The 143,881-nt window shown below is 47.1% G+C and overlaps 3 protein-coding genes and 1 pseudogene across 4 annotated transcripts; 2 read left to right on the top strand and 2 right to left on the bottom strand.

Moving 5' to 3' along the window:
* Positions 1 to 281: 281 nt before the first annotated feature.
* On the bottom strand, positions 282 to 1,635 carry LOC120837571 (annotated as a pseudogene).
* Positions 1,636 to 53,351: 51,716 nt separating this feature from the next.
* On the top strand, positions 53,352 to 71,759 carry LOC8040283 (non-specific ribonucleoside hydrolase RihC). 2 transcript variants are annotated; one of them, XM_002414084.4, is made up of 6 exons: positions 53,352 to 53,474; positions 57,576 to 57,769; positions 62,532 to 62,829; positions 63,222 to 63,358; positions 65,426 to 65,787; positions 69,749 to 71,759. In XM_002414084.4, exons 1-5 carry the CDS (start codon positions 53,438 to 53,440, stop codon positions 65,765 to 65,767), a joined length of 1,008 nt encoding a protein of 335 aa, XP_002414129.3. In that variant the 5' UTR covers positions 53,352 to 53,437; the 3' UTR covers positions 65,768 to 65,787; positions 69,749 to 71,759. The 2 variants fall into 2 exon arrangements, with proteins under 2 accessions (XP_002414129.3, XP_029836408.2); XM_029980548.4 differs by having other exon boundaries at positions 53,401 to 53,706.
* Positions 71,760 to 77,649: 5,890 nt separating this feature from the next.
* LOC8040282 (GTP-binding protein 128up) lies at positions 77,650 to 93,398 on the bottom strand. Its single transcript, XM_029980546.4, has 9 exons — positions 92,960 to 93,398; positions 88,250 to 88,415; positions 86,540 to 86,740; positions 84,285 to 84,454; positions 83,525 to 83,710; positions 80,944 to 81,056; positions 79,627 to 79,749; positions 78,321 to 78,416; positions 77,650 to 77,844 (listed from the first exon to the last, which is right to left on the bottom strand). The coding sequence occupies exons 1-9, from the start codon at positions 92,999 to 93,001 to the stop codon at positions 77,838 to 77,840; spliced, it is 1,104 nt and encodes a 367-aa protein (XP_029836406.1). The 5' UTR covers positions 93,002 to 93,398; the 3' UTR covers positions 77,650 to 77,837.
* Positions 93,399 to 93,982: 584 nt separating this feature from the next.
* On the top strand, positions 93,983 to 124,145 carry LOC8040281 (E3 ubiquitin-protein ligase RNF25). Its single transcript, XM_029980545.3, has 7 exons — positions 93,983 to 94,446; positions 96,025 to 96,096; positions 96,196 to 96,298; positions 98,282 to 98,419; positions 105,164 to 105,385; positions 108,906 to 109,130; positions 123,161 to 124,145. The coding sequence occupies exons 1-7, from the start codon at positions 94,427 to 94,429 to the stop codon at positions 123,833 to 123,835; spliced, it is 1,455 nt and encodes a 484-aa protein (XP_029836405.2). The 5' UTR covers positions 93,983 to 94,426; the 3' UTR covers positions 123,836 to 124,145.
* Positions 124,146 to 143,881: the final 19,736 nt, after the last annotated feature.

Here is a 143,881-nt window from a genome sequence, read left to right as displayed (position 1 = left end):
GCCTCTTCCCATTTTCCCGCTCTTCTTGCTTCCTGCATGTTTAGAAATGCCATCCTTACTTCTCTCCGCCTTTTCTTTGCCCTCCTATTTCGTCAGTTTGCTTTCAGACCCGTTGCCCCCCCTCCCCCCCCCCCCCCCGTGATTCCTTCTTTCACTATTTGTTGGGGGTCCCCCTCTCCCTCTCTCGTCCTCCATTGTTCGCTCCTCCTCACATCCGGCTACTGCCTGCGGCCGATACTTCGCAGGGGGTACTCGTTGCGCCGACTCTTTACCAGCTGCTCTTATACATCCCATATGACGTCTACGCTGGGTAGTTTCCTTCCGTCGCTGGCATTTCGAGGTGTCTTTGGGCGGATCTGCTGCCCTAAAAAAGGGGCTATCATCCCCGCGATCCTTGTCACTCGCTGCACTCCCTCATTCGAGTACAGCGTGCCCTCCTTTGTGAAGCACCTGGGATTTAGTACCGGCTCCATGTCCAGGAAACGCGCCTTGATCCTTATGCACATCGCCCGTATCCGTGTATTAGCCTTGACTGCACCTGCTTGCATCTCCTTACCCCGGCTCACACCTCCGGTATCGAACAGATGATAAGCGCGGCCCCCCGTCCTTTCCATCTTTCTTCCAACTTAGCCGTCAGGTCTTCCACTGTGCCCTGCAAGACCTCATTGAGGCCCAAGTGTAGCACATATTTCCTAGGGAGTTTGCGGGCCTGTCCCTCATACTCATGGATGGTCTCGCGAGCCTGGTCCACGGTCGCTCCCCTTTGATAGAGAAATTCAACACTGTCCTTCACCCCTATTTCCTGGACCAGCGCCGACGCAAATCTTCCTACATTCCCATCTCTTGCCACAATGACCCCCTTTGATGGTCTCAGTGGTGTCGACCCTACCCTTTTCTGCTTTGTGGGCTGGGTTTGGATTCGGGGCCGTCTTGGTTCCGTGGGGTGACTCCAACTGGTCTCTGCTCTCCGTTGTTACTCGACTCCGCCGAGTTCTCCTGTCTATATTTTGCTTTCCTTTCCCTGTCCCTTTCATCCCAGCTGCCGGCAAGCTCAGCCCCGTATCCCCCCGGGCACCCTGGTGATATCGCGTTGTCCTTCTGGCGCCCTGGTGATATGTTGTCCTGGGCTTGTTCTTGGCCGGCTGTCGTTGACACTACGCTTTCTCCCTTCGCTTGGGGCGCCGTGTCCTCTTCCTCAATCCCTGTCGGCTCTTTATCTTCCATCTCCATCCTCCTCTCCAATCTCGTGTATCTCGCTGCCTCAATCTGCCTCTCGTTCTCTAGACTCGCTATCCGCTGCGCGAGGAGGGCAATCACAATACTGTCACCCTCCGATTGCCTCACTAACTCAGCTAGCTGTGTATGCACCTCCTCAAACCGCTCCTGTTGCCCTTGCCCCAGGGTTGTCCGTCTCTCTATGTCCATGCTTGCCACTTCCTCAGTGTTTGTCGTTCCTTCCTTTTCTACCCTGATTGTCTTCTCCCCGTTCTGGAGTGTCACTTCGCTGTCCTCGTCTACCCATTTTGGGGTTCCGTTTCCGACCTGGGAGTTTCTTTGATCTGTCCGAGGTGCCATCAATCCTTTTTGCCTGACCCGGTCTGTCTCCTGTACCCTCCCTTCCCCTTCTTGCGTCATGTGCGGGCTCGGTGTCGTGTTGGCTGAGAAAGAAGTTAGGACTGGATGGATTGGGTGGGGAAAAAGGAGGAAGGAGTGGATAGAATAAAAGATGTACATCACGCACAGTGACTAGGCTAATCACTGTCGGTTCATCTTACGGTACAATACAACATATTGGCGCAGTCAACCATGAAACTGGAAACCCCGCCGCCTTTCTTGCCGACTCCCGGCGAACCTACAATTCCATGGACGGAATGGTATCCTCTCTTCGAGACATTCCTGGAGGCGAGCGGCGCTATTTCATACTCGGACGACGGGAAAAAGGCCATCTTACTCAATTACCTTGGAGTGGAGGGACAGCGAGTATTCCGTTCCCTGCCCACAACCCGAGAGGATTACCAGCCATCTACTTCGGCGGCTGGAAGTCTTGCTGCCAGACCCTAGGAGGAGTCTATCCCAACTACTTCAGCGGCCAGTACTGCAGTACGTACACTGCAGTACGTACACTGAGCAGCTTTTTTACACCTGCCATCAACAAGACCGTGGAGCGATATCGCTTCCGTGAAAAAGCAAAACTGCCAGGAGAAACGGTAGAAGAGTACGTTGCCGCGTTGCGAAGTCTGGTCAAGACGTGTAAATTCGATGCACTGACTGAAGATTTAATCTGCGACCAGCTTGTGGAGAAAACCAACACCAAGGAAGTGCGGGAGAGGCTTTTACTCGAACCAGAGCTAACACTTGACGCTGCGTCAGTCATCGCCAGGCAAGTGGAACAGGCTCTGCGCGAATCTAAGCTGCTAACCCAGGACAATAACGTTTCAAGCACTTCTCAGGTTGCGGCTCTCACAAGATCTACTGCTAAATCTTCAATACAGGGCCGAAAATGCTACTGATGTGGATCTTCAGCTGACTTGGCAGATGCTACATCATGCCCGGCACGTGCGAAGACCTGTAAAAAATGCGGTACACGTGGCCATTTTGCAGCTGTATGCAGAAAATCAACAGCAGTGAAGACCACAGCTTCCATCAGCGCCAAAGGACTGATGAACATTCAGGGATTGACAGACATCCTGTACTGCCAAATGATCATAGCCGGCATTGCACTCAAGTTACAGGAGGACACTGGCTCACCAGTATCCATCATATCTTCTGCACTCTACGATGCGCATTTTCGGCACATCAAGCTGGAACGTTCGAACCTGGAGCTCAGAAATTACTCTAATGGGCTAATCGAGGTGTATGGGATGTTCACAGCCGAGGCATCATTTGGGACCAGACATACTACAGGTACATTTCATGTCACATCCGGCAAACCGCTGGTCGGACTAGATGTCCTTAGGGGCTTGCGAATGAGGCTGGATATTGAAAAACATGCGTGTCACCAGCTCTCTACCAGAGGTATACAAAAGAATCAGCTTTTTACAGAGATGTTTCCACAGCTATTCAAAGAGGGACTGCGACACGTGAAAGATTTCGTTCATAAAGTCAAGACGCGATCACCGGTCGCCCCAGTACAACAAAAACTTCGTCGTCTCCCTCTGACAGTACAAGACAAAGTCTCTGAGGAGTTGCAGAAGTTAGAAACAGCAGGGGTAATCGAGAAAATCGATGCGTCAGAATGGGTTTCCCCAATCGTCGTGGCCTGGAAGAAAACAGGAGAAATCAGGCTTTGCGTAGATCTACGAAGACCAAACGAAGCAATCGTCATTGACGGTCATCCGCTTCCACATCCGGAAGAAATCTTTCACCGGCTGACAGGTATGACGATCTTCTCCAAACTGGACCTCTCATCAGCTTACCACCAAATGGAACTGGCAGAGGAGAGCAGAGACATTCCTTTACCGTTACAAGAGGGTTTGCTTTGGACTAGCTTCGGCAGCTGCATCCTTTCAAAAGATGCTGTCAACAGTGCTGAAGGGATGTCAAGGCACAGTTCACTACCTTGATGACATCCTTGTCGCAGGGTCATCACAAAAAGACCACGATGAAAACTTAAAGCGAGTCCTATCACGCTTAGAGAAAAGTGGGTTGAAGCTCAACACGCAAAAGTGCACCATTTCGGTCACGCAGTTGGGATATCTTGGACACCAAATATCCAAAGAAAGTATAAAACCAGCTGAAGGAACGCTTGACGCTATCAGCAAAGCGACATCCCCTACAGATGTCAAGTCCTTGCAATCCTTCCTTGGACTTGCATGTATTACTTGAAGTTCGTTCCACACTACGCAACAGTGGTTGATCCGCTCCGTGCATTGCTACGCAAAGGTGTTGCTTTTTTGTGGACAGCTGAACATGAACATGCATTGGAGGAGGTGAATAGCCTGATAAAGAACTGTGCTACTCTAGCCATTTTTGACCCTACACTACAAAGGATGGTTACAACAGATGCGTCCAACTACGGACTGGGAGCTGTCCTACAGCAGCTCCATCCAGAAGGCGTCAGGACAGTGGCGTTCGCGTCAAGGACATTGTCTGAGACCGAACGACGATACTCCGTAGGGGAACGAGAAGCTCTGGCTTGCCTTTGGGCTTGTGAATGGTGGACAACATTCCTTCTAGGAAGACGTTTCATACTGCGTACAGATCAGCAGGCCCTTGTGACATTACTTGCCACACAAGGATCGGGAAGGCAACCCATGCGAATCGCCCGCTGGTCTGCAAGGCTACTGCAGTTTAACTACGAAGTGCAGTACCGGCGGGGCGAAGAGAATGTGATTGCAGATGCACTTCGAGACTTCCGGTTGTCACCAAACAAGACACGTCAAGCGACACAGAGGACGCCGAAATAATATGCGCAGTTCGAGCCCACCTGCGAAGCGTCACCTTGGATGAGCTTCAGAAGGAGACTTCGAAAGATGCTACACTAACAAAAGTGAGCGATATCATCACTTCTTCAAACCCTTCTGAGTTACAGGCATAACCTACCTTGTTACCCTTCTACAAACTTAAGGACGAACTCTCTGTGGTGCAAGGCCTGGTTTTGCGTAATCAGAAGATCATCCCACCGACCACACTTCGTCGTCGGATCGTGGACATCGCGCACGAATCTCATCCTCGGATTGTACAAACAAAGCAGAGACTCTGAGACCACTACTGGTGGCCGAGAATGGACGGTGAGGTCAATGACTACATCACAAGCTGCATGGTCTGCCAACAGCATGACAAGACCGTAAAAACCGCACCTGCTCCGATGCAGCCAGTACCTTTTCCAACAGGTGCATGGAAGCAGATAGGAATAGACTTCGTCGGGCCATTTACTAGTTTCCCAGGAAACTGCCGATATGCCATCACCGCTGTCGATTACTTCAGCAAATGGCCGGAGGTCGAATTCTGTACACACCCAACGACAGATGCTGTGATAAGCTTCCTACAAAAAATCTTCAGTAGGGAAGGCTACAGTGTCCGACCACGGTTCACAGTTCATGTCCATGCAGTTCAAAAACTTTCTGCAAGACAAAGGAATCACTTAATACAGAAAGAATAAACAGAAAGGACGGACAAGGACGGACATCTTTCGACTTTCAACAACATGTAGCGTTCTTTATTAGAAGTTGGCATCGAGATCGGTGAACCTAGAGAAAAAAGGGGGGGAAGGAAAGGACAAGTGACAGAAGGGAGGGAGAGGGAAGAGGGAAAGGAGTAAAAGGGGGGAAGGAAAGAGAAAGCGAAACAAGGGAGGGAGAGGGGGAGAGAGAATCGGGGCAGCGGAGGAGCGAGGAATTGTTAGCCCAGTGGGACAAGAAGGGGGGTCGGCATGAGAAAGTCGGGAAGTTGTTAGCCCGTTAAGATTAGGAGGAGGGGACGGAGAAGAGGGGTCATCTCGAGACACAGAGCGGCGCCGCATCACCGCACTGTCAGGGAGCAAGGGCCCCCCGGGCCCGCGTCAAGGCCGCAAGTTGGGGGCGCAAATAAGCCGCCTCCCTCTCGGAAAGGACAAGCGAGGGAGACGAAATGTTTTGAGATGCCTGCTGCATGGCGTAAGCTTCAATTATCTCGCGTCCGTAGCGGTCTCTATGTGAGCCCAGGATCCGCGCGTTGTGAAACCGGGGCTCACACGAAGAACATGCGCCTCTATGGCGGAGAAAGGGATGCTGGGACTCAATGTCCCCTTTTTTTATTTCCCTGTCGTGCTCGCCCAGCCTGTCATTCACGCAGCGGCCCGTTTGACCGATATACTCGGCGCCGCACGACAGGGGAATGGAGTACACGCGTCCAGTTGCGCAGGAAATGAAGGGTGTTTTGTGTTTCATCATACACTCGAAATCGTCTATCTATTACCCACAGGCGAATGGACAAGTAGAGCGTTTCAACAGGGTGCTCAAAGACTACATTCAAAGCATCTTGTTGGAGAAAGGCAACATCCAGACGGACCTGGTAGACTTTTTGGGGGTTTATCGGTGTACACCGCAAGCAGCTACAACTCTGTCACCCTCTATGTTACTACATGGACGACCAATGCGAACGAGACTGGACATCGTGGGGCTCCCGCATCCAGATATTTCAGAAGTTGCTAGAAGCGCGATAAATGGACTTCGTGACAGGGTGAAGAAATATCAGAATAACTTCAAAAACTACGCTGACCAACGCCGAGGGGTAAAAAATCCAAAGTTCAAAGGAGGAGACTACGTACGTGTCCGACTTCCGGGACAGGCAACAAAAGGTTCTTTGCCGTTCAGTTCTGCAGTGAGGATTAAGGAGTCCCTCGGACCTGCAACCTTTCTAACAGAAGAGGAAAACTGCTGGAACGCTTCCAAGTTAACAAGAGCTGTTGCACCAACAGTTCCCGCTGCAACAACAATTATACCGGAAGCTGAAGCATCCGTCCGGTCCAGGCCTAAGAGAAATAAGCTGCCACCAGATCGTTACTCTCCATAACACATAATTTTACCTTGTGGGGGAGTATGTCGTGTTGGCTGAGAAAGAAGAAGTTAGGACTGGATGGGTTGGGCGGGAAAAAAGGAGGAAGGAGTGGATAGAATAAAAGATGCACGTCACGCACAGTGACTAGGCTAATCACTGTCGGTTCATCTTACGGTACAATACAACACTCGGGGGCCTCCTTTCCTTCCTCGTCTTACCTTACATTTCCTCTAGTGTGTTGAAGAGCCCTGCAACTGGTTTTTCTATAGCTTCTCCCTTTTAGCTTGTTCTGCTGTCCTCAATGTTTTTCCCTCTTCCAAAAGCGTCTTGAGACACTCCTCTCGTTTTCTCCATTCTTCTTTTACCTTCATCAAGGGGTTCTCTAAAATGTCCTGTAGTACCTCGATTTTGATGCACAGCGCGCATCTGTAACGGCTTGCCCCTGCCTCCTCGAGTGCTTCGAATGGCGTCGCCTCTAGATCTACCCACCGGTCACATCCCCCGCACTTTACCATCCCTTTACCGTCATTCTCAGTCGTATTTGCTTGCTTCGTTGTCTCCTTACTCGGTTTGCTGGCCTTGTTATCTGTCCTTCCCCAAGGCGTGCATTGGGTGTTTTTCTCGTTCTTGTATTTTTTCTTTCTCGCTTGTCTCGATTGGAGTCACCTCTCGCTCCTTTCAACGGTCGCATCCCGCTTATTTCCTCCCTACCATAAACGCTGACTATCCCCTCACCGTCGCCGTGTGGCAATTAGACTCTTATCACTTTTCAAAAGTACCCACGCATTAAAAGCACCTCTGTAACTCGTTAAAATTACCTATACTGCGACACAAAATCGAAAATGACACATCGCGCCGCGCAAATGCCCCAGACTTCTTTCAGTCTCTGGACACGACACAGGCAAAGGGAAGAATTCGCTCTGGGTGCCGCCGCAGATGGAGCAGAAGCATAACAAAAGGAGCCGTTGACATACCTGCAATCAATGTAGTCCAGCAGGTCGCTGATGTCACCGGTAGTGTGTTCCCTGATGTAGGTTAGTCCTTCGGGCACAAGCTGTGGTGGAAGGAACGCAAGCCTGTCCAAACTCACGCACAGCTTTCTTAAGTGGTCATCTGTCGTGTACTTGTCGAAAAGGCTCTACTCCCGTTCAAAATATGTTTAAAAATTCGCAACTCAGTGGGTTCCTTGATTTCAAACACATTTACAATGTGCAATGACGGAAATAATTTAATTTTCCAAATATTACCCTGAGCCCCAAGAAAACCAACGTATTAGTAAAGAAAGAGACATTGTGCCTAACCTTTACGTGCGCGTTTAGCGAGACAAACACAATGAAAAAGCGAGGTCACCGAAGGGTGACTTTTCTTCTTCAGAAACTCCCCGTTCAAAAATTTCGGTTCACGAAATTTCTCGGACGTATCAGAAGGGTGCTCCGGCATATCTTGAGTCCAGCTAACTTTATCTTATCAGCTCCACTCAGTTTCGGTGACCTAAATTTTGGCCCAGATCGTTGCTTCTCCTCCTCTTGTGGCTTATCTGTCGACACCTTTGCACGGGACAGGGTACGTACCACTTCTAAAAATTGTGCATTGTCTAACGTGTCCGCAATTTATCCCAGCCCATTTTAGCCCGGGTAGCAAAAAAAAATTAGGTGAGCTTTTGTCCGGGTCCGTGAAGAAACGGGTGAGCTTTTGTTCGGTGAGCTTCTGTCCGGTGAGCTTCTGTCCGGTGAGCTTTTGTCCGGTGAGCTTTTGTCCGGTTACCGCCAAATGCATCGGTGACACAGCAAAAATAGTAGGAAGTAAGGAAATACAGGATGAACGGGAATGAACTAAACAACACACTAAAGGGACGAAAACGCACTGTCAAGTTCTAGCTCCAAACTCAGTACCACGAAATTCTAGGTCCAAGTTGTTTATTATTTATAGTTGTTATCATGTTATTTATTCGATAGCTCCTCAATCGATGCAGATCCCAGGCTTCTATTTATTCCTTCTTTTATTGTCTTAAGTCGGTATATAAGATATGACTCGCGTTGTTCGCGTTCCCGATTTTGACTTTAATCCAGACTCTAAAAGCGTGTAACAGATAATTTATCGAATGTGTGGTCCTGGAGGCTGAGATGTTTTAAAATTGGTCAGACTCGGCAGGTTTTTTTGCGTGCGATCTGTGATTGTTAAAACGTAGCCTAAACATTGTCTCTGTCTGGCCTATATATTCTTTTTTGCACACCTCACACTGTAGCAGATAGATTACATTTGAGGAGTCACATGTAAGCTGCCCTCGGATTTTTATTGAGAACTGCAAATGCGTGCTCTTGGCCGTGTTAGTTTCTCGCATATGTTTGCAGACCAGGCATCCTGCTTCCATGCGCGGTCGGCATCCGTTATTTGGTTGGGACGAATTCAGTCGGGAGTTAACTAGGCTGTCTCTAAGGTTGCGTGAACGTCTGTAAATTACCCCGGGAGCTGATGGGAATGCACGTTTGATGCGTTCCCTTTGTTCTAAAATGTTATAATGTCGCCTTAAAATATTATTTACGTGTGGGAAATTCATACTATAGGTTAGACATAAATTCGTGCGCTCCGCGTTGCACTGAGGAGGACGGTCCTCCAGGAGGTCAGCGCGGTTTAGTTGGGCGGCTTTTTGAATTGCGTGGTTAATGACTCGCGGAGGATATTTTTTTGTTTTTCCAGTGCGTTCTTTAGATGATGAGAGCTCGATTGGAAGTCCTCTTCCCGTGAGCATACACGTTTGAAGCGGTGGGCCTGGCTGTAAGGTATACCATTCTTACAATGACGTGGATGGTCGCTTTTGTAGTGAAGGCATTTTGCCGATCTGTTGGCTTACAATAAAGATTGGTTGTAAGCTTGCCTTTTTCTAGTATTACAGTGATATCCAAGAAGTTGATACTGGTATGAGAATAAGTGTGAGTGAAGCAGATGGTTGGATGTAGAGTTTTGTACTGATTTATAAACTCTAGCAGCTTCTCTTCGGTGTGCGGCCAAATAAGAAAAATGTCATCTACAAGCCTCTTGTAGATCAGTGGTTGTAAAGAACAGTCAGAGAGGAATTTGGTCTCCAGTTTACCTTTTAATATGGTAGCATAACTAGGTGCCATCTAATGGCCAATTCGTCTGGGCCCGCATCGCAACGGTGCAGTACGGTTCGGGGTACACGGAAGGCTAAAGGGGAGAGGGACGCTTTCTTCTCTTCCCGCCAGTTTTTCGTGTACTGAAGTGGACGAGTTTACTGCACTGGACGGGTGCGGTGTGCCCCAGACGAAAAGGCCATTAGTACCCATCGCAGTGCCGTTAACCTGCCTATAATATTCTTTGTTGGATTCGAATGAGTTCAGTGCTAAGACTAGGTGCGTGACGGCGGCAATTACGTGACTATCAGGGGTGTCTACTTGTCTGTGTGGTTCGTACATTTCAATTAGAGAGGCTATTCCGTCGTCATGTGGGATATTGGTGTAGAGAGATTTTACATCTAGGGTGACGAGATACGACCCTTCCGGTACACGCAAATCAGAAATTTTTCTCAAGAAGTGGGTAGTATCCTTGATATACACCTTGTCATCCTCCTCCGCATGGGCGCTGCCATCTTGGAATCACGTGACGCGACAGCCATTAGGTTGCTTCAAGTTGCTGTTCCGCTCTCCCCTCCGCGCCTTGGCGAATGCGTTATATTGGTTATAAATTATAATCGTGTCTTTCGTCGCGTTTCGCCGCGCTTTCTTGCCTGACTTCGGAAATTGTAGTGCGATACGTCTACTCGACGACTAAGACATCACGAGGGTTCGAAGGTCCTTATGACAACTGATGTTTCTTCACTAATAGTGGCGGAACATTCTCAGTAAGAAGCGCGTATATTTATATCGTGTATTTAGGATCGGAAGGCGTCAAGAATAGTCAGCGCAGGGAGACTATCTGTATTTCCTTAAAGTATCGTTCTTTGTATTTATAATTTGTCAAAATCTGTTTCTTTTGATTATCTGAGGAAACTCGCGGAGGAGATAGACAACGAACGTTTAACTTGTATTTTATCTGAGGCCAGAAGTACTGCTACGTCAACATCAGGCGATTTGTTTGTTCACAATAGCACACCTACATATGTGTATGAGGTTCTCAATGTGTTTTTTTTTTTTTTTTGCGACGTAGTCGTTCCGTTGGTCGGTTTACTTATGAAGTTGAAGAAAATGTATACCGTGCTCGCTCCCATTTCGACAGTCATTTAAGTGATTTATTGGTTATATTTAGATAACCAGTTGGTACTTCCCGCGTAAGAAACTGCCACGACAACAGTAGCGAGTTTTGGAATAGCGTGCACTAAGAAATAACGTCTTTTCTATTTGCTAATCAAAAACGCGGTTTGGGTTCGGGATATGCGCAATAATGACGACGCTTTTTTTTTTCTTTGCGTACGCTGTTTTAATTTTTGCCAGTATCTAAAATCCGCAATATTTGACAAAAAAAAAAAAAGAAGCCGATTGCATAACAATTACTTGAGTTCAGGATTGTCAATGGCCAATAGAGCTTCACTTTTGGTGGCTGGCGACGCCGAAATTTACAAAGCGAATCTGTTCAAACAAAGAAATATTTGTTCACACAGGTCTGTGAAGTGTTGCCTAGCGCTAGAATTCAGCCAACTTTCCGAGGTATTTCTCCTCCTGCAGCCTTTAATATTATTTGGCCGGTTTTACGGAAGACAAATGCCAGATTTAATTTGACGGGCCTGTCACTTATATATCACATCTTGAGTAAGCACATGTTCATATAAAAATAATTTATTTCCAAGGATCAATATCGCGAAATGCTGCTTATAAGTACTTTAGCAGGGTTGATAATATAAGAAATTTCCTACTCGGCCTTTCAAAACATGCTCAAGTACTGAATTAAAAAAAAAGAGGCCGGAGACGACACTACTTGTTTATATCAATTATCCGCGTCATTACACGATACGTTTTTAGTTTGCAAAGTTCACTAAAGGTTGGGTGCCCACAAAAACCAAACAGTGAGTAGTAAACTCGCGACTTCATCTGTTCTGGCTGATTCAGCAGATTGCTAATCAAGCTATCGATATGCTTCTTTATATTCACGTGTTAGTCTCTTCATTAGTTTTTTCTTTTTTTTTTTGAAACTGGTGGTCATCGGGCACGGCCGTAGACGATGGTAATCTTCATTGTACATCAGTCAGGCGTTTCGCAACCGACCATAATCAGATACATCAAAAGAGTTGGTAAAAAAAAAAAAGCCCGCGATTTAGGCATAAATTTACCTCGTCGTCCTCAAAGTGGCTCAATACCACTGTTTCATTGGTTGTGTGCTATAAGAAAAAAAACCGTATCACAAAATTACGCAAAAAGAACGTAAAACAGCAACATAGCCGCGTTAACGTTGAAACCGAAACCAACCAAATTGAAGCAACCTAAAGGCGCCGAGTGCATCAGCGCTCTTTTTCCTCCGGTGAGGCAACTACTAAAATGAGGATATGTGCCTGATTAAGCTGTCTAATATCCCGATATCGGTTCAGTTATCGTACCTGATCCTGACACGATTGGTCGACCTGGGTTGCCGGCTTTATGGATTTTTGGGAGCGCGCAGAAGCGATCACAGGAAGGATGAGTTGGCTTTATTGTATCGTATTCATTAGTAGTTATTTCCCCTTCTTCTAGAAGATCCTCTAGTGCCAAGATTGCGACCCGCGTGTGTTCTGCCGTAGGGTCGCCCGTTAAGTGGCTCGTAGAACTTTCGATCGGTTAGTTGGCGGTGGCCTTCTCGGATGTAGTCATCTTTGTTTGGAATGACAATTGCCCCACCTTTATCTGCGGCCTACGAGTGATTTGAAGCCTCGCACTCAGCGCGACAAATGCCTGGACTTGTATATAGCCGCCATACAACGGGATATTTTGCGTGAATATCGCAGTCACGGGAGAAAGAGGAACAACTTAATGAAATCTGAAAAGGAATCCCTAAAATCACTAGCGGCTAGGAGTGATTTTTGCCAACACCAACGTTTTGTGAACTTTAGAGATTCGAAATATATCCTATAATAACGCATATATTCTAAGGAATATGGGATATGGTTTTGGGCTGATTTCTTAAAAAAAAAAAAAATAAGTACTCGGGAACTACTTCAACAGTCCGTCCTAGTCGCATGGGAAATTCCTTTAGCTATTGACCCTGCTAAAGTACTTATTAACAGCATTTCACAACTTTGGCGTTAGAAAGTTAGCTATTTGTTTTACTGACATTTGATTACAACGTGCTTGGCACATTAGATAAGTGACAGGCCCCTCAGTTGAACTCTGCAATGTTGTCTTTGTATAAACTTTTCCAAATAAAATTGAAGGGTCCTAGAGAAGTGGTCTCCCGTACGGGGTGAACTTTGGAATCTGGCCCGGGAACCGCCTTCAAAACGGGGACACCCCTTAAATGGATACTACAACGAAATTTCGGCGCTCATTTTTTGGTCTATATGTGTTCAAAGGAGCAGCATCACATCGAACATACCAATATCTTATTAAAAAAGTCACGAAAAGGAATTTTAAAACGAATTAAACGATTAGCAAAGAGCACCTGGTGGATGTCGCTAACGCCTCGCTTGTAATGCCCGTCTAGGAACCTTGACAGCTAGTGACGGAGGTTGTCTCGCCTCCGGCCACGACGAGAGAAGAGGGAAAAGAGGAACTCCCCTCTTCCCGAGAATGCCCTTTGTGTCGCAGAAGTCGCTATTGTCCCCCTACAAGATTATAGAAGATTAATCCGTCACTCAAAATTCATACAAAAGCAGCCGCTTCGGTGGCTGGATCGACTAGGCCATCCTCTCGACGTCAGCCTCACCGTAGCTTTGCTCCTCCTGAGACGACCTACGTCACAATTGCGTTGATGTCACGAGGTCTCCGCTGGGCCTTGCCAGAGTGGGCCGTTTATAACAAAAAATACAGCAACCAGGCTCAAAATCCAAACGTGCGATTGTCATTTACGGTTATTGTGGATCATATTCAACCTATTTTTGAACACGACGGGAATATTTCAAATTTCGTTGAAGTATCCCTTTAACCCCTTAAAGGGATACTTCAACGAAATTTCCTAGACGGGCATTACAAGCGAGGCGTTAGCGACATCCACCAGGTGCTCTTTGCTTATCGTTTAATTCGTTTTAAAATTCTTTTTCGTGACTTTTTTTAACAAGATATTGGTATGTTCGATGTGATGCTGCTTCTTTGAACACATATAGACCAAAAAATGAGCACCGAAATTTCGTTGTAGTATCCCTTTAATGAGGGGGAGAGGGAGGGAGGCTCACGCTGATTGCAGCGATAACGTGGGGAGCTTTTGGTGGGTGGGGTGGGCCTCTCCTTATGCTAAGGCTGCGGTCATTATGGGTGCGCACAGGGGGGGCAGGGGGGGCGGCCGCCCCCTCTAATCATCTAGGGGGGGGGGGGGGGCGCAAAGTAGGCCCGACTCGAGGCGCGACGGCGCCGGCGGTATAGGCGTCCTGCGCTGAAGCTTTGAGCAAACTATGCGGAGGGCAAGTTCGTCTGCTTCTTGCGCAGGGGTAGCGGTGACGTCAAAACGCCGAGCCCTGATTGGCTGATCGCGACCCCCTATCTGAGCGTCGTCTGCTCCACTGCAACGTCGTCTGCTCGCAACGTCGTCTGCGTCTGTCTTACCTTTCCTGCGACTTTCGGAAGTGCAGACGCCGGTTTTACGAAATGATCTTACGCCAAAAATGGGCGTAAGACAAAACTTAAGAACAAATTCGTGTTCACGAAATTAAATTTTCGTAAGTTTTGCGCAGGTTACGACGAAATCCTACGACAGCTCCGAAGCTGTCTTACGCACTTCTTACGATCAAATCAGCATGGCCGACAGCATCGCTGTCGCGACGACCCACGGACGTTTATTTTTCTACGTGCGCTTCTCACGCGTCCCGACTTCAAGCAGCAAGAAACAAGTAAATAGTACTTGAAACAGACCACGACGAACAAGAACGCTGAATCCACAAACACCCGGGAAAAGCTCCAACGGCCACGATTCCACCGAACGCGACCAAGCGAGTTCGGCAGTTAGGCCTAGCAGGCACTCCGCGACTCGGCGAATGTCTGCCCACGACCAGCTGGCGTGCTGAATGGAATATGCCCGCGCGACCCTTGTGAACCCTTCCCGTATTATACTTTGATTGCTGACCTCAATTTTAGATTAAGAGGTCAATTTCTTCCTCTTGTTATCTCCTTGTTTCCCGAGGCAACGGTGACTCTCGCCGGTGAAAAAGTGGTGAATCTCCGACAGACGCAGGAAGGGTAAAGCAGCCATCGCTTTGACTACCAGACGTAAGCGCGAAACACATGTACGACGAAACCTTCCGATCCGACGTGCGGACTGCCGCGATGACCTTGGGGGGAGAGGGTTTTCGTAGCATCGGAGAGCGTTGAAAACCCTCGCCTCCGACCGTCGTATTGCGCGGTCGGACGTCGGATCGGACGGTTTCGTCGTACATGTGTTTCGCGCTGTAAAGCAGACGACGTTAACTGCGGCAACCCGTCGACGCCGTTAAAGAATGGGGGGTCTCGCCGCACACCAAAGGAGGGAAAAAAGTATTTGGGAGGGAACTTGCGGGCACTAACACGCTCACTCTCCGTTCTTAGCAAACAAACCTCCGCGCCTCGGGACACCTCGCCAGTGAGTCCTTTGACTTCCCTCCTTGATGCGCGTCTGCTAGTTAGACAAAAACAACGTACCGCTCGAATTATTTCGTCTGCCCTCTCTGAAAGGCGAAGTCGAGCTCGCTCGTAAAGACCTGCACTTCCGAAAGTCGCAGGGCGTATAAGACAGACGCAGACGACGTTGCGAGCAGACGACGTTGTAAAGGAGCAGACGACGCTCAGATAGAGGGTCACGAACAGCCAATCAGGGCTCGGCGTTCTGACGTCACCGCTACTTCCTTTCTCATGCGCAGAAGACGAAAATGAGCCCACTTGCGAGGCGTATAAGACAGACGCAGACGACGTTGCGAGCAGACGACGTTGTAAAGGAGCAGACGACGCTCAGATAGGGGGTCGCGATCAGCCAATCAGGGCTCGGCGTTCTGATACGTCACCGCTACTTCCTTTCTCATGCGCAGAAGACGAAAATGAGCCCACTTGCGAGGCGTATAAGACAGACGCAGACGACGTTGCGAGCAGACGACGTTGTAAAGGAGCAGACGACGCTCAGATAGGGGGTCGCGATCAGCCAATCAGGGCTCGGCGTTCTGATACGTCACCGCTACTTCCTTTCTCATGCGCAGAAGACGAAAATGAGCCCACTTGCGAGGCGTATAAGACAGACGCAGACGATGTTGCGAGCAGACGACGTTGTAAAGGAGCAGACGACGCTCAGATAGGGGGTCGCGATCAGCCAATCAGGGCTCGGCGTTCTGACGTCACCGCTACTTCCTTTCTCATGCGCAGAAGACGAAAATGAGCCCACTTGCGAGGCGTATAAGACAGACGCAGACGACGTTGCGAGCAGACGACGTTGCAAAGGAGCAGACGACGCTCAGATAGGGGGTCGCGATCAGCCAATCAGGGCTCGGCGTTCTGACGTCACCGCTACCTCCTTTCTCATGCGCAGAAGAGGAAAATGAGCACACTTGCGAGGCGTATAAGACAGACGCAGACGACGTTGCGAGCAGACGACGTTGCAAAGGAGCAGACGACGCTCAGATAGGGGGTCGCGATCAGCCAATCAGGGCTCGGCGTTCTGATACGTCACCGCTACTTCCTTTCTCATGCGCAGAAGACGAAAATGAGCACACTTGCGAGGCGTATAAGACAGACGCAGACGACGTTGCGAGCAGACGACGTTGTAAAGGAGCAGACGACGCTCAGATAGGGGGTCGCGATCAGCCAATCAGGGCTCGGCGTTCTGATACGTCACCGCTACTTCCTTTCTCATGCGCAGAAGACGAAAATGAGCCCACTTGCGAGGCGTATAAGACAGACGCAGACGACGTTGCGAGCAGACGACGTTGTAAAGGAGCAGACGACGCAGGGGGTCGCGATCAGCTAATCAGGGCTCGGCGTTCTGACGTCACCGCTACCTCCTTTCTCATGCGCAGAAGAGGAAAATGAGCACACTTGCGAGGCGTATAAGACAGACGCAGACGACGTTGCGAGCAGACGACGTTGCAAAGGAGCAGACGACGCTCAGATAGGGGGTCGCGATCAGCCAATCAGGGCTCGGCGTTCTGATACGTCACCGCTACTTCCTTTCTCATGCGCAGAAGACGAAAATGAGCACACTTGCGAGGCGTATAAGACAGACGCAGACGACGTTGCGAGCAGACGACGTTGTAAAGGAGCAGACGACGCTCAGATAGGGGGTCGCGATCAGCCAATCAGGGCTCGGCGTTCTGATACGTCACCGCTACTTCCTTTCTCATGCACAGAAGACGAAAATGAGCACACTTGCGAGGCGTATAAGACAGACGCAGACGACGTTGCGAGCAGACGACGTTGTAAAGGAGCAGACGACGCTCAGATAGGGGGTCGCGATCAGCCAATCAGGGCTCGGCGTTCTGATACGTCACCGCTACTTCCTTTCTCATGCGCAGAAGACGAAAATGAGCCCACTTGCGAGGCGTATAAGACAGACGCAGACGACGTTGCGAGCAGACGACGTTGTAAAGGAGCAGACGACGCAGGGGGGTCGCGATCAGCTAATCAGGGCTCGGCGTTTTGACGTCACCGCTACCTCCTTTCTCATGCGCAGAAGAGGAAAATGAGCACACTTGCGAGGCGTATAAGACAGACGCAGACGACGTTGCGAGCAGACGACGTTGCAAAGGAGCAGACGACGCTCAGATAGGGGGTCGCGATCAGCCAATCAGGGCTCGGCGTTCTGACGTCACCGCTACTTCCTTTCTCATGCGCAGAAGACGAAAATGAGCCCACTTGCGAGGCGTATAAGACAGACGCAGACGACGTTGCGAGCAGACGACGTTGTAAAGGAGCAGACGACGCTCACATAGGGGGTCGCGATCAGCCAATCAGGGCTCGGCGTTCTGACGTCACCGCTACTTCCTTTCTCATGCGCAGAAGACGAAAATGAGCCCACTTGCGAGGCGTATAAGACAGACGCAGACGACGTTGCGAGCAGACGACGTTGCAAAGGAGCAGACGACGCTCAGATAGGGGGTCGCGATCAGCCAATCAGGGCTCGGCGTTCTGACGTCACCGCTACTTCCTTTCTCATGCGCAGAAGACGAAAATGAGCCCACTTGCGAGGCGTATGAGACAGACGCAGACGACGCTGCGAGCAGACGACGTTGCAAAGGAGCAGACGACGCTCACATAGGGGGTCGCGATCAGCCAATCAGGGCTCGGCGTTCTGACGTCACCGCTACTTCCTTTCTCATGCGCAGAAGAGGAAAATGAGCACACTTGCGAGGCGTATAAAACAGACGCAGACGACGTTGCAAAGGAGCAGACGACGCTCAGATAGGGGGTCGCGATCAGCCAATCAGGGCTCGGCGTTCTGACGTCACCGCTACTTCCTTTCTCATGCGCAGAAGACGAAAATGAGCACACTTGCGAGGCGTATAAGACAGACGCAGACGACGTTGCGAGCAGACGACGTTGTAAAGGAGCAGACGACGCTCAGATAGGGGGTCGCGATCAGCCAATCAGGGCTCGGCGTTCTGATACGTCACCGCTACTTCCTTTCTCATGCGCAGAAGACGAAAATGAGCCAACTTGCGAGGCGTATAAGACAGACGCAGACGACGTTGCCAGCAGACGACGTTGTAAAGGAGCAGACGACGCAGGGGGGTCGCGATCAGCTAATCAGGGCTCGGCGTTCTGACGTCACCGCTACCTCCTTTCTCATGCGCAGAAGAGGAAAATGAGCACACTTGCGAGGCGTATAAAACAGACGCAGACGACGTTGCGAGCAGACGACGTTGCAAAGGAGCAGACGACGCTCAGATAGGGGGTCGCGATCAGTCAATCAGGGCTCGGCGTTCTGACGTCACCGCTACTTCCTTTCTCATGCGCAGAAGATTAGCCCACTTGCGCGAAAATGAGCCCACTTGCGAGGCGTATAGCGCCCTCATTTTGGGTAGTACAAGCTCACCTGATTGAGCATAGCCCTACTTATGGCACGTTGGTCGAGCTTTTTCAATTCTATGTGGTGCTAAAGAGCGAAAAAAACAACTTTGGACTCCAGAAATCGGCCAAACTCAACGTTGCAACAGAGTCGAAAGTGCCAAATTCATGACACCACCGCTAGGGCACGCGTCTCTTACCTCTGGGTGGTGACGTCACAACACCTGTGTCGCGACGCTTTAATTTTTTTTTTTTTTTCTTTTAGATGTCTACTTTGGAACGCGTGAAACGGCATCTCTTGGCTCACGCTCTCAGCGTCTTAGCTTTGACAGCGTTCGAATTTTTGTTCTGTCTTTGCATTTTCATCGTTATCTCGCGCTCCGCACCAGAGCAGGCACGCTTCTGCATGCGTGACAGTTTGAGACGCTAAAATTTGTACTACCCAAAACAAGTACCAACAAGTCTTATTCACAGCACCCTCTGGGCAGCGCAGGAGGCCCATGGCTTCTTTTTCGACGGCATAAAACACCGACGCCAAAGTTCCCTCCCTCTAGTGCGCGCAACGAAAAAAAAAAAAAAACATAAAAACGCCGCGACGCAGTCATTCATCGAACAGTTCGCGACAAAATCGCGTAGAATTTTGCTTTAGACTTTTCACGATTGGTGAAAAGTACTATATCTCCCACGTGCTACACATTTTCAGTAATCTAGTCATAAAATATTTTTACCACCACATAACATATCTATTAGTTTGTATAATGTTTGTTGAGCATGATATAATGCGTGCGTGTTATCTTGTTGTTTCTATTACATGTTTCTATCAAGCTTCAGAAAGTAAGATTATCAACTGTACATTTGGATGCTCAGAAGAAAAAAAATGGCATGTCATAGCGTTAATCTTCAATAATTACTAAATATTGTAACTTGCTGTTTCGCGTATTTTTAATCTGCGGTATATTCTCGTGCTTTTAAGCTTTGCTATTAGCGGCGAGATGTTTTGGTGGCGCCCTCCTGGTTCCCCCTTGTGACGTCATTACCTTGCGAACAACAAGTTCGATGGTGTTTGTAAGTAGCATGGTGGAAGCCTGAAATCATTGCGCTCTCAAAGCAACACTGCCAATACAGTCGAAATTAAAGTTCTTTCAATCCTTTTATTTCCGTCGATGGTATACCCTTTCCGACGTCATAGTCAGCTTTTGGGCCAATCGTGAAAGGCCGACCACAGCGACGCTTTCGGTCGCGCACGTCGCCAATTACGTTGTGTATTGGGTGGCGTTTTTCGTCCTCTGCATGAACGTTGCAGACGCCATATGACAGCTTTCGCCATGTGTAGGTGCACCCATGCGTTTGCCCTGAATGTATACTATATTTTCCATACAAGCAGGTCACGTTGAGGCAATATTTGTAAATATTCTGTGTTGTTAAAGATGGCATATGCGTCGTCTCTTTCTCTGGTTTAGAAAGAATAAACAAATTTTGTATGCGCGTTGTGTCACGACGCCTCAGCTGCGCAGGAACTGCCTTTCTTTGCGGACGTTTCACAAGAAAGTGAAACCTAGTGCTTAATAATATTTTGTATATGTTACAATTCAATATTGTATAAATAAACGTTTCATAACCATATTTCGTCTCAGCACTACAATATGAGCGTAAGGACATCAGTGGGAGTGCGTTGATAGAAAGCGGGGGGGGGGGGGGGGGGGGGGGGGGGGCAGGGGGCGCTCTGGGGAAACCTCGCCCCCCCTAATGAAAAAGCCTGCGCACGCCTATGATTATGGTAGAGAGGAAGGGGGAACGGACGGGTCTCGGGAATGTGTGGAAGGGTTGGAGGGAATAGGTGGGGGTGGGAGGGAGGGGAGCTCGTCAAGCGCTGTTAGCGGCCGAAAAGTAAACTTCAAGGCGTCTTGGCTTGACTACGCCAAATGGTTTAGCTCGGCTAGGAGAAAAATACATCGGCCAGAGTGACGGCGTAGAGCCGCGAAGGCGGCGGATGGCGCTTTCGACTTCTTCATGTCGGATCGGATCTTGTTGGCTATTCGAAAGTGACGAACGCGAACACGACATCGGCGATTGTTTGCGAAAATGGTATTGTGTTAATTCCGTTCCAGTTTCGAAAGTAATGTTTCTTTTTTGTGTGGGCGTGCTAGGGCTTGTGCAGATCTCCATTGAAACTGATGCGATCTAGAATCAACAACGCGGAAATCGGATAATTTCTATATAGATGGCTTCTTTTCGGCATAAGATAATCTGAGCCCTAGGCACTCTCAAGCTGCCTGTGACAGATTTTTTTTTTTCACAGGGTGGTTTCTGTTAAAATAAATAAATATTATTTTGTGTTAAAATAAATAAAACAAATAAATAATATTTTGTGTTAAAAAGATGTCAACACCCTATAATGACAGCATATACGGGACCGAACATGGTGTACAGTTCCTTTAAATTCATAAGTAAATCAAGGAAACACTAATATTACAAAAAAAAACATTAAGAAAGTCTAGCAGATTAAGGTGTAATGTCGTGAACGAACAGATCGCTTGATGTGGATGTTACCATTATCCCGAGCATCAGATAAAATGTGAGTTAAATATTCGTTACCTATATATCTTGTATATCCTATATAATCAAAAACAACTATTTCAAATTTGTTATGAAGGCAAGGCAGGGAGACTTTCAGGAAACACATAGCTTGTTTAGAATATTCCGCCACTATCACTGAAAAAAACTTCAGTTGTCATAAATAATTGGGCTCAATATGCGCCAGGGGTGACGCTGATTCTTTTACTTCCTCCCTTTTGTTGTGAGTCTGACTTTACGTAGGGGGGCACAAGGCTGTACGACTGTACGTATGGGAGTACAAGGGCCTGTCAAACTGCAAGCTGCGGTGCGCTTTATTCTGAAATCCTTTCTTTTTTTTTTCTTGGGGAAACGCGGAAAGGGGCGAAGGCGGGGGGGAAGGGGGGGGGGGGGGGGGGGGGGGGGGGGAGTCCCCTTACGAGGAATCCGCGAGCCGCACTTGGACCAGCAAAGAGCCGCATTCGGCTCGCGAGCCGCGGTTTGGCCACCCCTGGCCTAGACGTTCCATCCACCGAAGCGGCTGCTTTTGAACCAATTTTGAGTAACGGGTTAATCTTCTATAGTCTTGCAGGGGGATAATAGCGACTTCTGCGACACACAAAAGGCATTCTCGGGAAGAGGGGAGTTCCCCCTTTAACTCTTCTCTCGTCGTGGCCGGAGGCGAGACACTCACCGTCACTAGCTGTCAAGGTTCCTAGACGGGCATTACAAGCGAGGCGTTAGCGACATTCACCAGGTGCTCTTTGCTAATTGTTTAATTCGTTCTAAAATTCCTTCTCGAGATTTTTTTAACAAGATATTTCTATGTTCGATGTGATACTGCTCCTTTGAACATATATATATAGACCAAAAAATGAGCGCTGAAATTTAGTTGTAGTATCCCTTTAAAAGCATACTTCAACGAAATTTGAAATATACTCGTGTTCACAAATAGGCTGAATATGATCCACAACATCCTTAATTCACAACCGCACGTTTGTATCTTGAGCCTGGTGGTTGTTTTTTCGTTATAAACGGCCCACTCTGGCAAATGCTCGGACAGCAGCCAGCGGAGAGCACGTCACATCCGCCGCAATCGTGACGTAGTTTGTCTCGGGACCTTACGCCCGGACGCAGCGGACTCCCTGCAAGCTATCCCAGCCAATCCCGCTCTGTGGCATCTGTGGACGTAGCCCGTGATACCCTTTCCGCGCGTCGTTGTGCCCCCTCTCCAAGGTGTCGGGACTTTCGCACGGCCTTGGAGAGGTCCCGATAGCTCGTAGCATCCGCTGAAAGCAGCCGAAGCACACCAGCGATCGGGCCACCGCAAGTAACCCCAAAGCTGCCTTTGTACGAATTTTGAGTGACGGGTTAACCGTCTATAATCTTGTAGGGGGGCAATAGCGACTTTTCGGACACACACAAGAGAGTCCCGGGGAGAGGGGAGTTCCTCCTTCAGCTCTTTTCTCGTCGTGGCCGGAGAAGAGACAGTTATCGCCACTACCTGTCAAGATTCCTAGACGGGCATCACAATTAAACGAGGCGCTAGCGACATCCACCAGGTGCTCTTTCCTAATCGTTTAATTTGTTTTAAAATTACTTTTCGTGTCTTTGTCACCGAGAGATTGGTGTGTCTGATGTGATAATGGCTGCCTGGAACACGATTAGACCAAGAAATTAGCGTCAATATTTCGTTGTAGTATCTCTTTAAAGGGGCCCTGCAAGCACTTTTTTACTTGTTTTTAATTTGCACCAAACCTGAGCGCACTGACCGTAGTAACTTAATGTAACTTTTCTTTCCTTGAATTTCGCTTTATTTTAAAAGTTATAGGCAAATTAAAATTACAAAAACAAGCAAAAAAGAACCTCCCTCATGACGTCCTTGGTTGCTTGAGTGGCAGTGAACTAGAGGAGAGATAGTGAGCTCAGCGAGCGCTCACGGCTGCCGCACTCCGTGTCGACGGCGCGAGAGGGCGCCACTAAAGCGTGTTCTGGATAAGCTGTATACAGCGAGCAGCCAGAGCGGCTCTCATTGCATTTGCTGCGCTATTAAACACAAATTCGGCATGACACTTCATTGGCCACAAACGACAGCAAACACGGGGTAAAGATCAGTTCAGAATGGGAGTCACTTCGCGCTACCGTACCGCGAAATGGCCAAAACGCAAGACAAAGCTACTCGCTGAAGGCTTCCATCGTAAACCGGCCTTCGGAACGCTCGGAGCCGGTCGGATCCTCCAGTCCGTAAACGACCGCAGCGCCGCCGCGTACATCCGGGACCTTTCCGTGTCGGCGCCTGATCCCACTACTGTTTTCTAGTATGCGCCGCCTTTTTCACCGCTTGGTGGCGGGTATGTCGACGGGTGTTTTCTTGTTTCCGTACTTTATAAACTGCATATTTGTTTATTTTCTGGTCTAAAATACTGAACAAAAACTACTTTTATAAATAATTGGAACGGTTCGCGCCACTTATATTTTGTATTTCGACTAAAAAGAAGCTTTTAGCGGCTCTGACCAGTAGTAAGCCCAGGACCAAAGACGTCACATTTTGCGCGCTTTCGGTACCGTGGGTCGCCCCCGTCGGTGGAGGAGGTTTCCGAGTCGTCCGGTTAAAATATGATGCACTGATATTTAGTTACTCTCTCCGTGCCCGCTGGCTTGCCCGAACCCTAAGAGACGTGGAAACCGCAAAAAAGGTAAACGCTTAAATATGATTGCAGGGCCCCTTTAAAGGGATACTACAACGAAATTTCGGCGCTCATTTTTTGGTCTATATGTGTTCAAAAGAGTAGTATCACATGGAACATACCAATATCTTGTTAAAAAAGTCTCGAAAAGGAATTTTAAAACGAATTAAACGATTAGCAAAGAGCACCTGGTGGATGTCGCTAACGCCTCGTTTGTAATGCTCGTCTAGGAACCTTGACAGCTAGTGACGGAAGTTGTCTCGTCTCCGGCCACGACGAGAGAAGGGGGGAAGGAGGAACTCCCCTCTTCCCGGGAATCCCTTTTGTGTGTCGCAGAAGTCGCTATTGTCCCCCTAGAAGATTATAGAAGATTAACCCGTCACTCAAAATTCGTACAAAAGCAGCCGCTTCGGTGGCTGGAACGACTAGGCCATCCTCTCGGCGTTAGCCTCGCCGTAGCTTTGCTCGTCTTGAGACGACCTACGTCACGATTGCGTTGGATGTCACGTGCTGTAAGCTGGGCCTTCTCCGAGCGCTTGCCAGAGTGGACCGTTTATAACGAAAAATACAGCCACCAGGATCAAAATACAAACGTGCGATTGTCATTTACGGATATTGTGGATCATATTCAACCTATTTTTGAACACGACGGGAATATTTCAAATTTCGTTGAAGTATCCCTTTAAGCAGAAGAGGTGGGGAGACCAGGGTTAAAACAATTAGACTATTAGCGAAGAGGTTTTGATGCGCAGGATCATATACAAATGGGTTGAAAAAGGGCAGGTTCAAACGCAAAAGGTCTTTCGGGTATCGGTCGAAACGGGACGGGTCCAAATGAGAAGGTCCTGACGGAAATGGGACGAAACGGGCCGGGTTCAAACGGGAAGGTTGTTTCGAGAATGGGTCGAAACGGGACGGGTTCAAACGGGAAGGTCGATTCGGGAATGGGTCGAAATGGGAAGGGTTCAAACGGGAATGGGTTGATTCGGGCTACACCCTTTTCGCCAGCCTGCTTGCTCCTGGGGCTGTTCACGCATCAATTTGAAGGTGTTGATTCATGCGTTTTTGATCTTAATTATTCTTAACATTGCTATCGGATGTCACAGAAGAGCAAACGCCGAAGCTGTAGGCACTGTTGCGTACCGCACTGTTGCGCAACCCTGCAATCCTAGCAGACGTGAAACTCCGCAGGTTTCCGTCGAAACCATGGAAAATGCAACGCCGTCGGAGATGAATAAATGTCAGAAATCGCATAAAATAAGCATTCGGTGCACATTGCCTGACTTGAGATGCAATTCTAAATGCGCTATTTGACTCGATATTTGGAATTAATACGCTGAAAACCCAGCGTTGTCTTTGGATTCGATGCGATGACTCCAGAATCAGATCAGGCGCCTTTGACACTCTCATCGCTCTCTGCTCCGCGGACACATCTTGATTGAACGACGTTGTGTGGACGTTTGATCGTAGTTACCGAAAACCGAAATGAGCCTTTTCTCCACTTCGCCGATTGCATAACGAACTGTCGTTCGTGCTTTTAGCATGATCGCGTAGCTGCTCAAGATGGTTGCTCTATTTCGACCCGTGTCTAAGCGGTCCTAACTTCTTTTTTAAAAGGTTAAAAAGCGCAACACAACAAGGACAATAAAGACACGAAGACGACAGGACGGGCGCTAACTCACAACTGATTTTATTAGAAACAACACTGTCACTTTTATACACAAGATCGTATGCCAAACCCACACTGCAACCAATCACCGCTCTCACAAGCAACTATCTAGAAACATTACTTCTTTCTGAAGCAAAAAGAGAGAAGGCGCGCTAACGCATTTGTCATCTTTCTTTTTTATATAAAACGCCTCTATAATCTCTCTCTCGGTCTTATCTTTTGATTTCTTTAAAAAATTCTGTTTCAGCCAAAAGAGGCTTACAGTCAGCACATCGCCTGCAGTGGTCTGCCAGGTGTCCCCCCGCGTTGTTCTGCACAGAAAGATTATGCTCGCGTGCCCTATCGTTAAAACAGCGCCCGGTTTGTCCAATATAAACTTTTCCACATCTTAATGGAATCTCATAGACAACATTGGTCACACATTCAGTGTACTGTACAGCGTGCTTTTTTGAACAAAGTGCTTTTTTCTGCCGTGTAAGCATCGGACAGATTTTTGAGAGCTTGCAAGGGGCTGAAAAAACAACATTTACGTCGTATCTACTAGCTATCTTTTTAATGTTGTGAGACACTTTATGCCAATAAGGAATCACATGTACACGTCTTTTAACTTTATTTGTCTGGCCGCCCTCTTGTAAGTTAGTTCTTTTTATTTTTTGAAGTAGGCTCTCACAGCAGCTCGAAATTAGGTTAGGTGGGTACCCTACGTTTTTTAGCCTTTTTACTTGCTGAGCAAAACTGATGTCCATCTGATGTTTGCAACTTTTTGCAAGGGCTGCCTGAAGACATGTTAACGCGATTCCTCTCTTGACCAGTTTGGAATGTGCACTTTTGTAAGAAACAAGGCTTTTCTTAGAACGCGGGCTATACCTCCAACAAACATGGTCGTTGGAAAACATGACCATAAGGTCCAAAAACCGAATGCAGTTCAGCACGGGCATTTCCCATGTAAACTTAAGTCCACCTGACGCTTCTTTAAAAGCTTTAACGACGGGCGCTGTTTTAACGATAGGGCACGCGAGCATAATCTTTCTGTGCAGAACAACGCGGGGGGACACCTGGCAGACCACTGCAGGCGATGTGCTGACTGTAAGCCTCTTTTGGCTGAAACAAAATTTTTAAAGAAATCAAAAGATAAGACCGAGAGAGAGATTATAGAGGCGTTTTATATAAAAAAGAAAGATGACAAATGCGTTAGCGCGCCTTCTCTCTTTTTGCTTCAGAAAGAAGTAATGTTTCTAGATAGTTGCTTGTGAGAGCGGTGATTGGTTGCAGTGTGGGTTTGGCATACGATCTTGTGTATAAAAGTGACAGTGTTGTTTCTAATAAAATCAGTTGTGAGTTAGCGCTCGTCCTGTCGTCTTCGTGACTTTATTGTCCTTGTTGTGTTGCGCTTTTTAACCTTTTAAATCAGTATGAACCAACTCGCCCAAACACAAGTTTTAATTCAACATATTTCTTCTACTCTGGGCTCTTTCCTTTTTCATCATGTAAAACAAGATCCTGCCATAACCTGCATAAACCTCATCGCCATTTCGACCTGCCAGGCCCGGATCATGTCGTACTGCATGAAGATGAAGATTGTGCCCTTGGAAGTACAGAGCCTCTTTGGTGTTGTGGAACCTTCTTGGGGTCACACAAGAAGGCTGTGCAAAATTTTGAAATCCGAATATTGGAGACAGGTCAGACTCTACTTAGACTGGCTCCGTGTTGTCGTGCAGGAGGGATTGGAAGAGCGGAATGCCATACGCCGGTACGCAGAGTACAAGAAATTGGCGGCACAATCCACAGAGTTTTTGTGGCGAAGGGCGCGACTTAGGTTACCACGAAGCGAGAGAAAAGCCGAGGGTTCAACAGACAACGTCACCCTTTTGGGAGGTGCTACTCTTCCTGCGGAAGTCAAGGAAGTTCTACAAAAAGGCCCCAAGTTCAGCTTCGAGCCATCTACGACGCGACCAGAACTGCTCGCCATGTTTCGACGAGTGGCCGATCGTGCCGGTGAACAGCACAAAGAGCGTGCGATTGGCGATGGTGTGGACTTCCTCAAAGACACTGTGAGTCACCTTCGTAGGACGAAGCCCCCTTTTGAAAAAGTTGTATGTTTTTTAAAACAAAATGATCTATACCTAGTCCAGGCTGATAAGGAGGGCGGTTTCGTTGTTTTGCCGAAAGGTTGTTTCCAAGAAAGGGCGTTGACAGCGATTGCTAAGAATTTCAGGGAAATCAAGTTCAATCCGAAGTCGCAAAAAACTCAGGCTCTTAAGATGCTAAAAGTTTTGAATTTGGAAAGTGTGAGGAAAGCAGCCGAAAAAGCGGAAAGTAATTTCTTGGAAGTGTTCTTCACAGGAAAAACGCATAAGCCTGATTGTCCCTTCCGAGCCATTGTGTCTGAGAGGAACACGTGGCAGTTTATGGTTAGCCGTTATCTACAGCGCAGCCTGGCAACCTTGGCTTTGAGGGACCCTTTTCTTGTACGAAACTCGGATGAAGTGATTGACGTGTTTAGAGAGGGGTGTAAAAATGCCCTCTCGGCTTTCTCTGTAGATGTTGAGGACCTCTATTATTCTGTGCCTCACGACGGGTTACTCCGAGCTGTTCGGGATAAGATAGACGAGTCGGGAGAGGTAAACTTTCAAAGTGTCGCGGGCGTTAGTAGCGAACATTTTTTAGAGTTGTTGGTCTTTTACCTCCAGTCCACTGCTGCCAGTTACAATGAGCGTTTCTTTGTACAGAAATCTGGTGTTTGTATTGGCTCGTCGGTTGCCCCTGTTTTATGTAACATATTTTTAGCGTCATTGGACAGACGCATTTTGGAATGCCTACGTGAATTGCATGTCGTTAAAGTCTTTAGATATGTTGACGATTATCTTGTAATTTTAGACACAAATTTGGGTTTGGATGAGGTTGTTGCGGGGATCGTTAAAGCTTTTAAAGAAGCGTCAGGTGGACTTAAGTTTACATGGGAAATGCCCGTGCTGAACTGCATTCGGCTTTTGGACCTTATGGTCATGTTTTCCAACGACCATGTTTGTTGGAGGTATAGCCCGCGTTCTAAGAAAAGCCTTGTTTCTTACAAAAGTGCACATTCCAAACTGGTCAAGAGAGGAATCGCGTTAACATGTCTTCAGGCAGCCCTTGCAAAAAGTTGCAAACATCAGATGGACATCAGTTTTGCTCAGCAAGTAAAAAGGCTAAAAAACGTAGGGTACCCACCTAACCTAATTTCGAGCTGCTGTGAGAGCCTACTTCAAAAAATAAAAAGAACTAACTTACAAGAGGGCGGCCAGACAAATAAAGTTAAAAGACGTGTACATGTGATTCCTTATTGGCATAAAGTGTCTCACAACATTAAAAAGATAGCTAGTAGATACGATGTAAATGTTTTTTTTTAGCCCCTTGCAAGCTCTCAAAAATCTGTCCGATGCTTACACGGCAGAAAAAAGCACTTTGTTCAAAAAAGCACGCTGTACAGTACACTGAATGTGTGACCAATGTTATTTTATTTATTTATTTATTTATTACATACTGCAGGCCTTTTGATAGGCCCTTGCAGGTGTGGGGTACAAAAGACTTGTAAACCATCATTACACATGGCTTTCATAATGTTTCGCAACTAACACTCTCATAACTAACAATCAACGGGGAAAAAAGTTTGTACAACATATGTTCAAAAAGGTTCACAACACAAGAGCACAATGGCAATACCTAAAAAGGATGATCATCAAGTGCTTTATTAAAATTAGGGGCTATGAATATATTGTAAGGGAGGGCGTTCCAATCTGATATGGTGCGTGGAAAATATGAAAACTTAAAAATGTTGGTTCGAGCAAATATTGGCTGAAGAGAAAACTGATGGTGGTTCCTAGTGGCTCTGGAAGATAAGGAGGTTATATATAAACTTGAGTCGACGCACAGCTTGTTGTTATAAAGTAAATACAAGAACTTCAGTCTTGCAATTTTCCTACGCTGTTCCAGGGACGTGATATTGTTTGCCGCTATTAAGGAGGATGGGGAGTCAAGTCTCTTGTACATTCCATAAATAAAACGAACTGCTCTCCTTTGGACCATCTCAAGTTTTGATGCATCTTTTTTCGTGTTTGGATCCCAGATTATATTAGCATATTCTATTTTTGACCTTACCAAGGAGTTATAAGCTTGGAGTTTAACGGAGGTTGGAGCATTTTTTAACTTGCGTCGTAGGAAACCTAATTTTCGAAAAGCCGAGGAACTGATGTTTTGGATATGCTTTGACCATCGTAGATCGCTTGTTAGGGTTACTCCAAGATATTTGTATTCACTTACTTCGGTTACTGCAACATTATTTACTTGATATGTGAATTTCAAAGGTTTAATTTTCCTCGTCATGCGTAAGTGAACAGTCTTCGCGGAATTCAGTTGCATTTCCCATTCGTTACACCAATCGTCGACTAGAGAAAGAGAAGAATTAAGCGTTTTTTGGTCACCAACAGAGGATATGGTTTTAAACAAAACACAATCGTCTGCAAATAAGCGGATATTAACGTTAGTACTCACAGTTGATACAATGTCATTTATATAGACCAGAAATAGCAGGGGACCTATTACACTACCCTGGGGAACACCAGAAGAAACATCTAGGGTACCGGAAAAATGGCCACCAACTTCAACAAACTGGCTACGATTGAACAAATAGGATCCTATCCAGTTAACTATCTCTGGTGGTAGCCCAAGACGCTCTAGTTTAAAAATAAGTTTACCATGAGGGACCTTATCGAATGCTTTACAAAAATCTAAAAAAATAATATCGACCTGTCCAGACGTGTCTAGGGTAGCAGCAAAGTCATGGACTGTGGTAACTAGTTGCGTAATTGTGGAGTACCCCCTCCGGAAACCATGTTGAAAAGAAGTCAGCAAACTCCTCTCTTCCAAGAAATTTCGAATATAACTACTAACCATATGTTCCATAAGTTTGCATGAGTTGCTAGTGATAGAAATAGGACGAAAATTGCTTACAACAGAATGATCATCCTTCTTATGAATTGGCACTACACGCGCTGTTCGCCAGTCATTCGGAAGCACACTTGAACGAAAAGAAGCACGAAAAATGACTGTTAAAAAGCGTGAAATAGATTCGGCATATCTACGGAGGAAAGCGTTCGGTATCTTATCAGGCCCACTGCTCGATTTTGTATTCAGATTTAATAACATGACAAAGACACCACGAAAGGAGATAAAATCGGCGTTCAGTGTAGCTACAGCGGTGGCAACTGGAGTGTACATATCTGTACATGAGAACACAGATTGAAAATATAGGTTAAATTCTTCGGCGATTTGTTTTTTGTCACTGATTGTGATATTGTTAACTTTTAGCTGGTCGACCGGTTTAGCTTTTTCTGAAAGATAGTTCCAAAACTTTGCAGGATCATGTTTTATGAAGTTTAAAAGGGTGCACGAAAAATATTTATCTCTTGCTTCTTTAACTTGACTAGCCAGTTCAGCTTGTAGGGGATGTACAGCTCCCTTGTTGGAACTGTTCTTTTTATACCTTTTTATTTTGCGTCTAAGATGAATTATATTTCGGTTAATCCAAGGATTTCTTCGTCCCGTGCATTTACGTCGACTAGGAATAAAGTTCTCCAAGCAATAGTTACATATAGAAACGAACTTGTCCCATAGCAAAATCACATCATCTTCAACGAAGTCACTGAAACAGTAGTCGAGATAATCCAAAACACTCTCGTCATTAGACTTCGAAAAATCCTTTACCATAGTAACTACTTTTTTCTTTGGCGAAGGTCGGTTAAGATAGCAATCAAATAGTACAAGTTTGTGATCAGACTTGCTTTCCTCAAGTCTTACGCTATAATCAGCGAATGCACTACTAACAAATATAAGGTCAAGAATTGAGCGGCTCGAGCCCTGCTCACGTGTAAATTCCTTAACAACCTGGGAAATATCACATGCGAACATTATGTCAAAAATAATCTCGTCATCACATGGGCTAGATAATCGCAACCAGTCGATATGGGGGAGATTAAAGTCCCCAACCAGAAGAATTGATTCACCCTTGTATTTTATTAAACAATCATAAAGTCGATTTAAATAATCTGGACTAGCAGAAGGAGGCCTATACACAGCACAAAGGAGAACTTTTCGACCCCAGATATCGAGACGTAAAATTAAACTTTCATGATTACTAATCTGTTCTAATGTTGTTACACAAATGGATGACTTGATTACGACTGCAATTCCGCCACCACGAGACGGGCGGTCCCGACGAAAAACTTGGTGGGATTCAGGAACAATTTCATTATCTGACATATTTTTATTCAGCCACGTTTCTGTAATGACCGTGACATGGGGGTCATGATTCAAGAGAACTAATTCGAACCAGTCAGTTTTATTGACAATGCTTTGTGCGTTGTCTATGAGATTCCATTAAGATGTGGAAAAGTTTATATTGGACAAACCGGGCGCTGTTTTAACGATAGGGCACGCGAGCATAATCTTTCTGTGCAGAACAACGCGGGGGGACACCTGGCAGACCACTGCAGGCGATGTGCTGACTGTAAGCCTCTTTTGGCTGAAACAAAATTTTTTAAAGAAATCAAAAGATAAGACCGAGAGAGAGATTATAGAGGCGTTTTATATAAAAAAGAAAGATGACAAATGCGTTAGCGCGCCTTCTCTCTTTTTGCTTCAGAAAGAAGTAATGTTTCTAGATAGTTGCTTGTGAGAGCGGTGATTGGTTGCAGTGTGGGTTTGGCATACGATCTTGTGTATAAAAGTGACAGTGTTGTTTCTAATAAAATCAGTTGTGAGTTAGCGCCCGTCCTGTCGTCTTCGTGTCTTTATTGTCCTTGTTGTGTTGCGCTTTTTAACCTTTTAAATCAGTATGAACCAACTCGCCCAAACACAAGTTTTAATTCAAGGTCCTAACTTCGTCCCTGCTGCGAGAAAAGTCTACCCAAGAAATTAAAAAAAAAAAAAAAAGTGCTTACCCCAAGAGAAAAGGTTATTCATGCGGCGTTTATTTCTGATCTATGTAAAAGTGAACAGCACATTCAATCGACGAGAACGAGAATCGGCTTGCGCCGAGCAACTGCGTACGACACCGTCCAAACAACATGCAGCTTGCACGAAAAACACATTTCTCGGACACCACAATCGTCTTCAACACGCCGACGAGGGGACTGGAAACAAACTGATCACCAAATTGAAGTCATGCGGGAAGAGTTCACTAAGAAAAAAAGGGTGGGTAAGAATGAGAGGGAGAGAGGGGGTGCGTTTTTAGTTCCGCTTTTGCAGTGCGCTTTTGCAGAGGAGGGAAGCTAGACGGGGAGGGGGAAGTCTTCGCTTTTGTTATCTTCAAGCGCGCGCCAACAACGTAAAAAAAGAAAGTTGCTTTTGTTTATTTTCTTTCACTTATATTTGACCGTAATATTAGCTCCCATTTCAGATTGTCTTTACCTATCGAGGAAGGCACCTACTAAAACTCGCTAATGCTAGAACGACACAACCACACACCGATGCAGATTTATATATTTATCGTTTGCTAGATTCTTAAAATAGTCAGTAGTGTAACGCGCGACAACACAACGCTCGGAGTTGGTAATAACTGGGCTGTGTACTCTCCGGTTTTAACCGAAAAACACCGATGAACATCCGCCGGTATCGAAACTACAAAATCAGTTAAAACCGAAAAACACCGTTTTTTTTTCAAAATTTTCGAGCAAGCGCTGGTTTTTTCCACTGAAAGACTGTATACTTTCGAATTTTAAGCGAAAAACATCCATAAACTTTCGCCAGTGGCGGAAATAAAAATTGTACAGAACAAGAAAAAAAAACAAAAAACACCGGTTTCTGAAAATTTTTTTCTCAAAATGTTGTGTTTTTTTTTTTTTTTTGCACTGAAAAAGTCAGAGGCAAACTTTTGTCAAACACATTATCTTTCCAGGAATCACGCACTTGGCCTGTCTTCTTTTGCGACCTATGTGGTCTTGGACTCTTGGAGGACCGTAGCTTTGTTCCACAGTACTCCAAGGTCAGCGGTCCACCTGATCCGCCAAGCATGAAGATCACTATCATCGGCCCGAGAGGCCAATCACAGCTGGCCAGTACTGTCCCAAGCATCGTTGGACGTTTTGGGGCATCCCGTGTCTAGCGCAAATGTTGTGTGGGCATTCTCGAAATTGTGCGTCGTCAACAGGAAGCAGCGAGCGTCATTGACAGACACGAGCCTAGGAATGTGTGCTTGCATATCCTACGATAATCTAGTGTGAAAGAGATTGTGTAAAATATGTAAATAAAATTAGGACTGTTTTTCGTCTCCAGTTGTAGGTAAACATTCGCAATTTTCCCCCAATATAACCGTTTTTAGCGTCTGGACGAGAGAATTCACCGAAAATCACCGGTATTGGTGAAATAAATAAACACCGATAAACATCCGCCGATTTTTGTCATAAATAAACACCGGGAAGTATACACCCTATAGTAATAACATAATATCGCAAGGGTATGCCGGCGGCGCTGCCGATTTTAGCCGTCCAAGTCTTGCCTCATTTGGCCACGGTGGCGCTGATAACCAACCGACGGTGGCGCTCTCTGGGACCCTGCCCAGACCATGCAGGCCAGATTCACGAAGAGCTTCTTACTTTGCGACAACTTAGCTAAGAAGTTCGTAAGTTAAGAACATCGTAAAAAGGGGCGAAATCGGTATTCACGAACGCGTTCTTAAGTGAGAGGAGGAAAGCGACGTTGTCGTACGTAGAAACTAAAACTTACCGGTACTGTTGCTATGGCGACGGCGTCTTCGACAGCACGAACAACCAATCGGAGAGCTCGGCATTTGTTCGGAGCCGTTCGGAGCACGTGGATTTTTCATAACACAGGCGACCTTTTCAGGCCTTTCTGCCTCCGCTTGTCTGGGGTTCGTTTCCGTGCAGTGATATGTCGACGCTAACACGATTTAAACTCGCCCGAATGCCGAGGCCGGGAGCCACCCTAGCCGGGATGCGTAACCACCCCCCATTGACTGCTACGAACTCGATCGATACCAAGTCAACACAACTGTCATCGTTGGTAAAAGACGGCCCGCAGTCGTTTGCAAAGCGACATAGATGGGAACAAATTGCCGCGGCGTTTTTTGCGGCCTTGGAGATGCAGGAGCGAGCCGACGTTAAAACAGGTACGTTTGAACTACGACAGTGTAAGCAAGAGCCACGTAAATGCTTGTTTACACTACGGAGCGGACGCGCGCGTTTGATCGAAGTGCTGGATTTGCGCTGTTGGACCGCGAATTGATAAGCGCTTCGGGACCGATCATCAACTCGATGCTGACGTGACACCCGGCGAAGAAAGATTGGACCGGCATTGCGACCCGCGAACTGTTACAGCGATCGACATTGAGGTGCAGTTGTGTCAGAATAAAATGGAATACTAATAACAAAGTGTACATACCATGTTGCGAAGGTAATCCATACGGCGTTTATTTGAGCTTGATATCACACAAAACAGAGATAGAATCGATGACAGCCCCTTTTCGACGACAGCGTTCGTCACCGTTGCCTCGGAAAACAAGGAGATGACAAGAGGAAGAGGTTTATTGAGGTCAGCGATCAAACTATAATACGGGAAGGGTTCACAAGGGTCGCGCGGGCATATTCCATTCAGCACGCCAGCCGGTCGTGGGCAGACGGTCTTCGCCAAGGACCGATCATCGCTGCGCCGAGTCGGAGTGCCTGCTAGGCCTATCTGCCGGTAGGTCGGAGTTCGTACTCGTGGCCCTTGGAGTTTTTCTTGGGGGTCTGTGGATTCAGCGTTCTTGTTCGTTCGTCGCGGTCTGTTGCAAGTACTTTTTACTTGTTTCTTGCTGCTTGAAGTCGGGAAGCGTGAGAAGCGCACGTAGAAAAATTTATCATCCGTTGGTTGTCGCCGTTGTCGCGACCAACTGAGCGACGCTGTCGGCCATGCTGATTTGATCGTAAGAAGTGCGTAAGACAGCTTCGGAGCTGTCGTAGGATTTCGCCGTAACCTGCGCAAAACTTACGAAAATTTTGTTTCGTGAATACGGATTTGTTCTTAAGTTTTGTCTTACGCACATTTTTGGCGTAAGATCGTTTCGTGAATCTGGCCTCAGAGAGCCGTATATCTGGAGAGTTCGGCCATTGGCCGAAAGCGGGCTGGGTGTGTTCCAGGGCGTCTTCAGAAATTTGAATGTGACCAACCAGAAGCCGGAAATAATACCCTGGCGGTGGTCGCGAGAAACAAACCTGATAACTGCATCGGAGTAACTCTCGACGGCTGAAAATATGGTACACGTGATGTTTCAATCACGCTCATTCAAAATGATGGTGGAAGAGTACGACTAGCGAAACGATCGACATAATCCGTATGCCGAGCGCCGAGGGCCGGGAAACTGCCGTCCGAGCGGTCACACTCTGTCCGCGCAAACCAGAGTTGAGCGGCGCATTCGTTTCTTACATCTTTCTGCATGACCATGACCAAAACAACACGTGCACCCTATTTTCAACCACGAAGAGTTACTACACTTCACTCTTACGCGCTTATTAAAACGATCAAAAACTATATACGAACCAACGTTGATACGAACATAGACCTTTGATCAGAACTGTTTCTGGCTACCACCGCTAGGGGATTCTTTTCGGCTTCTGGTTGGTTAAGAGAGCATGCCAAGCCCCCTTTCCGAGTCTGCCGCACGTCCTGGCTCGGCCCGCGCCTCCCATTGACCAAAAAGGGTAGGAGAGGGCATGACGTCAGCCGCGTAGCCTTCACAAGCCATGCTTCCTTGACGCCTCGCCTCTTTCTCATTTTCCTTCTCACTCTCACCACACCACGTGACCGTAGCTAGCCTTCGTCTAGCTATGGTGTACTAGAATACACCACAACCTAGCCTTCGATATGATAAAACCTACCGGACAGAGCGCGCGCAAGCCTGCAAGGAATCCTCCTACAATCAACCATCCATCTCGCACGTGACATGTCACGCGCACCAATCGCCAGAGAGATCTGTGGTCACGCTGGGCACAAAATATACACTATTGGCTCTCTCCTTTTCCCCCAACCTCTATTACAACGCTTCTCCTCCTCCTCCGTTTAAACTTTTTATGACTAGGCTTCACCAATATTGCGACGTGCCCCCTCCTTCACATATACGGCGGCTCTGATACGGCTCTGATGCATATATATATATATATATATATATATATATATATATATATATATATATATATATATATATATATAAACGAATATGTGCAGATGAATGAACCGTACTTAATCCAATGAATTAAAGAATCCAAGTTTTCAGGAACCCGCCGAAAGCCAAAAATTGGCGGAGCCAGGATTTGAACTCTGGGCCTCCCAATGTCCGGTCGGGTGTGCTAACCACTACACTTCCGTATATCTTCCGTATATCGTATATACAAGGTATATGTACATGGGTAGCGAAGCTTCCATAGAAGCCCACATGTCGAAAAAATGGCGGCCCATGGAGCTGCTTTAGCGCCATCTATGAGTCGTGGGGACACTTCCGGCGGAACAAAAAATCAACAGGAAATGACGACACTTCCGGAAAAAAACGTGACGTCATGCGTGCGTGCGGTTTGGCGCGAAAATTAAACAAAACTAATTCCAGAGATCACAGGTAAATGAACGACATATACACTAAAAAGTCTCAAACATAGCTCCGTGTTTGAGCTTTGTTTGATACTTTTTAGTGTATATGTCGTTCTTTTTACCTGCAGTCTCGGGTTTTTCTTGGGGTGTTTGCACCTTGTGTTTACTCTATACTGGAATACTGGATCGTTTACACCCTTATTTGCCCTTATATTTTGTTCGAAATGTTTTTTTTTCTGCAGCCGACTTTGTTAGCCGACCTGCTATGAGAGTAGTTTCATTTCGTCACACCATCGTGTCTTTGCACTGTGGTCAAACTCCAGCCGCAGTGTTTTGCTTTTTGTTCCTTCAGGATCCCTGGGAAATATGTGAGAAACCTTAAAGCAAATTATTTAATGTCACAAAAAAGAGTGAATCAAATTGCTGGAGTGTGTTGGGCGTATGAAATACACAACAGTAACTCTAATGCAAGTCCAGCGTTGCTTTAACAGTCGCGTTTTATTTGTTTTATTCACTTACAATCATTCACTCAGATTACTCACTAGAATTATACAATCGGTATCAACTATTTTCAAAAGGTCATGGTGGAAGAAAATTAGTAGATGGGTACATAAGGCACACTGTTATAATGTAAGACATTGTACAATCAGCTGGATGTTGTGAGGACATTGACAGTTGATAGGCAGCCACTAATAACCCGGAGGTTCCACAGTGCTCCGACGACAACTGAGGCCACCACTGTAATACACAGGAAAGCTACACTTTTCTACACATTCCTTGGGCAAGGTACCATAATGCTGAAAATATCTTAACTCGCATCTGCTGGTGCTGCTACACTGCAACGCAGCGATTGATTGGTGCAGGTCAAGGAAGCCAAGTGGAGTAAACCCTCTTGGAGCCCTGTGGTATGCTGCACTTCATAAGCCAGTTTTGCTTCACAGCTTTAAACTCTATATATGTGAATAAGTTAGAAGACTAGATTACTCCTGAAGAAACCGAAGAAAATGAAAGGCTCTTATAGAACATGCCTGCACTGCTTTAAAAAGTACTCTGGGTGGTCTCACATACGTAATTTGCGCACTTGCTGCCTAGCTTTACACTTTGCTACTGTATCAAATAGTCAGCATTTTTTTTCCGCGCGAACCAGTGCAGAATGACTCTGGCAATCAGAGAAAATAAATTATCATAAACGCTTTCGTCACATACAGTCAGAGACTTTGAAAACTTCTGGTTAAAAAGGACACAATGAGTCCGCCCTACGTTCTCCTTTGAAATTAGGTCGTTGATACATGTCTCGAAGACTTCCTCACAAGCTTCAACAAATAATATGAAAGAAGCAGAAGGAACTGAGAGGATTCCGAAGTGGGAGTCGGCAGTTCCTTTCACACTCAAATACAAGAGCACTTGATTTCCCTCAGAAAAACACGCATTTTCTGTCCTCAACTCATATTCCTGGGATGTTCCTACACAGGAATGAACCTTGAGGAATTTCGATGCCAGCCACCCAACAAAATAAACCATGTTGTTCTCTTCTATTGCCAAAGGGTAGTTTGAAGGCGAATCGTCTGCCGTGGTAAGAAAAACTGTGCTTCCTAAGGCAAGACGAGGAGAAGGTGCCAAAAGGCCTGCTGGGAACGTAGCAAGGAGAGACATGTCATCAGCACAGTTTGATTTTTCCGACAGCTTCAATAGGTTGCTAATCAAAAGATGCCTGAACGCAGCCTGAAATTGACGGAAAGTGGAGTTCGTGTTTGCACCTGATTTTGAACGTATAACAGCAAAAGTGTTTTCAAGGGTGTCCTGGTTCAGATGGTGGTTTAAAAGGTGGGAAAAACCGCAATTAACCGCGAGGTGATTGCTGAGCAGCAGTAGAGACCTAACTGTTAAGCAGAAGCCACGAATGCAGTGCGGCTGCCTTCCACATCCGAGTACTTGCAGGCTCTTAAAAACCAGAATGCACTCTTTTAGAAACTCCTCATGGATAGAGCCGTTACAGATTGCAGAGGCATATGGCGTCTTTGCAGATTTCTGCGAGCTATTTAGGCTGTCAAAGAGACGGTCGATCCTTTCAACGAATCTCGCTGTGTGAACAGCTGTGGCTGGCAATTGCTAAGAAGTAATAAGGGCATACATTGCAGCTGTGCAGTGATTGCTAAACACTTGAGCTGCTAGCTTCACCGACATCTTTGACGAGAAGGTCAAATTAAAATGCTTCTCCTTCATACTTTGGCATAGAACCGATCTCAAGTTTACGGTCCTTTTCATAAGCTTCCTTGATGTAGGAACTTTTCACTATGTAATCAGCAACTTTTTAGTCGTATTTAAATAACATGTTTCTTAGTCACTTCAAAAGGTGCGGAGCATCAAAAAGGAAAAAAAAGTGGCTTGCAATTGATCTCTACGTAAGGCTTTTCGGCAGTTACGATGCTTGAAAAAGAGACAGGTTCTGGCACCGTTTATCCCATACAACAGCTACCGTCTCCAGGCCAGCGTCCACAAGGGCGCTGTAGCACTGGAAAAAGAGATCTTTTAGTACATCTGAAGGTGTGCCTTTGTGAGCAAAAAATAGCCAAGCGGCTGCTTCCACGGTGTTCAACTCCTTTCGCCATGAACATGAGAGCCTTATTTGCCAGTTTTTTGCCTTGCTGTCCACTATGTTCTTTAAGTCTTTCAAACCTGTCAGACGAGGGGTTGTATGAAAGCTCTTTTTTGATGTGCATTTCATCAAAGACTATGCTGCAGGCCCGATCGGCTTGAGGAAAAGAAGCTGCCCGCCTCTTTATCAGCTCGAAAATGCCAGGGTAAAATCCAATCTTTAGTGGCACACGCTAAAGCCATAGCTGCAGTGACCTTACTGATGGCAGCCTGAGCAGTCGCCTGCAATACTTATAGCCTTTGGGGCTATGAAAGTAGAGGCCTAAAGCCAAGGCTTTGTTGTGGCTGCACCATCTATGGCCAAACCGGCTCACATTGCTCATTCTAAGCTGGGCTTCACCGAGTGCGGCGACACGAGGAGACACATGAACGTGGACACTCTCAACGACTTCGGCAACAGTCCTCATCTGACGTTGTCGTTGCAGCCTTCTTTGCAGCCTCTTGTTACGCTCTTGAAGCTGTCGCACCTTGGCTTTCAGGCGTTGACCTTCTTGTTGCCGATGCTGCGGCTTTTGCAGGGTGCTGCAATTTGGCAAATGACCCAGATTAGGTCTCCAAGAAAAACTTGCATTCGCCATCAATTTATTAAATGTGTAATCTATTCACGCTCAAGAATATTCCTCAATAATCTGAAGTGTCTTTAAACAAGAACCGCAAGTTTGACAAACTACACATGCAATTCAAGTTTAGGAAAGCAACAGTACATCGTTACGTTGGACTAGGCGCCTCATGTTGGCCAGAGACCTGATAGTCCAAAAAGACAAGGGCGCACACAGAAACATGCAAGTCAGAAGAGGAATCCAAACTGTGAAATGCATTTTCTTAAAGCTTCACCATACCTTACTTATGCCCATGGCATTGTAACAGTGAAGCGCTCGCACAACAACAGGCGACTAAAGTTTGGCAGATAGGACAAGGGACCATGACAGGCTCAGCATCACACACATATGACCACGGCAGCTTTTCGATAACTTAAAAAAACACTGTCTTACGTGAGGTTTTGTGGGAAGACTTATGATTCAGTGAAACCGGTTCAGCTGTTTTGATTTGACGGTGTTAACACCTGCGTGTGGAGCATTTTTTTATTTTTGTATTTTTGTGTGCTTGACAATGACAATACCGTGAAACAAAAATGTGGTGAACTTTGAACAAACTTCGATTTGTAGCTGCCAGCTAGTCGGTCTGGTGTTATGTGACCCCTTGCGTCATCTGCTCTCAAGATATAGTATCCCCTGGTGTTTTTCGAGCCTTGGCTTTTTATTTTTGCGGCCTAATCTTTTGTAACTTCACAAAAAAAAAAAACTGCAAAAGAAAAAAGTTCGCATCATAGAAAGCACTCACATTTGCGAGAAGGCCCAGCAGCACAGCAAGAAAGAGAGAGAGTCTCTAGGCGACGGTGAAGAAACCAAAATCTCCATGTCAGCCACGTCCCCGCTGGACTCTTAAGCAGGAGCAGCATCTTGACGTAGAGCGTAGCTGTGATTAACCGCAAAAAAGAAAGAAAGAAAGAAAGAAAAGCTTCTGTAAAAACTGCAAGTAAGAAAGCAAGTTCAAGAGAGTGGAAAGTTGGACGAGTTGGTCGTTCATTTAAGCTGGCAGAAATAGTGCCTCTCTGTGTACTTTTACTGCGCCTGTCTGTATACTCCTTGTTTCCTGTTTTACGTCAAGATGCGCTGTTTCTACCACTTGAGAAAGCAAGCTCACAAAGAAAAGGGAATAAAAAAGATAGCACAAGCAATATTCGGTCACCACTTATTATTGGCCCCTAGTCGACTGTTCTCTAGTAAGGTGCACGAGTATGTGTGGTCCAATGAAGCCACAGAAATCCACTTCTAGCAGTACCTCTGTCCATGTTCAACCAGCTTTTCTCAGCTAATCTCACCTAGTTCTTTTGCAAAATGCTCAAGTCATGAAGACCATGAGGTAATGCAGTGGTGATGGCAGTTGCTGCCACTTTGTGTTAGTTTCAGTGAAAAAGCTCACCATGCCAAACTGCTGAACCTGGAGAGCTTTTGCTGGAAATGTCGCCATGTGTCGTCCCTGCAAATAATATAAAAATGTTATGAGCCCACAAAAGCAATATTTCAACCCCATGTGGTAACCATTTTTCAAAGAGCGGGTTAACCATGCTTAGTCACAAAGTGCACGGAAGGTTTATTGGTCTGCTTACTTTTTGTGGGAACCACACTTGGCAACGCATTGTGACGGAGGTGTCCAGGGCGCAGGAGAGCTGACTCCTCGAAATGTAAGGAGCAAACTACCCTGTCTCGTAGCTGCCATGGAGTCTTTCCCCTGTAGACTTCGGTTGTTGCAGAACCGAACCCAGGCTTCGCGCCTGCAGATAAGGCATGGTGCTATGAGGGTGCCATAAATACTTACGAAAAGAAAATGTAGTCAGAATGTCCACGAACCAAAGCAAATCAGTGCAAGGACCTTAACAAATGCATGACATCACTGCTCTGTGTACATCATGAAAAGTAAAAAGACGAGCCTTACGCACAGATGCCCTATTATATATCTGTGTTGTACCACTGATAACCACGCCGATGATCACGACACTACCCAGACAACACCCGACATCCTCAGGACGTCCTCAAAAGGTACAAACGTCCTCACGGTTTTCAAGACGTTCTCAGGACATCCTGAGAACGTCAACCGCTGGATCATCCTAGAAACGTCCTTCCGAGGACATATTGAGGACGAAGGATACAAAGTTAGAGGTAATATATACGTCCTCATTTGATTACGTTTTTAAAAAAATAAATGAATGAAATGGCGGTAGTATACATAGTTCACGTTCACTGCTCAACTAAATTTCACATACAAATTATTACATGTAGTTGCGTAAGTTTAGGACATCTTTTAGATATAGTTTTCATCGAACAATTCTTTAATAAAACTAAGACGCACTACAATTATTATTAGTTTTGTATTTCCGCAGTATTTCGAAATTCAGTTCCATTGGCAACATTCAATCTAGGTGGCGCAAGCTGCCGCCTACTACAAGGTGTATCTTTATGGCATTTATCGACCCCTCCGAGAGACTCAAGCAAGCTAAGCCAACCCAGGACGAAAACAGAAGTAGCGTTGAGGTTGATGAGAGAAAATGCAAGCGAGCTGGTGAACTTTCAACATTGTAAAACCCGAGACGTGGGACAAAAGGAGAAGAAAAAAGGGGACAACACAGACACAGGTCTCAACGTTGATAATTTATAGTTAGTAATTCATTCTTGGATGGAACAGGGCGGATACAGTCACACTCACAGGCACACAAGAGGGACACAGACTCGCAGCGATGATTAACAACTCAGTGATATATTTCTTCTTCCTCATATTGTCATCTTCTCCTCCTTCGCCGTTAATGAGAACATTTTAAATTTAGAAACACCAGAAACCAAATAGCCAATAAACATTAATTAATGAATAATAAATGAATGACAACTAAAAAGAAAGAAAACTTAGAAAATTAAAATAAATAATTTTTTTTAAGTTTAATTTTTTAATTGTAATTTATTTTCTAAATATTTTTAACTTCACTTATTTTTTTAATTTTCTTCGTTTTATTTATTTTTAGCTGTCATTTATTTATTTATTTATTATTCCCATATTAATGTTTATTGGCTATTTGGTTTCTTGTGCTTAAAAATTTTAAATGTTCTCATTAACGACGAAGGAGAAGATAATGACGATCTGAGGAAGAAGAAATGTATCACTGAGTTGTTAGTCAGCGCTGCGAGACTGTATATCCGCGCTGTTCCATCCAAATTGATGATAGCAGCAATGCAAGGCAGTGGCAAAGGTTAGTGTGTTTTTAAATGTAGTACTTCTTTGAAATGGAAGAAAGCAATGAACGGCAATTTCGGCGGGAAAGATGCCGGCGCGTAAACGAATGCTTCGAACTTTCCAACTGTGCGAAAGTCAGACTTGTACCGTACGCATTACAAGTAATCAAATTACTTGTAATCGATTACTTTTTGGAGTAATCTTGTAATCAGTTGATTACTTTTATTAGGCAGTAATCACAAGAGTAATCTGATTACTTTTTAAAGTAATAAAATTACTTGTAACCGTTACAATTTGTCCACGGGACCTCCACCCCCCCCCCCCCCTCCCCCCCACGGCACACGCCTTTTTTTACAAAATAACAAAAATAAAACTTGCTTTTTTTTTTTTTTTTTCTTCGAACGGAAAAACAGAAAGATTTTTGCGGAGCTGTAGGCAACGATGTCAATCTCTTTCTATGTACAGTTTCCGTGGAATGTCCGTTTTTTTTTTGTTGTTTTTTTCGAGCTGGGACTGGGAGTGGGAAGCCACAGTGCGTGACAAAGGCCATTCAGGGCGAAGTTTGAGGAAGCAGAATGTAGCTTTGTGAGTCCTTCATTCAAACTAGCCCTCTCACACACACACACAGAAATAAAAAAAAAAATCCTGCTTAGGGTACCTACTCGCAGCCCGTAGGAGAACCAGAACCGAAGAATGCCTAAAGCGGATGCAAAATATAACAAAGGCAGTTGAAATATTTCCCCATTTCCCCTACGTGGTCTTTGTGACAAGCAATGTTTCGAGTTGAGAAGTGGTTGGGGCGATCTCTTCCGCTAATGGATACTACACATGATCCGTTTCAAATCCTGGAGCTGCTGCTCTTTTGTATAACATGCGAGCTCATCCACATGTGAATAATAAAATGAGCGACGCAAACTTTGATTGACAACCCTTGCTCATGCTTAACAAGATCTAGAACACCCTCCGCTCCCCCCCCGCCCCCCCCCCCCCCACACACACACACACTGGCGAGCGCCCAAATCATTAAACGTCTTCAAACGAATTCTATACTTGTGTCCGCATTGTGAAGGTGCAACGACCACGAAGAGGGAGCCAGTTTTTCTTCTTCAATACTTGTGCAAATGAGAAATATAGTTTGGAAGTTGTTCACTGTTATGAGCGCTAAGTATGTGTCTTCACACAATAAAGTAATCGAAAAAGTAACGATTATTTCTTTAAGTAATGTCCAGTTACTTTTGCCGTCGAGTAATCAAGTAATCTAATCGAATACTTTTTAGCCAAGAGTAATAGTAATTGTAATCGATTACTTTTTTTTACTAACGTGTACAAGACTGGCGAAAGTAGACTCGGTAGCAAGGGTATCTTCCTCGCACGAACATTGTGATTTTTCCCTAGACCATCTTAGCTTCCTGCTGTGACTGTCATCACAAATCAATGTTTTAGGAGCAGTGAAATCAAATGTTGAGTGCGCAAACAAACCTGACGTGGAGACCATCATCAAAGTATGGCTGCGCCACGCTGGAGAGAAACTGAAAAAGCTGCAGTCAAAGGCCGGAGGTTGTAGACATAATGGTAAGTTTCTCACATTACCTGTTTTTATGGAATTGATTTGAATTGAATTGACTTATGGAATATTTTTTTCTAGATCTCGCTGACTATTCGGACTAGTGCTGGCCAAGATGCGAAGCCAGACTGCACGTCTGGTGCAGACATTGAAAAACGTCATGTATAACATTTGCCCTCCAATAAAGTATTTCTTGAACAGTAACCTTTGTTTGCAATATTGAATGGCACGATCATGCTCATAGTTACACGCTAAGAACATAGCGCAAGGAGATACGCAGAGGAGAAAGCCGACAGGATGCTGGAGGGGAGAGGTTTTCTTCTCTCCTCTTCAGCATTCCGCCAGCTTTCTTCCTCCTTTCCCTTGCCCTATGTTCTTAGCCTCTCACCGACTAGTAATCTACAATTAGTGTGTCAATTGCACTTTAAAATAGTGCACAACAATGCATTTTTTTTTTTCTGCAGGCAGCTCTTGCAGGCATCTTGAGGTTCAAAATCCAGTTGGTGAAAACCTAGAAACAATAAAAATGAAAGCATCCTAACAGCTCAGTGAACAGCTGCGCCTGCAGTGCATTGTCCTAAAAATGTACTAGAAAAATCTTTGGCTGCCCTCTTGAGGACGTTCTGAGGATGTCCTGAGGCCGGACAATAGGACGTTTTTAGGATGTTTCCAGGATCAATTGAGGACATCCTCAGGACACCATAATGTCCTCAAAAGGTTGTCCTGAGGACATCCTGGGGATGTCCAAGTGTTGTCTGGGTAGGCTCCTCAGAGCCAGGCCGGTACAGGTAAATTTTAATATCGTGGGCACTTTTATAATGACGGCACACAACGCTGCGAAGTCAGAGTGATTTCGAACTTAAAACATTCCTAGTATAACAGATTACGCATTCAGGTGTAGTTTCTTGTGCACATCCAGACAACCCTAATAGTTTAAGGTAAAACTAACAAGAGTTAAGAGGAGACCGAACAAGGGGCATACATCACACAGCAGGCATGTCACTGACAGTAGCGAAGTCTCACCTTCGAGAGTCGAGTTGAAACCGGTGCAGCGAGATGCCAGCCGTGCGGGTGTTGCTTTCACAAATTTCCACGGAGCACCGTTTCTTTGCGTATCGCGCTGTGCTCATCGTCGCAAAAGACGTTGAGCCCCTTGGGCGCAGTAGCGTCCAAGGGGCAGCCGAGTTCCCGCGCAGGTAACTGGGCTAATCACGCCCGAGCAAACAACAAAACTCCCGAAACGGTGTTAACTGCCGCTAAAACAATTAAAATCGAAGAGCACGTGGAGGCCCAAACACAAGCAAGCTGACGGACGTCAGCGGACCGCCTTTCCGCGCGCATCGAGGTCTACAAAAAACTGCAAATATCGCTATCGCTTGTCGGCCTTTTTGCTAGTGGCGTACAGAGGACGCTAATAAGAAGTATGCATAATATTAGCAAAAACAAAGACAGATTTGAATTTTGTAGCGCGTTAAATATGATTGATATTATCTAATAATTATATTTAGCTTGTTTAAAATACCAATTATTATACTTCTAGTCACAAACTAATTAATTTCAATAATGTTTGTCCCCACCTCTCCTAGTCGCGCTTCAATCGCATCCTTCACGTGACCCTCCAGGTCGATGTCGCTGGCGATTTGTTTTGAACCGCTTTTTGGCCGAAGCTTCGCTACCCATGTACATATACCTTGGTATATATATATATATATATATATATATATATATATATATATATATATATATATATATATATATATATATATATCAACGAGGTAGAGGGCCTTAGAGTGATAAACTAGTATACCGTTCATCAGGCAAAAGTGACCCCCGATTGGCCGCCGCCATGTTGTACAATTTTGACCACTAGACACGTGACCAGGCCAAATCTATGACGTAACCAGACCAAATCTCTGGCGTCAACGAAAAGATGGCAGCGCCCAATGCGTATCGGAAGCGTTGTGGGCGTTGATCGGAGTGTGTGGATTTCGTGAGCGGAATTCGGTTTTTGAGGGTTTTGTGTGCTCTCCCGCGTAGGAATAACGTGAAGTAGGAGGGAATGAGGCTTTTCTTTTTATTTAATTCAGAGTAAGCCAGATTCGGTCCCGTGCTTCTCGTACGGGCTCGGATCACTACCTCGGACATCGCTCGGTCGGTCGAGTTTAATTAAAATATCCGCAATCGTTAACCACGGGAGTTCCTCCATAATCGCTGAGTCGAAGGATACGTCGAACCCATCCGGAACGCGGAGTCTAAAGGTATGTGGGACGTAACCAGAACGCGGAGTTCTAACGGTACGGCGGACGTGCCCGGGCAATTTTCTTAGCTCGACCGTCAAGATTCGCATTTGAAGCAGCGAGTGAAGTGTTGAAATCTCCGAACTGCTCGGTGCTGAGCTAACTACGGACCACTTCACTATGTGATCCGTAGTGACGTGAAAAAGACCGACGGCGGTCACTCCGGGGGGACGGCGGCTCCCGGCCGCCTGCCGGGTGCCTTCTGTGAAGGGGCGACAGTCGTGTAAGCAGTACTGTACCAGCTTCTCTTATAGTTATGTTGTTCTCGAGCAGCTTCCCGATCACTAAACCCCGCAAACGCGTGCCGAAATTTCAAAAGGTGTCTGCCAACCTGGAAAGCCTTGAACTCCCAGGGAATTTCGGATCATCTGGGAAAGTCAGGGAATCATTCAAAAAGTGGGCTAAATAAGGGAAGACGACTAGTGAAAGCGGCATGGCGGTTGCTCGTCGGCACGGCCATGCTGAATGACATTGCCGAAATGTCATCCTTCGACTCAAAAACTCAAGGAATTTGATCAAAATAGTCAGGGAAAAACTTGAAAAAGTCGGGGAATTTGAAATCAGTAGTTTGTTATACACAATGTTTGATTTTCTTGGCACTCCACGCGTTTTTACACACGACGGGCACACGCCCGTGTATCACACGGCAGCCAGGCCAAGCGGCTGCCAGCCACTTATGCAAGGTCGATAAGACGCAAGCGTGGAACGCTTTCGGACTGCTGTAAATACACCAGCGGGAGCGTCCGGCCGCAGTCCGACTGCCCACGCTAGGACACCCGACACAGACTCCGCGTCCTGGGTATGTCTGACGTATCTTTAGATTTTGCATCCTAGCTACGTCAGACCTATCTTTAGACACAGCGCCTGATAATAGTAGTGAATAGGGTCACGTTCAGTGCGCAAGTCACTTTATTACACTCGGAGAGCAGAATTCCATTCCCGTTGCGCAGGTAGTTCCCGAGCTAGGCATGCACTTGAAGACTATGTTTCACTCTTTCATAAAGCCAGCTTTGCGGGACCCCTCCGCCCTTGTGCACCCATTCGCAGGTCGTGTCGCCTTTCCTCACGTAACTCCCGCAGGTTCAGTGAGTTGCCGAGCCACTGCAGCCCTGGCGTCGCTCGGTACATACAAGAGGCGGCTCACGTCGGTCGTCCAGCAGCGTACTGGAGGGACGCAAAGCTAGCAGCCTCCATGGTGCACGCAAGACGAGGCTGAGCAGAGCTCCAAGCTCTTCTGACGCACATGTGCACTCCAATGAGACCGGTGTCGCACCCCGATTCCTAGAGATGTGGTCGCACTGGCAGTCTTGTTGGTCCCTGGGGGCCGTCGAGGAGTGCCAGAAAGCAAAATTCCATCCTTCTTGCGCAGGTAGTTCCCCAGCTAGTCACTTCCTTGACGACGTCGCACCCTCTCTGGAAGCAAGCTTCGGGATGCTCTTGTGCACCCATTTGCAGGTCGTGTCGCCTTTGCTCACGTAACTCCCGCAGGTCCAGCGAGTTGCCGAGCCGCTGTAGCCCCGGCGTCGCTGGTCGTGCATCCTGGTCCTGCATCAACCACCGCTGCCCATTTCTGCCGAGTGCTTGGGTGTGGTAGCTTGACGTGCTTTCGCAGAAAGCTGTATGCCTTTGCCGAGTAAAAATGGAGCGTGAGGGCAAACTTGCGCACATCCTCTGTACATGCGTTTTTGTTGCGCCTGACTCTTTTTAAGACGAGGTTGCGCATTGTGTTGGTGAATGCATTGTCAAGTATGTCAACTGCTGGCTTAGGAAGTCGTTTCCTCAGTTCACGGAGCAGCGTGTTCAGCTTCCTAATCCTGGCTGTCTTCCGATTGATCTTCTTCTTTGCCTGTTTCAACAGTTTCCTCGCCTTCTGCAGCTTTTGCCTACTCGTGGCCAGGACCCTGTGCAGTCGTGGTGACACAGCTGCGTACGAGTGGTCACCGAAGGAAGTGTTGCGTCGCTTGAACACAGCTTCAGGGGGAGTCTCTGACGTCGTAGCCTGAGAGGGGGAAGTAACCAGCTCCAGTTTTCAGGTACTTAGGGCGACTAGTTGCACAACTTGCAAAGGTGTGTCTCTTGTATCTGAAAGTGGTGGTCAACGAATCACTATAAAAGTGGCATCTTTGGGATCAAGTTGATAGGTTTGAGTAAAACATTCAGGTTCTTTGCAACACTTTCAACCACCACCATTATAATAATTCCATGGCATGCTGTATGCTTTTTACAATCATTCAATCATAAGTGGGTTACGTGTTTTCAGTATATACTGATATACATAAAAATATGACCTCCAAACGATTTTTCTTGAAATCTGCAAAAACCGAAAGAACCCGAATTGAGCTTGCTTTGAAGAGAAATTGCACTTTCCACGGCAGGGAACCTTGATAAACGTCTGTACTTTTGTTGAACCACAACACCGACCGCACTGAACTGTCTGCGAGGCTGCTCTTTTTCTTTGGAAATTGTTTTTATGTGCTCCATTTAGCAATGAGTAGTGCATATCATGTTGTGTCTCCTAGAAACGCCACAGATATGCATTTGCTTTTACCACATAAGTACCGTGACACTCCGAGTTTTAGTCGATATCAAAAAAACACTGAAAAGCTCAAAATTCGAGAGAACAAATAAGCACCGAAAAATCACCCCCATTTTTAAAAAAATAAAACTATGAGAGCACCTCAGCTTTCTTTCATGATGTGAGAATGCGTGAGCATTACCTTTGGCCGAGTTATATTGACGTCAATGAGCAAGGTTGACCCAATGGATAGCACACTAGTTTTGCGATCATGAGAGCCTAGGTTCGAAACCGGGCAGGGGATAATTTATTTCTAGGTTTATTTTTTGTTCGATCACGTGATTAATAATTAATTCACATGACGAAAATGATAACGTGAGCACAGCTGTTTGTTTTTCTTTTATTTTCTTTTTCCTTAGATTGCGTCGCATTGGTCACGGCATTTGGACACAACTTTTGGTTACAGCTTTTGGCTGCACCCTTTGATCACGGCTCTTCTTTTGCTCACTGAGCCAGGTAATACTCACAAATTAAAAAACACCCAAAACATGGAACCCTATTCATAAGCCAGAACTCCCAGCACCCCCTTTTTGTGGGTCAGTGCCAGTTCTGGCCAACGCATAAAAGGTGTGGTCACATATCACACTGCACAGTATAACCTGCCAAGAATGCATGCCCTGGCACACAGTCTTGTGGAATACAGGCAGTCTTGAATGTCACCGCTCGTTGTTCTGCTGACAGGTCTCACCCTCCAGAGAGGCAGCCTGGATCGACGACTGATCAGCCAACCCCAGGAGAGGCCCAAGCTGCTGCTGGTTCTGGAAGCAATGTAAAGCTGGTTACTTCCCCCTCTCAGGCTACGACGTCAGAGACTCCCCCTGAAGCTGTGTTCATGCGACGCAATACTTCCTTCGGTGACCACTCGTACGCAGCTGTGTCACCACGACTGCACAGGGTCCTGGCCACGAGCAGGCAAAAGCTGCAGAAGGCGAGGAAACTGTTGAAACGGGCAAAGAAGAAGATCAATCGGAAGACGGCCAGGATTAGGAAGCTGAACACGCTGCTCCGTGAACTGAGGACACGACTTCCTAAGCTAGCAGTTGACATACTTGACAATGCATTCACCAACACAATGCGCAACCTCGTCTTAAAAAGTCAGGCGCAACAAAAACGCATGTACAGAGGATGTGCGCAAGTTTGCCCTCACGCTCCATTTTTACTCGGCAAAGGCATACAGCTTTCTGCGAAACCACGTCAAGCTACCACACCCAAGCACTCAGCGGAAATGGGCAGCGGTGGTTGATGCACGACCAGGACCAGGATGCACGACCAGCGACGCCGGGGCTACAGCGGCTCGGCAACTCGCTGGACCTGCGGGAGTTAGTGAGCAAAGGCGACACGACCAGCAAATGGGTGCACAAGAGCATCCCGAAGCTTGCTTCCAGAGAGGGTGCGACGTCGTCAAGGAAGTGACTAGCTGGGGAACTACCTGCGCAAGAAGGATGGAATTTTGCTTTCTGGCACTCCTCGACGGCCCCCAGGGACCAACAAGACTGCCAGTGCGACCACATCTCTAGGAATCGGGGTGCGACACCGGTCTCATTGGAGTGCACATGTGCGTCAGAAGAGCTTGGAGCTCTGCTCAGCCTCGTCCTGCGTGCACCAAGGAGGCTGCTAGCTTTGCGTCCCTCCAGTACGCTGCTGGACGACCGACGTGAGCCGCCTCTTGTATGTACCGAGCGGCGCCAGGGCTGCAGTGGCTCGGCAACTCACTGAACCTGCGGGAGTTACGTGAGGAAAGGCGACACGACCTGCGAATGGGTGCACAAGGGCGGAGGGGTCCCGCAAAGCTTGCTTTATGAAAGAGTGAAACATAGTCTTCAAGTGCATGCCTAGCTTGGGAACTACCTGTGCAACGGGAATGGAATTCCGCTCTCCGAGTGTAATAAAGTGACTTGCGCACTGAACGCGACCCTATTCACTACTATTATCAGACGCTGTGTCTAAAGATAGGTCTGACGTACCTAGGATGCAAAATTTAAAGATACGTCAGACGTACCCAGGACGCGGAGTCTGTGTCGGGTGTCCTAGCGTGGGCAGTCGGACTGCGGCCGGACGCTCCCGCTGGTGTATTTACAGCAGTCCGAAAGCGTTCCACGCTTGCGTCTTATCGACCTTGCATAAGTGGCTGGCAGCCGCTTGGCCTGGCTGCCGTGTGATACACGGGCGTGTGCCCGTCGTGTGTAAAAACGCGTGGAGTGCCAAGAAAATCATTGTGTCTAACAAACTACTGATTTCAAATTCCCCAACTTTTTCAAGTTTTTCCCTGACTATTTTGATCAAATTCCTTGCGTTTTTGAGTCGAAGGATGACATTTCGGCAATGTCATTCAGCATGGCCGTGCCGACGAGCAACCGTCATGCCGCTTTCACTAGTCGCCTTCCCTTATTTAGCCCACTTTTTGAATGATTCCCTGACTTTCCCAGATGATCCGAAATTCCCTGGGAGTTCAAGGCTTTCCAGGCTGGCAGACACCTTTTGAAATTTCGGCACGCGTTTGCGGGGTTTAGTGATCGGGAAGCTGCTCGAGAACAACATAACTGTAAGAGAAGCTGGTACAGTACTGCTTACACGACTGTCGCCCCTTCACAGAAGGCACCCGGCAGGCGGCCGGGAGCCGCCGTCCCCCCGGAGTGACCGCCGTCGGTCTTTTTCACGTCACTACGGATCACATAGTGAAGTGGTCCGTAGTTAGCTCAACACCGAGCAGTTCGGAGATTTCAACACTTCACTCGCTGCTTCAAATGCGAATCTTGACGGTCGAGCTAAGAAAATTGCCCAGGCACGTCCGCCGTACCGTTAGAACTCCGCGTTCTGGTTACGTCCTATATTCCTTTAGACTCCGCGTTCCGGATGGGTTCGACGTATCCTTCGACTCAGCGATTATGGAGGAGCTCCCGTGGTTAACGATTGCGGATATTTTAATTAAACTCGAACGATCGAGCGATGTCCGAGGTAGTGATCCGAGCCCGTACGAGAAGCACGGGACCGAATCTGGCTTACTCTGAATTAAGTAAAAAAGAAAAGCCTCATTCCCTCCTCCTTCGCGTTATTCCTACGCGGGGAGCATACAAAACCCTGAAAAACCGAATTCCGCACACGAAATCCACACACTCCGATCAACGCCCACAACGCTTCCGACACGCACTGGGCGCTGCCATCTTATCGTTGACGCCAGAGATTTCGTCTGGTTACGTCATAGATTTGGCCTGGTCACGTGTCTAGTGGTCAAAATTGTACAACATGGCGGCGGTCAATTGGGGGTCACTTTCAGCTGCCAGTTTATCGAGTTTATCACTCTAATGCCCTATACCTCGTTGATATATATGCATATATATATATAGATATATATGCATACATATAGATATATATTTATAATAAGTGTAACATAGATGGAACAAGTTACCGTCCAATGCAAAGTCTGAACGGTTTGAACCTTCATCCAGCCATTTAGCCAGCTGTCCTCAACATGGCGTTCAAGCGTCCGAGATATGCCGATACCAGAGGTAACAACGAGCAAGTTATCTGATTTCTGTCAGCGATAAGCAACGGCTGAGCAGCGTCGCGACCACGTTCCGCAATCACCGTGGTCAAACGCCACGCATGTCGCATATTCCCTTGCATCGCAAGTAACAACAGGCTGTGCAGGTATTCCCCCTTTATATCGTAGTACGTTTATCAGCTCCTCTTCTGATCATCTCTGCTGTGAGCCGTGTGAGCCCAACCTAACCCCCCAGGGTAAGTTCAACTTGCTCGAAGTGAACTTTATATAAACCCCGAGACTGCAGGCAAAAAACGACACGAACACTAAGAGGTGCTGCAGTATAAAAATTAATAAAATAAATAAATAACGGAGGTATTTTTTTGGCTGTGTCTACAGTGCCGTCCGGCGGCACTCGAATCGCGCCTACAAGTGCCGTCCGAAAGAGTCGGACGGCGCGTGTATCACTGGTTGAAGTTGTTCGAGTGCTTATCAACTTTATTTTTATTTATATGTTGCGCTACCCTGGGTGTGCTTGAACAAAGTGAAGCTAGGAGCAAAACTAGGTGCAGACTTGCAAGGGTTGTTTTGCTGAGTCTTTGTAATAAAGCAGAGGTCTCCAAACGTTTTGGCTAAAGGGCTGGATTAGCGATTTGTCGCAGCCTTGAGGGCCGGGAAAAAACACGAGTAATTTTGAGCGAAAAAAAAACAACTGAGTAGACAAAAATGAATGTTGGAGTCAGACTTGTACCGTACACATTACAAGTAGTCAAATTACTTGTAATCAATTACTTTTTGCAGTAATTTTGTAATCAGTTGATTACTTTTATTAGGCAGTAATCACAAGAGTAATCTGATTACTTTTTGAAGTAATCAAATTACTTGTAACCGTTACAATTTGTCCACGGGACCCCCCCTCAGGCACACGCGTTTTTTTATGAAATGACAAAAACAAAATTTGCTTCTTTTTTTTTTTCGAACGGAAAAAAGAAAGATTTTTGCGGAGCTGTAGGAAACGAGGTCAATATCTTTCTATCTACAGTTTCTGTGGAATGTCCGTTTTTTGTTTGTTTTTTTCGAACTGGGACTGGGAGTGGGAAGCCCCAGGGAAGCCACAGTGCGTGACAAAGGCCATTCAAGGCAAAGTTTGAGGAAGCAGAATGTAGCTTTGTGAGTCCTTCGTTCAAACTAGCCCCCTCACGCACACACACACACAGAAATTTAAAAAAATAAAAAAATCCTGCTTAGGGTACCTACTCGCAGCCCGTAGGAGAACCAGAACCGAAGAATGCCTAAAGCGGATGCAAAATATAACAAAGGCAGTTGAAATATTTCCCCATTTCCCCTACGTGTTCTTTGTGACGAACAATGTTTCGAGTTGAGAAGTGGTCGGGGCGATCTCTTCCGCTAATGGATACTACACATGATCCGTTTCGAATCCTGGAGCTGCTGCTCTTTTGTATAACATGCGAGCTCATCCACATGTGAATAGTAAAATGAGCGACGCAAACTTTGAGCGACAACCCTTGCTCAAGCTTAACAAGATCTAGAACCCCCTCCGCTCCCCCCCCCCCCCCCCCCCCCCCCCCAACACACACACACACACACACTGGCGAACGTCGAAATCATTAAACGTCTTCAAACGAATTCTATGCTTGTGTCCACATTGTGAAGGTGCAACGACTATGAAGAGGGAGCCAGTTTTTCTTCTTCAATACTTGTGCAAATGTGAAATATAGCAGTTCATCGTTACGAGCGCTAAAGATGTGTCTTCACACAATAAAGTAATCGGAAAAGTAACGATTACTTCTTTAAGTAATGTCCAATTACTTTTGCTGTCGAGTAATCAAGTAATCTAATCGAATACTTTTTAGCCAAGAGTAATAGTAATTGTAATCGATTACTTTTTTTTAGTAACGTGTACAAGACTGGTTGGAGTATGTATTAAAAACAACCCTAAGGTGGATGAATACATATACTTCAAATTAAAATTTAATATCTAGCTAATTGCAACATATAACGACCCTTGTGACCAAGGAAAGTCGGCTGGCATAAATCAAAGCGCATGAGCACTTGGCACATTCACGCAGTGCAAAAGACTAATGGGAATGATAAAACTAATGCTGACGACATGCAATAGTTGTGACAGAAGATACTAAGTGCAATGTATGTGAGAACACAATGGAATTTTAATGTAGTTACACAGACCTGAAGTGGGGGACTAAGAATGGCAATGCTAGGGATCACAATGTTTAATTAATAATATGATGAGAAGACTTTTCTTACGATGGCAGTTACTTATCATTTCTGGTATTCTAGTTTTCACATTTAGAGCGCATCACGGCGCCGTTTCTTTATGCGCAGTTCTTTTTGTGCCCCTAGCAGCGAGTCTGCTGGGAGTGGGCCAAGGGCTGGGCTTCGTTGGAAAGACAGTTGTCAGCCATGGGCGAGGGTTTGGAGACTTCTGTATGACCGTATTTACTCGAGTAATAGCCGCACTGTTTATGAAGGAAACCTGAGGGTTCGCTTTTCCGCGGAGCATGCGGCTTGCCAATCACCGCGATCGGCATAATGATTTCAACGGTTTACAGGACAAAGATAACGTCGTTGCACGATGATACCATCTGTGAAGATTGCATTTGTATGGAGAATCGTGTTCGTGATCTAGTTATTCGCTATGTTATTTATGCGCAACGCGATGATTGGCTGTATATTTGTCCTGCGGGAAAACAGACGCAAGGGCCTTCTTCATAAATAGTGCGGCTATTACTCGAGTAAATACGGTAAAGTGGGGCCAGCGATATGGGCTCATTGTGACCACCGATGTATGCCATGCGAAGAAGCCAGAATGCGTTGGACCTTTTCCTCTAGATTACTATATGAACTCTCTGCCTGAAAACTGGATCGGACTGTGTTGGATTTTGATGAATGCTTTTTTGGATTGAATTGGATGTGACGGCTTAACCCTTTGCTGCATCTCCGAAGCACCCACTGTTGCCACTATCTGGATTCAGAAAAGTAAAGGCTGAAAGTGAACTTCTGATGGAATCAAACATATTTCCTGTATTTTGGGGCATTTAGCCTAAAGGGATTGTCCGGTCAAATTTCGTATTGAAGAAAACATTTAGACCCCCTTGTCAATGGCTCTACAAGCATCTTCCATGACAAATCTGAATTTTATGGGCTTCCCTGGACGAGTAATTGTGTTTTAAACCAAGCGTGCATAAACAGTGTTTTCCTCGTCCTCTTCCAGAGCAGCGGGGGCTCTGATGTGACATCATGCATAGAACGCGCTGAACCGAAGTTCCCTTTGAGTTTTGTCCTCTGCGTGAGCACTACGACGAAGTTCACCATCGTTGCTGCGCTAGAAAATGTTTTGTGAATGAAGGGGGACTCTTGTTGTGCGGTTGTCACGCTCTTCACTTCTCCACGAGATTTACAGTGGCAAGTAAAATGGAACGCTGTGGTGCGTTAGGAGCACTGTTTTCCCCATGGAGGAATGAGGCATAGGATCTGACAGCTGCAAGCCTAGTGTGACGTCACATCAGGCATGGGAGTGCAGCCATTGATACTTGCTAAATTTAGCATGGAGTTTCAGGGAATTATTTATCATTGATTACACTAAATTGGGGAATCGTTTAATATAATAAAAATGGCTTATGTTAATCATTAGGCTCTTGCCAGGTAACCATCCCAAAATCTTAAGAACTTCCGGTTTCGTCGGACAATCGCTTTAAGTTTTCTTGTCCTTGGCGTCGCGTTTTTCCCCAGAATATGAGAAATTTATCATGGTTGGGCGGTACCCCGTCCGCTGTGCTTCCGCTGAACAAAACCCTGCTTTCGCTGAAGAGATGACATATTTGGCGGGAGCGTCCGATTTTTCTGGCGAGGATAGAAAAGCAAAAAAAGAAAAGTTACAGTCGCAAAGAGGAGTTTTGGAAATTGGTGGAGAAGGCATAGAGAAGCATAATAATGCACAAAATGGGTGGCATAGGCGATTTAATGAGAGAGGGAATTCAGAGTAGTATTTATAGGGAAGGTGGCCTAAATGTTTTCAGGCTAGGTGGGGCAAGTTACACCCAATACAAAGGGTATAGCCAACACCATCCATCTAAATTTTCGTCAGAGAGAGCAATGGCCGAGGAACTGCTCATCGTGGACACGGACGTGGGCGTGGACGACGCTCTGGCACTGCTGCTGGCGCTGTCCGACCCGTCCCGCTGCAAGGTGCTGGCCATCACGTGCGTGGCGGGCAACGTGGAGCTACCCAGGGTGTACACCAACACCCTGCGCATCCTCAACTACTGCAAGCAGCTGCAGGCAGGTGGCGACGGTTTCCGCGGGGCTCTGAGCGCGCACGGCATGCTGCGGCTGTTACGGCAGCAGTGCCCCGTTGGTCGCATCCGGGCAGGAGAGAGAGTCAGAAAGGGTGATGCACGACGACACAGTGAGTAAACAGGAGAGAGTGCTCCAGGAAGATATGTCAAGTAGTGCAGGAAAATGAACCATCCTCACTTATGTTTGCAAAATAAGCCGTCGTGCGAACTTGGGGAGAAAACAGATGATGGCATCAGCCAAGTTCTGAATTAATTATAGTGGTATTTACCCCAGTCCACCATCCTTGAAAGAAGTGGTGCCTCTCGTCAGAGACTTGGTTTGACGATTGTTTGGTGGGAAGTTCGAGAAAACAAATGGCGCCGTTAAGAAGGGGAGAAGAGATGTTTCCTTGTACGAACTGGTGGGGGGGGGGGGGGGGCAAGGCAAATAATAAGCCACAATGGGCACAAAAGCAATGTTTCCGTAGCTTAGTCTAGGTCACTATAGCTCAATGAAGTGGACAGGATCTGGACTGGTTAGTCGAACGAATGTCGGGACTTCCTTGTGCTGCACCCACGCAACTTCTAACCGAAAAACTTTCAAAGCAGGCATTCAGAGATGTGCGGGTTGCCTCAGCATCAGTCGGTCAATAGACCCTCTCCCAAATTCGTTCTGGCAACTGCGATAACTCATCATTCGAGTGTGTGACATCTGTTCATGTTAATGGCTGCCTTTTAGTGGCTGGTGAAGAGAGAAGTTGAAGACAGACCCCCATGTGTAGATAACACGAATTCTAGGTGGTCAAGACACTAGTCCGCTATTTTGTTCAAGTGAGTGAGAAAACATACTTATTAAAGGAATGTATACATAACAATCTCTGTAAGACTTATAAGCTTTTTTGCACTACACATTTGAGGGTGTCTAATGAATCCTTGGAAAAATCGCTTTCAGCATGTGCCAAATGACTCGGAACAATAAACTAGTGCAAACTTTGCCAGGGGAAACCCCTTATTGAATACAAGCGCTGGGTCTGCATTCCTTTCGGACTGGCGTCTAATAAATCAGTTGACACACACTAGGCCCACAAGATCCCTGATGTGGTGAATTGTATCAAAAGTCTTACTCAAGCAAGTGCCTCGTATAGAGGCGCTTACCTGAGTAAGTGCACCATTGAAACTGAAAAAAAGAGAAAGATGTATGAGGAGAAAACAGCGCCACTTTTGTATGTCTACCGTTGAAATAAGAACCACCATTAGCAGACAAAATATTTAACTTATATTTCAGCCACTAGATGGCACTGAATTTCTGAAAGGGTCTATTAGCTGCTAAGTGGAAGTAGTACAAGCACACTTTGAAACCCTTCTTGGAGAACATCTATTGTGAAAAAAAACAAAAAAAACATGGTATGGAGGCATCTAACAAGGCTGTTTAGTTTCTATTTGCCCTGAGAAGATGGGGCGGTGCCACCTGATGGCTCCTTGTTGTGACGTAGTAACCAGGATCACATGACTGCTTTTGCACTTGATTGTTATCATGTAGGTTGAGATGTATTGTTTGCAATTCATGTTTAATTGCTAATTTGAACGAGAGCTTAGGGTTGATCTTCAATTAATTTTTTCGCTGTACTTCTCAAAGTTAAACTCGAGCAGCGTGATAAGAGTGGCGTCGCGGCCTACGGAACAGGAGCCAGTGACCCAGCTGACTCAGCTTCGTGATATTATACTGATTATGACCAAGTCGGTCATTTTTGTGGCTTTGGAGGCTTGTCAATAGACCCTTTAAGAAATTCAGTGCCATCTAGTGGCTCAAATATCAGTCTAAATTTGTGTATGCTAATGGCGGTTAAAATCTAGTTTCTATTTGTCAATGAAAGACTTACGAAACTTACGGTGTTCTTTACTTCAAAGTTCTTTCTTTCTATAGTTGTTTCAGTTTCAGTTGTGTCAAGAACTATCACTCTGTACCAGGCACTTACTTGAATAAATCTCTGGATAATATTCACCGCATTGTATCGTGATGAGCTGTCTGCAGTGTGCCGAAGCCGATCATTCCATGGATTCACATGACATCCTCAAATACATAGCACAAAGAAGCTCATAAGTCTCATCCTGCTGACATTAAAAGGCCGCAATTAAAAGGCCATCATTAAAAGGCCACCATAGAAGGCCGCCATTAGCATGAACAGATGGTGTACACTGTACATACACTTAGGTGTTGATGGTTATGGTGGTGGCCATACTGAATTTCGGAAAGCGTCTATTAGGTGACCAAACAGTAATATTTTGATACTCATAATTCCCAAAAAGATTTTTCTTTTTTTCCAGTTTGTTGTAATTTGGCAGGTCAAGCAGAAATCAATCGCAAGGACGGCCGAGCGGGTGTCAAACTTTGCATCTTGATCGCCGGGTTTTTTTGCAGTTTGCTTGAGACACAGACGAAAAATATGGTGTATGTGCCACATGATGCAAGGGTAATCCATGCCCTGTTTATTTGGGCTGTACGTCAAAGAAAGCAGCAAGTAGAATTGACGAGTGTGTGATGAGAGCGTCTGCCACCACCCCACTACACTTTGAAAGTGACAAGAGTGCGACAAAAAAATAAGTCATACCTTCTAACAGAAAAATCTAGGTCAAGATTCAAGGTACTCATACAGAAACAACCACATAAAAAAAAAAAAAGGTTGCACCAACATTTTTTATTTAACAAGGTCATATGCAGCTGGTGACAAGTGCCTAGCTAGGCCTTTCCTCTTGGTATGACTACAGCTGCATGAGCTTTCCGTCTTCCTGTACACACTCAATCAAAAATATGTGGCAAATTGTGAGGCAGTTGTGTTGCATACGGGAAACATTCTAGCCTCACAAACTTTAAGCGATATATTCTGAGTCTCCAGACGCCAGACACCTTCATGGCACTCTCCATCAGATAGTTTGACGTGTACCGTGCGTGCACTTCATGGTTATTCTGAGAATGAAACAATACTAGCGCAGATCGGGCTGCTAAACCTGGCGATCTTCCAGAGCCTTCCACACTCTCAAGATCCTTTCTCTCAGCGTGCACATGTGGTCGAGCTCCCCTTCACCCACCTCACACCTCCTTGCCTACTTCCTGGTCACATGACATCCCCATTAACCAGTGAGCGTCGAACACCTCACTCCTCCTCTACCACCCGTCAACCAATCAGTGTCGAGCTTCACGGCCACGTTTTTGTCTGGGCTTCACCAAATGCCGAATACCTGCCCAAAGAATGTTTCACATTAATATTTGTGTGCATGAAATATGACGTGACTCATTTTGGGGGGACATCTGGGCACCCCCAATAGTATCCGTGCCTTTTTGTTCAATGGGGTACTCCACAAGGTTCTAACATTCAGGCTGCGTACCTCCCAAGCTCACGTTTGTTGTTGTCTTCTTTTTTTTCGGGTGGGGGGAGCGACGGAGGGAGGAGATAGCTAGTGAGGAGCAGTTAGCAGGAACACGAGTGTGATTCCACATGTTGCCAGAAAAGAAAAAAAAAGGATGTAGCAAAGCAGTTGACTATCGTATTTTTTTACGCTTTGACCATTGACAGTGATGGGATTGCTGCGTCGTTTCGGGGGTTGCGCCAAAGTGCATAGCCTGCTACATCCTGCTACATTTCGACATAATCTGGTAAATTTGCGCCATTATAGACCCTTTCCGGAATTCAGTCTGGCCACTTTGATCACTATCATCATCATCTGAAAACGGCATATGTGCTATACTAATGGCGGCCTTGTGTTTAGTGTTGAAGGAAGAAGTTGAAGATGCTCCTGAGCAGATCATTCGAGGCCTATACATTCTAGGTGTTAGCGCGACGTGAAGCAGGAATTGGAAGCAAGAGCTGCGTAAGCGTTCATTTCTAACTCAGTCCCAGTCAATCCGTTAGTAGCACTCAATCGGCTTCAAAGCCTCTTCATGTATAGGACTCTATCAAGGCATGTATGTGGGTTGGCGCTTCATTCCGACTGGCTGCATTTGTTTTCGCCATCGACACTAAAAGAGATTGAAAAATAATTGTAGTGAAGTGAACATTCTCGTTTACCGTTGACCTTTAAGTGACGGTGCCCCATTAAATATTGCAGACCACAGGCTCATTGCCGCCATTAGTATAGTAAAAGATAAACTGCCATTTGAGTCACCAGATGGCACTGAATTCCGGAAAGGGTCTATTGTGCCAAAACATAATTTACCTTTTCAATAGTGAAAATGTAACAGCTGAAGATCCGCTAAATTGCCGGATCGTTACGGTAGGCTTGTCCCTATTTTCAGAGCTTTCGATTATATCTTTAAGTAATATACTACTCGATTTGATCTCTGTATCATATTCTGACCGTACTCGGAAGTTGCGCAATATTCTCACGTTCCTGGTCTGATCTGATTGATTTTGTAGCTTCGTTGAGTTGTGCTTCTCACCGCACACTGGTGCACTGCAATGATCGAAGCAAAAACTGTGGAGTGTGCATCACAATTTTTCATGCCATGCTTCACCACAGTGCAGCCAGATACTAAGGGGAAAGCACTTCTCCAAAGTGAGGCATTGCACACACCAGTATGTTAAAAAGAAAGAAGAAACTTTCCAAGTGCTGATGTCACAACTCTACTTTGAACTAAAAAAAGTCTGAATAAAACTGTGATTAGTCAATATGATAGGCTGCAGTAGTCTGATGAATCCTGACCACTGTAGTTTGCTGAAAGGAAATAGGTCGTCGGACAGCGTGACACGCCGGCTCCTACTCCCGCGCAGATCCCGGTGTACCAGGGCTGTGGGCGCCCCCTGGTGCAGAAGGCGACAGCCTGCCACCTGTACCACGGCCAGGACGGCCTGGGGGGCGTGGCAGAGCAGCTTCCCCTGCCGGACGACGACCTGGAGCCGCCGATGGAGCACGCCTCGACCGCCATGGTGGAGCTGGTGCGTGCCAGGCCCGGAGTGATCACCCTGGTGGCGCTGGGGCCCCTCACCAACGTGGCGCTGGCGCAGCGGCTGGACCCCAGCTTCCTGGGCAACCTCCGGCGGCTGGTCGTCATGGGGGGCACCTTCGACGGTGAGGGACCCGTGCCTCGGTCTTCACTAAAGCTCATACTGTGTAAGGACGTGCACGCGTAGTTGCGTTGGGCTTTCATAGAGCGCGGAACGGCGACCTCACCGAGGGTAAAGGTCACTTGCAGAATGACGCTCAGCGACGTGTGGAGTGCTGTCCCACAGTGCACAGCGAGGAACGGATCGGACTCTACTTCCAAACGTGGCAACACCAAAATAGCAGTGCGGCGGACAAGTCGGAAGTTGAGAAGAGAGGGGGAGGGTCTCGCGCTTACCCGTGTCTTCTTGCCCGCGCACCTTCCTCCGCCCCATGCTCAATGCTTCCCCGTTGTGTCGAACGCTTGCTGGGTTCCTCCGCGCGTAGCCTGTGACTGATGCCCTCTGGTCCGGTTGCAGCCCGGGGCAACGAGACGCCCACGGGGGAGTTCAACTTCACCTGGGACCCCGAGGCGGCCAGCGTGGTGCTGGGCGAGGCTGAGTGCGAGACCAAGCTGCTCACCCACGAGCCTTGCCTGGAGCACGCCATGGACTGGGTCAGTGGCACGGGGGCCTCCTAATGGTTCCGTGGAGGGCCCGGGAAACAGTTTTCAGAATTGGGCAAGTTAGTACTTAAAGGGGCAGTGCGTAGGGTGACCACCCATCCCAAGACTCGCGGGACTGTCCCGCATTGAGGGCTCGTGTCCCGCGTCCCGCGAGAAATTCCGAAATCTTCAAAATGTCCCGCATTTCACACTGTCGTATAATTTACTCTGCAACTCATGGTACTGCCCATCAACAGGGCGCGGGGAAGCGCCAAGGTCACTGGTAATCATGTGATTCGCAGTGGTATGCCATTTTCTATCCAAGCATTGCGGGAAGCGACCATGGTCCTTGCTGGAGAACTGACGCGCATGCGCCGTTGTGCCTCTCCCTTTGGTGGAAAAAATATCGTAAGAAAAATATCTCGCCAAAAATTTAAATACAAAATATTATAATTATTTTCAAATTGCTATGTCAATGCGAAAGGGTTGCTGTGGATTTTGTTTTTAGTAAAAACAGCCAGACTCGCAACGATCGAAAAAGAACCTAATGTTAAAACATTTGTGTAGGACCATGTTGGTAAAAGTAAGCGTTGACAGGAAACAATGACCCAAAAAAGATTTACCGTTTATTATTTCCATTTGATGCCTTGAGTTATGATACAGTCAATTTTTATGTCCTAAACTTCGACACATTTATAACATGTTTGGCATTAAAAATATCACAGGTAGTGGAAATTATTTGAGCTTAATTGCTGCAATAGAATTAGCAGGTGTATAAGCAGTACAGGATAATAAATGGGTTACCAGAGCCTCGGTTCATTGGGTATGTGTTCATAAATATCTTCTAACCCCCCCCCGCCACGCGTGTCCCGCATTTTACTAACAGGAAGGTGGTCACCTTAGCAGTGCATCAATTCAAACTTCAGAAGAGTTTCCAGTTTCTAAGTTTTGCATTGTTTATCTTACCAGAAGGAATAAAGAAACCGCCTCGTTCTTTTGAAATATTGCATTCTGTTGCGTAATAGCAAAGCGAGGAACGGGAATATTTTGCGATTTGCAGTCGCGGGGTGGTGGCCATGGGAACTAAGTCGTGATGCACTCCTGGGTATGGCAAGATGTGCCCTTATGTGCTCAGTATAATGCCATATTTTTTAAATAAGCATTGTCGTTTCAACTTGAGCAAATGCGTCAAAAACCTCATATCATCTAAAAAGTTGTACTATATATTCAGTTTTAGTGGCGCCATCTGCCCGAGGTGAGAGAAAGACTATTCCTCCCTTGAGCCTCACCCCGTGTTACTTCGTCAGTCAAACTTTCTTTCAACGAGGCTTGCGCTTCGACCCCAATCCCCTCTCTCAACATGCTCAAACCAACCTTCAAGGTTGCCATGTCACTTGCAAGCAGAGGCCAGGTGCGCTGGAGGCTTCGAAAGGGAAGCCAACTGGATTCTCCGTGTCCCCGTTGCTAGTCACCGCTCACGTGACTCGGAGACGGTGTAAGAGTTGAAGTGGTATGAAGGCGCCCTAAACGTCAATTGCCTGACATAAAAAAAAAAAAAAAGAAGAACTACGGCACGCAGCTTTAATTGGTTTTCAGTGTTTTAATCCAGATGTGACAGGCAACAGCTACCACAGTCATTTGACCGGAGTTCAAACATTGTTGCACGGCCCCTTTAAAAAAACACCGAACCTCCGAAAAAATTTTATTCAAGTGCCCGGACGGATATTGCATGTCAGAAACCAAATTTTTCGCAAAGAAAATAAATAATTTAGTGCAGCTTTTATGTCCCCAGGCACATTTTGAGTAGGGAGCGATTCCGAAACGTGCCTCTATTTCGAGACGTCGAACCTGAGAAATAGGGGCTTGTTTCGGTATCGCTCGCAACTCGAAACGAAGGTCGCGGCGTAAATATTGCACTAAAGATTTTTGTTTTTAGGAAAGTTCATTTTGTGACGTACGTGACCTGTCCGAGAGAAAGCTTGCTTGCGGTACGACACGAGCGGGACGTCGTTGGAAAGCACAAAGGGCGACGCAACAAATATCGGCCGAAGCTGACCATTCTCTCACTTCCTCCTGCAGGACTGGTTTGACCAATGGGTGGGCGGGAACTCCCCCAAGGCGCAGCTGGTGAAGGCGGTGACGGAGCACCCGTCGCAGCGCCAGCGCCAGCTGCTGCACCGGGAGGGCTTCTCGTGCTGCGACCTGCTGGCCATGGCGGCAGTGCTGCAGCCGTCGCTGGTGACGCGCTGCGAGGCCTTCCCGGCCTGGCTGGAGCTGCACGGGGCCACCACCAGGGGCATGCTGGTGGTGGATCGGCGGCCCAGCCTCAAGTGGCACCACGGCCACCCTCCGCACGTCCAGTTCCTGCTCGGCTTCGACGTGGACGGCCTTAAAAAGCTCTACGAGCATATGCTCCGCTGAGCGCACCCGTCCGAGGAGAGGTGGGTGCGACACGGCTTTTCCGGCGCGGCAAGGACGGTTTTTTTGGCAGGAAAGAGCAAAAATGGAATGGCCGTTCGCCGAAGAACCGGAGCAACGAAGGCAACTTCGCACATTTGCGTTCTCCCATAACGGAGAGCATTGCATTCTCTTTAACCACCACTCGACATGCTGACACGCCGGTGCCATTTATCGAATCATTTCGAGCCCTGGTGAAAGAGTGATGTGCAAAAAATTATAAAAAGATATTTGCGGGTTAAAAGGGCAACTCGACAGATTGTGTGAGTGTTTTAAGCGGTTTTAAAAGAATGCAACGCTCTCAACACGAGAGAAGGGAGATGTGTGAGCCAGCCTTGAACCTGCGGAAGGGAACACGCCGTTTACACGTTTGTTGCCTCACATGCCTCGTTGAGCGGCCCCTTGCTTGTGCAACACGAGCTGTTTGAAAGACACTACAAAGTGCAAAAAGAGGATCGTTCGAAGGTTTGAGCTTTTCTCCCAACTCGTGGCATTATGTATTGCGACAGGAGGCACTTGCATCTGCCTTTCTGGTATTGCCATATACAGGCAGTAGGTAAACTGTTATCCTTTTTTTTGTGGCATTGTATAATATATGTGCCATATTGATTTCGAGTTTCTTTTTTTTGCTGCAGATGGTGGTCGCTTGGGAATCGGCGCATAGATACATGTCTTCTTGCAGACTCCCCCTGGAGTCTAATACCATATTTACTCGCATGTTGAATGCACTTTTTTTCCCGAATATTTAACGCACACGTATTTGGGAGTTTGCGGTCGTTACAGGGGGTAAACTTTTGTTCATTTACACACTTTGTGCAAACGTTGTTTTAGGTGCCGATCTGACACGGTGAAGTGTACTAGCTGTGGCACGTCTCTATTGACAAAGGCATACCCACGGCAGGTAGTGAGTGCACTATGGTAATCGTGCTCTATAAATTGCAAACCTTTTTGGGTGCCTTCGGCATTCTTTTTGTCGTAGAAAAAGCGCCATACGATGCTCACTTGGCATGGAGAGAGACGCGAGCATTCCTAGGCCTAACCACTTTCATAATTTCACTGTCCATAAGCGGTCCACAGACGACAGCGTGTTTGTCCACATCAGTGCATCCGACGGACGAAACATCTTTGGAGCGATTCCTCAACACCAGCTTTGTTAGCTGCGCTCACCACTTGGTTTCGCAATTCGTGACTTCTGCAACCACTTGCTGCCATTACGCGCGCAAATACTACCATCCTTGGCTCGCTGCTTGGCGGCAGAAAGAATTGGCGCAGTGGCTGGCTGAGTTGGACACAGTTTGAGAGTTGAAGAGCCAAAAATTGGAAGTGCATTAATTTTGTACGGGCAAAAGAAAGTTAAAAGATTAATGACTGTTGTGAAGTTGCATTCATTATGCGAGTGTGTTCGTTATGCGAGTAAATACCTTGAGCGACCTATGTGGCTGCCCCTCTATGCCCTGCTGGAACCCCTTTTTCTTAGTGCCTCCCATACATGCCTGGACACTTGCTTCCAGTTTACCGATGACCTTAAAATGGTGTCCTCGCAGTTTTTTTTTTTTTATGTCTCTGTACAGGGGATGGTTACCGGGGGCCCGGTCAGGCCATACTCATGTATGGCCAAAGGTCCGACTGGTCATACGACATGTCAGAAAGACGGCCGAACCCGATCATGCGGTGGTCAGTCACTGCACCATGAGCATTCACATGATCGGCTGTCTTTTTCGTCAAACATTTGTTGGTAATGGGTATGACCTGACTGGGCACCCATGCTGGTCATCACGTGTTGGGTGGCTGTGAGAGCGCCATATTGCAGACACTAATAAGCTGACCAGGCGTGGGTGTGAGTCACTCCCAACAAGATGGTTCCAGCAGCACATGCAGGGATGGAACTGCTGCGCCAATTGCGCCATTGTGCGCCTAATGACTTTTCGTGCGCCACACTGATACAGAAGTATAAATAAGAATGAAATTGCACCAAAGTGCACTTTAACTGAAATTATAAGCGAGCCTCATCAAAATTAGCCATCTCGCAAGTTTCTGTTCGCAACGTTGACATCAGAACTTCGGTCTAAAGAGAACACCAGTGGATCCGAATCCGAAGCTCTGTATCTGGTGGTCGCTGCCATGGTTATACTTCGTTTCAGCTTAAAACAGTTGTTTCAGCATCCCTCATTGCGATAATTCTGCTGCTAGACCTCTTTGGAGCCGTTCGCTGTCGCTCTTCTTCATCTAAGATTATGCTACAAGCACGAGGTCTGGACTTTCAGCGTCCCTGCCATGAACGTGTGGTCGTGCAGTGCTAGCACTTTTCAAGGCCACATGCTGGCGCTTGTACCATCGGCTGCGTCTGGACATTAGCTGAAACGAAGTATAGCTGCCGTTGCTGTGTGCTTTCCTGGAGTCACTTCGTCTGAGTAATGAAGCAAGCCGTGCTGCCATACTGCCATGAAATCAAATGTATTTAAGTTGGCGCGCCTCCCTCTGGGCTGTACCTGCGTGACTATAAGCGTTTCCACTGTTTACAAAAATCACAGTCCACACGTGCAAAATCACGGTCCAGCCAGCGCTCGCTCGCAATTGCGGCCAGCCAGAAACTTCACGTTCATAACACACAAAATCAGCAATAAACGCGCACCGATACGCTTTTATGGAAGGGTGCATTGCAAGCCCTCAGCTGCATTGGCCCACCCCGAGGCCTTGCGCAGAAAACTTGGGAACATAACAAAGGCGAGTGAGCTGTGAGGCCTATGACGGAGCATGAGACGAGCTGAAAGCTATTTCTAACTGCTTGTCTATATTTACCTCTTTTCAAGTCGGTTCCATCACGTGTCACACTGTCGTGCAGATTTGCTCTATATGTTTTGTGTAATTTTCATGTAATTTCGAGAAAAATATTTCAAATAAAATGTGAATTGAAACTATTGTTCACATGAAATTCTCTGCATGCAATATTTCCTTGAGTTTTGAAGACCTGGTCACAATTAGGCTCTATTTTAACATTCTTAAAACTCGTATACTGCTCCCAACTTGCTCCAAGACCGCATTTTTACTGCTCCCAGCCTTCTCCAAACTGTAGTTTTTTCTGCTCACAAGATTGCTTCAAAGCTGCTTTGCACAGTTCTATCCTTGCACATGGAGAGGCTGCCATGCAGGTGGTGCAAGGGCATTTGGCTCCAGGATGAAGGAGTCTGTCAAGAGGTGGACATGTGGGCCGACTCTCAAGTGATCAGTGTCTGCGGCAAAAAAAAGAAAAAGATAATTGTACATATCAATATGGTGCGCCCCTTGTAAACAAGTATTCTGTTCACACACCCTTCTGGTTGACTGGAGCAAGATCCTCATACACAAGCTCATAGCTTATATTTCGACTGCACGAGCACCCGTGCAGCCTGCCAGAGCTGCTATCTCGTGCTTGCAGCTATGGTTCCAGCTAAAGAGACTGGTAAACCGAGCTTAGAACCATAATTCTCCCAACTAAGCTTTCTGTGGAAAGCGTTTTTCCTGAGTGATCCGGGCTCGCAAACACTTTCCTGGGTTCACTCTGGATTTCGGAGATCGGGCGTGCAATGTGGGCACCCAGCTTTAGGAAAGAAGGATTGAGCAGTTTCATTGTGCTGGTTAGCGCAATCTTAACACCAACAAAGTTTTTCAAAGTAACTAATGTCGTTACTTTCTTGATTGGCTCAGGAAAAAGTAGTGGTAGAGCTACAGTTAAAGGTTACTTCCAGAAAAAAAGAAATGTTCAAGTTAGAGTTATGAAAGAAGCAACCGAGTTACAGTAATGCATTGCTACCAATGGCTACACCAATTTAATGCAGTATCTCTCAAACAAAACTTGAGCTGTGTTCGAGATGCTGCATGTGTGCCTCAGTTCAAGCCCTGATGTATTCCTTTTGCCGTCCCTGGTAAAACTGCCAGATGTGTTCTCGACGTCCTCCCTCCTTGCAGAAATGGGAGTCTTCAGAAAGGAGCGAGGTTTTCGGGACCCGGGATGCCACAGAACCCCACCCCCCGAGTCAGCCCCAAGGTTGCCACTTTGCTCCTGGTGATTTTTCCCATGACGCGCCAAGTATTTCATACAGGGTGAAATAATGTCCAAGCAGCTACTAATCTGCATGTTTCCCTTTTTCTTTACATCATTGTTGTCTGTTAATGAATTAAATAATTTTGACCATTGTTGCAGTCAACGGCTTGCTTCTGGCGGACGCCTTCTTTAGCTTTTTGAGACATGCTCTGAGGTGGATGGTGCATGGATGCTAATATTTACTACAATCAACTACCACATGGGAATGTTGTGGTCATCCTTTGGTAGCTCCAGCACTAGCATGCTGCTTGGATGTTTGTCCAGTGCAGCTTGCTCATTCAGTGCATGAGCACATACGAGCACTGTATGAAGCAGCATACTAATTAACTGAATGTGTAACTGCCTAAAAGACCCATGCCTGGTCATTAGAAAGAGGGAATTTTAGAATAGCATGCGCAAAGGCTTTTTGTACGCAAAGAATGGCGTCATCGCCATCGCACATGCGCCGAACACTTAACGCATTTTGCGCTTTGCGTGCACTACTTTGGGAAATTGCGTGCGTACGCAAAGAGTCTTTGCATGCCTCCAAGGAGAATTCATGATGCGCAAGGAGTTGGCTAAAGCCAAGACGAGCACAGTTAGAAAACGGCGGCTCCCAGGACCGTGGCGGCTGCTTTGCCAGTGGTTGCGAGCGTCATGTCAACGGCATCCTCGCGACTGCGATTTTGAACACAGAACGACATTGCACTTCTGCGGGAGCTGCATGTCGCAAACAGTTTTGGAAGACCCAGCAAGGTGGGCAAACGATCGCTGGCAACTTGGCGCTTGCGACGCACAAACATTTCTCGGCGGCGTCGGCAAAGCTCAGTACACGAGACGTCTCTTGCAGAGGCGACGTGAATGGACACGACTGGTTGACCATTCCCTTCACATTATCATATTTAAACAAATCTAAAATGTTTCTCCGGACCAAACAATTTGTATTTTTGCAAGTTACAGCATTTCGTGTGCGAAATAAAAATTGTTACTGTGGCGTTGCGAGCACAAGGGGCTCGAGTTTTTGCATCATGGCGGAGAAACGCTATTTTAAAACTCCCTCGCGTAGCGCGTAAAATTGCATGTTATTCTAAAACTCCCTGATGTGTCAACGTTCCAAGCTGTTTAATATGGATCGAAATAACTGCCTGCACTGGACGGCATGGCTAACGCAACATTGTCAATTTTTCGCATTGTCTTGACAGGGTATTCGTGAACACTAAACTTTACAGCCTAAGTCGGTGCCCAGGGACCCTCGCATTCCGCCATAAAACTCGTTCTGACGACGTGCCTTTTTGCGAGAAAGAAAAAATTAGAAAATCTCGACAGATGGTTTGTGCTAACAGTTTCTCGCTCCGTCTTATACTAACAAATTCATTACCACAGTATCCGGAGAGATGCCCCATCCCCGAAAGATAACCCACTTTCATGTCTGGCATGATTTGTTACGTTTTTCAAAAACGCCGGAAGAGCCCACTTTTAGTAATTGCAGGGCCAATGGTTACCTCGGCACAGACGGCGTTACCTACTTAGCTATGGCGGGGAATAAGCAAACATTGCCGACTGGGACGGACAGTCGTCGTCTTTGGTTCATCGCCTCTCCCTGCGATTGTACGTTTTAGCGGGTCACATAACTAACACTATAATTTCTTTTCAACTCTTTTTTTTATTGCACACTGAAAGTTAGCTTACTCCTCATTTTCACCGGATTTGCTTTCGATTTTAGGTGGGCTACCTCGGGATAGTGCGGTAGTTGCAAAACATTGGATGTTACAGACCAATGTTACTGCCACGCACCCTGGCATTTACTATCGTGGAATGTAGACTCGATTGAAGTGCAGTGTACAATCGCACGTCAGAATACATCTTTGGTTTGTAATAAAAGTTTTTTGGAAAATATGTTTGTTTTTGCTGTGTTCCCAAACCTGCGCTTTCTGCAAGTCGTGCATCCTGCACATCTTTGACTCTTTCTCTACCGCTTTCCCGTGGCGCAAAAGGACGCAGAGGGAGAGGCACACCCCCAGTCTCATCGTACTTCTAATAAACACAAGCATGGGTCTTCTTTAGCTAGCCACTTTGCAAGCAAAATTTAAAAGATGGAAATGACAAATTCACTAAAAATGCAAACTTCTTTTTTTAGTTTGGATACAATGAAATTTGTGTATGGCAAAGGAATTGCCGTCAATTTTATTATAGCCGAGTGCGCCAATACCCAGTCCAACATTGGTTGCACAACTTTTTTATTTTTTGATGTTTTTCAAGTACCTACAATATAAACAACAAACAGAATGTAACAGGATACCTTGCTGGGCTGGTTGGTTGAACGACATAATGAGAAACAGCGCAAAACGGACAGGACACAAAGTAGGAGAAGGACACAGGACATACGCTGGCTTACAACCAAAGGTTTACTATAACTTCCACGCACGCACAGCGGCCCGCGCAAGCACAAGCTCTTTCTCTTTCAAAAGAGATAAATTCTAATAAAGAAAAAAACAGTGGCACTAGAAGAACGTTGCAAAACGCGTGATCAGAATAAATATTTAAAAAATAGTAAAATTCTGACAGCGGCAAGAGAAAACAATAAGATCATTAGGGTGACCATATTTCTCAATGTAGAAAACGGGACATCCCAGCAGGCCAGGGGGCAGGAGGGGGCTTGTTCAAAGATTGAGATTGGGAGAAAAAATTTAATGCAATAATTGCCCTCATTTCAAAACGTTACCATATTGCACTAAGCGCTAGCAGTGTGACCGTTCCCTATAGGGAACGGTCACACTGCTTCGCGTCCTTCGTTGGTGTGGGTGTATTTTGCCAACGGCTGAAGCTTCGTAAGCAGAACTTTATCCCGCAAGGCTCGGTTGTAAAAGTCTGCGCAATTATATAGAAAAACGAAACTAAAGAATCATGTCTCGAAAGCGGGACATGATTCTTTATTGGGACAAAAAGATGGGACAGCAGAAGCGGACCTCAAAAACGGGACTGTCCCGGCCAAAACGGGACGTCTGGTCACCCTAAAGATCATGCGCTGCGTACACTCCTCGTTCGCACCACGTGCACACCGCATTCAGAGGTCCAAAAAAAAAAAAAGGACATAGGCCAATTGTCACATTCTACGAAATCTTTGCTCAACATTTTATCCTGCATTACAAGGTGGGGCAACACGAGCTGGCCCAGTGGCGTTCAGGCCGGGGTGGTCCAAGATCCACGGTTGCGTTAAGCCGTTGAAAGATAGGTTGGGAAAGACTGACACATTTTTTATTGTCGCACTAAACTGGGCCAGCTCATAATGCACTCGCTTAGGGTATACTGGTGCACTTGGGAAGATTTCAAGGTGTTTTGGTCGCATCTGGGTCTAGCTCTTTCGTAACGAAGGAGCTCCCATTTCAACCTGTTGCGCCCCATTGTCGCTTACATTATCGCAAAAATTTCTGCACTGCTGCATAACTTTTGCTGAAAAAAAATGGTGTTACAAAAATGCAAATGAATGGCATGGTCCTCAACAGGCAGCACTGGCAACGCACTAATGAGTGCAAGTGGAAAGTGCTACGTGCACAGGGAGCAACTATTTATTTTTCCTCCCAGTTATTCCTGATCCTCGAGCTGCACTTTAGATTATCGGAGGGGACCTACTTTTGGGTCGCAAAAGCACTTCTGCGGGAATTCCTACTGTAGAAAAAACCTAAGGGCAACTGGCGACCACCATGAAGCGAAAGAACAAATGTACAGCAAATTGCTAGGCAATTTTGTTGAATATGCGAAACATTTTAGCATCGCAAATGTTTAGCTATACCCTAAATTTCCAGGCGCCCGATACCTACTTTCACAGCGCTCTTCACCAGACAGTTTAACGCGTGGCATGTATACACTTGATAGTTGTTCCTAGAATATAAGCTTATAAGAATATAAGAAATTTTGATTAAATTCTGGGGCCGGGCTGATAACCCTGGCGATCTTTCAGAGCCTTCCATACTCTCGAGCTCCTCGCCTACCCCTCTGGTCACATGACCTCCCGTTAACCAATCGGCGTCGAGCACCTCTCTCCTCCCACCGGTCAACCAATCGGTGTCGAGCCTCACAGCCATGCTTTTATCCGGGCTTCACTTTTATCTGGGCTTCACGAAATGCCAAACACCTAGCCGAAGAATGTTTCATGTGATAGTATGCATGCCAGTGTTCTCCAACCTGCGGGTCACGACCTCCAGGGGGATCGCGAGATTCAGCGGGGGTGGCAAGACGGCTCAGAAACTTTAAAAGTATGAGTGGGGCTTCCCTGCAGTAGCGTCAGTGAAAACGAAGTACAGGTCACAGCTCAACATCGAGCCAGAATTGAGTTTTGCGGTGTCTAAACTCTGCCCTCGTTTTGAGGAACTGCGTTGTAACAAACAAGCTCACTTTGGCCATTAGGAAGTCATTCGTGCTGACATAGTTTTTTCTTTGCAATGGTTTCTAGTGCAGCTGATTCAGTCCAGTTATATTGTAAAATAAAATTTCGGCATAAATTTTGTGTTTCACTGTTTGTGCGTCAATATCGAAAGGCTTTTGGCATCTTGAAATGGGGAAGGGGGGTCGCAACGACACATTTGATGCCTTTTATGGGACAGGGGATAGCAGAGTGGAAGTACTGCTGTGTATAACCCTTATATTTGGCAGATGGCCCATGAAATTTGTCAACTTTAGGAACCATGGATATACCTGATTAGCAGGAATTGCAGATCTGTGATATGATTGGTCCCTGCAAATATTACTACTAGGCTCTTCCAGAATGTACAACTTGTGCATATGTCCTGCGAGAATATTCACTTGTGTGTCGCACATGCTGTATATGGTCATGTTCCCTCGTCCGTTAGTCTCGTCCTGGCACCATTTCTAAGACCGATTAATTTTGCAGTGTGTGCTTTGCATTGATTCTTTGCAACTAGAAAGGACCACGGACAATCCACTGACAGATTTGCAAAGTTTGTCGACGACATGCAACGAGCGAAGCAATAGCAAGGAATGGGTTTGAATGTTTAATGGTCGGGTGCATTATGGGGCAGTAGGCTTTCTGTGGTCGTGGACATTTTAGTAGAGGAAGTGAACAAAACAATTCTGGAAAATCAACGGTTTGCAGCTTCCGATCATGCAACACATCTTAAGAAATCATTGCTTCACAAGATTGTTATGAAGCACTTCAGTAGCACAAATTGACTTTGCGGTGGATGCCAAGTATATGTTGGCTTGACTCGGGGCAGGCTGTTATGAGAAGAGTACTCAAACGCTTGTGCCACAGTACAACAGATGCCTTAACATCGAAAGGGATTAAGTTGTAGGATAGATTAAGATATGCAGAATCGATTGCAAATAAAGCGTTTTGCTAGCAATGTTGTGTAACTTTCTCATTTCAAATTATAACTTTTTCAGTTGTTTATCTTGGCAATGAAGGGCCTTGAGAATACTTGAAACAGAAAGGTCTTTTCCAAATAATCCTTGGTGAAAAAAAAAAAAGAACAAAAAAGAAATTGCACTGCAGCAATGGGATTAGCACTGCATGTGCTACAGATCTTGCGTCATGCATTCCCACTTTTATTTGGGACCATTTGTCCCAGCACCAAGTAATTAATTCTTCCTGGCTGCTTACAAATTCTGCTCGAAATATTTTGTTCCTTCTCCAGGTTGGAACAGAATCATATTCAATGAAGTTGCACTCTTCAATGACGTGCATTTGTCAAGGAAAGTCAGGGAAACTTCCTTACAGGCTTTGTGCAGTATTCTTTAGAAAACAAGCTCTTTCATTACAAAGGGAACAAGCCGAGCTAGTAACATTGAGTGGGACCAGCTACTTTCTTCTATCTCCTTTGTTTTTTTATGTTCAGCGGGTCTTACCCAATAGCTCTTTCACGTTTTGCGATTACCTGGGCTCGTATGGAATAAGTTTCTAGAAACATGGACGACAAGGATGTCGCACCACTCTTGTGAGCGACGGTCAGTTGTGGGCTGCCGAGATGATGTAGAAAATCTTTTTCAACTTTAAACATTCTCCTGGGACGAACAAGCTTTTGTAGTTGCTGTGTTTGCTTCATGAAGCAGTGAAATAGAATAAAAATAAAGGCTAACTAGCTAGGTAGTATTCCTTGAGAGTTTGATCGTTTACAGAAACAGAGGTGAGCAGGTGATTAGTTCAATAACAGATGCATTGCAGCAGACTGAAACAGCAAAGATTTCTTATGGTAACAATCGTCGGGGAGTCTACAAAATTGCCTCTTGAATTCCAACTTTTCCAGGTTTTCCCCAGAAATTTTGGTTAAATTCTCCAACAGTTACAAAAAAAGAACATGCAGAGGGTGGGGTTGCAGACCGTTCTTCGTTAATCCAGTCAATCGGGTGGTGGCTTGCGCTGCCTGGTGATGCCTTGGGCAACTTATTCAGTGTGAAGGCCACCCAAGCCACATCTTCCAGCTCCATTGCGTATGACTGCACTGCCGACATGACCCATTTTCCCTAACTTGGCAAATTTTTTGACACTTTCTCAGACTCTTCAAGATGCTCCCCGACGATTCCGGCTGTTCAAGGTTGGCAGACACCCTGGTCGTCCATATTCAAGCAGCTAACTTACCAAGCACTTCAACAATCCTCACAAATGTTAGTCTTATTCAAGAAATGCCAAAACAATTTTTACTCCTATTTACACTCACATACCTCCCCTCCTCACTTTGACAAGCTTTCCACCAGCAAAAGGAACGAGCTTTGACGTGTCCATAAACAGAAGGACGAACGAAAAGGGATAAGGAACTTGATCCTTTCTAAACCCCCTGCTCACAACAATAACAGCTTTTGTTGCTAGCAACAAAAGAAAACAAGCAAAACATTGGATTTTTACTTGGTACGTTTAAACGAAGCCCTAGATGTTGCCACTTAAAGGGCAACTCCGCTTCATTTTTGATATTTAGAAAACTATGTAGCCCTCTTCAGTATCATATAGGAAGACCCCACGTCAAATATTACGATCTGATTCCGTTTATATATTTAATAAACTGGCCAGCAAACCTTCAAGCGAGCCAAGTCGCCGAAATTTGCCAACTCTAGCGTGCGGCGCGAGGCGCAATCATCAGCGCAGTCAATGCCACGGAGTTGGAGCGGCCAACGTTGAACCACTACGTCAGAGGCATGTGTAAGTCATTCTTACGTTTTGCTTGTTTTTACTTCTCAGAGCGAAATGGAACGATGACGTCAAGAGTTTTTCCTCCCGGTGTTGGCTGACCGGGCGTCCACGTGATCACCGTAACACGGATGCGCTAGTTTGCGCTGCCCTGCGCGCTTATCGGTCTGTTTCTCCGCTCCCCTTCTCTTTCGTCTTCTCCCCTTCCCCCTCTCCCCAGGGCCATTACCGTCCACGCCACGCAAAGCAACCTGCCCGCGTCCAATAAAAAAAAACAAAAAAAAAAAAACCCCAAAAAAAAAAACCTGCTTGCGTCGCGTGTCCTGCTTCTCGCTCCCTCCCGAACGTCACAAGACCACGTGGTTCGACAGGGCGTGGCCATGATTCCGACGACCCGCGACCGATGTTGCCTGACGCAACCGAAGTTTCGGTTTCGGTGTCTGCTGATGTTTAAATTAGGATTACACAAATAATATTCCACATTTCGCGAATCCAAAGACGTAGAGTTGTTTAGTAGTACTTTGTGAACGTGAATCACATGGAAGCCTAAATTTTTCGGAATTGAGCGGAGTTGCCCTTCAATTTCATCCTGCCCGGTGGCCTAAGGCGACCGGAGGCAGTGATGACTATGGAAAAAGTCCCGGAGCCATCTTTTTCTTGCTAATTTATTCGTCTCCCACTTTCTTCATCTCGTCTTCTTACGCTCCCCGTGTCTGAACACGACGAGCGAGTGGACACGGAGAGACGGCTGCTTGGCCGGGCGAGGCATCCATTCCAGCACAGCGTCGTTCTGTATTTACAGCGCCCTCTCTGAACGCGTCGGTGGCTTGGCTCCTTCGTCACACTCTGGGGAAAAGAGAGGAAAAACGCACATTGGACGAGTTCAATGCTGCTCCAATCCAGTGGGCAAAGGAACTCGCTCCGACAACACCACCGTTACGACCACGTCAACTTACGGAAGAGAACTGCCTCAAATGATGATGCAGTCAACTCGGTATTTCAAAGCTGCCTCAACCAAATTTTCGGTTAGTTTCAAGTAGAGCTGCGCTCCCAGCTACTGTACTCGGGCCAAATTCTGCGCTTTACTCCATCGCTTCTCTCTCCTCCTCGTGGAGCGCACAGAAAGACGTACAAGAATCTTCTACGGCCTTTTTGGGAAGGAAGCAGGGAGTACATGCTAACATTTGCATCTCTCTACAATTCCTGCCGCTAAACGGATGACATCCGAGCCCCCCCAGAAAAAGAAACGAGCGCCTGACGAGGCTGCTCAGAGACCCCCTTGCTTTTCTTCAAGGAACGGCTAGAGAACTCCAGGGACTCACTTTTTGACGACCTGCACGACGTCTTCGTCGTTGAGGACGTGCTCCCTGCCCACCTTCTGCGGGTTGTGCTTGACCGAAGAACCCCACACCAAGGCACTGCAGTGCGGGAGAAAGGGCCTCTGTTCACCGTCGCACCTAGCTCTGCCTGCCCACCCTCGCTCACAAAGAAATGTTTTCAAAGTGTCAGATATTTGCTTTCTCTGTAGAGCTGAAAGCACGCATACACACCAGACCGGCTGTTTCTGCAAAGACTTTTGAACATCCATAAGAATAGGGTGTGTAAGAAAAAACAAAACAAGGGACTCTGTTCGGGAACAAACTGCCAGCCACGGAGAATGTTGGGGATTGCAAAAACATACAAATTAGCAAAATAATGACCCAAAATTGACTCATCACCATTTCCATTAATAATTAGAAACTTGCCGAGCTTCATCGACAACCCCTATAGTCAATTTTAGGACTTGAAGCATGTGTGGAATGCGGGGTGCGCTAAAGTTGTCACCCGTGAAGCAGGCGCAAGGCTAGCGATGTGAAAAGGCGAATGGTGAGAACACCATCGCATTTTTACGTCGCCGGCCTTGCGCAGGATGCACGAGCGGCAAATTGAGTGTTCTTTTGCGCTTCAAGTCGTCCCATAACTGACCGATTTCAAGGTTTCCAATCACGCTCGGCAGGTTTCTAAATGGAACTGTATTAAATTGGAACGTGTCAAAAAGTTAACGAGTGAATTTTAGGTAATAATTTTGTTCACCGTGAAATGCGCCCTGAAGTATAACTTTTTTTCTCGTTTTGCTGACATGCATTGGGGGGGGGGGGGGGGATGTTACATACAATCGAGTCGCCTTACAACCACGTAAATACGGTAAAATGTTTACAATTTTTTCCCATTAGTCTCCCTCTTTGTAATGCCAGTGGCTCTCGAGAAAACTACGAGCGGGCCTCGATCACTGCAGTGCATGTGTTGCCAGGTGCAGCGGTGTCATGTAACACAGTGATGCTAAGATATCCCATTGTGGTGTCATGTGATAGCACGTGACCCAATATCATGCGACGTGATTACACGGTCATGATTGGCGTCGTGCCCTCATCGTCAGCATCTTGCCCCTGCATGTTGGTCGTAGAAGTTCTGCCAGAAAAAACGAGCGAATGAAGCTCCAGTCGCACATAGAAAATCAAGAGACCACGAAATGAGGACGAGGTGAACAAACCAGTTGGAGACATGTTCCAGTTATGGAACCTGTTCTAGTTCTGGAGCAAAAGAACCAGCTTGTGTTTCTGAGGGCACAGCGGTGCTGCCAAGACCCACCACTTGAACTCCTTGAGGATGGTGCGGTGAAGCTTGTTGCACAGGTCCTCGACGGTCCTCCGCTCCTGGCTCAGGATGACCGGCGCCTCGTAGTCTGGAAGCTGGCCCTGGGGCTTGGTGTAACTGCACCAGCAAAAGAGGGCGGCCCGCCTCACTTTATCGGACGCTCAGGGTCCCCTCGGGAGTGCAGATAAGCGAAGGGGGGGATGGGCTTCACAAAACAGAACAGTTCGTGAACATCCGAATTTTAGAAGAGGTGTTTAGAATATTCTATCATCACTTAGAGGCGAGCTGCAACATACATACTTTTCGAACTGATGAAAACACACAGCCGCGATGAGTTGGTTATCCCCTTTGAGCGGGCTTCCCACCAAGCACCGGTGCATTGCAGCGAAGCAACACCCTCAAGGAGGACACCACAGTCTTCTGAATCACGCTTGGCCGCAGTGCGGCTGTGTGCTTAGGAAAAAAACACACTTTCCAAACAAACCAATGCACTCGTATGCTAAAAAAAAAAAAAAAAAAATTAAGTTTTTTTGGTTAAGTTGTGTTATAGGAGATGTAATGTAACGGCATTAAATCTCCTTTGGCAAGGTGGCACCATGAGATCAGCTGGTCACAAGATGCGACGGTTTCACGTCGTGGTGCCTGACATCCTGTGTCACATGAACCAGCGTCAAATGATGTCGGTGTCATGTAATGCCGTGATTTTGCAATGTCACACTGTGGTGTCATGTGATGCCACGTGACCCAATATCATGCGATGTGATTACATGATCGTGCACATCACACTGCCGTCATGCCGTTAGACATGTCGCACGCCAATCATCATGCTGCTGACATCACATGACCACCATCTGTTAGTATGGTGGGACAGGTGTTGGGTACATGTCCGTCGAGGTGCCCCTCCCTCGCCACATACCTATGCCGCACCCTCCCCACAGTTTAAACCAATTGCGGTGCACCTTTCCTTGCCACATCTCCCCCCCGACTTTCCACCAATAACGGTGTTTCTTCCCTTGCCACATGTGCTGTCGGGTTTCGCTGGCAACTCTAGTTGCAGCGGTTAACGGTAGCCCACGGAACAACATTACTGCCCTCCATTGTACACAATGAAAACGGCGCGAATGGAAACATGGATCAAAAGGGCAGAATCAAGCACCCTCCTGTTCTTTCTCCCTTTTTATCATGGATTCCATTCACCCTGTTTTCACCATGAACTCTCACCAACTTGCCCAACTTTCCTTTTACCCCGACTGCATATCTGGAGCACTGACCACCTCGCCATTGGCAAAGAAGACACCTCTGAGCACTCACATGCGTATGAGCCTCAGGTAAGACCAGGCCTTCTCCAGGAGGTCGTCGAAGTTCCACTTGTGGTGGGCCGAGATGGGGACACAGTGCGGGATCTTGTAGATGATGTCGAGCTCCTGGAGAAGGGAAGAACACTTTTGTGTCTCATTCAACGCAAAACTTGGAGCAGTGCTAGGCGTGCACAATCCCCACTAAAACGATTTTGGACGAAAGACGCATTTCTTGCGTGAATCAGTTGAACTCGAGATTCAACACTCCAATTTAATGCCGCAAAAAAAAAATTCAAAAAAAAAAAATTCATAGAAAGGGTTCTTAGCAGTGCATTGCTGCATCCCCTACTGTTTGATCTGGTGATCTGTTGCGAAGCAAAAGGGACTTGGAGTTTACATATTTATCTGTGTTTCATTAGGTTTCTATATCCTTTGGAAGGTTGATATGCAACGCTTCGAAGCAGCTCTTATTTCTTGTTTTGTTTTTCACTTCTGTGGAACAATTGTACAATTTACGAAGTACTCGCAGAAGACTCTTACTGATGAGTTGTGAGCAAAGGCGTCGAGTGTATGAAAAATTTTGTCAGACCAAAGTCTTTCGATTTAAGACTTAGCGGTATCCGACTTGAGGAGGAAGAACTGTGACCAGAGTAGGTTTATAAAAGAGAGAAACAGCCATAAGTCGTATTTCAGGTAGGGCTACTGGCCTAGCTACGCCTTGGCCGGGATTAGTGAAAACCTTCCTTTTAACATTGTAGCACTCAAAACAGCCAATCTTTCCGGTCGGCTGTTTTGGGTGCTCCACAGCCTTGACTGTGGCCCCCCAGACTGGGTTGTTTTCTCGTATAACCCGGGACTTCGATGACCCGTTGTATAGACCTTTGCAAAAAGAGCGCTCTGGCCGCCGCCATTTTGTGAATCGAGCGACCCCTATCAACCAGAAATTTCTGGCACCCGCCTGAGCTGTGGAAACCCGGTCAGCGTGACTCCCCACCGACATTTTGCATTCGGAGTTCACCGGCTTTTCTTGGAAGTTTTTGCTTTATTCGCCTGCTTAGGATGCTTACCCTTTTTATGTTATCTTCCACTGTGAGAACCAGAGAATACCAGGGCTCGTAGGCTGCTCGGCCTTCGCGGGAAACGAACGAAGAGAGCGAACGCCAAGCAGCCCGCGACGCAGGCAGTTCCGACGTTCTTGGAGGACTATTTCCGTTGAGATAATCTCCAAAATGCCTTCCCGGCTGTGTTCCGGGTCTTCGCAAAAAATAGCTGATAGGGTCGGGTCCGGGGTGTGGGGACAGAACAGACACGTTCGTTCATTTGCTTTGAAGCTGTACAAAAAAGCTGCTCTCTTCTACATCTTCCCCAAAACACGCCGGATTCCATCCGATTGTCGTGAAGTGACTATCGTCGACACTGTACATTGGATATGCTGTGTTATTTGAGACCTTTCTCAAATCCTGTTCGGATAACGCGGCACCGTGGGGTACGTACAATATATGTTGTTCGATTGATGAGACTCATTGAATTTCATGTTGTGGGCGGGGAATATCCATGCAGTTCGGATATCCTGTGTGGTCAAATATTTTGACCTTTATAGATTGACACGGCTGAGTGTACGGTGCCGTAAAACAATGAACATAAAATGAAACAAACATTCCAGTTGTATTTGTTCTGTTGCGCACGGACTCGCCAAAACAGCTTTCATTTCTTTGTTTTTGTTCCCAAAAATAGAGCACTGCTTCCCTAAAGACCTCTATAAATTATGTTCACCACAGAACACAAAATAAAAAGAAAACGCAGCAATTCAGCCACCACCAGCGTCCGGAATTGCGTTTACGCAGGCTGTCATAGCGGTCATAGCCCACCGACGAGAAACTCCACAGCTCAGCGCAGTCGGGCAACACTGACGTACACTCTCAAAACCAGGGACGCGCGCTGTAAATGGCTTCGTTCGAGACTGCCGCTGGAAAGGTCTATAGTTGGGACTCCACACCTCCCTTTGCATTAGAAACACTTTTGACTAAGTAGTGTAAAATTTTCTGGGAGCTACCGAGTTTTCAGAATTTAGAACACATTCAGAGAACATTATCACGTACCGTGTACGGCCCATAATTATGGTTGCCAGGTTTTTCTAGCAACGAAGAAATTTTGTTTGGGAGGATTTTGCAAACACTGGCGACTCGTCGTAATTTCTGTGACCCATACGAAATTGTATGTGGCAGAATAGGTTGCACCACCCAGTCTCGCCTCATTCCTGTCTTTATCCGTCTCTCGCATAAACAGTTGGGATCCTAAAGCACTCTATATACAATACCGTTCCGCCCTTTCCCACCTCGTGAATCGAGAAGTTTGAATGCGCTCAGTGCCGTCGTAGATATTTTCCAGAGAGGGCGCAGTTTTTAATCGCGCCCCGACTGCTCGGCTTTACTAGTGCTCGTGTTTTGTTTGTTGTCGAGTTATTTGGTTCCGTCATTTTTCTTTTCCAGTACGTCTACCAGTGTCTGAGCTATGGCTGTCCCTAGAGGCGCAATAAATAAATAAACAAATAAAAAAAGCCTCGGGCAGAGAGGAGTGCCCGGGGAGACCCTTGCCTCGATGGAGATCTGGTCGATCTTGTTGAGGACGTAGATGCAGGGGATGTAGATGCGGTTTCCCTCGATCACGTCAATCAGGTCATCAGAGGTGGCGTCGCAGCGCAGCGTCACGTCCGCATTGTGGATCTTGTACTCTGACAGGATCGTCTTTACCGTGTCCGCATCCAGCTCCGACTGGGACACCTGCGGTTTTTGGGGGTCTGGAACCTCGGTGGGCATGGACGGGCACAAATAGAAAGCAATAACAAGATACAGTATACAGTCCTGCCGATTCATTGTTCGGGTCTGAAAAAACGTGCTTCTTCAAGCCTTTAGGTGACACAGGTAGCATTTTTATTTCATATGGAGCTTCTTGGCTGTGCACACCTATCCTATTATTCAAATATATGCAACAATGTTGTTTGTTTTTTTAGCAGTTACTGAGAGGTTAGAGATCAATCTATAACTGTTACAAAAGAATGTCAACCTATAAGAGTGAAGAATTGTTTCAAGTATGTCGAGAATCCCTACCTGTAGTAAAAAAGTCGCCCGTACATGCCCCTGTCGCTCGAAGGGATTCGAAAAGAGTTTGAACCCAAAAAAGATGGTCACATACAAGCCGGCACAACATCTTAAATGCTCCCCTCTACAGGCTCAACTGCCAAAGGACCAGGTCTTCTCAAGCCGACTGACATGCATCTGTTTAGAGGAAGGAAAAAAGCGAAGGTGCAGAGGCCCTTAAGTCCCGCCCCCCCAGCAAGGAGGGGGCGACACTTGCCAGCATCTGCAGGTTGATGCCGCCTTTGTCCTTGCGCCTCAGGGAGATGGCAGGGGGCTCCTTGTTGAGTCGGATGCCGAAGCCCTCCACCTCCCGCTCCAGTATCCGCTTGTGCTGCAGTGGCTTCAGCACGTCCAGCACAATGAAGATCAGGCTGCACGTGCGGGCCACTGGAAACCGGGGTGCACAGAAAAAGCCCTTGTCACGCAGCCGCACAGGTGCCGTTTCGTCGGTAGAAGAGGTAATTTGTGGCCTTGCTCCCAACGGCAAGTATACAGTCAAACCTCATTATATCGAACACGGGTATATACACAAACTCATCTCTGTTACGCCACGCCGCGGTGGTGGCGCGTCGGACGCACTTTCGGTCCGGGGCTGTGGGCGGAAGTGCCCATGTGAGACGTGTATTCTTGCGTTGTTTTGAAAGGAACCAGACAAAAACCTGCCTTCTCGTCAAAACGCCGCGACTGGGGCCGTACCAAAAGTGTCGAGAAAGATTTGAAGGTCAGTTTTTATGCGCTCGGTTCGTCCGAGAACGTGGATATGTGCCGTGAAAAGGGAAAACCAGACGCCGTCGGACCACGATTGCTTGGGCGGAAAGCATTTTGGGTTGAATGGACCATTTTCCAGTAAGCTTCTGCACATGCGTACACCCCTTCTCCTTGCATTGCCTCCCGCTGTCGCCATTTTTGCTGGGCAAAGTTCCGGTCGACCAACATATTCAGCACCCATCTTTGCGTGTATTTTGTCTTTTTTGGCCATTCATGTTTGAATATACGCTAGTATGGGTCGTAAAAGGCAACGAAGATCAATAGATCAATACAATGGCACAATGCTAATGTACTCCGATGGGCAGAAAAAAAAGTTGAGCTGCCCTTCATTTGTTGTTCGAAAACAACTCCCCAGACGGCGCTTGTTACTGGAAAAAAGTCCATTCATGGATACTTTGGTCATCAAATTGATTTGTTTTGTTCTAAAATGAACGCCGGAAAACCGTCAAGTTGTACGGACCACCTGCGGACTATGTTCAGTGCGTCTTTAAGTTCAAACGGCCGCCTGATCGTTCGAACTGTCGTCTGCTCTTTTAGAGGACACCGCCCGTAGACCAAACGTGGGCCCGGTACTTGCGATAAGAAGTAAGTGCAGGCCTCAAAAGACTTAGGTTTGAAGGTTGGTAAGCAGGCTGTACGTAAACAGTAGATACAAGGAGATGTTGATCATTGTTACCAGTGGCCATCACCGACTTGTTATGCCTGATTCACTTGGTTAGATTCTGCTTGCGATTTTCAGTATCAACGTCGACATCTCAGCTACGGTTCACGCTTTTGCAGTCTGAGCGACGTCGCTACTGAAAATTGCGAGCGAAATCTCATCATGTGAATCAGGCTTTAGCGTACATTCTGCGGCGTCCACGCGGAATGAATCGCCGCATGTCAGATGATTCACGCGAAGTTTTGCGGTGTAACGGGCATCGGTAATTTCGCTGACGCCGCTCAAGAAGGCAGACATCGTTAGGAGGACGTAGAATCAACAATTCCAACGCCAAAAAGAGCGCGGGGACTCACACCGACGCCGACAACATCGCATTTCAATGGTTTGTTTATGGGCGACGGCGAGCTTCTTGCCCACACCCCCATCACGCATGCGCGGTGCCGGTGGCGTCCGCTAGGGGCGCTCCGGGCGCTCCGGTTTGTTTGTAAACATGAGTTGGTGTATAGAATTATTGCTTATATCGAATCATTGTCGAGCTGTCATAAGAATTACACATATTTAAAAAGTTTTTTATAGCAAACTCGGTCGGTTAAAAAAATTAATATATCGAACTCTGCAGCGCCGGAAAGAGTGCTCTCCAGAGACAGGCAGCAGGCTTTCCCCCAACACATCGGAGGATGATGGTGGTGCAGCAAGCATTTGCGACTTTTACGCTTTATGCATGTGGTACCGGGAGCGCCATCCAGGCTCGGCGGCATACGGGCTGTCAGCTCAGTTGTATCGCCAGTATCGCTCTTTTCGTGTGCTTGGCACACGAAAAGAGCACCCTTTGCGGCACCAAAAGGAAGAATGCCAGGAACTGCCCGTATAAAAACGATTCTAGCAGATGACGTACACATCGTGGGTGCTGCGGGAGCAAGAAGGAGCACAGAAGACGTTCCTGTAATTCGTTGCACGCCTTTCGGGATTTCTGCAACCGGTCAAGCGGTGGTAGAGCAGAAATTTTTCAGACAAGACTTTGACGGGCGCGAGAGGCTACTAACCGGCGATGACCTGCCGTCCCCGGCCCTTGCCATCCTTTGCCCCCTCTATGATCCCGGGCAGGTCCAGCAGCTGTATCTTGGCCCCCTTGTATTTGATGACGCCGGGCACAGTGGTGAGGGTGGTGAACTCGTACGCTGCCACTTCGGAGAACACCCCGGCAAGGGTGTTCATCAGGGTGGATTTGCCCACCGAGGGGAACCCTGCAAAGACAGGAATAATCGGAAATTTAATTACAGAAACTGCACGGTCGCCGATAATTGATAGCGGTTTTCGGAACCTGCTGCAAAGTTTGAAACAGGCTCCGCGAGAAAGGAACGCACTACGTTGGTTTGCACTGGTCACAAGAACAGCAGCCTTCGGCACTCCTTGAGAGGCCTTGAGAATGTACAACTGCAAAGGCACTCACTGCTTGCCAAGTGTTTGTGCGATCGCCGCCGCTGAGGTTATTTTTAGTTAATAAACGTACATAGTTTAGAAGCCAGTGAGAAAGTTCAATAAATTCTGATGAGTGTCGTGCAAAACGAAGTCTGTATATGACAGCAGCAAACAATAACGTGGAGGAAAAAAGGGGAAGCTCAGCATAGGAAAGAGGAGGAAGGGGCAAAAGCAAAAAGAAGAAAGTGAGAGGAGGATGACTGTCACGGTGCCGGGGTTGAGCCAGCGGAAAGCGGACTGTGGGCAGGCCTCAAGCGCCGTCGGCTGCTATCCAGAGGACGGGACCCAGTCGGCAAGGAGCGATGACTTTTAAGACACCGAGAGTCGGCCATACGGGACGTCAACCGACCAACAATCGAGACAAGACATCGCCGACAACTGTGGGATTCGCAAACTAACCGAGTGACACTAGCGTCGCGTGTCCGTGATAACCGTTTAAACGTATTCGCCAATTTTTCCTATATTATTCTCCACATTGACAGCCGAGGCCAGACTCGCTCAATCAAATTCGACCTACGTCTTTACAGAAATGTCCTTCGAGCCTTTCCACTGTACTGTAAAATCCTCAATGTTTGCAAGCCCTTCATTTCCGCAATATTCACGAATTGAAAAATTCGCAAAATTTAAGGGCACGCGAAAATTTCAGCTCTTAAGAGTTTTAATGCAGGTGTCTGGAATTTGTGCAATTTAGTGGCCGTGATTATGTCCTTTGTGATCGATTCGCGAAAATAAAGGGTTTTAGAGTATTCATTTCATTAAGCAATACACAAGGATCAAAATGGTTTAGAGATGGGTACACTGTCCAATAAGCAAACAAAATGAAGTTGTGTTTCATTTTTTTTTTTCATTTGTGAATGAAACCGGAACCTCGGCGATGTTTGCTGAGAGACAGCACTCCAGTTGGCATTACCCCGCTCCCTACAGGAGTGTCTAGAATGGCTTTGTCCACCCTACAGCCAGCAATTAAGCTCCACTCAGAGTATCACCACTCCATAGCCCAAACGTCTCATAGGAACCGCCATTTCGTTGCCTAATGCAAAGCGGGTGCACTTGGCAACGGTTACAATTAACTGCAACTTCCTGAGCTTCGGATATGGTGTCGAATCGCTCGGTCGCAAACTACCGTAACATTTCTGGAAAAAAAAAAAGTGTCGTCTGCAATTTAAGACGAAGCCTCGGAATACCGGCATGATTTGGGCAATGAGACGGCCCGAGTGTCGCTACTCTGGAGTGTAGCTCATTTTGTGGCTCTGCGGTCACCGCAGGATGCTCACCGACGAATCCTATGCGTGCGTCTCCGGTCTTGGCTACATCGAAGCCCTCCCCGGGGCCCCCTCCCCCGCCTTTGGGCGTGATGAGCTCCCTGCGCAGCTTTGCCAGCCGCGCCTTGAGCAGGCCGAGGTGGCCCATGGTGGCCTTGTTGCGCTGCGTCCGGGCCATCTGCAGGGGACGGGTACCGTCAACACACCCGCGGGTACTCCCCAGCTCGAAAAACGCTTTTATTTTAAACTGGCTGGAGAGGACACAAAAGTAAAAAGATTAACTTTCTCAGAAAAAAAGGGGGAAAAAAATTGCCTCCATTTTTAAAAATTGCTTTGTGCAATTCGAGAAAAAATGTAAGAGTTGGTCCTCCTCTCCACTTTTCTCTCGCACGTGTTACTGTGGCGTGCCGTGGAGTGTGTGGCGGCTCGTGCAAAAGGGTGTATCTCTTCTAGAATTAAAACACGTTTTTATTTTCGGACATGTCGTTAGTTTGTGGGGTATTTATTCAAGGGGTCCCAAAGTTTCTGAAGAAGACTGTTGAAGGGTCCTCCTTGGTAATAAAGGGCTAGTTAGCAATCAAACGTTAGCCTAGCATTGAACATAAATTCAAGCAAAATGCAAATATGCGACAACAAATTTGCAAAGTAAACTAGCAATTGTGGTAGTGCCGTACATACATGACAAAAAACGAAAAGATATACAACCCACTGAAAAGCAAGAAAAAAGAAATGCTACAATTCCAATGAAGAATCAGAAACAGAAAAAAAATATTGATATAAAAACTTCTTAGTTATAAAAAAAAAAGAAAAGGAGGAGACAAAAATAAAGTGGTTCTTCGTGCCAATGGAGCTCTTACAAAGCAGTTCCTATAGACCATTCCATTTAGAGCTATCAGGGTGGCACCGTTTTGTTCGACCGCAGCGCCCTCTCCAGACATACGGGAAGTTCAGCAGGTTCGGCAGGGTAAAAGGAGAGAGAGGGCACACACCTAACTCTGCTAGCAGGTGACAAACCGGAAAGTTGCCATTCTTCATTTTCGGGCTGTACCGGCGGGCTGTACCGAACATCAAACTCTCGCACGTGGATGCCATTGTGAAGTGGTTCACGTATCTTAAAATATTTTTGGCTACTTCAAAAGCGTCCTGTTGTTTTATATCAGTAAATGATCAAGTAGCGTATCTTTGTTCCGTTACTTCAGCAGCGGGGGAGTCAGCCGGCAGTACTGCCCTAAGCCCCTGCGTCTTTTGCGTCAGGAGAGCACGTTTTTATCTATTATTCCAGACTTCCACTCATTGTCGTTTAAGACCTACACCAGTATAAACTTTCTACAGTAAAAAAGCTACAGCAACCAGATTTACTTTTCGCCGGAGAGACCGGCCACTCGGACACAGTTTTCCCATTTCTTTTCGTTATTTGCACGCAGGTAACAGCGCAATTGTACCCGGTTAGTCTTTTTATCGAGCATAGCATCACACGATAACTTGCATATTAAAATTCGCGCATCTGTGCTTGAAATTTCCAAAATTATGCGATTTTGAACAGAGTTTCAGCACCAGCCGGATGTTAGGTACAGCCCACTCGGTGGAGCAGACGACCCGCAGGGTGAGAGGGAGAGGGCATTTTTTCTCTTCCGCCCTTCCTAGTGGAACAGTCTATACAAACGTCACTGCAATGTTGACCTCGAAACAGGAGTCACTTTTGAGTCAGAACATGCTCCACACTTGTAACATGTTTTGCAAAACAAATAATGCATTATTCTTTCTTGTTTTAAATGCATTTTGATTTATGCAATAATAAAAAAAAAGTTTTCTGCGAGTACAGTGCTTGATAAAAAAAACACCAAAAACATTTTGCAAAAAAAATAAATATATATAAATATATATATATATATATATATATATATATATATATTTTGACAACCAACTAGATTAAGTTGCATTACTTTTTGTACGGCCCGATTGCTGGCTCATCTGCACCAAGAACTTCGTAAGGGGGTAAGGGCTCGTCCGGCTTTGTGACCTTTTGCCTCGGCCTACCCTCCAGACATACCCATAGAAAACAAAACACAGAACTTTTCATAATCAACATTTTTTACGATCGTAAAGACAATCCGAAAGCTGACATATATTTTTTCTAAACTTTACAGAACGACGTCTGCTGTTGAAAAACCAAATCTCTTCATAAATCGTTGAGTGAATCGAGCAGTTGAGCGATTGCCGTATAATGGCTGCGGAGTGTGCGAGGCCTGCACATGTGCATTGCCAAAATTCTTTTCAAAGCTCCTCTTGCCTGTGGGTCTGACAGAATTTGCTCCCAAGCTATCCTTTACATTCCTTTCCACAGTGTTGCCATGACAGTTTCCATCATCTTTCAATCCTTGGGGGGCATTGCAAGTGAGTCTACTAACTGGGCCTATTTTGTTTGCTTTGTCTCAAGTGCATAAGTGCACGAGCAACTCTGGGGGGGATACCACCAACAGACAAGCACCATCGTTTGCAAACCGAAAATTCACTTCATCGGTCATGCTCCAATTCCAACTAGAGAAACTAATTTCATCGAATGCAAGCACTGTGTGTGTGCACACAACACTTCCTTCCCATGACCGCCTGTTTTCCACAATGTTAATAATACAACATAAATAAAATAAAATAATAAAAAAAACGAGCAGAACTTATTTTGTGCGAGGGTACCCAAAGAAACACTTTTGACATTTTGCGTAATCGTGCGCAGTTCCCTTTCCTTAGGTGACCTGGCGAGTGTCATCTCACTATTGGCTGCAAGCTTGCTCAAGCTGTGCAAAGTGTGCCGTTAGGAACAACTCCAACGATCCGGGAGAGACGGTTCTGCAACCCCTGCAAGAACAGCATCTTCCTCATTGCTACGACCTCCCTCCAACAATCCAAACAGGAATGAAGAGAGAAAACTGCTAATTTGGCAACAGTTCTTTTATCATCGTTAGCAGTGGCCAGGATTTGAACGCTGCCACCGCATTACACTTTAACAATCATATCACGCTTGCAAATGTAGAGAGATTGTGAGCAACTTCAGATTTATATTTGCAAATCAATGCAAAATGACATGGGAGAGCACACGCAGCCTCACACTCCGACAGCATAACGAGTCAACTTTACAGTTTGACTCGTTTATACTCAACCGAGTTCGAAAAGCCAAAGCACCGTACTAAAAAAGGGTTTATCGGAATACTTTGCAGGTAGCTTTCAACTACAGAAAAATCAGCTTTTTTTTCTTAGAAGAACGTGTTCATTATCTGCACTGAGATTTCAATAGGAGCATGTTGAATTTTAAAAGGATCAGGGGGGCTCGGTCAACACCGCCTAGTATAATCGAGGCCTGCGAACAACCTCTTCTTCCTCCGTGGGACGTCGTCACAGTCAGATGGCGCTAACTTTGCGGTTAGACCCAACCCCATGTCGAGCGCCCTTCGACGAGGCGACTGGACACGAGGGACAGCCAAAGGCCGACGCAGCACGCGCGTCCAATCTGCGACTTCGCTTGATGACACTGTGATGAGGTCAAAATTCTAGTGCAGAGGCCTTGACTCTTCTGTACTATGCTGGCTCGGTCCCAGGTTACTCGACTCAGTAAAAAGTGCATTTCACATGAAGAGCTGCACCGAAGATACGGCAACAAACTTAACCAAAATGCACCCCTCCGTGCGTGAAAGGAGGAGGCGGAAAAGGCAAAACGGGGAAATTACATGTACGACGAAGCTCCGCCCCAGCAAACTTCCTTCTCTCCAGTGGATGGCAAACATCTCGGTTGCAAATGCTTCGTTTGTTGTAGCTTGCCTGGTAGTTGTCAGTCGACCAACTAACGTACCCGTTGCTACTACTACGTTACAGTACCCCTGTGCAAGGAGCAGACGAACCTCTGCCTTTGTGTTTGCCCCCTATATTCCCCAATCAGAGCTCGGTGCTGCGCCACCACTGTACCCTATGCACAAACAGCAGACAAACTTGTTTACATCTCACACTCAAATGACCAGATACCACTTTGAACCACTAGCCCGTTGCGGTCGGGAAAGGAGGAAATCATTCTTCCCGACTGCACGTTGTTTTTGTTTTTTTTTATTTCCTTTTAAATTGTCAATTTGGTGTGTCGCTGCCTCGTACGAGTCCAATGCGCGACACTGTCAGCGCGAACAAGGCATGGGCGCTAATTTCTGTATTCTACTCCGACAGAGTATTGACAAGCACCAAGCATCATCGCTAAGGTTACTTCCCCGAATGAGGACTTTCTGTCTAATTGTTGGTATTCATGACACCTCAATAAGAGAAAAATAAAAAAAACTGGTACGATCACTCATTCGCGCTAAATGTGTAGCGCTGCACGCATCAAATGAGGCCCTCATGAGCGACGCGGATAAAATAAAAAATTATTTCAATAAGCGTCCCTAATTTTTTCTTTATTATCACATTTTTCTTCGCTTTCGTGGCGGAATTGTTTGGCCAGACACGTGGCGCGAAGAGTCGAGACCGCCGCCAAGAAACGTTGCCTCGCTCCACCGTCACGTATGGTACCCGCCTCTTGAGCGACATCTGATTCGACGGAAAGATCGGAAGCAAAGAGCCTCCCGCCCACCGAGTAGTATTAGGTGGTGTTGTTCATCAAACAATTCTGCTCCCAATCCGACGGCGAGCTGCGCTGACCGGCAGCACGCCGGGCCGTGCGGACTGCCAAATGCGGAATGGCCCACTTACCTCGGCCTCGATGGCCGCTATCTTTTCGAGTATCGTGCTCATCGTGAGTTAGGTAGAGTTCTCGCTGGACGAAGCGGGGGGAACGTTCTGTTAACTTGACTTGGGACACCTTTTTTGGGAAGGTGAAGTTGCACCTGGCATTTCTGCCACCACGGCCGCCGCGAACTCTGCAACACAGAAAAAGCAGGCGGGTGGAAAACCCGATACGAGCAGAAAGAGAGTACAGAATAATAATTTAATATGCACGCTTATTGTAGACTAGCTTTTACATAGAAAGCCAATAAAATAAAATAAAATAGCACAATTAAAACATTTTGTTTTAGTTTTAACCAAAATATACAGAAACTTTAAAATTGTGGCTAGGTGACACAAGCTGCCACCCAATTTCAAAATCACCCAATTCAGGCTTGTCCAGCCACTGATAATAATGACCATTGACTGCCATTGACCGTGCTCTGCTGTGGCTCTCCCCAGAGCCGTGTATGTAGAGAGTTTGGCCATTCGTTGGGAAGTATAGGAGACAAATGCGGAGGCGCCATTGGCTGAAAGCGGGCTGGGCGTGTTCCGGGGCGTCTTCAGAAATTCAAATGTGACCAACCAGAAGCCGGAAATAATACCCTGGCGGTGGTCGCGAGAAACAAACCTGATAACTGCATTGAAGTAACTCTCGATGGCTGAAAATATGGTACACTTGATGTTTCAATCACGCTCATCCAAAATGATGGTGGAAGAGTGCGACGAGCGGAACGATCGACATAATCCGTGCGCCGAGGGCCCAGAACCTGCCGTCCGAGCGGTCACACTCTGTTCGCGCAAAACAGAGTTGAGCGGCGCATTCGTTTCTTACATCTTTCTGCATGATCATGGTGAAAACAACAAGTGCATCCTATATTCAACCACAAAGAGTTACCACACTTCACTCTTACGCGCTTCTTAGAACCATATACGAACATAGACTTTTGATCAGAACTGTTTGCCGCTACCACCGCTAGGGGATTCTTTTCGGCTTCTGGTTGGTCAAGAGAGCATGCCAAGCCCTCTTTCCGAGTCAGACGCACGCCCTGGCTCTGCCCGCGCCTCCCATTGACCAAACTCTCTACATATACGGCTCTGGCTCTCCCAGCTCTCCTCTACGTTGAGGCAAAACGGTAAACGTCCTTGGGCCTTTGATACCTGAAGATGCGGATGATGACCGTTTAATCTTTGCTGGAAGTGATCTCACCCGCTCAAATTTTGTTCGTGGATTCAGTCTCCCCCGGACTTTCCGCTCTGGAAGTGGTACAAAGTTTCTTCAATCCTTCAGACGCCACGAAGCGCTCGACGAGCGTCAGAGTTTTGCAGCAGCAGCGGTTCTCACCGTGGTGGCGCAAGCCTGGGTCAAGGGCTCAGTGTTTCGGAAGCTCGCCCCTGTGATAACTGCGGCAGTGGTCCCAGTCTCCCCTAGTCGCCCGACATCCTCGAACAAAGATGAGCAGCGAAGAAGACAGGTGAGCGTTTCCTCCTCTTCGGAGCGAGCCAGAGAGATCCGGCTAGGGAAAGTCGCTTCCGTCGGCACGGCGGTACTCGCTTCACGGGTGCGACTCCTCGCGCAAATTAGAAGGGAAACAAGAAATGCCCGTGAATCGCTCTCTCAGGCCCGACGGCTCATTTGCAAGTAGCAGCTGGCAGAGGCGAGAAGTGCTTCACTTTCGCTTCGGTGCGCTCGCCCTTCGCAGTGCGCAACGCTACTCAAACTTTTCCTCAAGTTTCGTTTACCTTGTATCGAAATGCTGGCTGACCAAGGCTCATTAAAAGGGGGCAGTATACGTAAACCGTTGAAAAAGAAGGGAACCGGTGAATATTCTATATTCCTGCTTTCCCTAGTGTATTTAGGGGCCTTTGGGTAGAAGGCCCTTTAAATACCAAGTGCAGGGTGTCCCGAAAAATGATTTACGGGGTGTTTGTCACCGCAAAAATAAACTACGCATCGCCGAACGCACATTATTTGGGTGGGGAGTGAGCGTTCATTGATACATAATTTATTTTTGCAGTAAAAAAAAAAACTTTTACAATTTTGGGGGGGACATGCTGTACTATTGAGTATGAATGAGATGTGAACAGGGAAGTGTGTAGCCTACGATACCTGCTGCGCTACCTAGACACAATTAGGAACTGATAAACTCTACAGGATGGAAAGGGGGCTACGAGGGTGCCTACCCTCGTATCCCCTTTTCCCACTCCGCAGCTTTATCAGTTCTGAGTTGCCTCTAGTTTGTGCAGCATGCATCGAAGATCTCGCGCACCGCTGTTTGCAATTCTTTCAAATCCAATAATACATGAACCTTGCTGTGTTTGTCATAACTGCTATTGCTGAAACATTTGAATGCACCTTGGGCACCTTAAAGGTGTACAAAATCAAAACTTGAAATACTTCAAAACAGGTGAAATATCATCCAAGATATCCGTAAATGATAATCACACGCTTGTATTTTCAGCGGACGGCTATGTTTTTGTTCCAACCGACGGACTCTGGCGAGCGCTTCAAAATCAACCATCGAGACGGTGCGATGCGTCTCGGTATATTTGCGCCTGATGTCCCGCTCGCAACGTCACGGGCCCATAAATGGCCAAGGGTACCGTAATTACGATCGTCGCCACTAGGTGGCGCCCGCTTTATTGTCAACGCGTTACAATCCCACCAAGTGGCAATACCCAAGGTATGGTGGACTAGAACTGAGAGGTGTGCCAAGCGCCGCTTGTTCCCGGGTGCCTCCATCGGACACGCCGTGCCATGGCGCTGCTATTGATGGGCCCGTGACGTCAGACATTCCAACGAAGCTTGGCGCCCCAACTATTAGGTGGTATCGGGAAATTATTTGTTTTATATGTTATAAGATTGCTTTTCTCGCATTCACAGACGAAAGAATGGTTTTTGCAAGCTTCTGTCATAAAATGTCATAAAAAGAGACCACTTCTACACATAGAAATAGGCGCTAGAATTTCTCTTTCGTACCCCTTTAAGTGAGAAAGTAAGAGAACTTGAGGCAAGGCACATTCATACTGATTACTTTCCCGCTTGTTTCCAGCTCCCTCGAGGTTGAAATCGAGGCTTTGAAGGCTATTTATATTCACGAACTGCAGGTCACCTACAATGACCGGTGAGTCTAGTGCAGACCTGTCTCGGCGGTCGCTTTTATTTGTGCGGGAATGATCAGCGTTGACATGGTGTGAATTTCTCTCTGTGAAATTGCCTCCAGCGATCGGCCAACGTCCCTTCGAGTGTCCTTGCATCCGGCAACAGCGGACAACGCCGAAGAGCAGTATGTTCGCCTGGAGCTCGTCCTGAGCCTTCTGCCAGAGGTACGAAAGAGCCGTTTTAGATTACTCTTACCACTGCCGCCCACTGTGGGGAGAACCCTGCTGTGATGTTAGGGTTGCAACAGGGAGCACAGGTGCCCTACACTGCATGGCGGGACAAAGCGTGACCGAAACAATGTAGTCTGTCGTGATTGGCCAGCGGTGCAACACTGACCAATCACGGCAGATAACATTGTCTCTGTCTCTTGGTTCTGCTCGGTTCTGCCGTGTAGCATAGGTCCCCAGGTATCCCAGGCAATAGCAGCCCCACTGAAAAATTTGGCCACTATCGTGAGTCTCTAATAAATAACAAAACAACATTTATTTCTTAATTTTATATTTTTTGAGCGGGTGTTGACAGTCAGTTTGCCAAGTCATTTTCCTCTTGTACCGAAAAGGAAAAAGAGGGGCCCATTTTATGCTGGCTTTACATGCAGGGTTTGCATACAATGGGGAATAGGATTATGCCCTCTGATGTTTGCCACTCTCAAGAGGGGAGAATGAAATGTCGCGAGGAGGAAATTTCGAGAAAAAGTGGCGCTTGGCCTTCTAGGGCTGACTGTTTGCCGTTTTCTGTCGTCCTCTTTTGCTGTGCTCTTCAGAAAGTGCTTCTAGAGGGGATAATCGTGTTTACCCATTGTAGGTAAACCAAGTCCCATTCTCGAAGAAACGACAACCAGACTTTAGGCAACCTACTTTGGTACTTCTAGAGACATAGTTTGGCAGAGTCTCTTCGTTCAGTGGATAAAATGGTGCAACTTTTTTTTGGTCTGGAATGGTGTTCAGTAATGCTATCTTTCTGTGTCTCAGGTTTAGTTTTGTTAAATGTCCGCTTACATTGATGACACCTTGCACCAGTTATATTACAGATAGTATTACTTGTTGAGTTGAAGGAAGTTTGAAAAGATTGTGTTCACCATGACGGACAAACTGCTATAGTTCGGGGCAATGCCATTTGGGCTTTGGGCAGTACTGGCAACATTCCAGCGTAATCTGAGTGTGTTAGCTGATCAGAAGTGGCAAACCTGCCTCGCATGCTTTCATGACATCATGGCCTTTCCCAGTAACTTTCACAAACACCTCCATGGACCGTAGACCTTGCTGCAAGTGATTCGAAAGGCTCAGTAAAACGGACGAAGTGCGCACTCGGTTATGCAATAACGTCAGTTCTTGGTGTCACGGACGCGGTAGGTACTCGTCCCAACCTTGAGGAGATCTGTGTCATAGTCACTATGGCCTCTTCATTTGACCGACAGCTGTAGGGTTCCCCTCCCAAAAGGTGCCACAAAGTTCTAATGCAAAAGATAGCAGCAACGGTGACCAGTATGCAGAGAAGGAACTTGGCAAAGTACTGGTAGTCACCTCGGTGGTTTCGAGATGAAGCACCAGGCTATGGATGCACATTTGGCGGGTTAAATCTCAACCTTCTTTCTACAATCAACAATATTTTATATGGATTAACTGTCTACTTTAATGGAGAAGCTAGCTCAAAATTTGCACGTCACGAGCGAGCTTTTGTTGACCCACGCACCCAGAAGACCCGACTGCAGTTTCTAATCTGCCTGGAGCTCCGCCGATAGTATGTCGGTAATGGACCTTTTTCGAGTAACGAGCGCTGTTTGGGGAGTTGTCTGCGAACTACAATAGAAGAACAGCGCGACATGCCTCCGCTCGTCAAAACACATTGGCATCGTGCCGTTGTATCGGTTTTCCGTGTTTTTATATCCCATACTACCTATACTAAAAAAACAATGCGTCAAAATAGACTAAATCTGCTCGAAGATGGATGCTGGCAATGTTGCTATCGCCATTTTCGCAGGGCACCGCGTCCCGGTGTCCTGCGAAAATGGCGACAGCGGGAGTGTATGCATGCGCAGAAGCTTACTGGAAAAAGGTCCATTATACGAGTGCCAAGAACTTGGACTCTCGGTCTTAATGGATGCTGCACCCGTGCCATGCGTTCAATGCCGCTCGTGCCCCTCGCAGTACCCCAATGCCCTGCCGGAGGTGGCCATCCGGAACCCACGGGGCCTGTCAGACGAGAAGATAGAGCGCATCCGCCGCGACGTCCAGGAGACTGCTCGGGAGAATGCGGGCGGCCCCATGCTCTACCAGCTCATTGAGGTGAAACACCCTTGCAAAATGCGGCTTTTTTTTTCCCAAGCGCTTGGACAGGATGGTATGTCAGAGACTAATCACTTTCCCCAAGACAGATAAAATCTGGTGCCATATTTGCTTCGCAAGGCTCGTTTGTGCAATTCCGAAAGGTGCTTTTATTTCAGGGTCATTGTCCCGAAGTGGAAGTACGTTTCGGAGGTGTTCCCAACTCAAGATGAGTTTTGCGACGAGAATATTTCGCTAAAAGTTGTTTTGGCGTTGCAAAATATGTTTTGAGACATGTGTTTTGTTCAGGCACTTGGAAACAATGTTTTCAGAGTTTAGTGTCCTTTTAAAGGGCCCAAAGACCCAGCTTGTCTCAGGTCTTAACCCATGCGTGACAAGGACACATCCTTTTGTAATCTGCCACAAAGTTGTGGCTGGACTGTGTTGTCCACCCTTGGAATCGTTTTAAATGAAGAGCTAGTGCAAGGATCATGTCGCATTGTATTAGTCCTAGTTTAGGTTTTTTTTATTAAGTTCAAACCGGAGTTCTGTTGTCCAGAAAGACATATCACTGAACTAAAGGTCCCGAGAAAACTTTGCAGAATAGTATGATTGCGGTTACTGTGATAAGACAGAACCAGGGTCTTGTACTACTGATAAGATCGCTTGATTATAATGTCTGCCACATGCCTTCAAAGCCATGGCTACAGAGCACCGTGGCACTTGTGCTGCTTGCGTCAACCTGTATTGCCTCTCACCAGCATGCGTGTGTCGAGCTTCACCATTTTGCACTGGAGTGCTAGGAGCAGCAGCCGACCCGGGGGAGCCCCAGGGTCAGCATGATAGGTAGAGCCCTGCACAGATAACAGTTTACTTATCCGCATCCGCAGACTTTGTATCCGCATCCGAACCGCATCCGCAACTTTTTACATTGTATCCGATCCGCATCCGCATACTTTGTATCCGTATCCGAACCGCATCCGCAAAATGTGGAACCAGATCCGACTCACCATCCAGGCATTCATCGTATATCAAAACATCAACAGTGATGTGATTGCTGCGCCAATTGCGCCAAACTGCGCCAAGGGTCTAACCATGCTACATCCTGCTACAATTTGCCAAAATATGGGTAATCTGCGCCAAGCCTGCGCCAAACAAATAATTTCGGTCGCCTTTCAAAGCCGAAACTAAACTGAGTACTGTAATTGAGCATGCGTGTGTTATGTGCACAAGCGGCCGCCCGACACAAAGTGTCCTGCATCAGTTGTCCACCCGGTCTTAAATGGTTTTCCCGCCGTCTCGCGTTTGGCGCTTTCGTCGTCTCGTGATTCTCCTCTCGCGTCTTTCTTTTTATTATGCTTTTATATATTTTCAACGATAGACGCGGCTGTGTGGGGTGTGTGCGGACGCTCCGACGCTAGCGTGTCGGGTACCATTCTTGCGGTCATGCTGTGAAACGAAACCATGTTTTTGCGTGGCGGGAGTTACTTTGTGAGCTGAAGCACTCGCTCCTGAAAGCAGCGGCCGTGGGGAAACTATATTTGGTCCCTGTCTTCCAGTCACCGTGGTCGCGCGACGTCGGGTGTTGCCGTTTCTACGTCGCTGCAGATATGGCGCTTTCTAAGATGAAACTAAGTACCGCCACAAGTTCATCAACATTCCTGTTCTTGTTTAAATAATGCGTTACTACAAAAACCTATCTTTAACTCAAAGACTGATGTGTCGAAGTATTGATTACATAGGTTTCTCTCGGTGGGCTTTCTTTCGAAAGCCCGGTACGTGAAATATCTTCCGCGAAAGAAAGTTGGTGAAGAGAACTGAGCTAAAGTAAAGAAGGCAATGGTCTGCACGCTGAACTCGCACAGCGCGCTTGTTTGTTTCGAGTTCAGTCATTGCACAAAGCGCTCCAAGAACTTTTGACCCTGGCTCGCGATGTGTTACATCGATGCGCTCAGGTTTCTTTTTTCTTTTTTTCGTGTGTGTGTGCGTTTAGCTTGTACTATCGGGGAAAAAGGAAATGCGAACAGAGGAACGCGTGGCTCGCGGTACAGGCTGCGCCGCCTGGAAGTGAGCCTAGGAGCGAGGGTGCGTGGCCTACTCCGACGTGTTCACGCCCCTCCCTCTGCGCTCCCCAAGCTTCAGCAGTGCGCCTCTTAGTGCGCTGAAAGCTATCACCGCTATCTTTGCTGGCTCAGCGTGTGCGGTGCAAAGAAGCTCGCCGCACTCGCCGAGCAGGCAAAGATAGCGGTGACAGCTTTCAGCGCACTGAGAGGCGCACTGCCGAAGCTGGGGGAACGCCAATCGAGGGGCGTGAACACATCGAAGTAGGCCACGCACCCTCGCCCCTAGGCTCAGTTCCAGGCGGCGCACCACGTACCGCGAGCCACGCGCTCCTCTGTTCGCATTTCATTTTTCCCCGATAGTACCTTGTTTGCTGGCCTGGCAAGCACGTGCCGCTGGACTGTCTTTTGTAGTATGCTCGACAGTTATATTTTGCACAGAATTTTGGGAATCAGTTGGTGACGGAGTGGAGTGGCATTGTTTCGGTTTCAATCGAACCGTCGTTGTCTCCGCTCGCGCGACGAAGCACGCGCAACTGCAAGCTTGCCGAAGTTGCCCTCACGTGCATGCGAACATGATTGCACGACAGAGGCATCAGCCAGGACGCTTGCAGTCGATTGTTTTTTACGTTTGTTTACTTTTGACGAAAATCTGGTACTTCGGGAACCAGTAAAACGGTGGCAAGCGGTTTTTCGGAATTGCTCGGCAGCCCTTACAGCACACTACACTTGTGGGATGTCACAGCAGTAAAAACACAAGCAGCGAGTTCCGTCACAGCACGTCAAATCAGACCACAACAGAACACAAAGTTCCCTTTCTTTGTACAGCAATTAAAACAAATATTTTTATGTTTCAAAGAATATCTGCTCCAAAAGCCACTTTTGCTACTAGGAAGCACTGTCTTGGCTGCTCCAAAAGCCATTTTTGCTGCTCCAAAACACTGTTTTAGTTGCTCCGAAAGGTGCTCCAAAATGGGTTAGGCCAATCACATCACTGCATCAAGTGAGAATGAAAAAAAATTAAAATACAAAGAGCACTTTTTAAGTTGTTTGCTTATCTCTGTACAAAGAAATTTTCGGGTCACCATTCAAATGGGGTGTAATTTTATTATCATCAGCTTCACCGTATTTATATTGTCACAGGTGGTGACCAAAAAAACAATAAATAAACAGGAAGAAATAAACGTTTAATGGTGGCGAACTTGTGCCAAAAATAAAAGGGTACAAAAGATTATAACAGAGCGTCGCGCGCGTCTAAGTCGGCGTAACAGCAGAGTCGAACGCTGGGGCGAAACTGACCCCGCTCGCCTTGCGGAGTCCCTTATGTACCCTCGTGGGTTTCTGGATCATTCGGCGTAGAACTTTCGGTCCATAGAATATTCGGAACTAGGTCAGACGAGAATGTTCTTGAATTTACGAGAAGGCCAAATTGAAAGAATAAATAAAAGGACAGTCCGCTGACTGGAATCGAACCTACACCCACCGTGGGAAAGACAAGAACGTTTCTTGTACTTTCTTGTGACCTGTACGTTTGAGGTTTTCTTTGCCCGGAGAAAGTTTTTGCTCTTTTCCTGCCAATGTACTAGCTTTCTCGGGACGATGGATGCCCTGCAATGTTTACTTTTTCTATAGATAGCATTTTTGACGAGAGGAAACGCACCAACTGAAGCAATCTTCAGTGAGAATCAGGTCTTTCTTAGGATCCCCATTGTTTCTTCGAAACGCGTTTTGTGGAAATACGTTTCGTGGACAACTTTTCATGGACATACATTTCATAAACACACGGTTCGTCGACGCTGTACGTTTTGTGGGCACATGCCCCTGCGACGTTTTGTGGACAGCGCATTTCTTCACTAAGCCGCTAAAAGCTAGCACGCGATTCACTAAGGCGAGCTTAACCAAACCATACCCCCTCCCCCCAGTAATCCAGGCGAGACGCAAAGTTTGTTACGAAAATAGCAGGTTGTGTGCGACGAAGCGTCTCAGGTTTTTTGATGAGACGAACACGAGAAGGCTTTCCATCAAAAGTCGCATGTTTACGAAACAATGTGTGGATGAAACGTCAGTCGACGAACTGAATGCCACTGGGCAAAAATTTAGATCCGGATCCGTGGATATCCGCATCCGCAGCCCCTGACATCCGCATCCGATCCGCAATCCGCCAAAATCTGTCTAATTTTTATCCGCATCCACCCGTTTACTGCGTAGACCCGTGGATATGCTGGGCTCTACTGGTAGGCGTGCAAATTATGCTCAGGATAATTCGAGGTACATCTTCTTGTCTTGATTGTAGGTTGATTTCTAATTTAAAAGGGGTATATATTTGAACACGTACAGCAGTCATGGTAGTGCCTGTATGTGGTTCTCTGGTTCCAATGCTGCTAAAAAACAGTGTCACCTTGTAAGCACAAGTCTTTCATAATATTTGTGGATGTTGTTTTTGAACCTACAAAACTCAAGAGTCTGTGTTTCTCCTTAGGGCCACTGCCTTTAGGAGTACCACGTTCGCAGCGAGACGCTCTACCGCAAAGCGGGTTCGTACTCGCGTGGCATGCTGCTCGTTGAGTGCAAACAGACACCAGTCACATTGGTGACGGTGATAAACTCTGTTTATTTACAATGAAACAAAAAGAAGAAAACAGCGGCTATAAGCTGGTGAACGTCGTCGGTGTGGAGATCGCCCACGGCTGAACGGTCGTTCACAAAGGTACAAAGGACGGGGTAAACGCTCACCGGTGCGCCGAACGGTTCCCTGTTGTCGCTGCCGCCGAATCCCAGGAAGAAGAGAGAGCGAGATACTGCTGTTCGCTGGTTTTAAGATAACGGCGGGGGCGAAGTGGCTAATCAAGGAGCGACACATCGATCTCCTTTCTGGGGGGGTTCGTAACGAAAATCGCCCCAAAGGGGGAGAGGAGGAAGCCACTTACAGTGGTAAAAAGCGCCACCTCTCGCTACGCCAGCGCGGCCGCCACGGCGCGCCAAAACCTTGATGCGACAGAATGTTGAGGGATCACAATCCCCACAAGTCTAGTGTTTGATAGGTTCATTATACTTAGGGCACGCATTTCTTGATAGACTAATATCATTGGTAGAGATGGCCGCTCCCCACTGGAGTTAAATAGGTGCTGGAAAAAAGGAAAATACGGTTTAGCCAAGTTTGACAGGAAGCATGCGTGCAGCTTGCCACTGTACTTCCGTGTAGCGGCGCTGCTTTTATGGGAAGGGGGATGTAATTGTAGTGGTCATAGCTCGTCGCCAAGATGTTGTGGTCGCTTGGGGCCATTACGAATGGGTGGAAAGAGACAGGGAAAGCTAGGATAAAGACAGCGCCCCGAAAGGCCTGTAGAGATGCTGGAAAGGCTTACATTGCCGGCGCGTGGGCAGCGGGGTGCCGAGGTGCGGGGCCCAAGGCGGGAACCCCGACGAAAGGAAGAGACGTCACACCAGCTCGGAGTTTTTGTGAAGACTGTCTTATTGTCGTGACCAGCATACAAACATTCAGATCCGCGGGGATCAACACTTCCGCTCGCAGGGGCGGATGTCAATTCTCGGACAAGTGGCGCCATCTAGTTGCAGCGCCACACACCATGACTTCTTGCGCCATCTAGCTAGTTGATGGCACACTACAGTAATGACATTCGAGGTGTCTTTGGGAACATCCACCAGGTGCAATCCGGTGACCGGTTTACTCGTTCTAAATAGCGTTTTCGTGCCTTTTCGAACAAAACATTGGTGTCTCTGTGGTGTGGCCAGAACGTGGTTGAGATCGAGGCAATAAAATAGACGCTAGAATTTTGTTGCAGTTCTTTTCTAATTAAACATGCGGGAACTCGATACGAATTCACATATCGCAGAAACTAACACCACAGATTGCAGACACGGCAAAGTCAGGTTCTGCAACGCAATAAACATTTCGTGAACTCGCTATGGACTCGCGTTTCATAGAAACTGACACCGAAAATTGCAGACGCGGCAGATTCGCATTTGACAGCACGATAAACATGCGGCGACCCGAGATAAACTCGCACAACAAAGGGAACCGTTATTGCGCGCAAATCGTGGACACAACAAGCTCGAGTTCTGCTGCATGTCAATATACACACCGGAACTTGCCATGAGCTTGTACATCACGGGAATCAAAACCGCAAGTCGTGGATTCTGCAGATTGCGCTTCACAGTGCGATAAACATGCAGGAACCCGCCACAAGTTCGCTTGTCCCGGATGCCGACACCAGAAGTCGCCTAATTGATGCGATTCCCGTCGGACGTCGCATAATGTAGGATGGCAATCGGCGGCGGACGACGTTTAGCAATTTTTAGCCCTGAATATTTAACCACGAAACTGGGATGGGCGATTTCTCGGAGGAAAGCAGTCATTCGGGACGTTACGATAACCTAGCAGTAAAATTCGGCACCGGTCAGTGCCCTTCAGAAGTAAAATGCAAAGAGCCATCGATATGTTTACAGTAACAGTGCAAAGGGCCGTCCACACAGAAGGCTGTTCTGTCCGTTTATTGGACGGAAGTGAACAGCATCTTGCTCTGTCGGGGTACCCCTTGGTGCAGCGTACCTTCGAAGAGACTGTGGCTCGGCATGTTGACCTTTTTGGCGCTGTTTTGTTTGCATTCCACGCGGGGGCGTTGACGGACGTGTCGCCCCAGCTTCCTCGTGGTGCCAGCGTGTGACGGGCGGCCGGTGCGTGCAGGTTGCCAAGGACCACCTGACTGAGGAGAATGTGCCGTGCTGCCAGTGCACCATCTGCCTGTACGGCTTTGCCGAGGGGGACGTGTTCACTAAGACCCAGTGCTACCACTACTTCCACTCACACTGTCTGGGCCGCTACGTGAGCCACGCCCTGGGGCAGATGGCCAGGGAGCATGAGGCCAAGCTCAGCCCCGCACACGAAAAGCCGGAGTCGCCAGACAAGGTGCCCTCGCTCGCTCTCTGTACCACAACGCGATGGAAATTCTGTGGGGTGCCTGCCTCTGTTGGCACTCCACAATGTCAATCAACATTCATAAAGTTTCCGCTTTTTCTAAGTACTATCGGGGAAAAATGAAATGCGAACAGAGGAGCGCGTGGCTCGCGGTACAGGCTGCGCCACCTGGAAGTGAGCCTAGGAGCGAGGGTGCGTGGCCTACTCTGCCGTGTTCACGCCCCTCCCTCTGCGCTTCACAAGCTTCAGTAGTGTGCCTCTTAGTGCGCTGAAAGCTATCACCGCTATCTTTGCTGGCTCAGCGCGTGTGGTGCAAAGAAGCTCGCCGCACTCGCCGAGCAGACGAAGATAGCGGTGACAGCTTTCAGTGCACTGAGAGGCGCACTGCGAAAGCTTGGGGAGCGCCAATCGAGGGGAGTGAACACATCGAAGTAAGCCACGCACCCTCGCCCCTAGGCTCACTTCCAGGCGGCGCAGCCTGTACCGCGAGCCACGTGCTCCTTTGTTCGCATTTCATTTTTCCCCGATAGTACATCAGGTGCGTGCGTGCACCATCAGGCTTTGGAAATGAGCTTTCCTTCTAAGCATGCGGCTGCGATATGTGTACTTTTCGAAGTGTTGATTGTGGCGGATTGGCCCTGTCCAGTGCGCTTTTTACCAAGCACAGGTGCACTCTGGAGAAGCCACACCCGCGATAGCGAGCTCCGCGGGTGTTGCTTCCCCGCATTGCATCGGTGTTCAGTAAGAAGCGCACTCAACGGGGCTAACCAGCCGCGATCAACACCTTAAAAAATATGAATATTGCAGTTCATCTCAAAGTGAATATCAAATAGCATATTATTCAGAAGTACTATTCGAATATTTGCACAACACCAGTATATGTATATTAGGCAAAAGTAAGGTGCGCAGACACAGCAACCGTGGGATGATAAAAATTTAAAAATCTAATTTAATGGCGAATTAAGAAAGAAAAGCCACTTAAGAAAAAAGTAAAGTGCTGCAAAAAAGTTGTTTTAGTTTACAAGAACAATCATGGCTAGGCACAAGAACGCTAGATACGCGAGGTTACACTTAAAAATGATGGAATGAAAGTCAGAAGTTTATTATAAGAACTTACAAAAGTAAATTGTTAAATGAAAAATAGAATAAGGAATTGAAAATAAAAATAAGAAAGGGGCCTGACTTCTGTCGACGTGTCGATAGTGATACTGTCTTCTTCAGGACGTTCTTGTATCTAGCCTTGATTGTTCTTGTAAACTATAATACAACTTTTTTCATCCTTAATTTGCCATTAAATTAGATTTTTTATTTTTATCATCTCACGGGTGATGTGTGTGCACACCTTACTTTTGCCTAAATATCAACGGAAGCCTTTGTAAACCTTTACCACTTTTTTTATAGATATATGTGGGTCACTTCGTCTCAAATCGGGCAGGCTAAAAAAGCATAATTTTTATTTTTTGCGAGAAAAATATATGTTTTGGGTGCGTTTCTAAAAGAAATGCCCCCAAAACAGGAAACAAGAAACATGCAGTTTGTGCACAAACTGCATGTTTCCTGTATTATTTGTTCTCGAGTTATGGAGCGTAGAAGACGCTGCGGCAGAAATTAGCGTTTTCCCTTGCCGTTGCACCTCGGAATGTTTGACACCCTGAGCTTTGTTTTCTTTGCCCCCTTTAAACTTTTTTCTAGCATTTAGTAGGTACTTTAAAGACGCTCTGAACGAAATACAAATTTATGTTTTTTTTATTTTTCTAACGAAAAGTGAAATTGACCTGCCAAGTCGATTTTGGGTCAACTTTTACAGGTCCCTACTTTCGTTAAACTTGAGGTAAATTGTCTTATCTTAGATCAATGGAAAGCCCCAAACAAGCTGGTTATAGATATAATATCATTCAGATCTGTCATTTAGCTATCTTGCTAGCATTGCGTAAACAGTGTGTTGAGAACTGACAGCGATAGCCCCGTGAATGCCGACATTCATGCTGTGCTTCAACACGGCAAACCTTGCATCATAAGGTGTCCTAACTTTTTTGTGGCCGTGTGTTCACTCTGAAATCGAGAGGAGAACTGACGTGGGGCTTCTCCTTTACAAACATCCCAAGGCCGGGCCTGCATAACTACCGGAAATGATCGACGATTATTTGTGTCCCTTTTAATTGGCCTTGAGTCGGCGCATGTGGCAGGCCAGAAGCTGAGTGCCAGCACGCGATCGTGGGCCCCTCGGCCAATGGGTGCCGGGTGTGTAAAGCCCCTTGATGTGTTTTGCATTTGCCCCACAAGTAGCGACAAGGTGCCTGCCTCGTGCGGCCCTTGGAAGCAAATGGCTTGCAGCGGCACATGCCTCACGCATTCTTACAATTGCTGTGTTTGATACTCGTAAAAAATGCAAAGTGTAGTTTTACCCAGGCGTATTACCGGTGCATGGACACGCCCGCTATCTCTTAACTGAGGGGTGAACTAGTTTTTTTGCCTAGCGCATCCCCAACACCACAAAGGCAGCTGGGAAATCCTTATTACAGCTATTTCTGTAAAAGGGGACGGGCGTGTTAAGGTCCAATCCTCGCCCATGCCGGTTTCAGTATGGGTGGGCATTGTTCCGTCGTTCAGTTGCGTTATCACTGCTGCAGGAAGCTCGATGTGGATAAACACCGGCTTGTTTGTATGCAGCACATTGGTGTATGTGCAACGGAGCACTCCTCGTGAGGTCAACTTAGTGGGCCCAACTTTCAATGGAGCTGGCTAAGGGTGATTAATTTATGGCTAACTTGTTCAGCAGTTCTGTGCTATTGGGGTGCCTACACACTTCACATTTTTTTATAAATTGGCATCCTTGTTAGCAAAGCAAACTTTGGACGGTAGCCTTGTGTAAAAAGAACCATGAAGTTCTTCCTTCTTTACCTCTAGAGACTAGTAATGGAATTATGCGACTCAAAATATTGACATTAGTATAATTTTTACTTCATCTGTACTGCATTTTGTCTTAATTTTACTTGAGTGCAATAAAACAAGTGCCAGCTACCACAGCCGCATGGTGGCTAGTGCTTGTGACAGACGAGCAACCACGGCCGAACACTTGATTGTGATGGGACGTGTAGTTTTTTCGACCGCTGGCAGGTTGGAAAAGCAAAATTCATAAAGATGGTATCAACTCTGAGAAGCTCTATCGTCAGCTTAAAGCTGCAACTCCTTGCAACACGGATTCCCAGTTTGTTTGTGTCAGGCTGCAATGGCTGTCGTAAACGCATTTGCCGAATTACATTTTTAGTTTTTGATCGTTTCATCGTTAGAAATGTGTATCTCATTTGCTTGCTCACATACTACAGATGGTTGGTGTATACCACATAGGCACGCTTGTCCCACATACACAGAGTGTTTCACGCATGCTGCCGGTGGGATGCAGGCACCCTCCGAACAGCACACACCATTCTGCCTGCATTCTCGGGCGTTTCTCGACGGCGTGACCCGCGGACGTTTATAGCACGTCCGTGCCTTTCGTTGCCCCCGACAGGTGGGCTGCCCGGTGTGCCGCCTGCCGCTGTCCCTGTCGGAGATCTCCGGGGGCCAGGACCACCCTCCCCCGAGGGAGCAGGCCCGCCAGCCCGAGTTCAGCCTCAGCCCGGCCCTGGAGCAGCTGCAGAGGGACATGGCCAGCCTCTTCCGCAGGCAGCAGACCAAGGGCGGCATCATCAACATGGACGCCGAGAAGAACAAGTTCCTCCTCGACATCTCGGCGGTAGGTGGACTGCCTCGTGTCTGGGCCAACGCCTCCTGACGGCAAAGCTGCAGAGCTGATATTTGTATGTCGCCTATTGGAGTACAGTATACGAGGCAGAAATAGACCGAAGCGATTCTGGACTCGCGTCCGCGCTGATAGTATGCGAGCCCCAGCCAAATGTTGATGCAGAATTCATGCCTGATCCCCAGTCGGCCTCTGGTAGGAGATGTACAGAGCCTTCCCAAGCAGCACATAGTCAGTGGGCCATTGTTGGCAAGTGCGGTTTGGCCAACCACCCTTTTTGTTTACTAACGATTGGCCAAAGTTCTTGGCAACTTCACTTTTTTCAAATGATATGCTGGGCAAGTTGGTGACACCTTTTTATCATTTTCCGGGGACTGGCCGGTCTCATGTGGCCAACCAATAACCTCTCACTTTGGGTCAGCCATTGGCCATTCACTTTTAGCCAACCGTTCGGCCGTTCGCTTTTGGCAGGCCACTGGCCATTTACTTTTGATCAGCCATTACCATTTACTTGTGGCCGGTCAATGGCCGTTCACTTTTGGTTGGCCATTCACCTTTGACTGGGCATTGGCGATTCACTTAAATGCTGGCCATTGGCCACTCACTTTTGGCCAGCCATTGACCAATTGAGTGTGGCAGCCATGGCCATTCACCTAATTGAGCAGCTGTAGACCATAAGCGTTGACTCTTGTTTGTTCTACACTTTGTAGATTTTTTATTACAATTTGTCAGGAGGTATGCAGGGTCTGTCAACAAACTGCCAGGAATTCTGCAGATGAAGCCTGTGAACTCGACTGTTGTCTTCCAGTATCTTTCTGATTCTTTCGTTGGGGGCTTTCTGATAAGACTGCTTTTATATGTATAAGCCTTTCTCTTCTCTGCTGTACAGCATCTTTAGGATCCAGAGCAGAGAAGAGCACTTTCAGGCTTGAGCATTTCTTTATTTATGTAAGAATACTGATGTTCCTATTGAGGATCTTTGACAAGGTGGAGAACTACAATATTACAACACGAGGTGTCAAAATTTATAGCCCCTTCTTGTGGCCAATGGAGAGCACTCAAGCGCACGCTTGCTGAGCGAATTCCTGTGCTCCTCGCGAAAAGCAAACAATCTTCCTGTGTGCCGCTCATAGATCTGGAATTGGTCGAGCTCTCACCGAGTAAGGTCAACTGATCCGTGGAAAAGTGGTGGAGTGCATTGAGCCATCCGGAGAAGTTTTCTGCGCTGTTCGCCTCCGAAGAAGTTTGACTTGTAGTCACTCGCAGGACTTCAGTTTCGATAATTACACTGGCGTTCTTGTCACAACCACGAAAGCGACTGTGCCAGCAGTACTTCACGATAGAAAGGTATGAGAATATCGAAGGGATGCGGCAGTGCTACAAGTCTAGTTTTGAGCTGTTCGACGGTTGGCGAAGCGATACGACGCAGGGCTGGGGTGTCGGTGTGCCCACCAAACAGCCAGAGGTTTTTACAGTGGAGCTGTTAAGGGCTAGTTTCCCCAGTTCCTTGTCCATGGACAAATAAATCTCTGCACAACCCTCTGGACAGCTACCGCCATCTACGAGCGACGCCGACAACCGGCAAGCCGGTTGCCTGGTTGCCGCTGTTGCTTATAGATGGCAGCACATAGTACAGCTCTACCGCTCTTCCTTCTTCACCTGAATGGAAAGGCTGAAAGTTTTTTTTATTTACAAAGAAGCCTGCATTGCCGTGAGGCATTTTAGCAGGGGGTGGGTTTACAAACGTTCATTAGAACATCGCTGATATGTATATATATTAAAATTCGTCAAACTAATGTATAAAAAGTATTAATAAAATGTTGGTGGAATAAAAATAATAAAAATCAATATCTATCAGCCCCATTGGAATATAAAGGGTTGTCAAAAACTACTGGGAAAATCAGATCACCAAGCATCAAACACTAGCCAAAAAACTATTTGAAACGCTATTTTGAAAATTTTTCAAGGATTTATTTTTAGGCAGCTCATTGCACTGTTCAATAGTTCTCTCAAGAAAAGTGAAAAAAAAACACAAAAAAACACATCAGCGTGAGAGGAGTACAGTTGAATTTCATTCTGGTGGTCTGCTCTTCCCGATATATAAAGCAGTTCATGTAAAAACATGTGCATATTTATCACTAGATAATTGCTATACCGTAAAATCCCGTAAGGACGCTCACCCATAATGAAGAGATAAATGGTGAAAAACATGGGGTGGGCTATCTTTGGGGATGCCACAGCAAAACTTTATCAAAAATTAATAAGTGCCGGGGCACCCGCTACAAACCACGTGACATGGGAACTGGTACCGCAGATCGCGGACACGGCAAATTCGCGTTTCACGATGCGATAAACACGCGGGAATTCGCTACAAACTCCTGTGTCACAGGAAAGGATACCGCAAGTGGCCGACGCAGCAGATTTGCGTTTCATGGTGCGAAGGACACGCGGAAACCCGCCGAGAACTCGCATCTCACGGGAACGGATACCGCAGATTGCGGACGCAATAAAGACGCGGGAACCCGCTACAATCTTGCCTGTCACGGAAACCGATATAGTGCGTGCAGATCGTGGACAAAAACATAAGAATACGTTAAACTCGCATGTCACAGAAACAATTACCGCAGATCGCAGACGCAACCGAATTGCATTTCACGATGCAATATACACACGGGAACAACTCACGCGTGTTACTTACAGCTAAAATCTACCGCGCGTGCAGATCGCGGATAAAAACGCGGGAATCCGCTACAAGCTCGGGGTTGGATACCGCAAATCGCGAACGCAGCAGATTCGCATTTCACGATGCAATATACACGCGGGAACAACTAGCGTGCTATGCGAGCCGATATCGCAATACCGCACCCATGACAAAGTGCTGTATGAGGGGGGAGGAGGAAGAGGAGGAGGAGGGAAGGGATGGGAGGGGAGGCCCCAGCAAAATGGAAGATTTCGAGGGGGGGGGGGGCGGTGCCGGGCCTTATGCCCCCCCCCTGGCGCCTGTCTCATCACGCCCAAACCAAAGGCATCTGCTGGAACTAGCTTTGAGCCACACCCCAGTCCCTCTGGTGTAGATGCTTCTTCTGCCGACATCGCAGACGTTGCGGGTACCATTAAAGGTTGGATCGGCACCGTGTACTTTTCCGTAGACGAGAATACTGAACGTGCAGCAAATGCAGGAAATGGGAAGGAGTGTTTGGCGTTGCAGTTGACAAGAGGATGGAAGTTCAAACTGCTAGATTTTTACCCGCAGTGCAGATGTCATGATCGTGGGTTGGAGCATCAACGGCTCTTTCTTCAAATGCATACCCTGTCCCAAGTGCGGCACAAAAACCTCGACCCTGTTCAAGAAGAAGAGTGTGGGCTTTGTTCCAAGAAGAATGGATAGTTGGGCGAGTTGGTGGGAATTCATCGAAAGAAACAGCACGAAAAGCAAACGAGAGGGCAAAGAAGAAACACACGGGACAAGCGCTGTCTCTGTCTTTGTGCCAAGCTCGCGCTGTCATTCGCTACTCATGTGAGGAACGATTTCCTTCATCCAGTGTGGCCGGCGAGGCCAAAATAACGGCTTTTGAAGCAAATCTGGGGAATGAATCTGGGGCCGTGAAGGCCACAGAGCATTGATGAAAAGACAACCAATTTAAATTTTTTTTTCAGCGATGAACATTTCTTTTATTGCGGCCTGCACCACAAGACACACGAACATGATGGTGCGAGCCTTGCAACCCAACTGCAGCTGAAAATGAGACTGAGAGTTTGGCTGATATCAAGGAGCTTTAGAAGGACTTTGACAACCCACTAGGGGATACCGATGTAATTTTTTATGGCGTCCGGCTAAGTCGAGAATGCAGGTCACACGTGAACGTTGGAGACGTCGTCGAGATGTATGCGGGGCTCGTCGTTGACCAGATGGTCCTCTCAAACCTCCACTTGGACTGCGTAGCTGGCCCAAAACCCAGCGAGGAATGGTATGCAGCCTGGCTGACAGACCCACTCGGTTGTCGGAAGAATATTGACTTTAATGCCGGCCAAACGTACTGTATTTATTCGATTCTAAGCCGGCATCAATTCTAGGCCGACCCCGCAAAAACAGCAGGGCCGAAAAAAAAAAAAAAAAATTCTCGATTCTAGGTTGACCAAAAAGTCTAGGAAAAACACCATAAATTAAACACAGAACGGAATTTATCTGCAATGTACAGCACTATATTTCGGTCACGAATCCGACGGTATGCTCACGGTTAATGTCCGCATTTTTCCTGATCATTCGTCGTCCTCACTGGTACCTTTGTCACTGTCCACTTCCCACAACGCGTGGTCATCCGTACCGTCCAGGGCATTCGAGATGCAACACTTTCGGAACGACTTTACTACCAGTTCCGTCGGGATGTGCTGCTGCTCTTTGGGCCCTGATGAAGTTTGCGACCTCGATCTCCACCTTGTGGTGCTTTCCCTTCCGCGGTTCTGAGAACGCCATTCTTGTTGCCGCACATGCAAAGAGCTGACCACGCTGCTTTCTCCAGCGACGCACATTTCTTTCGTCCACGCCGAAGTCACGCTGGGCTTGAAGGTTGGACGAGTGTTCAGCAGCCAAGACAACTTTCCTCTTAAAAGCCGCGGAGTAGTGGCATCGACTGGTCGATGCCATAGCGTTGAGTAGAGACGAACGTTCCATGCGTTCCGTGGTACACAGCGTATCTTCCCGAAGCGATGTAGACAAGATGGCGTCCCGCGGTCATGGCGGAGCCGGATCCTCGTATCTAAACCGACCCCCGAGTTTCGGATTTAATTTTTTTGGAAAAACTATCGGCCTAGATTTGAGTAAATACGGTGGCGGCTGCCCCATGCATGTTCCGCAGGTCCTTGGACAAGCACAAGTTGCGGTACACGACCATGCTCTCGGACAGAGACAACCGGACCTTCCATGACCTGACAGAGGATGAAGTGTATGGATTCATTGAGGTAGAAAAAAAGAAGGCTGCATTACCCACGTTCATAAGGTCCGCTTCAGGCGTGGCAATTTCTCCCGGCAACTTGACGTTGCAACACCAGCAAAACGATCTGCCCGGGTTCACATGCAGCAACTGAATTGCTGCGATTTGCCAATATCATGATTAAATTTTTATTTTCTTGCATTACAGTCATACTTAATTAAAACCAACTCGGATACAACGAATTGTGCCCCATATCGAACGCACAAGACCCTCAAATCGATATTTGTGCAAAATATATCTCTCGTAATTAACCGCACATTGGGTATATCGAATTCCCGGCGCTCGCGAATACCAGGAAAACGGAGCGGCTTCCAGCATCCGCGGAGTTGGGCTTCCTCGGAGTGCAGATTGAGCGAGAGTGAGGTGGTCACCGCCGTCGCCCGCTCCTTGCCTAGCGTGGACGAACAAGGTAAAAAGAATAAGGAAGACCGCATTCTTCAACCTTAAGCGGCTAGCAAAGGGACGCATACGGGCCAGATGATCCTTGATTCTGCGTAGTCCATGCAGTGCTGACTCTGCAACGCGACCGTAACGCCATCTGTCGAAGCGTTGGAGAACGCTAAATGTTATCGGAGAGCACCGTTGTAGCCGTTGCCATGGTTTTGCGTCTTGCCTATTAGCCCATCCTTCTCACATCCGGGGCCTATCACATATTGTAGGTGCAAGCATGTCATGTGTCGTCTTCACCATTTCTATTTGTCATGTTGTTCGGCGTGGTTGTGTCAGTTGTCGGGTGGTCCAGTTGCGCCATTTTGATAAATTTCCGCTTGCCTGCGCCTAGCTGCGCCCAAAGGGAATAATTGCGCCAAACTGCTCCAAGGCGAACAAATCTGAGAACAAATTGGTTTTTGGAAGAGTTTTCGTTCTTGTCTGGCAACTGTGGGAATTCAGTGGGGATTGGCCATCACAGTCCAATCCAGGTTTCTGGCTCCGCGCCATTGTTTCACAGGGTTCGCACCAATTTTACCAACATTCCTAACGCACCACAGTTTTAACAGTTTTAGTTGCATTTTGAAGTGCACTATACCGAACATTACCAAACACATGTAAATCTTTATTTTTTTTTTGCATGCTTATGTTTAGAAGCATGACACGATTTTATATGAATGTGCTCGCACATGATTCCCATTAAAAGCCAAAATTTAGCAGTTACGCTGTACTATATAGTGGGTGACAGGTCCAGAATGAAGTGGAAGCTCCTCCCAACTCTTCCCCCTTTTGCAGAGCGAAAGCTGGAGAGGAGGTCGCCTCTCCCGCATTCTTTCCTGTGATTGCATGAATGCATGCCGGTATCACTAATAGGGAACTGCACTGAATTGCTCCAAACTTACGTGTGTGCTGCTCCGAAGCTGCTCCAAAAGCGACTTTTTTTGATACAAACATGCTTCATAACGAGATTTTCTCTGCTCCAAAAATTGCTCCAAGCTCAAAGCTGGCTGGACCACCACTGAGTTGTGCATGCAGTCTGCTGGAATGACAACGAAGCAGCGGCAAGCGCCGCCACTTTTTGACAAGGTCGATATTATTCGCCGTGTCGAGCGCGGCAAGATAAAATCAGACGTGGCTGCAACCTTCAATATCTCTAGAAGCGCATTGAGCACGATCTTTGAGAACAAGTCGACCGTCAAGAACAGAGCCCGCGAGCGGCCTCATGTCAAGAGCAAATGCATCCGGAATCCGGCCTACAACAAGGTGGAAAAGGCTCTGTATCAATGGTTCCTGGACATTTGCCTGCAAACCTACCCGTCACTGGTCCCATGCTGAAGAGCAAGGCAAGAGATTTCGCTTCCATCCCGAAGGTTGAAGGCTTTACCGGAGGGTCTGGGTGGCTGCTACGCAATCAAGAGTGCCACTCGATTGTGGGAAAAGTCGTGACTGGCGAAAGCTGTGTTGTCGATATGGAAGACATCAGGAAGTGGATCATTGACAACTGGCCGGCAATCATGAAAAAGTATGAGTCGTGCGACATTTATAACACGGACGAGACAGTTTTATTTTGGCAGCTGCTTCCAAGCAGGACCTTCGCGCTCCAAAGTTAGAGTGGCCATGGCAGAGAGCTAAACGACGACCAACACGGATGGACCATCTAAACTGCGGCCGCCGGTCGTTGGCAAGTTCAAGTCGCCGGTATGTTTGCAAGGGTGCTGCCCCTACCCGTGACATGCACCTTTAATGGGAAGGCGTGGATGACCAGGGTATTGTTTGACAACGAATTAACAGCGAGAGGGCTCAAGGTTTGCCCACTTCACGAAAGTTGTTCAGCTCTCTACTGCGGCTCATCGCTTAGGAACATCAAGCTGCATTTCCTGCCGCCCAATGCATTGACAGTGCTCAAACCACCGGACTGGGGCATCGCCCGTGCTTTCAAACATGGTACCGAAAGCATCTAGTGGAGCAACTTCTCATGAAGCCGCGCGTCGGCAGAGAGCTGAAGATAGACTTGTTGTTTGTGATCCGGATGCTGAACCGCACCTGGAGTGATGCGACGAGAGATACCATTCGTAATTGCTTCCAGCATGCTGAACTCGGACTGGAATGTGGCGAAGCAGTGAGACCACTGCGTAAGGACAGTGACGTAGGAGAACTCTGAAAGGAGCTGGGTAACCTCCCTGATGCGTTGCCTGAGGGAGTTGAACTCGAAGGTTCTTTGACAGCCAACATTTCTGCAGTTGCAAACCCTTTCGACTCTGAGATCGTTGCAGACTTGGTGGCAGCTGCTGCCATAGGTGATTGTGGGAAAGCAAAGGATTCCAAAGACGAAGGTCCACCTCGTCTGACGCTTCACAAGGCACTTTCGACAGTGGACATGCTGCGTCGTTACTGCTCTGGCATCGAGAGAAGTGGACTATGGCTTGTACGAGCAGTGTTGCACGTTGAGAGCTCGTGTGTACACTGCCAAGGCTAAAACCCGAGCTAAAATTACTGCCTACTGTGAATAGATTATTTTTTCCAATAAATGGATTTTTTGAACGGTAAATGGCATTGATATTTTTTTTGTTTGAGGTCGACAAATTTTTTGTATAACTAACATATTGTAGAGATCTGTTATATGCAGATATCTCCATAACGAACTACTTTATATATTGAGTTAGACTAAGCATTGTGTGCAGTTCGTTATAAACGTGTTCCACTATATTTAGTCACATAGTTATGTTCAATGAACATGTTTTTGTATCTTCCAATGGCATTGAGAATACTACTATTTCTGAAGCTGTCGCATTCCCCAAAAACGATTAATTTCAAACCAGAACGAAGTGCTTAGTTGTCATCATCACCGTCACAGGGGTGTCGTGTTAGAATATTGCGTCCTTGACTGGCTGCTGCTGCTTCAAATGCGTCCGAGTTGTTTGTCCGTGTCAAGCTGGACACGATCTGAGGAATTCATGTCACAGTGCCGGGATCTAAGGAAAGCTGGGGAGCAACTCGCCAGCAACACCGAAATTGCTGGGAAAGCTGCCCCGCCTGGAGCGGGCCTAAGTGAATGGAGGCAGCTTTGCGCAGCCTGGCCGACAAGCAGAAGGTACAGGAGGAAAGGGATGGCTAACGCAAGTCAGGATCGAGAAGATCACGAGCTATAATGGTTACGCTCTGAGAAGCCGCAAGAGTAATGTGGCAGGGATGAAGAGAGCAGTCGAGGCTACACTGCAGCACATGTCGTCTACCGATGCAACCCCAAGCACAGCCCGTTCCCCGAGAGACAGGAGTCGCTGTGTGGCTACAACCGTGCTGTGGCAAAGAACGATGAGCCCACCCTTGCAAGAGCAGCCTGCCCGACTTTATCTGCTAAGCACCAAGACCAGCATTCGCACGGCTGAGCAAAGAAGCCCTCTTGGAGTGGCGCAGCGACTGAATGACTCGGAACTCTAATGAGAATCTGCATGCCGTGGTCTGAAGTCAAGCCTTAAAGGATAAGCACGGCTAATTTCCTTAGCAACTGCCCAGAGGGGAGTTGCTAAGGAAATTAGCCGCTTCAACGAGAGCACCACTGAAAGTCACACGGAAATAGCCAAGAAGCTCGGCTACAGTGTGGGGAGCCGTTTGGTGCATCATGAGCCTTGAGAAGGATTGCCGCAGGCTCCAGAGATCAAGCAAGGACCATGCAGAAAGGCATGCAGTCGAGGCAAAGCTCGCAAGGAAATGCAAGCCAGCAATAAACTCCGACCACAGTCCTGGCCTGCTCTAGGCCTGAGTTGCACCCTAGGACACTAGACAACCTTATGTCTTGGTTCCTGTTGTGCTGTGACCATGAACTTGATATCATTTTATTCATGGAAAACAGGACTACACCGGTGGTGCTGTGTACTTGACCCTTTATACTGAGGCCTTGAAAAGGGGGACATGAAGTGATAAATCTAATTTTCTTTTAGATGTGTTCATGTTGTGTTGTCACCATAAATGATGAACCTGATACGCTTTATTTCATGGAAACCAAAACTACATGATGGTGCTTTTTTTTTCACTCTTGTTTTCTTAGGCTTTGAGAAAAGGACATGATGCAATAAATCAGATTTTTTGTGAAAGTTTTAGTAGATCATGTGTGCTTCAAGGTGTTTTCAGATATCTGTTGCGACAATGAACTTGGTATTGTTTTATTTCCGGAGGACAGGGTTTCATGGTGATGCTATAGATGTGACTGTTGCTTGCCTAGGCTTTGAAAAAGGGACGTGAAGTGATAAATGTAGTTTTTTTCAGTTTTGGGGCACTATGTGTTGCCTTGCAGAGGTTTTAGATATCTTACTATTTTTTCATGACCATGAACTTGGTATGTTTTTATTAGTGGGGGACTGGGCTACATGGTGACGCTATTCACAGTGTTCTAGCCTCATTCATATAGAAGTATGGCAAGCTCAAACTTCAAGTGTGTTTTTCTCAATTTAATGATTTGGAACATCACATGCCACCTTATGGAGGCTGTTATGTCTTTGGGCTACAACCAAGAGCTCAGTTTTATATTTGTATTTAATCGATCTTGCCAATGATGCTATTTATTTTGCTCTAGCATTGTTTACCAGCTTATAAGTGGCAATAATATTAGACATTTCTTTGAAATTTTTAAGGTTTTCTAAGGCTGATGTATTCTTTTGTATGAAATGCTCTTAGAAACAAACAATTAGCATCACCAGCTAAAACAAGTCTTTGGCATTGCTTTTAATGCATTTCGTTCGCATGCCCGATGGAGCGAAATTACATTAAATCCCTGTAAGAGATACTTTTAATATGTTTAAACATTTTCATATCTCCTGATCTCATATAGCTATTTGAAATCTAATTACAGATTTGAAATCAGCGCCAGGAAATACATACTCACGACAAGTTTAATTGCAGTCGGTTGATTATGAGAAGGTTGCAATACTCATGTCTCCTCGAACGAATGGTCTACTGTATAAAACAATTGACAAAATTTTGGAAACTCTCTTGTAGTAGATCTTTATTTCCCATATTTTTTATCATATTTATACACCAACCCAACTCCATGACATCACGGCGCGGTGGTGGCGCGTCGGACGCACTTCCGGTCTGGGGCTGTGGGCAGAAGTCCCCATGCCAGACGTGTATTCCTGCGTTGTTTTGAAAGGAACCAGGCAAAAACCTGCCTTCTCGTCAAAATGCCGTAACTGGGGCCCTACCAAAAGAGTCGAGAAAGCTTTGAAGGTCAGTTTTCACGTGCTCGGTTCGTCCGAGAATCTGGATATGTGCCGTGAAGAGTGAAAAGCAGACACCGTCGAACAACGATTGCTTGGGCGGGAAGCACTTTGGGTTGAATTCACGGTTACTTGTGGTCGTCAGATCTATTTTTTTTTGTTTCAACATGAACGCTGGAAAACCGTTAAGTTGAACGGGACCACATGCGGACTGCATTCAGTGCGTCTTCAAGTGTAAACGGCCGCCTGATCGTTCGACTGCTGTCTGCTCTTTCAAACGTTTCTGCTTGTCGTCTGCTCTTTTAGACGACACCGGTCCGTGGACCAAATGTTGGCCCGGTACTTGCGATAAGGAGTAAGTGCAGGCCTCAAAAGACTTAAGTTTGAAGGTTGGTGAGCAGGCTCGATGTAAACAGTAGATACAAGGAGATGTTGATCATTGTTACCAGTGACCATCACTGACTTGTGATGGTCACTGACCTAATGGACTTAGTCCGATTCTGCTTGCGATTTTCAGTATCGACGTCGACCATCTCAGCTACGGTTCACGCTTTTGCAGCCCGAGCAGTGTCGCGATTGAAAATTGCGAGCGAAATCTCATCATGCGAATTAGGTTTTAGCATACATACTGCGGCGTCCACGTGGAATGAATCGCCGAATGTCACATTATTCACGCAAAGTTTTGCGGTGTAACAAGCCTCGGTAATTTCGCTGATGCTGCTCAAGTAGTATACGTCGCCAGGAAGACGTAGAATCAACAATTCAAATGCGAAAAAGGGCAGGGGGACTCGCACCGACGCCGACAACATCGCATTTCAATGGTTTGTTTATGGGCGACGGCGAGCTTATTGCCCACACCCCCATCGCGCATGCGCGGCGCCGGTGGCGTCCGCTAGGGGCGCTCCGGTTTGTTTGTAAACATGAGTTGGTGTATAACGCTCTCGCAAGAATTCAAACTTTGATATTTCATACTTCGGGTTAATTCAAAAAATTTAGAAAGCTTGGTTGTCCCGCTATGTTTTTAATATAGTCATAAGTTCCTTAATTAATTGTCCCGCTGTTTTTAATGTATTAATTAGCCACTTAATTCGAACGGCATTTTCTTCTGGTTCATACTTTTTGTTCTTTCGGCCCTGTTGAGTGCGCTTCTTTCTGGGCACCGGTGCACTGCAGAGAGGCAACACCCGCGGAGCTTGCTTTTGCGAGTGTTGCTTCTCTGCAGTGCACCGGTGTTAGGCGAGAAGCGCATTCAACGGGGCTCAAGTAGGGCGCTATGAGCTATGAAAACGGGCACCACGCAGAAATTTTCATAGCAACTTGCACGAACGGTTTGATGTGGCGGCATGGCATAGGTCCACGTCACAGCGTCCATGTAAGTTGCCATAAAAACTGCCACGCAGTGCCCGTTTTCATTGATCGTGTGTCACCTGCTTAATAGTTCACATTAGACAAATTCTTGGCATGATGAGCAAACTTAATTTTGTTTCGAGTCGTCATGTGCTGTCTAAACAGTCTATGATAACCAACATTTTTGAGGGATAAATAAACTTGTGTCGTACATTTCACGAATGTTTTATGTATGGCATACCTGCTATGATCAGCAGACCTATGTAGAGGAAATCATCAGATATCTGCTTTGTATGTGTAGCCATCCACCCATATGGCAAATCATTGTTCTATCTTGGATCATATTTAGATGAATTTTTGATAATTCAAACTTCTGATAATTCAAACAAAATTTGTGACTTCCTGGAGTTTGAATTAATGAGTCTATTGTATTGCTATGTAGCAATTGCTGACGGGATGGGCAATTTCTGGGGGGAGGACATTCCTTTGCAGTGATGTGATTGCTGCGCCAATTGCGCCAAGGGGCTAACCCTGCGACATTTTGCCAAAATATAGGTAATCTGCGGTAAAGAACCAATTTTGCTCGCCTTTCAACACCGAAACTAAACTGAGTACTGTAATGAGCACACGTGAGCTAGGTGGCGTAAGCGGCCGCCCGACACAAAGTACCCTTCATCAATCGTTCATCCGGTCTTGCATGGTTTTTCCCGCCGTCTCTCGTTTCGCGCTTTCGTTGTTTCGCGTCTTTTGAAAACTTCTTCAACGATAGACACGGGCACGTGCGGATGCCCCGACACTGGCGTGCTGGGTAGAACCAATGTCATCATGCTGTGAAACGAAACCACGTTTTTGTGCAGCGGGAGTTACTTTGTGAGCTAAAGCACTTGCTTCTGAAAGCAACGGCCGTGGGAAAACTATATTTGGTCCCTGCCTGCGAGTCGTTGTGGTCGTGCGACGTCGAGTGTTGCCGTCGCCACGTCGCAGTAGATATGGCACTTTCTAAACTGAAACGTAAGGATTGCCCTAATGTTCATCAACATTCCTGTTCTTGTTTAATATGCTACTACAAAAATCCCTCTGGATCAAAGACTGCTGTGTCGAAGTACTGTTTACCTAGGTTTCTCTCGGTAAGCTTTCTTTCGAGATGGACCCCGGTACGTGAAAAGTCTGCCGCGAAAGTGTTGAAGAGAAGTGAGCTAAAGCAAAGAAGGCAATGTCTGTTATGCTGAACTCGCACAGCGCGCTTGTTTCTCTTGAGTTCAGTCGTTGCACAAAGCGCTCCAAGAACCTTTTTACCCTGGCTCGTGATGTCTTGCATCAATGTGCTCAGGTTCTTTTTTTTTCTGTGTGTTTAGCTTGTACCTCGCCAGCCGCTCTGGCAAGCACTTGCGGCTGGGCTGTTTTTTGTCGTATGCTGGACAGTTACATTTTGTGTACAATTTTGGGAGCCAGTTGGGGATGGAGCGGAGTGGCATGGTTTCGATCGAACAGCTATCTCCGCTTGCGTGACAATTTCGCATTTCACAGCAGTGGTCACGTGTATCAACAGTTAGAGACTGCTTCTATTTATTATATAACTACCGTAGTCAACCTAATGCTGTGATATTTAATACTAAGCTGGTCATTTTAAAATAAATTTTAATAGATGCAGTTTGGTTCTTATTTACCTATAGCGGGTACATATATATATATATATATCATTTTACTGAAGCATTGCAAAATGTTAATGTTATTGGCTTTTCATTTTCATGTTGAAAGACTCCCAGGTGGTCTAACTTGACTATAATATGTTTACTGCGGCGAGCAGCGTCCTTCGTTTGTCCAGCACTTGAAACAAATATTTTTATTTTTCTAAGAATATCTGCTCCAAAAGCCACTTTTGCTGCTCCAAAACACTGTTTTGGCTGCTCCGAAAGGTGCTCCAAAACAGCTTAGGCCAATCACATCACTGCTTTGGGATTTTACTATATTTTGGAAACTTTAAGTAGCACGAAGCTCGTGCTTGGGAATGTTCCAACTGTCTCTTTGTTCTCACTTTTCACAGGCTCCGGAGGGAAGTGGCACTTTAGCCGAAATCCCGAAGCGATTTGTCGGAGGTCCCTTCAAGTTTCGGACTCTGCGAAACGCCACAACAAGGCCTGCCGCAGTGGCCATTCCCACCACAAAACTCGGTGGCTGCGCCGGCCCACCGCCGACAGATGACGTGGACAGGAAACAAGCACAGAACTTGGGACCGTCCGTGAGAAACAGGCACCGGAAGTTTAGGGAGACCCCGCACAACTCCGGCCCCGGCCTCGGCGACTCAGAGGAAGTGGACGGCTCCGCGGCCGAAGTCCAACGGCCATGGAGGCCGGACCGGCAGCCGGTCGGGAGACGTGCCTACTTCTCCAACGGAAGGGGAGGCCAGCACAGGACCAGACCCAGGCCAGAGCAGAGGCCCAAGCGAGAGGACTGCGCCCCCGTCGGCGACCGCACGTCTGTTGCGCCGGACGAAGCTCCTCCTCGGGACGGAAGGGCAGAAGGGCCGGGCACACACCGGCAGTCAGAGGCAACCTCGAGCTCCACGGAGGAGCAGTCCGAGCCTTGGAATGGCGTGAGCCGTCCTCGCGGGGGACGTCGCCACGGTGGAAGGGGCGGCTGGGCCCTGGGGAAGAGGCAGCAGCAGAACCTGCGAAGCCAGGCGCCCCCGGGGATCGTCTCCGGGACGGAAGACAGATGACGATGGAGGAAGCCTCGCCGCCCGCCAGACCACCCCTGGATTGCGGCGGAGGGACGCCGACTGGCCGGCCGCCGGTCGTGTCCGTTCGATGTTGTTGCCGTTTTGAGGACGTTAGCGGTAGAGCTATTTATTGCAGTTCGAATTCAAGCCTCCCCGTCTGCACCGACCCACGTGTACAGACGGCCTCCCACTTGCTCCAGCTGCGACAGAAAAATAGTGCTCTGCAGAACTTTGGGCACCGGTCTTTTATGGAGTGCGGCATTCCTGTGTTTGGTTTTAAATTGAATATTAAAAGTAGGTTTAAGGACTACCGGTGAACCTTTTCTTTTACGTGGGGTTTAAGGCTTCTGCTCGCTCGTGCATAGGCAAGGGAAATAGAATTGGCGGTCTTCTTTATGGAACTATGAAGCAGGTTTTATATTTGCCTTATTGAAGTATGTCTCATAGAGTGTAATGAGAGCATATGTTAACAAAAAAGGCGTTAGCCAGAAGCTCCAAACATGGAAGTAGTGAACAGAATGTAAGGATGCAGACAAGCTGCTGATCTTTTTCACAAAGAGTACACTGAGTGTGTCAAGGTGCCTGTTGCGTCATGCACGTCACCCACTTTCAAGTTGAGAGAATAAATTCTACTGGCTCCTTGGATGTTTGGTCAGGAAACGGGCACAGGAGAGCTTTCCCTAAGAACAAACTGAATTATGAAATGTACGCTTTTGGCATTTGGGGTGTGTAGAGCAACAAGATTAAGAGGGGGAGCAACCCAAGCCATAAAGAACACTTTGCAATTAATGCCAAACAATTTCTGCTCAGGCTGGTTGCCTGTGCGTTGTCGCATAGTGAGGAGGAGAGTTGGCGAAAAGGTGGGGACACTCGTCGCTTTTTTTAAATATACTTACTATACTTCATTTCCCCTTAAAGGGATACTGAACCAAAATTCAGAGCTCGAAAAAAAGGCTGGAGCGATAGGTGAGACGCTGCAGGACCCAAAAACATCACTTGTGCAGCGATATCTCTAACGGATGCACATATTTTTGGTAAAGAAGTGTGCGATTGAACACGACCGACGACACATGTGACGTCACAATCCTCATTGCCCCTCTGCTTCGTCCCCACAAGCTGGTGAAGCAAAGCGAGGAGGAGAGAAGCGAGGCCGCTTCTTCTCATTTTGGACTCTTCCAACAGAATCGTGACGTCAGGTAGTCCTCGCTTGATCGCGCCCTTTTTTTTTCCATAAATGCGGCCATCCATTTCAGATGTCAATGTATGGGTGATATTTTGGATTTCCTAGCGTCCCGTTCAATGCTTCTGCGTCCTTATTTTGCGAAATCCATATTTCGGTTCAGTGTCCCTTAAAGGGGCCCTGCAATCATATTTAAGCGTCTACCTTTTTTGCGGTTTCCACGTCTCTTGGGGTTGGGGCAAGCCAGTGGGCACGGAGAGAGTAACTAAATATCAGTGCGTCATATTTTAACCGGACGACGCGGAAACCTCCTCCACCGACGAGGGCGACCCGCGGTACCGAAAGCGCGCAAAATGTGACGTCGTTGGTCCTGGGCTTGCCACTGGTCAAAGCCGCTAAGAGCTTTTTTTTAGTCGAAATACAAAATAAAAGTGTCGAGAAACGTTTCAATTATGTATGAAAGTAGTTTTTGTTCACTATTTTAATTCAGAAAAGAAACAAATGCAGTTTAGAAAGTACGGAAACGAGAAATGACCCGTCGACATACCCGCCACCAAGCGGCGGAAAAAAACGGCGCATACTAGAAAAGGCTAGTGAGATGAGGCTACGACAAACGAGGAGCGTAGAAAGGTCCCGAATGTACGCGGCGGCGCTGTGGTCGTATACCGGCTCAAGAATCCGACCGGTTCCGAGCGTTCCGAAGGCCTTCGGCGCGGGCCCTGCTGGCGATTTGGCCATTTGGCGGTGCGTCAGCGCGAAGTAGCTCCCGTTCTGAACTGATCTTTACCCCGTGTTTGCTGTCGTTTGTGGCCAATGAAATGTTATGCCGAATTAGTGTTTAGTCGCGCTGCAAATGCAATGCGAGCTGCCTTGGCCGCCCGCTTCATGCAGCCTATCCAACACGTGCTTTAGTGGCGCCCTCTCGAGCCGTCGACACAGTGTGCGGCAGCCGTGTGCGCTCGATGAGCTCACTACTTCTCCTCTAGTTCAAGGCCACTCAAGGCGGGACCTACGACGTCATGAAGGAGGTTATTTTTTGCTTGTTTTTGTAATTCTAATTTGCCTATAACTTATAAAATAAAGCGAAATTTGAGAAAAGAAAAGTTGGATTAAGTTACTACGTTCAGTACGCTCAGGTTTAGTGCAAATTAAAAATCAGTCAAAAAGTCATTGAGGGCCCCTTTAAAGTCCAGACGCAGCCAACGCTACGAGCTGGGGCCCTAATCTGGACACTTGGCCAGAAAGACGGCGAGAAATTTGATGGCTATGATTGGCCAGCGCCAAGGTAAAGTGCGGCGTCGGCCAATCACAGCCGCCAGATTTCTCGCCGACTTTTTCGCCAAGTGTCCAGATTAGGGCCCTTAAAGGGCAACTCCGCTTCTTTTCCAGTAGTGCAAAACTATACAGTTCTCTTTGTTATCATCTACAAAACCCCCATGGCAAATATTACGACGGAATTCCGCCTAGAAGTTCATTAAAATCGCTGTCGAAGTTGGACAAGCACGAATCCGCTGGTTTTGGTTGAGACGTGCGGGCCAGACAACACTGCCCGGCTGCATTTCCGCTTCCTCCAAATTCCTTCTCCCGGCACGTCCGCGACGTCATCAAACATGTACAGCTTCTTTTTTTTTTCTTTTTCTATTTTGTTTTCTTACCCGGGGAGAGCACGGGTGGCGCCAGCGCCGTGAAAGACGTGAGTGACGCGCTCGGCCGGCCCGGCGCTCGACTATACACCTTTTCCGCGTAGTCGTCGCCATCTTGCACGTTGCAGCGACAGCCGCGCCGTCTGGCGTACGGTTGTTGTGCGCCCATTTTGGTATGCGGAGAGCAGCGTTGTTCCTAGCTCCCGCGTTGTCCCCATTGACCCCGTGCATCGTATCTTCATAGTTTTCCCTTTAGCGAGTTCTTAATTTGTTTGTTATTGAAAGTGTGAATTATTCTTGTGTTCTGGCGTGTTTATTCGCCTTAATGTCGCCCGTTGTTGCGCCAACAGCGCCGAGAGGTTCGTCACCAGCGTCGCCGGTAATCGAAATCGGAGGCATGTTCACTTTTCCTGAGGACGTTTACCAGTGTTTACACTTCGCGTGTTGTTGTTTGTGAAGAATGACAGCCTTCTGCGAATGACTAACGGAGGGTTTCTATGCGCGAGCGAGGGCGACCCTGGGCATAGGAGTATCATCGTTTAATCGTAGAAATACTCACAATCGGAGTTGGCGACGCGGGCCGAACGGTTTAATGTTATGGTGCACCGTCGAGGTACGATCTCTAGTTACCGGGACATCTCCACTTCGTATGACGCCCAGATGCGTCGGAACTATATGTGAATGATATAGTTAACATAGATAAAGAAGCTAAACTTGTTATGTATGCTGACGATACGAGCTTTTTTTTTTTTTTTTCTGCCGACGAGCCAAACTTACTTATCAGTCTTGCAAATAAAACATTATCAAAATTAAATTCATGTGCAAATGAAAACTCGCTGAAAATTAAAACAAGCAAAACGAAAGCCATTATGTTTCGTCTTAAAAATAAAGAACTCTCGTACAATACTAGCCTTATCTTAAACGCGTCACCTATTGACATTGTGTGTTCTTTTAAAACGCTCGGCGTTCTTTTTTCTGAAAACATGTCGTGGGACTGCCACGTAAATCACGTTATCAGTAAGTTATCTTGTACCGTCGGGTCGGTTAATCGAAATCGCTCTGTCTTGCCAATTTCTGTGCGACTACTTATATACAACTCCCTTTTCTACTCATACTTAAGTTATTGTCACCTCGTATGGGGCACGACCACGTCAACAAATTTAGGTAAGATATTTTTACTTCAAAATAAAATAATCAAAATTATATGTAACGCTCCGTATGACTCTCATACTGCAGACTTCCTTACGCGCTTTGCAATTATTACTGCACATAATTTATATAATTAGAGGTTGAGCGTTAGTTTTAAAAAACGAACAAAAAAGGAATTCTCGCTTTCTAGCTGAACTTTCAGCACTGACCAAAAATATCCAGGCGTATCCCACTCATCACACTGAGTATTGGAAGATGATCCCTCACAGAACAAATTATGGTAAGCAAATGCTCAAACACACCCTACCGTTTTTACTCAACAGCCTCACAAGTAATGATTTGGACCTTAGCTGAATACATGTGAAATTAGTACTGTCCATGCTAAAAATGTAATCATGAATGACTGTCAAGCCACTGTATTTCATTCTTTATTTCCCTTCCCTGTTTTATAACTTGTTCGTTGTTCTTGCTGCCGTCTGTCTTGCCACTGTAGGGGGCCGGAGACTCGTCAAGCTGTTCTTTTGCAGCTTTTTTCTCCGGCCCCCCCTTCATCATTGATGAGAAATAAAACTATTACTATTATTATTATAGATGAGGGGTGAAAGGGGGGGGGGGGGGAGGGCGACGACGATTTTGCGTCCTCTTTTCGTATTGTTTCCATTAACGTATTTTAACGAGCGTCGCTACCGAGCAACACACAAAATTATAGTTCTCATCCTCGTAGGAATGAACGGAATGAAAAACAAAACTTGAGTAGTCAATAACAATCTTTACACCCAGGGTCTTACATTTGCACCACAAGGTGCAAAATTCGTTCTACATTTGACTTGTCGGGGCCTATCACTGCACTTGTAGATGTCCGTTTCTATTCTGCCTATTTGCTTTTTTTATGTGCTGATATTGCATCGCTTCCCCGCTGATATCAGCGGAGAAAGCGATGCAAAGTGTATACGTTACAGTCGCATTCGCTTTGCGAATTCTTGAGTTCGGTGCACAATTTGTCGCGCGCTATCTTCCGTTTTCGTAAATTGCTGCTGCAGCCAACGACTGCGCAGTGGTAGCCCGATGACCAAATATGCGCGGACATGATACATCGACGTATTAACCCACCTTATTACAACTCACTTCGCTGTCAAGGGCTTCGAAACCCATTTAACGCGCACCACTTCAGCACCTTGTCAGCCGGCTAGGCCTGCTCCCGCATACCGGAAGTGTTAGAACCGGAAGAACTATTCCCGCTGTGCGCCGAGTCGCCGAGTCGAGGCTACGCACGTTACGCGCTGGGTCGAGGTTAGACGGAAAAGGTGTATTGATACTACTGAACTGATAAGCCGATCGCCTCGTTGAGCGCGGCTTGTGTTACATCGCATACTTTTGAACACCAAGTAAAAGGAGGAGAGGGAAGCTGCTTTTGTAAGAATTTTGAGTGACAGGTTAATCTTCTATAATCTTCTGGGAGGAGAATAGCGACGCCTGTGCTAATCCAGAAGGCACAAAGGAGGATCCTGATAAGAGGGGAGCTTCTTCTTCCCCTTGTATATCACGTGGGTGTACATGCTTATAGCGAGTTCGTTTCACGGCACTCGTGGGCACGAGTGCCGTGAAAACGGCACTCGTGCCCACTCCACGCGTGCCCACTCCACGCGTGCCCACTCGCAGCGTGGAACGGGTTCGTTTCGGCCGGCGCTCCACGAGTGGTTGCACTCTCCGAGTTCGTTTCGGCGCGGACACCCCACGCGTGCATGCACTCGCTGCACCGACAAAATCGGGTGTGCGCCAAAATGCAATCCCGTCATGCCTCGCTCCGGCGGGGCCGGCGAGGAGCGGGAGCAGACGACGAGGGTTCGTCTGCTACAATGTGTCCCGGAACCGAACGAAAAAAAAAAAAAAAAGGAGATTTCTTAATAGAAATCGCGTCCCGCAGGCAACGAAATCAAACGCGAGCTTGAATTGTGAGCGTCTGCTATTTCACGAAGGAAGCAATCGACAACCCGTGATTAATTTGCACGTTTTAAATCGCTCTGTTGCCCGTACAAACGCTGAAATATACCAGTGTGTAAAGAAATGCTCAGAACAAACGCAACAGCGGCCCCCGAGATGTCTATTACCATCCGTGTGCGGGTGAAAAATTTAACATTTGTCGAAAAAACTCCCCCAGCAGGAACCTCTGACTGCCCAATAAGCATCGGAGAAAGCTAAAGATGGTGACTTTACCCGAGGATTGGGCAACATCATCATGTTTAACATTTACCTACGCAGCTAACTTGCCCCGTCGTATTTTGTTCGAGAAAGCTCTCGTTCTCGACGCCCTCACCAAAACTATCTAATCCACCTATAATGACGATTCAAATCGAAAGTCCCAGTTTTGCTGGATATTCCAACAGGCTAGTTTTAAGCCGTACCCTTTCAGTGGTTCACGCATACCATGCTCAAACGGATCAAGCTTCTGTTGGACAGCATCATCAGTTTTCTTCAGTGTAAACGGTTATAAGGATTGAAAGATCGCAACCAGCTGCTTTGTAGACAGCTGGTTGCGGAAATTTACGCCGTCTGTAACTATCTCTGCGGCAGCCGAGCTGCTTGAAGACATCGCAACTATAAACTACAGGTTGCAGTTGCCAACGTTTGCAGATAAACGTTGGTAGCGACTGCATTCTCGCATTCCCACACATCACTCGGAACAGAAAGGCGCAAGTTTCGGTTTGAAGTCGGTACCTTTTCTACAACATAGATGGCGGCAGCATCAGTCTTCTGCACTCGGTGCCCTCGGTGCATTTGGCGAGTTCGTTTGAGTCCAGTTTTCCGTGCAACACTCTGTGAGTGCGGTGCATTCTGGGAGAGAACTCGAACGGTGCCAGTGCGTTTGAAACGAACTCGCTATTAGTGATGCCGAATATACAATGTTGTCCGGCTTTGCCACCGTTTCGGTTTCGGTTTGTGATCATGGCTAGGGGTGTCGCGAACCGGCCGAGGTTCGAGTTCGACCAGGTTCGACTTTTTTGAACTTTTAGTGAAAATTTCGACGAACCTTGTATTGAGGTTCGACTCGTGTGCGCATGCGCGACAGGCTGGACAGTTGGCTTCGGATTGGATGGTGATGGCTAAGGGATGAATTAAAGGCACCGCTGATTGGTTATTTCAGTTAATATAGTACAAAAACAAGTCAGTGATTAACTTCTTCAGTGATTAGAATTGGTTTCTTCTAGGGGTGTCGCGAACCGGCCGCGGTTCGAGTTCGACCAGGTTCGACTTTTTCGAACTTTTAGTGGAAAGTTCGACGAACCTTGTATTGAGGTTCGACTCGTATGCGCATGCGCGACAGGCTGGCCAGTTGGCTTCGGATTGGATGGTAATGGCTAAAAGATGAATTAAGTGCAGCGCTGATTGTCTATTTTAGTCAATACAGTACTAAACATTAAGTTATTAACTTATTCAGTGATTAGAATTAGTTTCTTTTAATTGCAGCTGTTCAAAAAATAAAATAACCCCTTGCATAAAAAAAGAATTCTCCAAACCTAGACATGCTTGTATTAAGGTCTGGCCACACTGTCCATAAAGTCGAACCGGTCGAATCTGGTGAAAAGGTCGAAGGTTCGTCAAACCGGTTCGACTCAGTCGAACCCCGGAAGTTCGACCAAAAAATCTGGTTCGACAAAAGTTCGCGACACCCCTAATCATGGCTAAAGTAAAATTACACGAAAAATATTTAATTTTTCGCGAAACAAAGGATTGGGGATTGCTTTTGAGTGCTTCAAAAAGCAAAATCGGCCACTATCTCAAAATGTTTGAAATTAAAGGGACCATGAAATGATTTTAAAATCGAGTTTCATCCACCGCACGTCGTAAAAGGTGTGAAAAGAAACACAAAAATAGGGAGCCAAAAAAAATTATTTGCTATAGAACTTTTAAAAGAAAACTGGACTCTTTTGCGCCTTCCTTCCTTCTCCTGTTCACTACGATGCATCCGCGGAAATGGAGCACGTCAGCCAAATCCAGGTCGCCTATTGGGTAAGGGCCTACCTCACCAGCACCGCGATCGTAAACAATAAATAGCCGGCGAATGTTTCCTAAAAGTTTTGTTAAATAATATTCAGATCCACATTTTGTAGCATAATTAGAGATGTGTGGCGAAAATTGCCAAATTTCATAATGCTGAGAGCCAAGCGCCATCTATCGTGTGGTAAACGAAGCAACTACTGCGCGTGCGCAGTAGGGCAGGGCCGACAGCTACTTGGGTGGCGGCGACCGACGAACGTTTATTTTCTTTGTTTTCCTTCCTCTCAAAACTCTGACTGACTGAACGTTTATTTTTCTACGTGTTCTTCCCGCGCGTGCCGACTTCAAGCAGCAAGAAAACAGTACTTAAAACAGACCACGACGAACAAGAACGCTGGATCCACCGACTCCGACGAAGCGAGCTGCTCAGAATATAGGCCTAGCAGGCATTCCGACTTGGCGCTGCGTTGCTTCGTCGCAAGACCGTCCGCCTACGACCGGCTGGCGTGCTAAATGGAATATGCCCGCGCGACCCTTGTGGACCCTTCCCGTATTATAGTTTGATCGCTGACCTCAATTCTAGATTAAGAGGTGAGGTCAATCTCTTCCCCTTGTTTTCCGAGGCAGTGTTGAACACTCGTCGAAAAGGGACTCTCGTCGATTCTATCTTCTTGTTTTGTGTGATATAGAGCTGAAATAAACGCCGTATGGATTACCTTCGTAACACGGTATGTATGTACACTTTGTTATTGGTATGCCATTTTTATTCTGACAGACTGCACGTCACTGTCGAGCTATAACAGTTCGTGGGAGGTATACGTACAACCCCGGCCCAACCTTTCTTTGCCGAGTGTCGCGTCAGTATCGAGTTGCAATCGTAAAAGAACGGTCCCGAAGCGCTTACAAACAGCGCGAATACAGCACTTCCATCAAGCGCGCGCGTCCGCTCCGAGTGTAAACAGGTATTTACGTGGCTCTTGCTGACACTCGTAGTTCAAACGTATCTTTTTTAACGTCGGCTCGCTCCTGCATCTCCGAGGCCGCGAAAAACGCCATCTACGTCGCTTTGCAAACGACTGACACGGGCTGGCCCTTCTGCCAACAATGACAGGGTGGTTGACTTCTGGAGTCTTCACCGGAAGACTCGCTGCACTTCCCAACAGGCATACCGGCGTATGGGACTAGTCCCATGCTGTCGCTGTAGCGCAACATATCTCATTGAATTTCGCTCAGCTGCGATGCGGCGATGAGAGGCGCCGATTCAGGAAATACGTCGGTGACATAAGCGCAGTAACACCTACCGGCGCACCCCAACTCGTTGCCGCTAACACTCCCATTCTCCTACTGCCGAGAGAACTTCTGGTTCCGGAAACGGCCTACGTCACGGCTTGTTTTGCGGTCAGTTGGAGAGAATGAAGAAGTCGATATTTCAATAATTTTTTGTGTAGAAGCTAATAAACCGAGACGAAAACGGATGCCTGTTCGGCATTCAGTGAACATTGACGGTTTAATGTAAAAGTTATCTGGAAGAAGTAAAAAGGTCATTTCATGGTCCCTTTAAAGGGGCGGTGCAACGATTTTACGATTAAAAGAATTTGTATCTCGTTATTTTTACGATATTTATCGTGTCCCAGAGCATAGAGAAAACACCTCCTTCATTAAAAGTGTCGCGATTCCGCTGCATAATCGCCAAGCAAAAGTCGAGCTTTTCCCCCCACCTGCAGCCCCAAGTGGCAGCCGAAGGAACTACGGCGGACAGATTACGTGACCTCGCTCGGCTCTAAGCTGCAGCATAGCGCCCGCTAATGTACGCAGAGAGAGGGAGGGGAAGCGTCCTCCGAGATAGCACCCGGGAAGCTACACGGCACTCCGAATGACGTCACTGGGAGCGCGACCAGGTGTGACCCTGAAGACTGGGAGTGAGTTGAGGGGTGCCCGAAATGCCAATAGTTATCTTTTTTTACGCAACAACTAGGACACGCAGGCGAAATCGGTTTTCTGTTCTTCACTTCAGAAGTGTCAGGGGGCAACTTCCAGAAATCTTTGACCGAAGTCCGAAAATCATTGCACCCCTCCTTTAAGCGGAGTTGCCCTTTAATGGGACCAATCGGGCAGCGCCAAAAGCGCACCATCATGGTGGTCGTCGTGTTTCTTCCCATGTTCCATCATCACAGAATCGCTCAAACAGGCAAGGCCAAGTGACTTGCACTTTTGATGTTGCTTGATTGGTCCCTTGAGCTCGTGGCGTCAGTTGCAACTGTGCTTAAGCCAAGGAGGTTAGAAGTACTAGGAGGGGGCACGTTGCAGCATTGGTGAAGCCTAGTCATAAAAAGTTTAAACGATTTTGTGCCCAGCGTGACCGCAGATCTCTCTGGCGATTGGTGCGCGTGACATGTCACGTGCGAGATGGATGGTTGATTGTAGGAGGACCCCTTGCAGGCTTGCGCGCGCTCCGTCCGGTCGATTTTATCAGACCGAAGGCTAGGCTGTGGTGTATTCTAGTACACCATAGCTAGACGAAGGCTAGCTACGGTCACGTGACGTGGTCACGTTCACCTGAGAAGTGAGGAGAGTAAGGAGAAAAATGAGAAAGAGGCGAGGCGTCAAGGGAGCATGGCTTGTGGAGGTTATGCGGCCGACGTCATGCCCTCTCCTACCCTTCTACCCTCCTTGGCTTAAGCTGAAACGAAATATAGGATACATTCGCTCATTTCCATTAGACGGCGCACCTACAGCACCAAATCCACGCGATAGCGTGGACAGCAGATCGCGCTGTCCTCGCTGTCGCTCCGCGCAGTGCTGAAGAAGACGTATAGGTGCAATGACTGCGGAGATTGCACCAAGATATCGCCTCGCCGCTGTCACGACAGATGTCCACGATGACTGATGGCAGCTAAAGCCAGTGATCTTTTTCATATGTGCTGCCACCTAGATGTGCGACTGGGTTCGAGGCCGTCCGACTCGACATGGGACGCCTTTTTTGCAGGACGTCAGGGCACAGTCATGTGACAAACAATACAGGAATCACGTGACCAACTACGTGCCCCGTCGCTCTCTTTCTCCCCCCCGCAGGCCGAAAGTTTCTGATTTTATTTGCATCGTGTTCGTCGTCCTCTCCAGCATTTCTCCCTTCCTGCTTGTGGTTTCTTTTTCGTGACTTCTCTGCTCGTTCATTTCTTTTTGTTTCTTTTTTGTTGGTTTGGAGGGGCGGGCAGCTGGGGCATCTATCTCCGCATTTTGTTTGTAAGTTTGTTTCTTTAGGTTGTTTCTTTTTTTTTTTTTCGCTAAATGTTGGAATTTGGACAGTGCGCTGAGATGAATGTGATGTGTGCGCTAAGGTCCAGTGACCGGCGAAGCAGTTAAAATCTTGCTTTGTGGTTGAGAATCGATATAATTGAAGAATTACATCTTGGTGAGCGAAGACATAAAGCTGGCTTATGAGTGCAGTAAATTAATATTTCTCTTGCATTTTCAAGTTGGCTTTTCACATATTCTGTTATATTGTAACCGTATGGTGAACCAGCATGCCAAGGTATGATTATATGATCGACAATATTGGGCGTTGATTCCCAGGGTTTATTATTTGAAATCGGGGGCGTTTTCTCGGGGTTTATTTTAGAACAAATTCTGTTGTTTTCTGCGTTTATTTTCAAATTCATACGAAAGATTGGCGTTTAAATGTTGAAGAGAACAGGACAAGGGCAAGTCTTTCCCCAACCTCATCCGCATAACCTGAACTCACGAAAAACGTCCCGGTACCGATAAGAGAAGAAAAGCAAGGTGAAGGGTATGGTTCCCAAAGAGAGAATGAGAAGTAACCATGCATGCGCACAGTAGCGTGCCAAATATTAAGCTGAGCTCGGCTTGAGTCCTAGATATAGAAAATAGCAGGAATGTTATTTTGCTAGCGCATGCGATAGAGCCTTTTTTTTTTATGCTACACCAATATGCGAACAGGTCTAATTTTATGGTGCATGCAAGGGTTTTGAACTACCAAGCCTTTTCGAGATTTTTCATGTACTTCGGGAGCGTGGCTTCGTCGTTATCCAACATTGCGTGCGCGACTCCTCCCAACGTGGTTTATTTTTGCAAAAATACCTCCATCCGTCCTTTCGGAACAAACAAACAAAAAGTAAATAAAACAGAAAAGCAAAATGGTTACATTAAAAAAAAAAAACACTACCTGTCTTTTTTTTTTTTTTTAATGTAACCATTTTGCTTTTCTGTTTTATTTATTTTTTGTTTGTTTGTTCCGAAGGGACGGATGGAGTCGAGAACAACAAACACGATCAAAACCGGGGCACCTTTTTTGCACGTCGTGACGTCGTCAGGGCGCGGTCACGTGGCAACAGAGCTCACGTGACCACCTAGTTACGCAGACAAGCCAGCGATTAAGCGCGAGACACATGCGCGAAAAATCCATCCGATCCGACGTCCGATCCGGCAGTGCGACTGCCTGATCCGAAAAATATGGTCGCTTCAGGCGTCGGATCGGCGATCCGACGTGCGTCCAACGCGCCAGATAGTTTTGCACGGCGGACGGATTGTCGGATGCGTCCAGCCAATGACAGCACAGCTAGCGCGAACGTCATGATGACGCACTGAGTCTGGCGGGACGAAGCGAACGCGATAACGGGACAGGCGAGGGGAAGCCGGAAGCGTGGATCCCGCTGACCCATTCGAGAAAGATGGCTTCGGCAAAGAATGCACGCGCTAACGAGAATGAGCTTCGCTCGCTCATGTGAGCTAACTTCGCTCGTGTGAGTTAAACCGTCAATCTGGGACCAAAGATCTGTGAACGCGGACCTCCGCTGGAGCGCTTGGATCTCCTGGGCGGCGCCGAACGGATAGTCGTGTCGCATGCAAGTTCGGAAGCTTGTGTCTCAAACTGTCGCGTGCGGCGATTTGGAGCTGTGTTCGGACTGTCGGATCGGACGTCCGATCGGACGATTCTGCCGTCCATGTGTCTCGCGCTTTAAAGCGCGAGACACATGCGCGTCCAAACTGTCCGATCCGACGTACGAACCTCCGGAACGACGTTCGGAGGCGAGGGTTTTCGTCGCACCGGAGCGTGGGACGGGGGCTCCGTCCGTGGTCATGGCTAAATGAATCGGGTTTAAATATGAAGTTGGTGATGTTTTGGCAGGAGTTGTACATGGTCAATACAGTAACTATAACATGGGAGGCTAAGTCCGGCCTCAGGGCGCCGCCATCCTGTTCATTGGGGTGCGCTTGGACGCGTCATAATCCGATTACGAAGCCTTGCTAAGGCGGCGTGATCGGATTATGGCTGCGCCCAAGCGCAGACCAGTGAAGAAGGTGGCGCCCTGAGGCTGGACTTGCAAACGTGTATACACGTTTGCAAGTACGGCTTCAGGGCGCTGCCATCTTGCTTGGCTGGGGTGCGCTTGGACGAGCCATAACTCGATTACGAAGCCTTGCTAAGGCGTCGTAATCGGATTATGGCCGCGCCTAAGAGCGCACCCCACTGAGAAAGATGGCGGCGCCCTGAGACAGGACTTGCAAACGTGTATACAAGTTTGCAAGTCCGGTCTCAGGGCGCCGCCATCTTGCCCAGTGGGGTGCACTTGGGCGCAGCCATAATCCGATCACGCCGCCTTAGCAAGGCTTCGTAATCGGATTAGGACGCGTCGAAGTTGGTCCAAGCGCACCCCACCGAGCAAGATGGCAGCGCTCTGAAGCCGGACTTGCAGACGTGTATACACGTTTGTAAGTGCGGTCTCAGGGCACCGCCATCTTTCCCAGTGGGGTAAATATGACTGGTTTGAGCACAGGCTTTGAAGTTGCAGAATAGCTGATGCGTGACTCTCCAGAAAAGTAAAGTGAAAAGGTCGTCCTCTTTTTATGACGTTACTTTGTAGCTTCGATACGTACAGTATCGCGATACGATACGTACAGTATCGCCTTTTTTAATCGTACTTTTCCGCGAGCGATTGTGAGTCAGTTCGGTATTCTATTTTGGTCACTACTGCAGGCTGAATGAAGACATAGCTCCTCACGCATATACCTTGTGCTTCAAGTGAGTTGAAGGGCCGCAGAAACAATTTATTTGGAAATGGTTGAAGGTGCGACCGTTGGTTGGACCAATCTGTCCTTTACCTGTTTCAGCACAGGACATGGTCGCTCTGTAGGTAACTTTAGGTAGACTGAAACTACGGGTTATGAGGACTGTATATAACGGTTCTTGGAATGTGTAAATAAATAATTGCTGTCTCTTTTTGTACTGTGCAAGAATCGCTGCGGTCAAAAGAGGTGTTATGTTAGCGTTGTGTGTGTGTGTGTGTGTGTGTGTGGGGGGGGGGGGGGGGGGGGGGGAGCGCTTCGCAGAAAGACTCGCGATTGCATCCTCTGAATTGAATGTGTTTAAATGGAACGTTTAAAATCAATTTCTTGACAGGTATGATAAGTTCACTTTGCTACCGTCCTTTAATTACTGGACATGAATGTGGTTGTTTATTGTATACCACCTTTCTTCGTTTTTCCAACTGAAAATAAATTTTGTTAACAAATTTGAAAATCACTCTTATCATTAGTATCGATTTGAAGCGCGGATTGCGCGAGTATATAGAAGATATTTTATGTTGTTTCAAATGACGGACTACTTCAGCGCGTCGCAAACTTTCGCGCCATCATTTCCCTGGAAAAATCTGAAGTTATGGTGTTCATCAAATCAATGTAACTCCCACATGATTGCGCCAAAGGCAAGCACGTTTTGTGTACTTGTTGAGAATAAGATAGCGCAGTGATATTTCTTAATGATATTTTTTCTGATTTCAAGTGGTTCTTATACCTCATGTTGAAAAAAGCCAACTTGCCCAGTTATCGATTATAATCAAGTTCTTATAGCTGCTCTGAGCTTACGCTCAAATTCAAGAGTGCGGTCGTACTTGACGTCATGCCAACCATAATGCGCAGAGTAAATTACGAATGATGCAAGAATAAAATACGGTGTCACAATGTTATGAGAGTTATGAATGTACAATTAAAGGATGTGATCGGACATTTTTACTCGTCTGACGTCTGGACGCGTGTAACTTATATAGTAACCTCTTCATGTAGACAAGTCTTCTAAATCCATTGAATCTATTGAGACTATTTCAAGCGAAACGATCCGCCGCAAAAGAGCGGACGCTTCCGCGTTTTGGTGGTTATTTGGACGAGCTCGACTATGGGAGAGAAAAATTTGAAGTTTGCGATGATGACTCCTACGCGGATCACGTTGATCTAACTTGGCATAGTAACCACAGTCGACTTTTTCAGAACAACACGGTGTCTCAAAATCTAAAGATGAAGCCGAGTGACAGGTCACGGCTGGGGAACAGCGGTGGGGTTTTCCGGGCTTCAAAAGGACTCGCGATTGCCGATCTAAAAAACAACAACAACATGAGCGTCCCACCACCAGGATATTCCTCCCTCCCTCCTCCGAAGCTTTTAAAGGGATACTGAAGCGAAACTTGAAATACACCTATTATGGTCAGAAATAGGTTCAATATGATCAATGATATTCATAAATCATAATCGCGCGTTTGTATTTTGAACGGATGGCTATATTTTTCACCCTGATGGGCCCGATTGGGCGCGCGCTCAAAAATCGGCCATCGGAGAGCGCGATGCGTCTTGGGATATTGGGCGCATTCGTGACGTCACTTGTGCCGGTCGGGAAAGGCTACGGCGTGAATGTTGTGGTTACGAGCGTTGCCACTTGGTGGCGCGTCGATGATTACGACCTGTGACAACGTGGCCGTTTGAGATGTGCAAGGGCTGCACGCACGCTGCACCACGGGACCACGGCAAGTCGGCAACCACGGCAGCACTGACAAAACCAGCTCTGAGGCCGGATTCTCAGAGCGAATTCACGACGAAAAAAGTGCGTACGACAAATTTGAGAGAAAACCCGTGCTCTCGAAACGAAATTTTCGTAACCTTTGCGCAGGTTACGACAGAATCCTACGACAGCTCCGAAGCTGTCTTACACACTTTTTACGATCAAATCAACAAGGCCGACAGCGTTGCTCAGTTACTTAATATCGGCCACCAACGGACATTTATTTTTCTTCGTGCTCTTCTCGTGCGTCCCGACTTCAACCAGCAAGAAAAAAGGAAGGAGTACTTAAAACAGACCACGACGATCAAGAACGCAGGATCCACAAACACACGAGAAGAGCTACAACAGCCACGATTCTGCCGACCGAGCGAGCTCGGCAGAATATAGTAGGCCTAGCAGCAACATCGACTCGGCGCACCGTTGCTCCGGCGGTCCTTGGCCAAGACCGTCTGTCCATGACCGGCTGGCCTGCTGAATGGAATATGCCCGCGCGACCCTTGTGGACCCTTACCGGATGAGTAGTTTGATCCCTGAACTAAATTTCAGAGGTCAATATTTTCCCCTTGTCATCTCGATCTCCTTGTTTTCCGAGACAGCGGTGACGAACGCTGTCGTCGAAAAGGGACTCTCATTGATTCTATCTCCTTGTTTTGTGTGATATAGAGCTCAAATAAACGCCATACGGATTACCTTGGCAACTCGGTATGTACACTCTGTTATTAGTATGCCATTTTTATTCTGACTCGACGCTACGTCAGTGTCGAGCTATAGCAGTTCGTGGGAGCTACGCGATGTCGGTCTAACCTTTCTTTGCCGAGTGTCATGTCAGTATCGAGTTGCAATCGTAAAAGATCGGTCCAGAAGCGCTTACCGAAACGCGGTCTAACAGAGCGAATCCAGCACTTCGATCAAACGCGCGTGTCCGCTCCGAGTGTGAACAGGTATTTGGCATTTGCGTGGCTCTTGCTGACACCCTCGTAGTTCAAGCATATCCTTTTTAACGTCGGCTTGCAGCTCGCGACTCGCAGCAACTAATACCGGCCGTGCCAGAAGCATGCTCGGGCCGTGTCGTGCGAAGAGCCGCAACAAGAACGAGCTCACTGTGGCCAACTACGTTTTGGCTTTCTCCGCCAAGGCTTTGCAAACGCGTTCAGGCCTAGGCGAATTCTGCCGGCACGCCGTATTGCCGCAGAACGGCGCTGCTATTTTGGCACAAGTGATGTCACGAGAACTTCCCCCCATCCACCAGATGAGAATTTGAAATCGTTTAATTATGTTTAAAATTAGTTCTCCTGTGTTTTACAGCGCAATATTTATATTTCCGAGGTGGTGTCTGTCCCTAGCCCATATTTATGCAAAAAGATCGGCGCTAAAATTTCGTTTCACTACCCCTTTAAAGCTCAAGGATAACACGTACTTTCGAAGACCCCTTTTCTATTTGCTATCTGGGTTTTTCGTTCACTGCGCTACCCCAAAACCAAAGGACTAACAAGGACTAAAAAAAGACATACAGACAGAAATCATTCATGCGAGAGGTGATTTGTGAGTCTGCCCCCTAAGGTAACAGTGCGGCAGGGTTGCCATTTACTCGCAGATTAACCCGCCAAAGTTTTGTGAGATAGAGCCAAGAATATTCAAATGTCGCAGTGTAAGAATAGCCCAGACAGCCACAAATATAAAACTTCATACAAGGTATTTGGAACAACGCTTTGGTACACTGATGACGTAATGCATGACATAATGCATTTATTTATAAAATAATGCGAAACAAATATTTCTAGTTTCCGGTACCGAATTTGAGGGGGGGGGGGGGGGGGGGGGGGGGGGGGGCACGTGTACATCACTGCAATATTAAAACGTGAAAAAAAGATCAGGCGGTAGTATATTAGATAACACTAATCGCGTCTCAGCGAACAACACCTCGGAGGGCTCACTTATTGTATTTTCACGCATTTTATTTGGAGTGCTCCTTTTCATAATCTCTTGAGTTTATCTTTGCTTTTTACCTGGCTCAAAAATACCTCGTTTAAGGCTTTGAAACCAAGTGCTTTGAAACTGCTTGAACCACGGGTATGAAATAGCCCAGAAATAGCGCATAGCCAGATTACGAATTATCATATTTTCCCGCCATTTACACAAATAAGTAGCTCACTTGGGCTACTTTGAGCCCAACCTGGCAACCCTACAGTGCGGTGGAAGCCACGTGCTGCTTGGACCAGTCACGTGATCATCCTCCAGTCCATGCTCACGCCCAGAGAGGGGTCACGTGGTCACTGGTGAGAGTGGAGCGGATGATTTGTCCGGCGAGCGCGTGTACAGCCGCACTGTCAACTTAGGCAGGCGAAAGCCGCCCAAGAGAAAGAAAACTATAGGAAGTATTCACTGGTGGCCATAGTTGTGTGCGCGACAGCTGAGCGCGTGCTGATGGCTAGCTTCCAGGGTTGTTTTACAACGTGCATTCCACACCGTCAAAATGGCCGGTCTTAGCAGCCTATTAATGGGGGCTCGTTCTGAGCATGCGCTCTAAACAGCACCCAGAAATATGGAGCCCACTGAATACTCCTTATAGCACCTCCTCTTCTGCCCTCTAAAAAACAACAACAACAACTAAAAATTAAAAAAAAAAGGTTTGCGAACGCGGCACCGCTTCACCGTATTCCCGAGCATTTTTGTAATGAGAATTTAAAGGGGTAGTGAAACGAAATTTTAGCGCCGATCTTGTTGCATAAATATGGGCTAGGGACAGGCACCACCTCGGAAATATAAATATTGCGCTGTAAAACACAGGAGAACTAATTTTAAACATAATTAAACGATTTCAAATTCTCATCTGGTGGATGGGGGGAAGTTCTCGTGACATCACTTGTGCCAAAATAGCAGCGCCGTTCTGCGGCAATACGGCGTGCCGGCAGAATTCGCCTAGGCCTGAACGCGTTCGCAAAGCCTTGGCGGAGAAAGCCAAAGCGTAGTTGGCCACAGTGAGCTCGTTCTCGTTGCGGCTCTTTGCACGACACGGCCCGAGCATGCTTCTGGCACGGCCGTTATTAGTTGCTGCGAGTCGCGAGCTGCAAGCCGACGTTAAAAAGGATATGTTTGAACTACGAGGGTGTCAGCAAGAGCCACGCAAATGCCAAATACCTGTTCACACTCGGAGCGGACACGCGCGTTTGATCGAAGTGGTGGATTCGCTCTGTTAGACCGCGTTTCGGTAAGCGCTTCTGGACCGATCTTTTACGATTGCAACTCGATACTGACATGACACTCGGCAAAGAAAGGTTAGACCGACATCGTGTAGCTCCCACGAACTGCTATAGCTCGACACTGACGTAGCGTCGAGTCAGAATAAAAATGGCATACTAATAACAGAGTGTACATACCGAGTTGCCAAGGTAATCCGTATGGCGTTTATTTGAGCTCTATATCACACAAAACAAGGAGATATAATCAATGAGAGTCCCTTTTCGACGACAGCGTTCGTCACCGCTGTCTCGGAAAACAAGGAGATCGAGATGACAAGGGGGAAATATTGACCTCTGAAATTTAGTTCAGGGATCAAACTACTCATCCGGTAAGGGTCCACAAGGGTCGCGCGGGCATATTACATTCAGCAGGCCAGCCGGTCATGGACAGACGGTCTTGGCCAAGGACCGCCGGAGCAACGGTGCGCCGAGTCGATGTTGCTGCTAGGCCTACTATATTCTGCCGAGCTCGCTCGGTCGGCAGAATCGTGGCTGTTATAGCTCTTCTTGTGTGTTTGTGGATCCTGCGTTCTTGATCGTGGTCTGTTTTAAGTACTCCTTCCTTTTTTCTTGCTGGTTGAAGTCGGGACGCGCGAGAAGAGCACGAAGAAAAATAAATGTCCGTTAGTGGCCGATACCAAGTAACTGAGCGACGCTGTCGGCCTTGTTGATTTGATCGTAAAAAGTGCGTAAGACAGCTTCGGAGCTGTCGTAGGATTCTGTCATAACCTGCGCAAAGGTTACGAAAATTTCGTTTCGAGAGCACGGGTTTTCTCTCAAATTTGTCGTACGCACTTTTTTCGTCGTGAATTCGCTTTGAGAATCCGGCCTCAGAGCTGGTTTTGTGAGTGCTGCCGTGGTTGCCGACTTGCCGTGGTCCCGTGGTGCAGCGTGCGTGCAGCCCTTGCACATCTCAAACGGCCACGTTGTCACAGTCGTAAATCGTCGACGCGCCACCAAGTGGCAACGCTCGTAACCACAACATTCACGCCG

Source organism: Ixodes scapularis, unplaced genomic scaffold (genome assembly GCF_016920785.2).
Source record: "Ixodes scapularis isolate PalLabHiFi unplaced genomic scaffold, ASM1692078v2 PGA_scaffold1__304_contigs__length_218370807, whole genome shotgun sequence".
Lineage (NCBI taxonomy): Eukaryota > Metazoa > Arthropoda > Arachnida > Ixodida > Ixodidae > Ixodes > Ixodes scapularis.
This window is presented reverse-complemented; position numbering and strand designations above follow the sequence as displayed.

What these genes read in the sequence shown, in the direction of transcription:
- LOC8040281 (XM_029980545.3), top strand. Translation starts at nt 94,427, where the DNA reads ATGAGCAGCGAAGAAGACAG. An exon ending in ATGAGCAGCGAAGAAGACAG is followed by an intron (nt 94,447 to 96,024) that starts GTGAGCGTTTCC and finishes GCTTGTTTCCAG; the next exon opens with CTCCCTCGAGGTTGAAATCG. An exon ending in AGCCGGAGTCGCCAGACAAG is followed by an intron (nt 105,386 to 108,905) that starts GTGCCCTCGCTC and finishes TGCCCCCGACAG; the next exon opens with GTGGGCTGCCCGGTGTGCCG.
- LOC8040282 (XM_029980546.4), bottom strand. Translation starts at nt 93,001, where the DNA reads ATGAGCACGATACTCGAAAAGATAGCGGCCATCGAGGCCGAG. An exon ending in GCATCAACCTGCAGATGCTG is followed by an intron (nt 83,711 to 84,284) that starts GCAAGTGTCGCC and finishes CAAAAACCGCAG; the next exon opens with GTGTCCCAGTCGGAGCTGGA. An exon ending in TCGACCAGATCTCCATCGAG is followed by an intron (nt 81,057 to 83,524) that starts GCAAGGGTCTCC and finishes TCCCTTCTCCAG; the next exon opens with GAGCTCGACATCATCTACAA.
- LOC8040283 (XM_002414084.4), top strand. Translation starts at nt 53,438, where the DNA reads ATGGCGTTCAAGCGTCCGAGATATGCCGATACCAGAG. An exon ending in GAGATATGCCGATACCAGAG is followed by an intron (nt 53,475 to 57,575) that starts GTAACAACGAGC and finishes AATTTTCGTCAG; the next exon opens with AGAGAGCAATGGCCGAGGAA. An exon ending in CATGGGGGGCACCTTCGACG is followed by an intron (nt 62,830 to 63,221) that starts GTGAGGGACCCG and finishes GTCCGGTTGCAG; the next exon opens with CCCGGGGCAACGAGACGCCC.